Source organism: Chrysoperla carnea, chromosome 1 (assembly GCF_905475395.1).
Source record: "Chrysoperla carnea chromosome 1, inChrCarn1.1, whole genome shotgun sequence".
NCBI lineage: Eukaryota > Metazoa > Arthropoda > Insecta > Neuroptera > Chrysopidae > Chrysoperla > Chrysoperla carnea.
In genome coordinates, this window is record NC_058337.1 from 23,967,896 (window position 1) to 24,112,074 (window position 144,179).

The 144,179-nt window shown below is 27.7% G+C and overlaps 3 protein-coding genes across 4 annotated transcripts; 2 read left to right on the forward strand and 1 right to left on the reverse strand.

Moving 5' to 3' along the window:
* Positions 1–1,424: 1,424 nt before the first annotated feature.
* LOC123302895 (F-box only protein 28-like) lies at positions 1,425–9,613 on the forward strand. Of its 2 annotated transcripts, XM_044885992.1 has the most exons (6): positions 1,425–1,551; positions 1,829–2,126; positions 2,196–2,444; positions 3,285–3,483; positions 3,628–3,829; positions 5,954–9,613. In XM_044885992.1, exons 2-6 carry the CDS (start codon positions 1,842–1,844, stop codon positions 6,609–6,611), a joined length of 1,593 nt encoding a protein of 530 aa, XP_044741927.1. In that variant the 5' UTR covers positions 1,425–1,551; positions 1,829–1,841; the 3' UTR covers positions 6,612–9,613. The 2 variants fall into 2 exon arrangements, with proteins under 2 accessions (XP_044741927.1, XP_044741931.1); XM_044885996.1 differs by lacking the exon at positions 1,425–1,551 and having other exon boundaries at positions 1,805–2,126.
* Positions 9,614–17,826: 8,213 nt separating this feature from the next.
* On the forward strand, positions 17,827–19,680 carry LOC123296928 (max-like protein X). Its single transcript, XM_044878642.1, has 2 exons — positions 17,827–17,940; positions 18,005–19,680. Exons 1-2 carry the CDS (start codon positions 17,901–17,903, stop codon positions 18,718–18,720), a joined length of 756 nt encoding a protein of 251 aa, XP_044734577.1. The 5' UTR covers positions 17,827–17,900; the 3' UTR covers positions 18,721–19,680.
* Positions 19,681–23,879: 4,199 nt separating this feature from the next.
* Positions 23,880–119,148, reverse strand: LOC123302286 (sonic hedgehog protein A). The gene is made up of 3 exons (XM_044885158.1): positions 118,584–119,148; positions 45,407–45,668; positions 23,880–24,678 (listed from the first exon to the last, which is right to left on the reverse strand). Exons 1-3 carry the CDS (start codon positions 118,905–118,907, stop codon positions 23,939–23,941), a joined length of 1,326 nt encoding a protein of 441 aa, XP_044741093.1. The 5' UTR covers positions 118,908–119,148; the 3' UTR covers positions 23,880–23,938.
* Between the last annotated feature and the right edge of the window lie 25,031 nt (positions 119,149–144,179).

Genomic DNA, 144,179 nt, shown 5'->3' on the forward strand with positions numbered 1-144,179 from the left:
AAGCTGTGTTCAATGTATAACGTATACACAGGGTACCTACACAAATATTATTCTAAAATAAAATATTAGTTTGAGATATTTTGTAAACTCATCTTCTTTATGAATAGTCTATATTTTATAGACGATGATGTTTTACGAAAACATTATTGTTACCTGTGTCTAAGGCAACTCGGGTCTATGTTAACCACAAATGAACAGCCAGCCTAACCAAAATAACTTTTTTCAAGATATAAATATCTTTGGGTGTGTCTTAAATGTATTTTTTAATATTGACTATCCTTAATAGTTAAAAATCCTGTATTATAATTTAAGAAAGTCGGTTCTATTTTATAGATATTTCAGTTTACAATCCTTACATCGTACGTATACCTGTTTCTTCAAATGGTTTATTGTAATGACTTTTCTAAGTATTTAATAATCTTTTAGTACGTATAAAAAAAAGTAATGTACTCTTTGAAATGAAAAAAATAAAGGAAATGCCAATCTATTAAGTACTTGATGTAAACCAGATGCAAAAACAAGTGCAAAACACCTGAAGAAGACCAAGGCAAACTTATATGATGGAGGATAGAGTATCATATTATTAAAAAAAAATGCTGTATTTATGATCTCAATAATATTTGAATCGTTTTAGAAACGTTATCCGTTAAAGTGAGCGTCGTCTGCTCTTTATGTCATGCGTACACATACTGTTTATCTTTTTTTTTTTAAATTAACGATATTAACATGTTAACGGTTGAAATTAATACCATCATGGCTTGGCTTTCACAGTTAATCATGTACAGTAATTTAATCTGGAAGATTCTTTTAACGATTTTATGAAACAATATGCATAAATTTTAATCTGCTCGGAAATATATCAGATAAATTTGTTGAAAATTTCGGATTATCAAACAAATACTCTAAATAAATATTAATATAATGTTTGTATTCTTAATTATTAGCAATCTCATATTTAGATCAAATGTTAGATATTACACATAATATATCTATTTTTATATTACAGAAAAAAAAAAACTTTTGATAGATTTATTTGTAAAAACTATTATTCTTAGGTATTGTTTTTATTTAAATTGTGATCAAATTCATTTCTAATTCTTAACAAATTTAGTTTAGAATTGAAGTTTTTCTTCAAATGATTTTCCTGAATTTTCTTTTATTATTAATGATCAAAACCATTTAAACAATATTACCGATTAAGTATATAATTTAACATAATAATTGCATAATATAGTCAATTTAGTTAAGGACAAGATACATAGATGGCTGTATCTTACGAGGATTCAAGTATGAAGGGAACCGTTTAGAAACAATATGCGCAGGGCCGTGTTTGATCATAGTTTTTTGCTTTGGAAACATTCAGAAACTAGAAATAATCGTCATAGTAGCCATACTTTTTTAAATGATTTTATATAATTTGTAATAAAATAATTCAATTGAAATTAATGTTAAAATATTGTAAAAACATTAAATTTATTAATAAATAATATAATTTGTATAATGGATTGTCATTTTGTGTAACAGATGTCTTAAAATATTACTGTTTTTGGGGTAAGATTCAACCATTTTAGATTTGACTTCCGTGGCAAAGTCTTTATTTTAAATAATTATTTTGTACATAAATATTTAATATTTTTGTATTTATTTAATTTTTAATTAATTATCATGAATGTAAAAATAATTAAAAATAAATTTTAATTACAATTTTTATTGAATATTGTTTTAAATTAATTTGTAAAAATTGATGAATTTTTTCAATGAAATTTTTCTAATTATTTATGTTATATAAAATGAGTATGTAAATAAAATAAAAATATAATTGTTTTAGTTTTTGTTCAAAAATGGTTTCCACAAGACTTATGAGTAGTGTTGGGGTAGGTTTTAGTAGTGCAATACAAAGTACAAGCTCAAATACACAAATCAATGGACCTCCCCCAGCAAAAATACCAAAATTATGTGCTGGCCCGTCCGGCAGTCAATCGGTTGATATAATTGAAAGTATTCCGGGGACAAGTAAACAATCGCCACCGCCGAATCCAAAACCCAATCTTTTGGATATGCCCCATGAAGTAATTGAAAAAATATTTAGCTATCTAACATTCAAAAATATCGCACATTTACGACCTGTAAGTATTTTATTTTATAAATTTTATTTTGTAGTTTGTAAATTATTTTGTTACCAATTTTTCTGCAAGGTTTCTCACGCAATGGATCAAATATGTGGAACAGTTTTGAATTCAACATTTCAAAAATTGCAAAAGCAAATGTTGGTACGATTTCAAAATATCAAAGCAAAGATGCCACGACGTGAATCAGCTCGACGCAATCATCCATTAGCATGCGAATCTGATATCATTGAAACGTTGCATATGCGCCTTACGTTACTGCAAATGTCTTTTGGGAAGCATATTGAACGTCGTCATTGCTGCTTTTTTGCTGGAGAGGTTGGTTAAAGCTATTGATAATGTTAATAATAGTCTGTTTATATTCGAAAAAATGATTTTTGGGTTCGTTTATGTAAAAACCAACACTGTATTTAGATACTTTTAGAAAAATTTTAAGCTGCCTGAATGTTCAATATTTATTTGAAAATAGATATGGGGATAAAAATAAAAAATATTATTCAAATTTTTTTTACAATGAAGGATCTCTAAGCACAAAAGTCCAAATCAAACGCTTTATCATTTTTTCAATTTTGCTGATAGTAGTTTTTGAGACTTTATCGTCTGTACCGCTTAATATAAAATTATAAACCATTCCCAAAACACACAAAAATTCCGTTCATTTTCCGACTAAATGAATAATTCTCAAAGAATAAATAAAAAATAGTCGATCAATCATTAAATGAACCCGATTAAATGTATTTGTTAGACTGATAATTACTCTATATTACTCAGTTTTATCAAATTTAGAAATAAAAAGTTGGTCGCGTTTTTTTTCAAAGGGTAATTTCAATAGAAATACAAAAATCGGACACATTTTATGAAAGAAGACGTAGTTCCTGAGATATCGTTCAAAAACCCGCTCAAAAGTAATTTTACGGATCGATTTCAGGCAATTTTTTTAAATTATTTGTCAAATATGTTGGATTTTCGTTCCTTATGGATTCTAATTCCTCTTGAAAACCTAATATCATCAAAACTAATTTTGTATGCATGTAAAACAGAAAATCATTTTATAGTAGAAAAATATCGTGTAGCCCAATAAAGATTAATAATACGATTAATAATACGTTCTTGCTTAGATTAATAATATGTCTTTAAACCATTATTTTAACATTTCAGGTATTAGATGAAGTTTACAGAATATTACATTATGTGAAGAAAACAACGAAATTACAACGGCCTTACAAAGTGACAGACGAATTATTTGATTTGTCATCTATGGCAATGGAATATTTCAAGGAACATATCGAACCACGTTTACCAGAAATTGCGTACTTCAGTTCAGATTTCCTTGATTTCACTGGCGGCACATTCACATGTATTTGTATTTTTTATCTTTACATTTTAAAATATTAACTAACGATCTTAAAATTTAAGGATTTATTAATTTATATTTTAAATAATTTAAATTTTAATGTAATGGTTTTGTATTTCTGTTTTAAAATATTTTTTTATTTTTTAGCGACCAGCAACAGTAAAAATTATTTGTGCTTGGATTCATCCCCATTAGGAGCTGGTAGTGGAGGTGAACAAAAAGATGATGAAGCTCCTATTCATTCTGCCGCTGATACATCAGAACAATCGTACATGCCTTCAGAACCAGCACCCCAATCAAATATGGTGCTAAGAAAACGTATTCGAAAAATTAAACAGGGAATGAAAAGGTAAAACATTTTTTTCTAATTAATTTCTCAAATGTGCATTGAACAAAAAAGTTTTCTTCCGCAGGAAAAATATGAATGATCAAATTTTCTTTCTATTAATAATACAACGTTTTGCCAACTAACTAAAATATAGATATTATATTAAAAACAACTAAAATTTACAAAATTTTAAGAACCAAAGACTCCACAGATTTTTTTAAACATACCTAAGAGCATTATCAAATTGACTCTCAAAACAAAAAAAACCGCATTCAAATCGGTTCACCCGTTTAAGAGGTATGGTGCCATAGACAGACACACATAGCGGTCAAACATGTAACAACCCTCTTTTTGTGAATCAGGAGTTAAAAACTTATTTTTAACCCAAAACAGGCCACTGTGTGGCTGCCTGTCTTTTTGTGGCACCGCAGCTCTTAATGAGATGAAGCAATTTTGATTTTTATGTTTTGTGTAAAAGGTAATATAATGGAGAGTGTTTTTAGCTATGATTCAAGTACGAATCTAGGATTCCGTACCCGCAACAACTTAAAGAAAGGCGATAATCTTTAAAGTCAGTTCACTTTGGCGAAGGCTATAAGAAAAAAGATAATTAATGAAGTGTGTTCTTAGCTATGTTTCAAGTGCAAGTTTAGGATTCCGTACCCGAAACATTTGTCGAGGGTTTTGTAAATTTTTGTAAATCCGAGTTCATCAAATTTGTTCCGTTTTGTCGCTAGTGATTCTAGTATGATATGTTACGAGTTCGTATTCCGTATATGAATATTTTCATTTATCGCAGACATTAGCCATTCAATGTGATGACTTGAAATAATTGGGTTCATAGCATCTAGATTAATAGTTCCTTGGTGCCTTCTTTAACTAACCCGCTTTCTGGAATCACTGCTGCCATCTAGTGACAGATTCTCAAAATTTTGCGAACAAGATTCAATCCCAATATGGGTCCTAATATCAAGTACCTTATTCCGTGTATAGACTTCTACAGGTACATTAACGAATTGAAAACACCACATTTAAAAGGTGATACAAAATCGAAGAAAAATCAAATTATAATCTCCCTTCAAAAATGTCGGCTTTATCTCTCAATAAGGGTATGGAATTTAACTTACGATTACGATTTGTATACGATTACTTGTGTTTTTAACTGAAAAAATATAAACGAAAATTTATATTAAAATGCTATTTTAATATAAAATAATAACAACTTTTGTTCAAAACATTTTTTTCATAAACTTGATAAATTCGTTGAAAATCGAAAGCAAAATCAATGTTTTAGCATTCGATTTCTGCAGATTTTATTAATTTTCCGACAAAATGTTTCATTCAACAAGTGAAAACAAACAATTGACTGAGTTAATTCGTTGAAATGCCATGTATAGACAGTGTTGATTACACTGTCACATTACACTTACATACATATCACACATATACATCTAAGTGATATATCCATATAATACTATACAATTTGCGCTCTCACGTGTAAACAGTGATGTTTACGAAAAAAATTTTCAAACAAAAGTTGTTTTATAAGGAACATTTTTTACATTTTAACTTTTGTTCTATCTCTAACTTTTTACAAGATGGGTCCTACGGACCTAAGACCCAATTGCTCTATGTTGCTCATTTACGAACTTGACTTCACTTTTTACGTCCTCAGCACGCTATAAAAATTTCAGCTAGATATCTCTTCGTTTTTGAGTTATCGTGATAACAGACGAATAGACAGACAGACAGACAACTGGAAATGGACTAATTAGGTGATTTTATGAACACCTATAGCAAAATCTTGTCATAGCATCAGTATTTTTAAGCATCAGTAAAAATTGGGACTAAACTTAGTATACCTTTGTATATTTCATATACATGGTATAAAAAGGTTTGATTTGAATTTAATTTTCCTCTATCTTTTATCAGTTAAAATCATGAGTTATTTTTTAGCCCGCCTAGCAGTCAGGTAGGGAATTAAAGTTAGTGTCAGTAATCATCTTTTACAATTACTTAACGCTTGTGTCAATGGTATACCTTAGTTGAGAAGTGTTGCTAGCTGTAAGGCTTGAAAATAAAAAAAAATTTTACAACAATTGTAAAAAGAAATATATTAAAACCTGAAATTTTCTATTTTTACAGGTATAATAGCCAGTTATCATTGTTACGTCAAGATTTACGAACTTGTAAACGAAAAACCGCCGAACAACAAAAACAGATTGCCGAACAACAACGACAATTAGCTGAACAACAAAAACAAACATTAGAATATGCAACACGTCTTGATGAAAACGACAAGAAAAATGAGGAAACCTCAAGAAAATTCAGTACATTATTACAAGAATTAAACAAATGCAAAACTGAATTACAATATTGGCGATCAAAATCACCAGCAATACCACCAGTATGCAAAGGTTGTGGTGCTGTCTTTACACCAGGACCACCTGAAGAAATTCAAGCATTAGTGAATCAAGGCGTACGACCTGAAGGTCTAGGTTTAATAATCGATCACACAAGTACATCAGAAAATGAATCAATAGAATTAATACCACAAACATCCGATGCTCAACCGGATTCAAATGTTGAGCAACAACAACAAACCCTTCTTTTTACACCACCCCAAAGGCAAGGTGTAAAACGTAAAGCGACTCTTACAAATGACGATAGTGCACCATCAATACCAATACAAACATCTACACCAGTGGAAACTGTGGGCTCCGAGCCGTCCAGATTAGATATTAAAAAAGTTAAAGGTGTTACAAAAACTCGTACAAAACGTGTATTTAAAGTTGCCCATTGATTTGATTTTTGAGAAAGAGTTCTTCTTTTGTGGTGTCGGAATTTTTTTCAAATTTCAATTTTTTTTTTATTTCTATCGACAACTAAAAAAGATCAGACTAATCAGAGTATGTGGACGGAAAGCTTTGTTTCTTTTATTGAGTCACACAAAAAATCGACAAATGGTTGCATTATTAAATACAAAATGACCAAAAAAGGACCTACAAAAATTTTTGATCACTAAAATCGCTTCCAGAGCTAATTTTTGATTCAAAGATTTTTTCTGTATATTAGAAATTGTTCTGTCCCCGGCATGTCAAGGCTATTTAGGAATAAGGAGATCCCAGCTTATAAAAATTAATATAGATTTTCGGTAATCATTTCAAATATATTATCTATGATTAAATACATTAGGCAGTTTGAAAAAATTTTTAAATAAAAAATTGGCTAATCGAATTTAGTCAATTATATCAGGTTGAAATAAGACAAAAATCGAAAATGGGTTTTTTTACTAAACTTGAGCATCCAAGTCTCATTTGACGTTTTTATAACACCTTCAAGTTTCTCAATACATTTTATAAGAGAAAATTAAGTTATTATTCCGTAAAACCCATATTTAACCAAAAAACTGGAATTTCCAGTTTTAGCCCCGCCTTAACACGTCGTGCTCAGCATAAATTCAAATGTTTAGAAAGAACCTTTGTGCAAATAATCAGTTTTGAACTATATTTAAAAGCGTTCACAAGAGACGATTATTATCGATAATGCGACAGAACAGAAAAAGAACAAAGCAATTTTATATCAAAATTAATATTTCTATTTATTTGAAAAACATACAAGTATGCCGGTTATACTTTAAGGGGATACTAAAATCAGTCTTCGTAATGCCATCTATATTCAAGTAAATAGAACTAAAACCATAATGGAGAAAATAATCTTTACAACATATTTAATAGACTGAGAATAAAAATGACAAAAAACCGGCCTAATTCTCAGAATATACCAGAAAATTAGATGTGCAAATTATTAAGGAGACGAGAAGAGAGATAAATAATATGGTATGTGTATATATATGTTTTATTAGTAGTCGAATGTGTTGCCACCTGCACAATCGAAATCGTGCGCGTTTGTTGTCTTAAAAATTACTCGGTCAATCGATGTGCTTTTAGATTTAAAAAAACTAATGACTGTAGTGATACATATATTTAGGCTCGTTTGTTCCCTCCCAAAAACTAATCTCTGTCTCTGTCTGGACGACAACCTAGTTGCCATATTATATAAATGCTTCAAGTTGAGCACGCATTTTCCAACATATCCTCCAAAAAAGGATATTGTTCAAAATAAAAATTAAAAAAATAAGTACAATAAAAAAAAAAACAAACGTTACTCAGCTTTAAAATTTTCACAATATAATAGGTTTACATGTGTGTGTATTTTGTCTCAGGAATGTGTCCACATTTAAGAAAATATTTTTGAATTTATTTTTTCTAAAATTTAAAAATAAACAAAATAAAAAACAAACCAAATATCAAAATTTTTAATAACTTGCAATATTTTTGTCTCTCAGACCTTAGAATATAATATTTGTTCTTTTGGTTTATTAGAAAATAATACAAATTAAGGTGTCTTTTGGTAAGAATACCTGTATGTAGATATATTTGTCATGTTTGAATTATAACAAAACGGCCTTAGAATAGTTGATATTTTTATCGATAATTGTCGTAAACTTAATCGTTTTTATTTAATTGGATACACGAAGATTGTTATGTTTTGATCTCATTATTTGCATTATATAATAATAATTTTGAAAATTGAAAGCTCTCATTTTTACTTCGAAAATTCGAGTTGAGATATTAAATGAATACGAAAACAATACTGACCAGATACAGAAAATGAGGTATAATTAAAATAGAAATAAATTAAACCATGCAATCATTCCATTAAATGAAATTTTGACTATTTTCTATCAAATTTTTCAATTTTTTTAAATTGATATACATTATGTGTTTGCAGTAATATTCTAGATACAGTTTTTCTACATCGGCACGAAAAAAAATAGGAATTTCTGCCTATAGCAGTGTTAAATTTCCGAATTTTTATAGTAATACATAGAAAGTTAATTTTGCTATCTGAGACATTGAAAATAAGATGAGCGAAAAATCACATTTTCTAAAAAGTATTCACGATGAGAATAGAAGCGATAATTTCACTAATAAACAAGATATGAAAAGTATCGAAATCTGACCATCAAGTTAATGTCCTATTGCTTTACCGAAATTAGTATAACTATTATAGCGAGGTCTGAAAATCTTAAATAACTTTTATAGGGAAATAATATTTGAGGATATGCTAGTTATTAAATGCTTCCTAGTCATTAATTTTACGCTATTCACTCTCTATCTATACAATATCGATTTTTCTCGTTTGTTTTGAAAAAACTGGTTTGAAGTGCGAGCCACTTCATGCCTTAACTTTTGATTTTGCAACTTTCGCGAAAAAAAAATTGAACAGGTTCCATTGTATCCATTACCTTCAAAACACGAAGTTCTAATTTCATGTCGAGTTTATGTCATTAGTTTCTTTCTCTCACTCTTATCAGCCAGTCTCGCATTTGAGTTTTTGTTTTATATTTTTGTTAAAATGCTTATGTTTATTGAAAATAGAAAGGGAAGCGAAGAAATCAATAATAACTCGTAGACATTTTTTAACATCGAGATAAGTATTGCTAGTGAGTGTAGTCAGCTCGGTAATTAGTGTATAAGGAGCCGATTTTGCAAACCTAAATGTGAATAAAATAATGGCGAGGTAAAAATATTCTCATTAGAGAATAGTATTATATTGGGAATATTTTTTTGTCATCATTGCTGTAGCCATTTAAGCATAGTCATTAAGGCCTGCAAAATTGGCTCCATATGCTCTTTTAACCTAGGTGACAAATACACTAGATCCGGCATACTTATCTCGATTTTTAAATTTTTAGTATGGCTTAAAAACATTTCGCCTTTTCTCAACACTTGATGTACATGGCAAAAAAAATTATAAAAGAAAAACTCGGGTTGGGGCTGATAAATAAGTATGAAAAAGGAGGAACTTACAGAGAAAGGAGAAAGAACTCACAGATAAAAAGGTAACTGAAGCCATGATTTATTATTTCGAGTATTGTGGTATTTGTCATATTATTAACTAAAAATTCATCTAAAAATGTATGGTCGGGGTTTAATAAAATTCAGTAATAAAGAAATTGGAATTATTTAAATTGTTGCAAATTTAGGGATTACATATTCTTCGAGGAATTAATAATAAATTTTTATTGTATCATTTTCTGTGTCTCATGCGTTCGAATTATCATTAAAATAATCGAGTTTTATAAATAAAAATATCAACAAAGAAACAACTGTGTATCGTTTGTTAAAAATGTGACTAAATAATTTTAATGTAATTAGGTAGCATAATTCTAAAAAAAAAAGAAATTACAAATGTAATTTTATTTTGCAATATGGTTAGGAATTTTTTTCTTTTGTAAAAAAAAACCCAATGGTGTCGATTATAAAACATAAAAAAATGTAAGAAATTCAGTGTACATCATTGCAATCAATTTTAACCACGATGTGCCAAAAAATTAAATTTAATCCACCATTGCTCGGTTGTATTTTTTTATGTATATTAATTAAGCGACTCATTTAAATTAATTATTGTGTTCAATTTTTGTGGATAGTTGTTTTATTTTTGACAATTTGAAATAATTAAACACAAAGACCGTTTCATTTATAAAATGTGAACGGGAGGCAATTACAATATTATTATGTAAATGTATTTATTTTTAAGTAATAAACATATTTGTACCTGTTATTTTCTATTTAAAAAAAATACAAACAAAAACTATTATTTTACGTGAAAATAATATCGTTCGATTTATTTTACCCTTGCGGTACGAGAGTTTTTGAAGTTTTGATCGTTCTCAGGTGCCGATGTACTTCATCTCCATCTAGTTTCAATAAGAAATATCCAAATAAACTTTTTCGTGACGTTACCTACGCTTATTATACCACTTGGGAGTTTTTTCCATCGCATATCAATATTTTTTCAAAGTTGATTTTTTTATTTGTTTAATAAATCTCTACGATATTATTTTTGGTTAAAATATTTTTTAAAATAATAAGGGTTGAAATGTAATATGGAAATTTTCTTTTAGCTAACATACAATGTAAGGAGAAGAACCCAAGAAGTACGGACTTGTATATAAGTTGGAAATAATTTGTATAAGGTTGAATTTTTAGTGTAGACATATTGATATTAGAGAGACTTAACAATATTTGCAAGTTCTCCATTGATTCATTAACTAAATAAGATTATCTTCTACGGTAAGGTTTTATAAAATTTTCAGTGCACAAAAATAAATATTTCATCCGCAAAGGACGACGCAAAAACTTTATGGAAAATGGTTGATATATTGTTGTAAGCTTTCTGGATAAATGTTTCAATGGGCACAAAGAAAAATAATGAAAAGTTTTTTGGAATTATTACTCATTTTACGCACTGATTCATTCTCATTTCGATATAATTATTTAATGATATTTTGTTTTAATCATGGAAGTATCAAAGAGCATAGGGTAGAGGAGAAGCAGCCCATATAAGCTAATGTAAAATCGTAGTATACGAGTTTCAGCGCCTCTACCGAGTCAGGCTTTCAAACTTAATAGTTAATAGTCACCCCCGCAAAGTAGTTAAACTTAATAGTCATACCCGCAAAGGCCTACAAACTTAATAGTTGATCGCCTCAGACTCCAGATGTCACTTATAATTATACTTCTGCTTCTTGTCTATCCTATAGTCTTTGGGAAGTATTAGTATTGAATTAAAAATTATTATTATTTCACAATGTATATAAGAATTTTCATTATTATACATAAAAATACACAAATAAGTTATTAACCAATTTTAAGACGACGAAGATGATTTAAAAAATTCAAATATCATTAAGTATCTATATTGAAATAAAGAAAAATATTACTTTTCACTGAGACATTTATTCAGAATACATTAAAAATTAAGACAATTTTGATGGGAGCCAATTCCCCGTAAGATTTGTGCGTGGTTATTTTGTGGGTAGTATCGTATGAATAAAACTGAAGAATGAGCGGATATCATTTTTGGATATGTCTTTAAAAATAGAACAAATATTCTAGTGATTTTTTTTAATCAGACGAATATTACGTCAGGAATACGTTTCCAAAGACGTGTATTGTCTATTTTGGACTTTAATCGCCCATGTCTCAAAAATCCGAAATTTTAAAACTTTGTACCCGCGATAGCTTTTCATTCATCCATAAAAAAACTACCAAAGATTCATAGTGACCTAAAATATCATATAAAAAAGAGGATTTCGATCAAGCTCTCTGATCGAAAGCCTTTTTTCATAAGAATTTTAGTAGGTTGTTTTGTTTTGGAAATAGAACTGCTTGAAACAGACAAAATCTATTGTTTATCGAGAAAATTTTGTATTGTCTCATTTCATCGGGAATTTGTACTCATTGTCAAATTCGAAATTATTCCGAACATTTATATTTTATTTAGCTAAGAATATTTTTCATATTGTGGCTTTTTGCAATCGACAATAAACATTTTTGAACTCATAAAACGATAGAACATATTAATGGATTTAATTTCTTTAGGATGTATCCAGCTTCTTGGAGCATCTCATATTTCTCGTAAATTATTGCCACTATAAATCATCATTTTCAAAAAAAAATTAATGGATTATTTAAAAAAAGTTATCTAATGCATGAGGATGAGATAAAATGATAATATGTTTACAAAAAGACCGAATATATATTACAAATTATTTCCAAGTAAAAATTAAATTTTTCTGGGCTAAAAAAAGTATATTTTATAATAATGATAAATAATGTGCGCGTGTAATTTTTTATTAGTTAATTTATGAAATAATAGGTCTGAAAGGCAATTGATATGATGATGAGAATGCTAAAAAGAAAACTTGTGGTAATTTTTGTGTATTGGGTCCAAATCTTTTGTTTTTCGTTTCCAATCAAAGAAAAAGAAACTATACAAATCATGATAAAAAGTAATTCAAAGTTCAGAAAGAATGTTGCTTATTATTTCATTTTAGTTAAATTCCAATTTGTATAATTATTAACAAAAAAAAGTAGTTTAGTTTAATTATTTAGTAAATGGCGGTGATGTAACAAATTTTTGTTATTTAGTTCAAACACAAAATAACAAAATGTGAGTGTATTTAAAGAAATGAAAAGATTTCCTGATGATATGATGATTTTATACTCTGTGTCATAAAAAACGTGCATTTTAGTATATGTTTAAAGTAGTGCGTTTTTTTACACAGAGATACGTATCTCAGTCGATTAAGACTGAGATATATATCTATTCTCTGTTTTTATATCTATTTATGAAGAACTCTTAAATAAATATTTAGAAAAATCTTTTTTTAGCCAAAGGTAGTGGCGATCTTCTTGAAAAGATATTCTAGTTTATTCGGTGGCGGAATTTAAAATTTAACTTCTGTTGATGTGATAAACTCTTATAAGAAGGGCAAATATGTAGTCCGGTTCTAGATCGTCGCTAGGGAAATTCCGTTCAAATTTAAATATTCTAACTTTCAATATCGAAACATGTTCATAATGTGCCAAATGTCGCATATATTCGCAAAATATTTTCTGATAGAATTTTTAATGGTCTGTGAAATCGAAAACCGACTTTGTGCTTTGAAGGAATCTCCTGCTCTAACATAGTGAATACAATTTTGAAAGCATTTGTCAGAAATTTTTATCAATCGAAATATTCGTGTTAAATCTTAAGATATTCAAATTTGACATTTTATAAAAAATCTTATAAAAGATTTTTTTGATTCAACTGATTCTTATAAAGAACAGAAATTTGATTCAGATCAGATTCAGATGAACAGAAATAATATGGTTCATTAGAATTTTATTGGTCTCATTTTTAAAGTTCATATTTACCTTGGCATGTTTAAGAAGATGCTAAAAATAAGATTGGAATGATATCAAACAAAAGAATGCCTTTGTTTTAAGAACTTCTAACTCACTTAGCATTAGAGATTACATTCAAAAACATGGATTCATGAAGCAAATTATCTTTGAATACACTCATATAATTAGAAAATATTTACGAGTACGCAAATTTCAAATAGCTGAGATTCTTAATAGAGGCTACAATAAAAATGTTCTTGAAAAATTTTGTTTACAGAAATGAAAGCCAGATAGAGCAAAAATGATGTATGCAACTTTTTTGGTAGAAAGTTAAATAACATTCTTGCCAATAAGTTAGTTGATGTGGATGGATTTTGGATATGGATCAGCTAGCATTTTATTATAAATATTTGAAATAGTTGTAAAAATAAAGATTTTCAAATGCATAATTTATTTTTAAAACAATAAACAAACTTAATTCTTAACCCCCTCCCCCATGTTTTTAAGTAGTGTGTTCAGGAAGTAAAAAATAATCACAAAAATTTTTTTGGTTTATTATTTGAAACAATTAATACAATTTAAAAAATAAAATATTAAAATTATTAATAAATATATTTAAAAATAATTATTTTAGTATTATAAAAAAAAAAAAACTATAACACAAAAAATCGGAAAAATTTATTTTAGTTAAAAAGAATTTTTGAAGGCTATTTATGAATATTTTAAATCGACCGTTTTTATTATTGTATATCTTCTAAATAGTTTGTAATAATAAATTCTCCCATATTATATATTGGAAATATTATATTGAAACTTATGTATAATAATTTACCAGAATGTTTCTTTTAAAATATGACCAATTAGCACGTGATATTTCATAATTAATAAATTAATCAGAAAAAAAGTTTAATGTGTGATTTAAAAAAAACTTCTAATTGCAGAATTTATTTCAAAATTGTTTTAAATCAATTTAGTTTCTTTCCTTACGGATGCGACTTATTGGAGAAACGCATTTTTGTACCTTTAATTAACAAAAAACACGGATGATTAACCTATTTGTTAAAGCATCGTCTATAAATTACGAATTAAAGACTTGGGATTTGTAAAATAAAAATGTTATTTATATCCATGTGGTAGTTGTCAATTCTCTATGTAACCCAATAAATAAACATTTCTGACTGGGATAAAATGGCCAATCTTGAAGCATATTGGAATAGCCAGATCGTATTTCAACTGTTTCTTTTTAAATATCTTTAACTTTACTAATTCATGTTATCAGCGAAAATTAATATTTTGTAAGTTATGAACGGAATGAACACTTGGGATGCCGTAATCTGGGTAAGTTCTATTGTGTAAATTTGCCGAAAAACATGAGCTTCAGGCGCGACCTTGTGAGTACTCTTTTATTAGAAAATAAATGAAGTAATGCTAACTTTTCTTGAATATTCGGGAATACACAATATACACTCATTATAGTTCAGCTTTCAGCAGAGTTTCATAAAAAGTAGTTGATATATTCCAAAAGATAACAGGTAGTGCATAAAGATAACAGTTTAATCTGTTCAAGGTTATTGATTTCATGGATCCAGATTCCGAAATGTTAGAACTAATAATTCAAAATGCGTTTCTACAATTCCCGCACTGTGATTGTGAAATTCTAGCATTTTTTGTTGTTGAAGATTTTCATTCTTATGGCTAGTAGGTAGTATTTACTTCTTTTGAGAAACGAAACTGTTGAAACAATTTTTTATGCCCACTAAAAATTTAATGTGAGGTGGTTTAAATCGTTATTTCTTGAAATGAGCAAGATTGAAAATTATTGAACTAGGAATAGTTATTTGAAGAATTATTAATTAGGATTCCAATAATTTGGATGTGTATCGCCTCACCGACTTGATGATTGTTTTTAAATAAGATACAATATACTTCGGACTGTTTTGTAGTAAAGGCAGGTACATGAATAGAAATTTAGAATTAAATAATAGAAATGGAAGACGTAAGACAAATATTAGAAAATGATGAACAGTTCTCGCGCATCTTTTCATGAACAACGAATAGATTTGCGAAAGTAGAAATCCTTATAACGAACGCGCCAGTCATTCCTAGGAAGTATATATCTAAGTGTGGATTCGCAACTATAGAAAATACTAATGCAACCAAGACTTGAGGGTATCCCAACACTCTCTACACACACATGAGCATACGCAACCATGCAATATTGCCTCGGTAGTGTATACAAAAGCTTAAAAAATGTTCCAAGATAGTTCAAAATTTCCAAGCAAAATTTTTTCGCAAAGCGTTTTATATTTAAAACTAAACGCGTTTTTATACTACTCCAAAGATCGAGCTATGTTAGTATTTTATAAGAAACATTCTACAATAATTGAATTTTAATTTCTATTATTCTGATGCTGAAGTTATTACAAAAGAATTACAAAAGTGCCCTTTTATTTTGAATAATTATTAATGTAGTGAGAGGTTCTTTGGATATTATAAAAATAAATGGAACCATCTTTTTTGTAGAAACACTAACATTAACAAAAAATACAAAAAAAAAAAAAAAAAAAAAAAAAAAAAAAACAAGAAAATAAAATTAAAAAAAAAAAAAAAAGTATATATATTTAACAATTTTTTAACAAATCAAGTTATTTATAGTTTATAGATATCTATATTATTATTAATTGTACACTAAAATTGTACTTTTTAGTTTAATATATTGAATTTAATATATTAAATGTGTGTGAACAAATTTGTTGCGTTGCTTGAAAGTTTACCCCTTTTACTCCCCAACAAGAAAAATGATGCAGAAATTAGAAGAAGTAAAGAGATGTATCTCAGTGTCACAAAAAATAAGATTGTCGTAGTACAAAAAATGAGAGAAGAAAAATTTAAATCCTTAAAGTTTAAATCCTTAGGTACTTCAAAGGAAAAAGAAAACTGGTCTATGGGAATTAATAAAAAAATTATCAAATTCGAGCAAAGTTAAAATAATTAAAACAAAAATTTTTAATTTCTTTTAGACCAGTCTGCCTATTTTGAGCGCAATGTTAATTTTCCGTAGCTAATATACAGGAAACCAAGACATGTGAAAAATCGGAAAATTTCTTGTAGAAAACGGCTCAAAACTTGGTGATAACCGGTTTATTTAGTTTGAATAAAACAAAACTAAAGAAAATTTGAGACTAAATAAACCTTTTTTCACCAATAATGTTGGTTTATAAAAAATAGTGCGAAAATTTTCGATTTTTTAAATGTCTTGTATATTAGCTTTGGCCCGCAAAGTGTAGAAATGTGAAATTTCATCGAATACTGAAGCTTAATAATGTGGCAGTCATAAAACTTATACATCTGATTCCAGGTCAATTATTTAATTTTCAAATGCTTTAATGAAACCTTTGTCTCATATTTTTGACCAAACAGCTTTGCATAATGAACCGAGCCCCCCTCCCCAATACTAACAGCATATTTATCTATATTTTCTATACCATCCTGGAGTTCCGCTAAAGTGTTAAATATTTCACTGTCGAGTGAATTCGAACCCAAATCGGCTTGCGAAGTAACACAAATGTCGACAGGCACTATGTAGACCTCGATCATCAAAATCTAACAAATTGGAATGTATAAGACAAGCATATTATGCAGCAAACTTTTTTAACAGGCCTATAAACTTTATTGATAGACGTGTAGAATAATTTCCATTTTCATTTTTAAGTGTTTAAAAATGAAAAACAATCGAATTTCATTAAAAAATCGTATTTAATTTGTTTTAGAATAAAATAAAATAAAAATAATTTCCTTTCAAATTCAATTTATAATTTAGAAAAATTCACAATGCTTTTATAAAAGCTTTTTTATTCTAAATTTGTATTTAACAACAATCGTTGTCAAATCCGAATCCAAATATTTAGTTGTTACGCAGGAAATATTCGGAAAAATAATTTTAACGTCTTAAAGCATTAATTATCTAAACGTAACGCAATTTAAAAAGAAAATAAATATCCTAGAAATCATTTTGACAAAGTATTCCTATATATTTAACAAATATTTCAATCGAAATTATTGCTATTACAATATTTGAAAATTTCCCGCGCAAAACGTGTGTATTTTATAATTATTTTGAAATTAATGATAAAATATTTATTTATTATGATTTATTTAAATTGTAATAAATTTTCAATTCAATGAATTATTTTTTTAACAATTATATTCTTCATTTTCAAAAATTTTTCTTAATAATGCATTTTGTTATGAGTCAAAAAAACATTGTTTTGATTACAGAATTCAATGGCTGACGAAGGTGACAGCAGATCAAAAGATAATAGTTGATTCAAAGAAATATTCCGTTGGACATGGCAGAAGCTGTTTACATTACTGATTCTGACAAAAGTGGTAAGGAAAATATTATAATAATTTTTTTTAAGAAATTTTAAAAACACAAAATTTGTTGCCATAGGTTCCCAATCTCGGGATTATGAATCCGAATTGAAAGTGGAACCATCTAGTCCCTCAGAACGTGATCGTTTACGACATTTTTCACGTTGTAGTAGTACAAATTCCTTACATACGCCTTCTTCTTCAGCCCAAAATTCGGACGACGATGGTGGCGGAGATAGTGGCGAATCTAAACCTCAAGCTTTAAGCTACAAAGAACGTCGACGTGAAGCGCATACCCAAGCTGAACAGAAACGACGTGATGCTATTAAAAAAGGGTATGATTCATTACAAGATCTCGTTCCAATGTGCCAACAAAATGAGAATAATGGATATAAATTAAGTAAGGCAACTATATTACAAAAAAGTATCGATTATATACAATTCCTGTTACAAAAGAAACGTAAAGAGGAAGATGAACGTAATGCATTACGTAAAGAAGTGATTGCATTACGAATAATGCAAACAAATTATGAGCAAATTGTAAAAGCGCAACAAAGTCAACCAGGTCATACGGAAACACGTGTTTCTGATGATGTGAAATTTCAATTATTTCAAGCAATTATGGATCAATTGTTTGTTAGTTTTAATAATGTACCTGTGAATAATTTCGCTGAATTATCGGGCGGTGTTTTTAGTTGGTTGGAAGAACATTGTAAACCACAGACTTTACGTGATTTAGCGTTGCAAGTTATTCAACTTCATAATGCGCAATTAGCACAAGGTGTTATGCCATGAAGTTATATTTTTTAAAATTCATTTTATTTGTCCATATGGTACAGGAGTATGATGTAGTCAGATTTCATTTATCGAACACTTTCATTGTTTTAAATGAATTCTTCGAACAATGCGTGTCTAGGATTTAAAGAAAAATTATATTATTTTGATAATATAACAAATTTATTCTATTTTTAAGAAACTGTACTAAATAACTCAATTTTCAACATCGAAGTGTCTATTGCCATCCTCCGCAGATATCCTTGACTAAAAAAACACGGACGTAAATACATTCAAAACTGGATAATAAATTATGGCCCTTGCAATAATTATCGTTCATTGATATATTATTGATGAACAATAATTTCCTTTGAGAATTAATATTTGATATTCATGCCTATAATTTCAGACACGGATGATTTGTACTCTTGGATATCCGTGGATACAGTTAAAGCCACGGATTGAAAATTTTCTCTCGCGTGGCCTTACTTAGTGATCCAGGAGTAGGTCAAGTTTTTATTGGTGTCGAGTTAGCACGGGCCTGACTGTTTTTTTTTTGCCCTTGTGCTAACCACTTGGTGGCGGCCACCCTCTGATCCACGGGGTAATTAAAGGCACGGATATTCGTAGCGAAAATTAACAAAATGTTTTTTAAGATTTTTCAAAATCTAAAACAAAAATTAGAACAGATATTTAACAGATAATTTGTTTGAATTTTGTCTATAATTAGGAAAGAAATATCGAAAAGCCAGATACCGAAATTTTTTTTGATCGTATAGGAGTAAAACAAAAGCAAAGTCCACTTCGGTGTTCCTAACTCGTCAATTTAAGACAGCAACACTAAATATTTTTTTATATTTTAAGTATTTATATTTAAAGGCAGTTTTGAAACCTCTCAAGAGAAATATTAACAAGTATTGCCACCCACATTTTTATACCATGCATACATATATGTAATATGCAAGGTATACTAAGTTTAGTCTCAAGTTTGTAACGCTTTAAATATTAATGCTATGAACAAAATTTTGGTATAGGTGTAATCACCTAATTAGTCCATTTTCGGTTGTCTGTGCGTCTGTCCGTCTGTCTGCCAACACGATAACTCAAAAACGAAAAAAGATATTAAGTTGAAATTTTTACAGCGTACTCAGGACGTAAAAAGTGAGGTCAAGTTCGTAAGTGAGCAACATAAGTCAATTGGGTCTTGATATATGTGTGACATGTATGTATGTGTAATGTGATAGAGTAATCAACACTGTCTATGCATGGTATTTCAACAATTAACTCAGTCAATTGTTTGTTTTACAATTGTTTTTTTACTAAATTTGGAAATGATTTGATATTGGAATAATTTTCTGTTAAAAAAGATGCGCATACTCATTTAGTAAAAAAACTAGACGAAATAGAACTGACTGACTTAAAATCATAAATTTAGAGTATTTGTGATAGATTTCATAGATCGGTATTTAGCCCGAAAAAAGGTTCGGAACTCTAATCCGGAAGAAAGATAATTCTACCCTACTTCGATAATTTTTGTGTGGATTAGTAAGACACTTTACCTTTTTAAAATATTTAAAAATCCATACCGTATTCATAAATTTTGTTTCAGTTATGCAATTTTTCTTATCATTAATACAAAGTGCGGTCAAATACAATTTTCTATTTTAAAATCTCGTTAGTTTTTTAAGGAAATGCAGGTTGAAATTTACAAATTAGGTACAAATTGTTGCTTAAAAAAATTTCAACTCTTGAAATGGCGTCCAGATCAGAAACGAGAGCCATTTTTCGAACTAAATATTGGTTTATCATCTAAAATTTTACAGAGATTTGATAAAGGAAATCTGACTATTAATAATTATTGTATTTATGTAGTTCATAATGGACTTTATTTATTTTTAAAATCTGTACTTTTAATTATTGTTTTGTTCGTAAATTGTAAATATTATTAAAAAAAATATCTGGGTATTTTATATATAATTTGTGATTTGTATTTTAATAATTTGTCTATTGATATATTTGCTATTTGTCACAAAAATAGAAAAAGAAAAATATGAATTATATATTTTATTAATTTTAAGATTTAATTAATTTTACTTGTTATTTGTTGTAATTTCATTTCAAGAATGTGTATAAAAATATATTTGAATATATTTGTTTAAGAAAAACTGGTCTTGAGAATTCATCCTGATAATTCTATGATTTTATGTAATATCGTAGCCAGGGAAAAAATTTTAAAGCTTAAAACAACTAAAGGGCACGCTTAAATTACATTGAAAAAAGTTCATCACATTTTATCTAATTGAATTATAATTCGAGTGCTGTTCAGTTCTAATTCAGGCTCCTAGTCGTAGTAATTTTAAATCCTATTAATAGTTATCTAATCAAAAATTACTTAAACAAAAGTTGCAGAGTTTGGGGTGGGGACAAACGATCGTGTTCATGACTTTGCCTTGAAATTTTTTGTCATTTGACCTTCACGACCTTGATCTTCAAATGATCTTGAAAATTTACTTGTTCTTAAAAGTTATTACCCAGGCGAATGACTTTTACTGTCCTTGATAACTTTTGTCTAAAAATTTTTTCTAAAGCTAGCGTATTTTCTTTTGATTAAATGCAATAATGGTATATTTGTAAGTCGCATATCCTCCGAAATCTAACGATTTTCAAAAAATGTTTTAAATAAAAATTGTAATTTTTTTTTATGAGGATTAACTTTCTAATTTAAAGTGTTATTCCATCTCTTACCTTTAAGGATCTAAATTGGTTAATAACTCAACCCGGAAAACTAGGCCCAATCTGATGCTAGAACATAATGTCCCCCATCAAACTGTACAACTTTTGCTTAAGTTATTTTTTGATTGATTAACTTCAAAACGTTAAAAAAAAAAAACGTATTAGTCATTATAGATTAATATGGTCTTATACAGGGTATATAGTCTACCCTGTATAACCTTAAGTTTGTAACCATTAAACTAATTTTGAAAAAATCCACTTAACGTAGGCTCCTACCAAAATGTGCTTATTGCCCTTCGAGTTAATCCGAGTTCATTTAATGACTTGATGTACAGTTTCTGGAATATTGCTCAAAATCCCGTACGAATAGCGACAATTTTAGAGCAGACTCAAAACCTATTTTAGTCAATTCTTAGCAAATATTTGGCTAGTAGTCAAATGAACTAGATTTTCTTAACTTGTCTTTACCTTTTACCGTTCAAGTGATATATCCTCCTTAATAATAGCATATAGTTTCTTTTTCAAAATTCCTATACATCGCAGCCCCTCCCTCCTTCACATTTCCCCACCCCGCCGGATTTATCTCGAACGCAGTACTTTTCGACTGTGGATTAGTCGTTTTCAACTTCAATTTCAAAATTGAAGTCGTCCAAATTCATTTTCAAAATTTCCTGTCATTAAATTATCCAAGTAAAGAAGTAAGACTATATTGTAAGACTATATGTACTATATGTAAAATCCGTCAAGCAGCATTATTAATTTTTGTATGGAAAATTTTGCAGGGTCCCGTTTAAAACATGCTCCTGAACGTAAAAGTGTATGTTGTCGGAGGAAATCCGGTAGGATATTGTTTAAACTAATTTTTTTTAAACAAATAGTAATATTGACCTAATCGCTTCGGAAAAAATTTTATCGTATAATTGGGGTCAAAATTTTTAAGAAATATTCCTTGAAGTCTTATCTTAAAAGTCTAAGAAAATACCAGATTTTTAATAAGTATACAATTTTTATTTGTAGTGTAAAGCTTTCTCAACAACATCTTGATTGTTAGGAGAGTGCGCGAAAAACCACAAAAAAAATTACGATTTAATCAACCCTTATATAACAGTAAAGTTTCAGAACAATATTAAAATTTATAAGCATTATGTATGTGTATTTTTATTACTTTATAGAAGTAATCTTACCTTCATTAAATTTGAAAGTATTTTTGATTCAAAACTTTACCATCGTATATTTCGAAAAAGATAAAAGGGCGACCGTATGGTTAAACGAGATTTTTCCTTTATTCTTGTGTAAGGAATATTCCATTAATTTTTTGAAGTGAAACTGATACACCTATATATTTGTAAAGAATAGAAGGATTCAAAATAATCAAATGAAAACAAAATAATTGTATAATAGCATTGTTATCAAATTTTATTTATATAATATGTACAAATAATATATATAAAAAATTGTCTACATATAAAACAGTTTTTAAATAATTAATACTATAATATTCTAAATAATAATAAAGCTCGATTCACATCATTCAAAATAATAATAATATTAAAAAAAATTACAAACACAACATACTAAAAAATACCTCCATAATACACATTTTTTTTAAATTTCAAACAATCGACACAAGATGGCTTCTTCATAATTATAATAATATTGACAAGAAAAATTATAAAATAATTTGTATAGTACAGTTTTTTCTTATTAAAAAAAAAAGAAAAATTTATCCCATAATAAAATAATTTTGTATTTTTAACGCCTAAACTTTTTTTAAAAGTTTTTTTTAATTTTATGTATTTACATTGAATGGCGGCTAATAGATGGCAATGGCTACATTATATTGAAGAAGATTTTAACTTCTCCGTTATTACAAGAAAAGTTTATTTTTACAATTAGTATCCATAAATGCACATTAAAAAAGCATTATAAATTAACAAACAAGGCTGTTAATTAACACCATTTTTAGGCAATGATTTGGTATTTAACCGTTTAATATTTTTGTTTTAAATTACTTTTGTCATGGGAAAGACTTTTAATTTTTTTTTCTTTAAAATTTTGTTATTTAAAAAAGGAACTAAATGATATATACAATAGTTGAATTTAATTAAAATAATATTTAATTATTGTCACTTGTGAACAAAAATTAAAACTGTATATATAATAATAATTTTTATATACGATTTTTCACTGGCCTTGTTAAGATAAAAAAAATAAATAACTTAACTTACGAAATTGTTAATATATTGTTCTTTTTATATAATAAAATCACTCATATTGAGTTCTTAATATTGCGCACAGCATCAAAATTGGAATGAATCATTGTTCATCTTAACACAAATAAATTATAATTATATAAATATTTACAAGCATTTTTATATTAAAACTAAACAGACAAGCGTTTTTTTTATTTTTTTATTTTTTAAATTTAAATAATTTTTTTTGTTCATTGCGCATGCTCACAACATATTAAAGCGCTTTATATTGTACACATATAAAAAATATTTAACTAGATTGTATTCGTTTCGTAATCATCATCGATAAACATTTTTTTCGGTAAAATAAAATTTGCAACACTGTATAATATTTTTGGATACCAATGTATACCATGTTGTGCATTTTTTGATTGGATTACATGATTTTGTGAGTATAATCCAATGTATGACATAACATTCAACCATGTTGATTTTAAATGAGTATAAAATCGTACGGGTGCAAATGCAAATTGTGCTATTGATTGACTATTAATGATTGCATAACAAGATGCGACTACATCATCTACAACAATTGTACCTTCTTCAGTTAATGGTGCATAAACACCTTGTAAATATATTGTTTCAATATTTGTTACAATATCAAATTCGAGTACATTCGTGTAGTTTGTATGGCGAACTAATAAACGATCTCCAACTTGTACATTTTCGGCGAATGTTGTTTGGGTATCGTCGTAGTGTAATGTTTGGTTTGTACGTAATATTTTCGTTGCACTTACAACCAATAATAAGTGTGATGTTGTTGTGGTAATTTGTTTACCGTGTTTCGTATGTATTTTAACAAATACACGTTTTTCATCGACATTTCGATCGAGAAACAATAATACTGGACTATAGACTAATTCTCCTTTACTATTCATTGATAGTACTTTTTCACCAACAGTTAATTCGGATAAACGTCGTTTTTCACCTGTTGATGTTAGTACGGTACTATTTGCTGTGAAACATCCGCCATGATTTGCAGCATGCGATGATTCTGTAACAAAAAGAGTAGAGTAATTAAAATCAAATGAAAATTTATAATTCTGATTTAGAAAATAATATAGGTTAGGTAAGGTTAGGTTAGGTTATTATATTGGCTGTCCACGAAGGACACACTTAGGCTATAGTCTATAGAGCCCATTGTGATACCATATATGTTATATATGTCAAATAATCAAACTATAGAAGAAATTGCCAATACAAAATATTCCATTTGATTTAATTTTATTCAGATCTGTACGAAAAGTATGAAACATTCATTCGAAACCATGGGAAAGCTCTGACGACAAATTTTACTCTTTATCAATATCAGATTTTTACACTTGTTTATCACTAATTATGTGCGTTGATTGATGTATTCCCATAAAATTTACATCTGATACTATTACAGGAATGTCATATTCATTGCCTAGACAATAAAATTAATTAAGGTATGTATAAAATTTTAAAATATCTTATAATAATTTTTTAAATGTTAATAAAAATAGTATTTGAGCTATTTTTTAACTAAAAATTCCTAAACGATAGATATTTATTAGGTATTTATTTTATAAAGTGTAAAAGTATTTATGATAAAAATCAGATAAGAAAAATACAAAAAGAAAAAATTTGGTGTTAAACATTCATGTAACCTCTATAATAAACGTGACGGGTTAAAGTAAACGTGGCGGATGAAAATATATAAGCGAAAATATATTTTCCGCTTTATATGTTGATAAAAACTTGCCAGGTAGTATTAAAATGAAAACAAGTATATGTGTACATTTTAACAATATATTATTTTTTTTAAGCGCTTTGTTATTATATTTAGAGTAATAACAAGCCCTTTAGATAAAAATTCCTATATATTATAAATGTGAAAGTAAGGATGTTTGTTTGTTTGTTACGCTTTCACGAAAAAACTAGCGAATGGTTTATAATGAAACTGTACAGCAATATAGCTCATACATCAGAATAGCACATGAGCTATAAATTAAAAAGATTCAAAAAAAAAGTTAAAAAAATTAAATTTAATCTGACATTTAATATTTTAAATTTTTACAGAAATCTTTAATTTATGGTTCAATATGATGAACACAGATGAGGTAGTTCTATGATCATCATTTTGAACCATACATTAAAGATTTCTGTAAAAATTTAAAATAGCAAATGTCAAACAATTTCCATGGCCACCTTTTCTGATATACTCAATGAATTATAACTATTTTACAATTTGAAAAATTTAAAACTGTGCATATCGTTTTAGCTGAGTAAAACAATCCCTTCAAGTATTATGGAAGGGGAATAATTGAGATCAAGAGAGGCCATGAAACAGTGGTTTTTACTTTTAATCACACATATCAATGGTTTACAAAACTGCATCTTTGAATATCAAGGCATCATTTATCCTATATTTTTTCCAACAATATATTTTACATGAGACCCATTTTTTATAGAAGTATTATTTGTTAGCCTTTCTGCCAGTAGAGGCACTATCGTCGAAGTGGATATGTCCAATATGTGTACCCGATAATCCAGTTAAAAACAATATGAATTCTTTTAAACGTATTCCCATGTGGTCTGTATATGGAAGTAAAAATATTGAAAGAATTTAATTATATTTATTACAAAATTATTTAGCTAAATTGCTTATACATAGGCCTACATATAGTTTCTTTCCTTTACACAAAAAAACTACTAATTTTTAATACACGCAGGTAATTCCCGATATTACACCTACTCACAAAAAAAAAGTCTGCATTAATAATCTATCGTGTACTTTGTCTTACTTATAATAATAAATTAAATATCACATTAGAAAAAAGATATATGTGTATTTTTTAAAAAGAAAAATTCATGGCAACAAATATTTTATATAAACTATAAACACTAGTGAGTGTATAGTAAATATCACTGTTGGAGATTAGTATCATTGACTATCAATCACTACAAAGTGACTTCTAACAAGACATTAGTTGCATCTCCTAGTGAGAGATCCTCTTTACTAAAAACATATCAAATACATAAAAGTTACACGATGAACCGAACACACAGCGCAGCGTACACACAGTCCAACCGGCACAATATTTTTAATATTACTTTTATGAAACGAGGATGTTGTATCAACGCGAAATGAAATTCAATGCCCATTAAATAAATCGCAACAATATTTGCCGAATGAAAAAGGCATTAAATTATTTGTAGAAGTTTCAATAAACAAAATAAAATTATATCATCATCTTACATTATTACAATAAGAATCCATATAAATGGACCCTTTAGCAAAAATTATGCAGTTAATCCAGGTAAATTTGGTTATCATATTATAATATGTGTCTCGAAATTAAGTGAAAAGATGACTGATCTTTGACAATTATCATCAAGAAATATTGAACTCTTCGAGAATTATCCGTTCAACGAATATTTGAATTTGCGACGCCTACAAATTGTAATGATAATGGAGTGTGTTATTTATATTCGTGTTATTATAATCAACTTTTAGATTGAATGGCATGATCTTGAAACACATTGGGGTGTAATATAATTGATAAATAAGAACACCAAATGTGTTAACTGGTAGTACGTAATTACTGCAGTATGATGGAATGTACACATTTTAAAATTAAATGTGCAAACATTTTTTTCAGTTTCATTATCTTTAGAGCATATACAAGGCGATGACTGAGTTAATTTTTGAAATACCCTGTACAGAAAGCGTTGAATATCAATGCTAGCAAAACTTTTTTTTTTATAAATTAGGTGAGTATGGCAGTCGAAGAAAGTTTTCGAAAGTATTTGTAAAATTTTCGTTTTTCAAGAATATTTCAAAAAACTACTTGTGGTAGCTACCTGCAAATTTTCAACTCAATATCTTTTATGGTTTTGGAGAAAATTAATTTTTTTATAAGGAACATTTTTTACATTTAAACTTCTGTTCTATCTCTAACGATTTACAAGATGGGTCCAACCCAAAACCCAATAGACCTGTGTTGCTCATTTACGAACTTATGTTAATTTTTTACGTTCTAGGCACGCTATAAAAATTTCAACTTGATATCTGTTTTCGTTTTTGAGTTATTGTAATGAAAGACAAACAGACAGCCGGAAATGAACTAATTAGGTCATTTTATGAACACCAATACAAAAATTTTGTTCGTAGTATCAATATTTTTAAGCGCTTAAAACTTGGGACTAAACTTAGTATGTCTTGAAATATATTACATATATACAGGGTATAAAAATACGCCCCCTCCCCGTAAGTAGCTGAAGGGTAGAACAAGTGTACCCCAGTAATTATCAAACAAGATATTGACACCAAATTCAAAAATTTACAATGAATTTTTATGAGAATATAAATTTTTTGATTGTTACCATTGAACAATGATAATTGCGGTACATTATTTATGAAATGAATATGTGAAATTTTCAAAATTTTCAAAATCCTCGACACAAAAACGAAAAGTTTTTGAATATTAACATTTTTGTATATGGTGGAAGCGCAATGAAATAATATAATTTAACATCATTTATATAGAAATTAATATAAATGATTGAAATTTTAAAAATGCTGATTCTATGATCAATTTAAAAGTTGCATAAAATATTTCCACAAAATGAAACGTCGAAAAATTCCTTTAAATTCAATAAGTATGTTCAATGTAAAATCTGCAAGTCGGCACCTGTGTTGTAGCATATAATAATTAGATCATATCATTGAAATTGTTCTTTATGGCTACGAATTTGAAATTCTTCATGTTCAGAACTAGAGAAATATTTGCATTTGCACACTATACCATCCTCGAGTTAGTAAATGTAACCCTCTTTATTTTAATCAGATAGAATTGTAATAAAATAAAACTTTTTCTATTACACAATTTTTCTATTAAACTTTGAACTAACTGTTTTTAAAGAATGTTTTTTTTTTCTTCAATTTATTGAAGGTCGCCCCGTTTGTTGAATGTAATAATGATGGATTTTGTTTTTCAAAGACAAGAATATATCTGAGTACCTATATGAATTGTAAGGTAGGTATATTCATAAATATCTATTTTATATAATAGTGTGTTGTAGTGTTTTAAAATATATTTGTTGGCATTTTTCTTGTGATGGTTATTCGTTGTGAGTGTAGAAGTCTGTAACATTTTGTGTTTTGATAATTAATGGTAGTTTTGTCTTGAAGACCCAAACAAAACAACACTACTACAACTACTAACCAACAAGTATACCATATTCAATACCAATACTACCAACATAAAACATAAATAGATACAACACAAATGCCTCCTTGGTTATTCATGTTCGTTTTTTTTTCATTTTGGTTTTTTTTTTGTTTGTTTGTATTCACTAAAAAAGAACCTCCAACGCTGTGCTAGAGCTGTGATGGTCATACGTTCTTCATTTCATATATTTATTCTTTTATGGTGTAATAAGTTTATGCCGTGTTTGTTTTGTTTGAGATTCTTTCAATAATTTTCTAATGTTGCTTATGGCAGATTTCGACTGTCAAGAAGCAATCATCAGAATTATAGATTACGGTAACATGGAAGGAGATTTTAAATCTGGACAAGTCTCAGTAATTCATTTCTTTCCTTGTGAATAAACTTTATTAAAGATAGTCAAAAGAACTATCTTTAGTTTTGCAAGATAGCTAAGGTTCCATCGGAACACTTGCTTGTATATGAGATCTATTTAAGTGCCTTCGGTAGCAGACCCAGAAATCCTTTAAAAAATCAGGGAATAAATTTCAGAATAATGCGAATTAAATGATTTATTTCTTCTCTACCAAGTTTTCTTAGCATATAGTTTTTAAGATTGTGGCCATTATAATGTGATTGATTTTGTGTTTTATTCTTTTGAGATGCGGTATCCTAAAATTTACCCAAATACTTAGAAACACCCATATCAGATGCAAATCAGTTCAGAACAACGATGGCGGCATATTGACACAAAAGGAAGGTATGCGGAAGTCGCAGTGGGTCTAAAAACAAAGATATTATTTAGCCAAATCATAAAGATTTCATTGGTTAGGACACATTATATGAATGACAGTATAAAAAAACAATCCTAGGATAATAGCCATAGGAAAGAAAGTTGCCGAGAGGATGAATGTCATACCGACCTGAATAGCATTGCATATTAAAGAAATCTTAAGGGACAAGCTTACACCGAGTAATATTGCAAACCGAAGGCAAAAAAACCAATCATAAAAATAATCATCTTTGCAGATAAGCGAAATTTCAAGTTAGTTTAAGTAATCTTCGGTTAGTCATTGAGTATTCAAAAGTGAAGTGTATTAAGAAATTGCCCGGACATCAAACATAGATCAATGTTATTTTGAATAAATGTTTGACAAATTCACTAAGTCAATCGCCTAGACAAGACTGGATTCCATTCTCTTGAGAAGGGAAAATAGTTGATGTCGAATATTTCCAGTTAGAAGGGTTAACCAGTATGTATTTGCTAAATCACGCTTCTAACATTATTCTTATACTAATTAATTTCATAATTCGAATGTTGAATAGTTCGTGCGTAGGCACAAGCTACTTAACGATTGAATTCTTAATTTAAAAAGAGGGATTTTGTAGCTTATATAAACTACAAAAAAATTTAGTGTGTACGCAACACAACCTCTGTGTATGAATACCGTATAAACTCTCACTTGCCAAATATACTTGGTGGAAAACTTACGTTTTCTTTAAATTTGATTATGGAGATCTCAACTGCCGAACTGTTTGGATTCATAAGACGTAGCTGAACGCCTGTTTGATACTCAAAAATAAATTTATCTAGAAAAATTTATTTAGATAGTCTATAATTATCTAGAAAAATGCTGCAAACAAAAATGGCCCACACGAAAATGGGTTTCATAGGCCCATATTTTACCCGAACATTATATTTGACCCGGACTTTCAAGCTAAATGAAAACTAACTCTGCTTCAAAGTTGTTCTTGATTGAATATTACAACATTCCCAAAACCGTATAGTATAGGCAAAAACTGATTTTTTCGTAAGTATATAATGGAATATTTAGGCATCTTTGAAAAAAATTTTCTAATAAAATTCTTTTTCTTTATAAAGACCATTTTTGTTTTCAAGAGTGGGATTGTGCTAATTAAAAAATTTTGAAGATTTCTTCAGCTATCATAATGGAATTACACAAAGTAAAGCTCTATCTAATAAGACATTTTTTGTTATTTATTTTTGAATCTGAAAGCTTAGATCGAATTAAATGCCCGCGAAAGATGTACGATTGAAACGAACGCTACAATTTCTTTCGGAAACATTTTTCTCGATAAAATTTATTTTTCGATTTTCACGTATATGCCAAGTTAAAAAAAAAACATCCTATATAGTGGTAAAAAAATAAACAGTCTTATAATGTGTAGCCGATATCGTGTGTTTATACACTCATATTTGAACATACATGCATATACATATGAACACACGAGCGCTTTCCTTTGTAAACCACTATTATACTAATGGTCACTTGCTGTTGTGTTCAAGTCACATAAATTATGATACAGAATAGTAGATCTCACCATTTGATTCTCTTTTTTCGTTCTGTTATGTGGTTGTTTTGTTAACCAAAAACTATTTATTGAATTCTTATATCACCCATAAAATAGATTAGAGGACATTTTTTTTGGGTGGCAGAGTTTCATAGTCTTTATACACTGCGTGGATTTGTTGATAATATATTAGTGTATTCAATATTTACAACAAATTAGTTGAAATTAATGTTCAAATCAAAATATTTCTTTTTATACTTTTACTACCTGAAACCCGTTGAAAGATTAAGGTATAATCATGATAAAATGTCTTATATTCAAGAAAGGGCAAACGAAATGATCATACTGATAGAAGTGAATTATGCTCTTGAACCTTTAATGTCAATTGTTGAAATTCCTCCAATACCAATTGAGTTTGATCCGATAATTTTCCTACAAGTTTAATTTGAGAAAATACACCAAAATTTGTCCAGATTTGGATGAGTTTTAAAATTATTTTATTAGTACAAATATTTCGAATGGTCATGGCACATTCAACAAATGTATACTTCTATGAATGATTGTGAGAAGATCGAGAGAGAAACTTAAATGGTTTAACGTTGTTGATTTAAAACTTTAATAAATCACACATATGTTTTTGATATGGGCATTGTTTTAATTTTCATTAAAAATTGATGAAATCATGTAACATGAACCAGTTGTTTGAAGAGTAAAAAAACTTGAAGCTTGTATCTTTGAAAAACCCTCATTTTGCCAAGAAAAAGAAACTTAGAAATTAGCAAAATAAATGGAATTTTATGCAGGCTTCAGAAAACTGAGTCGGCTTAAACAGACTGGATAAGCAACCGCATACATAAGCTTTCGTACTTAAATAAGCTTTCGTACTTGATTCGTCATGATTCCAATCACCTGGCACCTGGTGCCAATCACCTAGCACTGAACAACACAGTCAGGCTGATCTCGGTGACTCGGTAATTCTGACGTTAAAGGAAATGAAGCAGCAGACTCGTTTGCACGAACAGATGCTTCGTAATTTACCGAATCAAAGAATGGCTACGACAAGATCATCTTGACAAACTGTGTATAACTACAGCTAGGTCATTCGACTGTTCTCGTTTGAAACTTACTATAGCACAGTTGAGAAGGATAGTGGGACTTTTGACAGGACACTGTCGATTAAACTATTACCTTCATAACATGGGGATCTCTAACAATCCCACTTGTAGAGCATGCACGGAGGATACCGAAACCTCCATACATTTGCCCTTGCAGAAATCTTCAGGGCGTCAGGTTTAGAACGTTCGGGTTCGAAATCTTAGATCCATCAATCCTGGGAGAGATCTCGACGGAGAAGCTTTGAGATCTCTGCGAGGCGTCTGGCCTAGACAGAATTCCATAGCTTCTTTTGATTTTAATAGCGCCTCTAACTTGAAGATTTCTTGTCTTTGGGTAACAGGGCGTTATCAAGGAGGGCTTAGAGGACTCTTGCACTCTTGGTCTAGATGCTAAGGATCTTCTTGTGGTACTCCTCTTTTTGTTAGTATTATTATTACAGGATAACAGTTTACGATTCCTTATATAATAAATATATCCTACTTTTCTCAATTTATTTAAGAGCATTCAAAAATATAACTTTCAAATATAAAAACCTATAGAATAAAAGGTTTTTGACTTTGGGTTTGACATACACAGGAAAAAAACCGAACAATTAAAGATTTACAAAAATATATCAACAACTTTTGAAATCAATACATTTCAAAAAAAAAAACCTAAAATTGCCCTCAAAATCAGACAATAAAAAAATACTAAAAACAATTTCACAGTGACTGAATAATAAAAATAAAAGAATTATTTAAAACCAAATAATATTATTTTCAGTAAAAATTTTTGCCAAAAAAAAAAAAAAAAAACTAGCAACATACCCTCAAAAAATATATCAAATTACAAAATAATTGTATGTTAAATTAGTTTTAATTGAAATTAAATAAATAAATCTTGTACTTTAAAAATCAATCCGATTTGTATACGATTAATTCATGTGGAAAATTACCAAACAGGATAATCTGACCTACAAAATAAAGTTACATATTTGTAACGAGATTTTAAATTTTGAGAAATTGTTAAAGTAGGTATACCTATGTTCTCTATGTTAATCTTATAATTGTTGTCTAGTAGTCTGGAAAAAGACTCTTAAATAGTTTAAAAAAGAATTGGTTTTGATTTGCCTATTTATATTTCCAAAGAACAAATTTCATGTCGATAAATTATTCAAATGTGTAGTGTTAAGATCCCAATCCCAAAGTTTTCTGTATATATAAACTTTAAAATAAAATTATGATACGAAGAAGTTACATATAATTTGAGTCACTTACAAAGAATAGAAGTGACGGAGTCGGTTACGTATATGTATAAGACCGGGGTTCGAGTCTCGGCTTCTGTTAATTTTTTCTTTCTATTTCTTCAAATGAAAATACGTAATGTGCGTTAATTGAAATGTTGAAATGTATACAGTTTCACCCTCATATGTTCAGTGGTATAATGTGTTGAGATAGAAAAAGCTATTGAAAGTATCATGAATGAGGGACTTCGATTTATATAAAGTACACAAAATATGGAAACAATGTACAAATTTTACATTAATTGTAAGATACGGTATAATAAGATCGATCTTCACCCATCTGATAACCAGATGGACCTTTTTTAAGAACTTTGATTGATTTATGAACACCCCTATCATAGTTTTTCTATCGTAAAGTGTTTCAATCAATTGAAATTGGTATCAGATGAAAGATAATTTAATTGCGAAAATAATGGTATATGCTTGCCTTTAAAAAACCGTTCATGGAAAAAATTGATTAAAAATAATTTAATTAAAAATAGCCATGAACACTTTTTGAAAGAAAAAAAACTCACCAGGTTATGAAATGGGTGAAATTCGACCTTATACCGTCTCCCGTACTTTTTGATTTTATAATTAAAATATGTAAGATCCCAATTTCAATCATTTATTTAAATAGTTATTTCAATCAATCTAAAAAGCCTACCGTTATTAATAATAAAATTTCATATTATAGCCCGAAAGGTGATAGCAAGCCACCACAGTGCTCCATCTTATCGTTTATGCTTGAAAAGAGATTTGCTATTTGCTATAAATTTTTCTATTTTATCGGCATTCATTCTTTTCTAATCAATATAAACTTTGAAATACTTTTCAGCCTTATTCGAGGTAGAAGCAAGAAAATGAGGTTTCCAAATGTGACACTATCGTACGGCCTTTTATTAGATTAGTGTGTGGCAGACATGCTTTTTTTAATTTCAGATCCCTATTAATATACAAGAAAAGGAGAGTTCATCATAATATATCTTTTTATAAACTAGACGACGTGTTATTCTGTGGTTTGGTGAGAAAAATATGACCTATAGTTGCATAGATAGATTATACATACTATATGTATATATGTTTGTGTCGATTCTCGATCGATTGTCGTGAATGTGAATATCAATATATATTATGTGACCACAAAAACAATCATAATATAATCTATATACCATACTTATTACAAATAAGTCAAACACTCCTCTCTCAGTAGTTTGTACCTATATAGTATCATTTATTTTAATAATACGATCGTCTGTGAACTATATTGAAGGTAATATTATTCAGTTACTTGATTACCGGATAATTTGTTAGATCAACGACAAGCTTTCAAAAATGCTAACTGATGACGATAATAAGTTTGTTAAATAATCAGTTTTCGGAAAAATACAAAAAATTAGTTTGTATTTTGTAGGAGTCGTTATTAAACTATGAGATTTTTTTCTGCTATTCTTCTCAAGTATTTTTTTTCGATCCATATTTCAATATCCGTTGATATTGATCTTATGCCACAGAGGTTGTCGTGGAGTTAACAAATCGCTCAGTAAAGTTTAGAATTATCTTATAACAAAATATTTATATTGGTGAGATTATTGTTTGATTGGAATCGATTCAATAAAATGGCAAAAATTAACGATAACTTCTTAAAGTTTCAGCTATATTAAAATAGTTGTAAATTTTTGATTTAAATTCGTTCTAGGTCAGATACAATTTTTGACACACATTATTTAAGAGAAAAATTAAACACTTTGTGGCACTTATTCCGGAAAGCAACATGTTCTTAAAACAAATTAAAACAGTATTTTTAAGGAGGTCGTTTCGCTGGCTGGAAGTAAATTGTGAATTTTTTTAAAATTAACATTAGCGGCGAAAGCACCTCCTTAATTCAATAAAAGTATTGAATTAATATAATAGTAATATGACTTCTTAAAAATTAAAGTATATCAAGAAAATATTGATTGAAAGTACCCCCAATAAAAAAAAAGTTTATTTAATTATTTATTTTATCTTTACTATATTTCCCGACTCTTCCACCAACACCATCATACTCATACCCACTTCATAGTAATTTAACATTTATTATAGACATGGCTTTTCCACGATAGGACAATGGCAAGAGTAAAGCACTCGTACCTAAACTATTATTCTTTAAACAACGCCGGAATTTTTTTTTTAAGATGTCAACGGAACACATAATACTACCCTTTAGGTATTAAATATATTTTGCAAATTACGTTGCAATAATTATTTAAAAGCACCATTTTGTTTTAATAATAAAACTATAATACCTTTTTTGTTTTCTCTGTTTTGTATCATCAAAAAATTCTTTTTAAATTTCATTATGAAAAAGTAAAGGTATTACCGATATAAAAAGATATAGGTATAACCAGCCTATAATAATGTTTTATTTCAAAACATAAATCAAATAGTGTTTGTATCATATAATTAAGATCATTATTTATTTAGCACATGCGCAATATTTAATATGAAAAAAAAGCTATAATATTGTTAATATACGAGTATTTATGTGATTCTATATAAAAAATTATGCTTACGATGGCGTATAGAATTTTAAAATAAAGCATCTTCTTTTAGATAAGATTACTTAAGGTAGTACTATCGGTAATAGACTTTGCATTCAGAATTTAATGAAACTTGGCATAGTTGTCCATTATTTTATCATAATTAACCAGCTAAATTTTTAGGGGCCTTCGGAGAACAGAAAAAAAGATATTTTAACATTGATCCTTATGGGAAATCACAGATTATATTTTATTTCACAAAACTGGACGTTCATATTTTCAGTTCTCTGAAGGCCCCTAAAAATTTAACTGGTTAATTATGATATAATAATGGATAATTATGCCAAGTTTCATTAAATTCTGAAGTCTATTACCGATGGTAGTACTACCTTAAATGTTCAAGTTTAATAAAAAGTTTGGATGAAAATTTTGTTTAAGAAAACAATTTTCCAACAACTTTCGTTTGAATTTTTTTTTTTATAAAATCAATTAGTTTCAAGATATTGTTAATTAGCATATTAATATATATATTCCCAATTCTCGGGAAAATGGCTAGTACTACCTTAAATGTAGTACTACCTGAAAATTTTTTTTTTAAATCAATTAGTTTCAAGATATTGTTAATTAGCATTCGGGAAAATGGCTAAAAATATAAAAATTTTTGATTCAACATTTTTAAAGGGAAAAAAATTTACGACATTTTTTGTTTGAAACTATTTTTCATAAAGTTGATGGTTTCCGAGATACTGGCCAAAAATCGTTTAGTTTATGTATACAAAGCGTTAATTAACGCAATCCTAGCACTTCTGAGATTGCACGTTAGAAGGGTCTTAAACTAGATGCCAAAACCTTCCGTTTTTTTAGTTTTTTTTTTTTGCCTTTGAATAAATCCATAAAATCGCTTATTTTCAGTTACTTTGAATAGAATCAATAAATAAAATGCTGTTTTTATTTTTAGTTTTTAGATAAATTTGATAAATATATTAAAATAATTACTTAAAATTTTAAACCCCTCGCTTATAACACTAATTAAATGACTGTAAATGACTTTAGGATCGGTTATACATAGAGGTATTTATTTATAAATATATTTATTTATTGGTTGAAAAGGTTAAAAAATTTTAACTATATACAATATATACATAAATATAACTATTTTAATTGCTTTCTTATTCATTTTAATTAGTATTATATTTAATTATAATTTCAATTATATGTATAATGTAACAATTATCATTATTACACTAAATAAATAATTGAAGTAAATTATATTAAATTTTTTTAATAAAATTTAAATGAATGATATTTTTATTTAGGAATTTATGATGTAAATTTCTTGTGATTTGAAAAATAAAATACGTTAAAATAGTTTTCTGCTATTCAAAATATTTTTACAATTCGTTGTGTGCGTAGTCATGGTAGAGATAATAAAACCGATGCCAGCGCTTCCAGTGAAAAACTTTTAGCGTTAAAGGAGGCTGTTATGACTAATTTGCAGTTCTTTACATGTTAATCTTATAGAAAATGTCAAATTTAAATGATTGAAAAACACTAATTAATTAAACTTAATGCTTTAAAAATTGTGAAAATAAGAAATCAAATTGCACAAATATTATTTTTCAAATGTAAATTATCATAATTATTTATTTAAATTTGTGAGACAATAATATTAAATTTTTAATGTAAGTCATAAATGCAATCCATAAAATTATATATGCATACATACAATTCTATAATTAAAGTAGTGTATCGTTATCATGGAAACTCCTCCTATAAAACTCACGAATAGAAGTATTTTTAAAGTGAAAATGAGTTCGTTTTAACGGAAAGTTTTTAAACATGATAACGCTTGTTTAATATAAATTTTTGAATAATTTTTTTCATTATTTCAATGAACGAGCCGTCAACATATGCCACCATTGAAAAATATATCTTCAGAAATTTTTCTTTCTAGGCACACAAGAAAATAAAATTTTAAATTTAGTTTCGAAGTAAATATAAATTATTTTATTCGATATCCCACCATTCGATATGCCATACAAGCCTCCAATTTGTTTATTCAGTTATTTTCGAATAAGAAAAAAAAAAGTTTTAAGCATACCATTAAATTGGAAATTTTCAGTTTATTATGAAAGAGAAGCTATACATTTTCGAAGAAAATTTGATTCCCACTTTTTTTCCACTTCTAAATATTGGTTTGAAACTGGGCAGTTCTCATGACAATACAATGCAATCATCATCTGATAACTTAATCATTTTTAAAAAGATTTGATAAATAAAAACTTAACCGTGGCGAAGGTGATGGGAAGAATATTTATTAGGTGGCAGCGTTAGTTAATTATATTAATTCTTTAATCTTAAATAAATACAGCTATTAAAAAGCGTGAGGTGTTCTCTAACGTTTTCGTAATTATATCGTAAAGATAAGGAATCCATGTTCTTTTTCATTAAATTTTACATAATTTAACATGAAATTTGACTTCAAAGAATCTGAGTCTACAAGTGTCTATGGATCGCAATAGAGCAAGCCAATAGGGAGACATTGTTAAGTGTGAGAATTTTAATTAAAGTTTTTCATCCAGGCTGCTCAAATCGAAAGAGGATAGACAACTGTAAATAATAGTTTTTAATCTTTAAGGATTCAAACTAAATAAAATATACAAAGAAGTATAGTTATTTTTTGTACGGCTCAAAATAAATAATAAAAAGAAATATTCATTGTATGGTTAGTTATTTCTTGTTTATAAGATTGTTTCATCATATCAAACGCATTATTGCCAATATATAATATGGCTTCGCTTTTATACATACTTACCAACCAATATTACAAGGAGCTACAAAATTATATTGAAAACCCATTTATTTTTATAAATTCTCTGGATGTTTAAAGATGTTTTAAGTTAAATCAACTTTAATCTGATTTCACTGAGATTTTCACGGAAAAGTTCAGTATGTTTTTGTTGGGCGTACTAATGCCATATGATCTTCATTCATGCTAAAAGTGAGATATTATTTCCTTCGGTAAAGTTTAAGCCACTTTTTCAATTCTTCTCTTTGTAATCTTAAAGGTAAAGAAAAATTTGGGTATGAAGTCCTCGAGAACAGACGGTTCCATTAGATGCGATGACCCGAGTGGCAATACCTCACATTTGGCAATGTAGTGGCAGTTTCTTTTATAACACGATGTATACATATAAGAAGTAATACCAATATACTACAGAACAAAACTGGCAACGTTCTCGAAGGTTTAATTTAAGAGAGCGGAATTTAAAAAAAATTTCTTGATTGAACTGAGATGGGGATGAAGTATGAGAGAGATAGTAAAGCACACTTGAATGAAAGCACAAATTAAAATTAAATTTTTTAAACATAAACCTAAATTATATTAAAATTAGAGCCCCACTAAACTGATTAGAAAACTTACTATAACTATCTGAATTTAAGTTAATAATTTACAAATAAAAATTTTTAATTTATTTAAAAAAAAATTTAGACTATTCTGTAAAATTGTAAAATTGCACTATGCGATCAGGTTAGGTTAAGTTAGGTTATATTGGATGTCCACGAGAGAGATTCACAGTTAGACAATAGGTCCCTTTGTGATACCATATATGTGCTTTACCACCTTTTCCGCTGATAATTTCATTTATCAGTTCTTCAATTAATTTGAGAGGCTGAGTACACCTCCTTCATGCAAATACCATGCACTATGGAATTGGTTACGCTTTAAACAACTGAGCTACAAGGGTTGACTACTGTGCGATCAACCTTAAAATGATTTTAAAATAAGCCAATTTCGTAGATTTTCAGAATCGTACACTTATAAATTACAGCCATGCATTATTCCTACGTAATTTCAATAAAAAAAGAAATGTTCAAAATCCAGTCGTCTAGAAATCAAATTTTTCGTGATGTTGGTTGGTAGCTCTTATACCAATAGTAGTTTTAGATAAACAGAATGTTCGATTTACATCTAGGCATACAAATATCATGAGAATGACAGAGTACATGCATTAAGCAATGCATCTAAGTAAGAGATATTATAGGTGTTATATGAAATTGCAAAAGTGACTTGTATCGTCGTGGCTTATCTGTTGTAGAGTTCGTACAAAACGAAGTGGCACCGAGCAAGAGAGAGTGTAGATACGAGTGCACATACATATACATCATACACTCTCTCTTGCTCGGTGCCATTTCGTTTTGTACGAACTCTAGTTCATCTATTCAACTAAGAAATTCTCCCTCTCCAAGCGTCTTACAGCTATCTTAACGCATATTGAAGCTTCAACACATGTATATAATAACTCTCACTTAGATGCATTGCTTAACGCATGTATTCTGTTATACTCGTGATATTTTTATGCCTAGATGTAAATCGAACATTCTGTATATAACAAAGATCACTTATCACACAGTACATAAAACACAACATATATAAGTTAAAAAAAATTATAAGTGGTCATAAAATTATGAACATGCTATAAGCAATAATCATAACAACATTTATGTAAGTTTAAGTTACTACTAACAATTATACCCACCAAATACAATATTAATATTTTTTAACAATCAGCTTTGTTTTTTTTTTTATATAATGCATTGCCATGGTTCTGTTCTGGTCAGCCATAATGCCCCTGTCACTCACACTGCCGTATTTATAATCGCCACTCATTTTTTGAACGTAAAGTATACCGTATTGATATAGGGAATGTAAATTTATTTAAAGAAAGTTAATGTGAACCTAGAAGGCAGCTACCAGTTTGAATTTTAACAAGTTATTTAATAATATTATATTAAAATCTCAACAATTTTTCTCAAAAACCCAAAGTCCCAAATTCAAAAAAAGACGCGCTCTTTGGCGTTTGCACACACACATTTCATATAGAAAAACTTTTAGTTACGACTATTTATTCATAACACATAATTTTACAACTTTGTTTATAATATATTTAATGGTGGAGGTAACGGGAAGTGTAATTACCATGAACCCATTTTAGAAGTAAACAATCAGTAAATATTTAGGTTTTAATCATGACTGACCAAAATATTACTGAAATGAAAATAAGAGTTTTTCGCGTTTGTATTTTGGACAATAATCATGGGCAACAAAGTACGAACAAAAATGGGTGGAGGTTTGCAGAAGTGGGAAGGATTGAAAAATGTACTTTTTTTAGTATCATTTTTAACGTATTCTGTTACGTTTGTTTAAGTATAATAACTTACAAATCATCAAAAAACTCAAAAAAGAACAGCCCGTTTCTCAATGCGCCAATATTCGCGCCGATTAATTTATCAATATTCCACCAGGATTTGAGAACAGGTCCAGATTCAGAATGATGAAATCATGAATTGCATAATTTATTTGAAAATAATGGAATCTTAATTTGAATTTTAAATAAAATATAACAGTGTACAAAGCTGCCTATAATACTCACTCTTTATGTTTAATATAAACTTAATTTTAATTATTTTAGCAGTAAATAATAAGTATTATTATGCGCGAAGTTTATGAGAATGTTTACGAAAGTATAAATAAACATAGCACACCAATTTATAAAACATATATACACGTAAAAAATACTTATAGTCAAGGAGTTGAAGGTATAATAAGCGAGCTTCAGTTAAACACCAACTTTTTATAAGTGCTTCAGTACCTAAATTGAAGCATTTAAAATGATCTCCTAATCAAAGTTTTCAGATGATATCAAATAAGGATTTCATAAGCAGCTCTATAAAACAATATGGGTTATTCGAAATCAGAATTTATAAATCGTTCGGTAGCGAGTTCATTTGACCCAAAAGGCAAATTTTCAATGAATGACGAAAGTCAATACATCATATATCGATATTTATATACAGTATTAAATTTTTTTATTTTTTTTATTCCAAATTTCGGTTTGAGGGCTAATTTAGTAGATATGGATATGTCAAAATTGAAAATTTTGTTCATTGCCACACCAATGATAGTCAGTTAACCGTAGTAGGTGTCACTTAATAATATGGAACTATGGAAGGGACTTTATAAAGACTATAAAATAATTTAATTGGTTTAATTTGTTTCTTTTATATAATTATCAAATTATCCCATTTTTTTTCGATTATTATTTCGAGAACACACATAAATGATAGACTTTATTGAAAGAAGATCCAGTAGTTGAGGTTCTTGCACGTAAAATATTCGGTATTTGATTCCTTGACTTGATGGGTCAATAAATTATGGAAGATTGTTTCCGTTTTATGTAACAAGGCATTGAGTATCGCCCATTACTTTTTTCCTACATTCCTCAGGTTGTTTTTATATCTATAACTCTAAGCCTATATGTGTCTTTACGTATATCTACTTAAGTAAAGTAACATATAATTATAATTTTACAAATCATTAATAAAATTACTTAGAAAAGACATTAAAAAACGACGTTTTATTATTATGACTTCTTATAACTTTAAAAGTTACTCCCTATATAAAGTAGCTTAGCTTACAATCTTAATAATGATACTTTTAATCATTAAATTAACAAGTATCATTTTTAAAGGAAATTGATTATTTTAGCAATTATTGTTACAAAACATATAGACGAGATGTCATTTTTTTAGGTACAAATATATACAAATATCTTGTTAACACGCTAAAATTGCAATTGTATTATTCTGCAGCAGCTTTAAATTTATTTAATTCACTTGCAAAAATCTTGGACAATGTGTGAACAGGTGTACAAAAGATGCTTGCCTAAAGACAAAGTACTTACTCAAGATTGCAGATTAATATTATTGTAAAGATTATATTTCTAGATAATGACCATCTTAATAAGTCGTATAGTTTATAAATATTGGATAATTAAAGATTTTGCTATCAGTTTCATACTTCAGTGGAGCCGAATTATCAAAGAACCCTCAAAGTCACGTCCCTTGTTTAGACATATTAGAACTTATTCTTAATACCGTGCGGCAATGCAAAATAGTAGTTACTCGCAATATTACTCAGAAATTAAATATCCTCGTTCGCTGCAGACATGAACTTAATAGTCACTTCAGACCAAAAAGGACCTCTTAGACCTCAACTATCTCCCAGTTGCTAACTTAATTTAGCTTGTCACTTGATCAAAATATGCCAACCTTTTATAAGACTGTTTAAAAGGAGCTCTGACCTGTCTCTTATCTTCTACAGGGTGTCTTTTTTAACATGGCATACGCGGGAAACACACACACCTTATACTGATGTTGAATTCAATGTCAGTTTTCCTGTTCAATTAAAACTTCCCTTTAATTCATAACTGGCAAATATTAGACGAACACTTTAAATTGTACAAACATTTGGTTTTAGATCTTCTTTATAAAAGCACAAAATTTATAAAATTTGTTTGAAACATTTTTTGTGAACCGAATAGTTAAGACAGTATTTGACAGCAAAATACCCTATAAGACCCTATAAGAAACTTCATATGATAGCCTTTTGCTCATTTCTTCATTCAATTTGAACAAAAATGGTCTTTATAGAAAAACAAACTACTTTTATTGGAAAACTTTTTTGAAAGTGTGCCTAGATTCTGCTGAAGCCATACGAAAAAACAATTTCGGGGGACAACTTTTCAGTCCGTTTTTTGGTAGTCTGTAGGGTTTGCGGGAAAATATTTCGAACAAAAAATGTTACTTCTTTAATCAAAAACAAATTTTTAATTTAAAGTGTTCTTCTTTCTGTTGCCAGTTATGCAGTAGACTGCGCTTTTCACTGAGTCTGAAAACCTAGGTCAAGTTTAATGTTTGCGTAAGACGTGCGTCTATAGACCCAAAAATAACTTAAAAAAGACCTGTATATTAAAGAAGAGAAGATTGACGATGGTCACAATGTTAGAGTAAATTAACTAGGTTTGCTAGAAAGGTAGACTTGCCAGGCTTCGGTCACCGTTTTACTAATACTACTAATCCTTATTACTCTATATAATAAAGAAGCAAACAAAAGTTGAAGTAATAAACTTCCGTTATTAAATATATTTGTTTATAAATACCAAAAAAAACTTTCACTACAAATATTAATAAATTTAAATAACAAACCAAAAAAACAATTGTATTTCTTCATATATGCATAGAGTCAAAGATTTTACAAACATAATATATAGAGTCCAGCAGCTATACACAAAATGAGTACAAACAAAAATATCCATAAAAAAACAAGAAGTACCAACATTACAAAAACAAAACAACAAAAACACTGTGTACTGTACATAATTTCATATAAAACTTGAGAGTAAGTATGCGTTTGTATGGTTTTTTGTTGTTTTTGGTTTGTTGTCTTTTATGAATGATATAAACATTCTTTTTCTGTTGCTTCTTACATAAATAATAAATAGTCTTTTTTTTATTTAATATACCTATATAAAAAAAAAAACCGAATAGGTAATTCATAAATTAAAAATATCGTTGTTTATGCATACTTGAAAAACACGTATGCTAATTTATTGCGTATATAGTTATTAAAGATGACAACAAGAGAAAAAAAAAGTATCATCAGAGGTCGTTGTGTTATCAACATTTAAACAAAAAATAACTGTTGATACAAAAAAATTGATTTCCTGATTAAAAGCAATTGAACTTGATTTAAATGGGTAGCTTTGGTGATTACTTTTTATGGTCAGAAATGGAAGTAAATATTAAAAAAGCTTTTGTACTGCGAACAGTTTGGTTGATTGCATCTTCTTTTCTTCAAAACTGTTTCTTTTATAAACAGCATGTGTTGGTCAGAGATCAGTAAATTAAAGTTTAGGGAGTATTTCTGAATACTTGGATGCAAACAGGAATCAATATTGTTGAGATTGCTTGCAAAATAACTGCTGATCTATCCTTTTAAGTTTTTCGGTATCAAAATTATTAGAAGAAGTCGTAATAAATGTTGGTTTTCTTTAGTCAATAAGTGCTTTTAAAAATGTCCCCATTAATATAAGAAACTTTTATCAATATTCCTCAAATTTTAAGCTTTATAATTATACTAAAATTAAAAACTGTGCAAAAAAAATAAAAAACTTTTTTTGGTAAAAACAAAAGGTTTGGTTTTTTAATTTCTCATAAGCCGTACAGAGATATCGGAAAAACTTGAGTAAAACTTTACGAAAATTTTACACAAATTAATACATTCCTTATTTTCTTAAGAAGGATGTTGCCTATATCGTACTGCTTGTTAAATCGTAGCACTTTCTAAATTGCCCAGTTAATATTCTGTTTTGCTATACTAATACAATTAACATTGATTCAATGACATCTTCAAATGCACTAAATTTTTAAATAAATAGAAGTGGTACGATATCCAACTGTCCCCTATATAATAATATTGTAATTTATAATTACCTGATTTGACTGAACAATGTATATGACCACGACTTTCATAATATACCCAATCAAAACCAGCTTCAACAGCTAATCGTGCCAACATTCCATATTTGGAACGATCACGATCTGATGTTGTAATATCAACGGCACGTCCCTCATAATGTAACGATCCAGCCGAATGATGACCATCTTCATCCCAACCTTCGGTTACACGTAATTTGACACCAGGCCATTGATTCATCACAGATATTGCCAATGTATTTAATTTTTCATTACATCTCTAGAAATAAAATAAATAAATTAAATTAATTTATAGTGAAATTCTAGTATTCTATTTGAATTGTATGAATTTATTTTGATATGTAGACTACAATATTAAATAGGTATCATTTATATTGCAAAACAATTAATAAGACTTTCCTTCCAAGGAAATAAGAAAAAAAGGTAACATATGGTTAATGAAAATTTACCTTTAAAATAGAAACTTAGATGATGATTAATTATATTCCACATTAAATTAAAGTTTTAGCTATTTACTTACTATTTTAATATTCTTTTTCGTAACTTTATGATCGAATATATTGAAAATGAAAAGTGTTTAAAAATATGTATACAGGGTGTCCCATGACTCGATGATAATAGCTTATTAGTGTATTCTCTGAACAATTTTAAGTCGAAAGTGCCTTTTGGACATTTGTCCAAAACCCAATAGTTCAGGATTTATGCGCACTATTGAATTTAACTAATAAAGTTTGTTGATTAAAGTGGTACAATAATTTTTAATTAATAACTACTTTACTCAATAATGTCTTTACTTTATTGGTTAAATTTAAAAGTACCATAGGTCTCGAAATATTGGATCTTGGACAAAAGTCCAAAAGGCACTTAACTTAAAATAAAGAGAATACACTCTTAAGCTATGACCATCGAGTCACAGAACATCCTGTATATGGACCTTGATTTTCTTATTGCCGTAAAAAAGTTGATTTTTTTTTTTGGAAATATTAATGATACACCCTGATATGGTCATATATAAAATTATTAAAAAAATTTTGATTTACAATTTCTTGAGTCATAATTTTGAGTCATTATTTAAAAAAAAAATTCTTAGAAAAGTTGTATGAAAGACAGGCGTATATTTTATGTCGTTAAACTTGAAATTGAATTAGAATAAAATATCAATGGTGAAATTTTTGACATTCTGTTGCAAAACTATTTTGAATTTTTTAGCAAAGGGTATCCTGTGTATGTACTGTCATTGATTTTTTTTTTAATCTTAAAAATTATTTAAATATGTCATAACAAATAATAATAGACGTTAAAAATATGAATAATTTACTAAGACATTAGTTTTGGGGATCATTTTATTCACTTGGACTGTTAGCGTGTGATGGTCTTTTTTGATATAAGGCATTAGAAGAGTCAACATTTCTATAAATAATTGATAATTTAAATACTTTATAACTTTGGAATCTACCTAATCTCATGATTAAATTATGTAATCTTTTACTAAGAGCGCAGCGTAATAACACTCTTCATGAAATACACAATTATGTTATGCAGATAGTGTAAAAAGATGGCATAATATTTCAAGTGGGTGCATTTTTAGTAAAGCGTATAATCCTTTCATGAAATGCACAACTTCATGAAATGCACTAAATAAACACGACGTATATGCTGAAGAAGTGTATGCGATTTTGAAAAAGCTGTAAAACAAAAATTCATCAATTTTTCAAACTAGTTTTTTATCGTTTTAAAGTATGAAAAAAAGCAGAAAATTACTAAAAATTGTAATTTCAAGTGAAATATAAATTGTATAATTAATTAAATTAAGTAATTTGAATTTTAAACAATTTATATTAAAAAGAATTCAAGAAAATTAACCAAATCTGAAAATGAGTTAAAAAACAACTCCAGGAAGATGACGTCCATTCAGATGACCAAGTTATTCATGATACTTTGAAGAATTTGAACAATTAGAAAACGTTGTATGATGTAACTGATTTATAACTTAAATTAACTTAACAATTCAAATTATTTAATTTTCTTAAATACTTATTTATGCATTTTAGGTTATTGAAAAAATTGATGGCTGTCTGTTTTTACAGCGTTTTTAAAATCGTACATTCCTCTACCACCCCATCCTGTTTTTCGATTGACTTATTCAACATACTGTATAATATACATATGATATAAAACAAGCAACCGTATTAGGTTTTGTTTCGAAAATCTCGTTAATATATAATAATGCCATCGCATCATTGCTTATAGAGTTTATTTCATTCTTTTATATCGTTCTTTATTATTTTTTTTTTAAACAAATGAATTATTTATAAAGCATTGTTTTATCAGAATATAATTTTATTTATTTATTTATTTTTATTAAAATATATACAAAAATCTAAATACAACATTTAAAACAATTATTGTTAATATTTAAACAATTCGATTGTAAAAATTTATTTATTATAGGTAACAGAGCAGAGCAAGCAACATACGTAGGGTAAAACCTATGTTCCTTACTTTTATTCAATCGTTTATATATAATTGTCTTGAATGATCGTTGTCTAGTGTCCTCTTATATCTCAAACCACTAAGTTAATTGTATAAGAAGTTTTAGAAGCGTTCCTTAAATTTTTTCATAATTTGGGCATGAAAAGAATAACACTTAGTAAGTATTTAAAATTGATGTTAAATTGTTTGTTAAAAAATATTCAAGCAATATACAACAGACTCATAACGAATCATCGAACTATCAAGCCCCCTAGAAAATAATTGATATTTCGATATTTGGAAGTAAATTGCTTGAATAATGATTAACGATCTTAACAAACAATTAAACGCCAGTTTTCAATATTTAATAATATATATTTTTTTCGTTTTATGCTCAAATTTTTATGAAACTTCATATTTAAGTGTTTGAGATATGAAGAACCAGATTATATCATCAGCTTTTTAAATATAACAATGGCTAATTTAATTTCTTGATTTTTAATCATAGGAGGCCATGAAATGATAGCTTCAGGTCAGCTTTTAGACCATCTTATATATCTACTCGAATAGTACATATTGCAACAAAAATTATTTAAATTCGTCTCTATAACCCAAAATACGAGGGCGGTTACACTCAAAATGAGTTAAATTTTGATTTTCCCCTATAATTTCCTAGATCTTTTACGTCACCAAATTAAGAGCGATTAACATGCACTATAAAAATAATTACGATTAGCTAATTCATACTGATGATGACTACATGGTTGTGGAAATACATATGTATTTATATAATACAAAAATTGATCTAGGAAATTGGAAAAAATCGAAATTTAATACGAAATGCTCTATATTTCTCATTTTTTATCTTTGATAATATTTACACTAAAAGTGAGACTCACTGTATAAAAGGTGAAAACCTATTTTCAATTTTAGAGAAGTTACAAACGATGAAACTAAATAAATTTGTATAAAATATTGTAGTTATTTACTTGCTATTTATCGTATTGAATTATTATCGTAATTATAGAATTATTATCGTAAGCAATTATTATAATGGAATTCGAAAATGATCACGAAATTTGAAGATTTAAAGTTTGGCGGAAACGATGAGAAAAAAGATATTAAGGGCTATTATTTTCTATTATAAATTAAAGTAATTTTATCTCTTTTAAATCGTATCTAATTTTTTTTTGTGACTTTTTAAAATTAATTTTCGAAATATGAACTTATCTATAAAACATGTTTTCTAAGTAAAAAAATATGAATTGCTCAGTTTCGAATTTCATCTCGAGAGCTTAATGGATTGCTTTTAATATTCAGGAGTGTGTAAAAAATTACTTCCAAAGTTCGATTATTAGCCTGTTTTTTTCTTTTTCATAGATATAATTATCTTATAATAATAATAAAAATTCATCAAAATTTTGATTTTAATAATTCTAAAACGTATTAAACCTAATCATCAAGAAGTCAATATTATAAAATTAATCTTTGAACTTAAAAATTAAATATTTTAAAGAAAAATTTAATGAAAAAAATTGTAAATAAACATCCTCAAACAATTGACAATATGTTAAACCTTGACTGTGTTTTATTTTAAAGTAGGTAAGATTGAAAAAATGTTAAAACAATTTTTTTTGAAATCAATATTTATTTAAAATTAAATCTATGAATTTAAAAATTTATATTTATACACTCTAGGTAAAAAAATTCGCCACTTTCTAAATTTTCCTAACTTTTTGATTAAATTTTAGTTGTTTAAAGCATTTCCAAAAACATTTTTTAAGATATATACGAACTATTTCTTTTCTTATACTTTATCGGTCCGTTGTATGTTAATTATATGAACTGAATTAAAAAAAAATATTATAAATGTGAAAGTAAGGATGTGTGTTTGTTTGTATGTTTATTACGCTTTTATGTAAGAACTACCGAATGTATTTGAATGAAACTCTAAAACAAAATAGCTCATACATCAGAATAACAGATAAGCTATATAATTTATAAAGATATATTTTGAAAAATATTAAATTTAATGTGACGCCATCTATGATCGTCATTTTGAACCATAAATTAAAGATAGTAAAAAAATAGTAAATGCAAACCAATTCATGGCCATCCTTTCTGGTAAATTTTGGAAATTTTTTTAACATTCTCTTAACCTCTTATTTGAACGTACTTGATCACATAAAAAAATATCAAAGTGAAAATTTGTGATATATCGAAAAAATTTTCTTAAATTTAATGAAAATATGTACTTTATTTAATAATTATTAAACAAACACATTCCAAAAATTTAAGAATTCTTGGTCCACGTTTGTTTCATATTAGTTCAATTTTTAGTAATTTGTGTGTAATTCACTAACGGAGTTTAAAATACAATAAGAATAAAAAAAAGTATATGATATTAATAAATAGTATATGACTAATATTAATAAATAAATAAAATATTAGTTTAATTAATTAAATAATAATGGTTATATAATTACGAAATTTTTTTTATTTATTTATTTATAATCAATATTTATTTTTCAATCATTTCAATATTTGTAAATGAATTTTCTAAGAATTAATTGATTTATTCAATACTAAAAACTTCTGAAATGATTTTTTAAGGATTTTTTCCTCAGTGACATCACATTTGAAGGACACATTTATTCAATACGGGAGTGAAAGCATTTTTCTCGAATAGACAATTTGAAATTGGTATAGTTTTTTTATTGTCAAATATTTGAATTCAAAAGAAAAATTGCACCAATAAGCAAATATAAAGCGAAATGTACAAATAATTCTGTCGAAAAAAATGCGAAATACCCTTCCATTTTCGTCTTTTGAAATGAGATTGTCTAGAAAAATGTGTGCATTCTAATGTAAAATAGAGGAAAGCGGTCTCATTTTATATATTTACTCAAGAAAATTAACTTGAAACTCATATTGATAAAATAGGTTTTTATACTTAAATAATTTATTGTCCAATACCTTCTGAGCACTTTATTAGTTAGATATTAATTTGTCAATTCGATTTATTTCTTTATTTATCCATTTAAAAATATATTTTTCAAATTTTACCACGAAAATGATCTACGATAATAAACTATATATTTTGTTTGTCGATAAAATCAACATTTTCAGAGAGACTTTTTTTGAACTTTTGATCAAAATTTTGTTTTTTCTGACATGAGATCAAATGAGGAATATGAAAGAGAGTTCTTAAATATTTTTTCATAAATTCTCAATTTTAGTTATACTTTTAACTTGACAACGTTGTCTTTAGGTAACGATATCTCAAAAACAAATTATTAGTAAAATTAGTGTTTTTTATACAAGGTTCACAATATAATATTAGTACAAGATTGAAGAATTCCATGGACAAGAAATTGTTCATTGTAAAATGGCTATTAGGTAATAGAATCCGATAGAATAAATATAAAAAAACAAAAAAAAGTTCAATCGAATGTATTAATAAAAGATAATTATTTAAAAAAAGGTAAAAAAAAAACAGTAATAAAATACTTATTTATTAGAATATTAAATTATGATAAAAATGTTTTCAGGTCATACATGGCATTTAATTTAAAATAATATTATTTAAAAATTTTATTACATATCGATTAAAATCATAAAATGGTTTAAAATGCCGACAAATATATTGTTGTAACGATATGTGTGTATGTTTTTATACAGAATGTAACAGTATAAAGTCGATATCGATGTTTAATTGTAATATTAGAGATTATCAATATTATAATTGCTAGAAATTTAATCATTCTCTAATTTGATTCACCATTTTCTTCATTATTCCTCTGTTATAATAAAACCAAATAAATATTTGTTTCATTTTTTTTTGTACTTTTTATATAATAGCTTAATAATGTCTTAATATAGCTATTTCCATATTAAGACATTATACCACATAAAATTTGAGGGCGAGATTGTACAGCTCAATGGATTAACGTATATTATGTATATTTATTTACACAAATAGAAAAAAAACAAAAAATTAAACAGTGGCTGAGAATTGATCCAAAATTAGGTCGGGTCTAATCTTAAACCATCCGATCTAGGACGTTGTCATTTTTTGACCACTGGCATACGTTATTTGGGTAACATCTTCGTGTTCTTTTCATCGGTATGGTTGTGTATATATTATACACAATCATTTCACACGGCTCATATGAGTAATACAAACATTTTGAAACCAATGGTACATTTGATTCAGTTTTGTTACTTTTATATGTGTCTTGTTATATGTTCATTATTCTTGATTCACGTTAATCATATAAATGAGTTTTAATCACAATAACGAAAAAACAGGCAGAGATCAGTTACATTTTATTATTTAAAAAATATCTATAAAAATGCAATAAAAAAATATGGTGGAAACGCAATTAAATTTAATAGTAAATCAATTGCTACTATGTGCAATGCATTTATTTGCGCTCCCACCATAATTAAATTGATCCTTATGGGCGAATCGATCCAGTTGATAAATATTTTAGTAAAAATCATAATTTTCTTTATACTTTGTATACATTAGTCTGTTACATTCTGTAAATACAATATTAACACAAGGTATGGTTTTTTGTATTCAATATATTGAAATATATATAATACAACACACTTGTTAACGATTAAATATATAAGCATATAGGAAACGAGTATTTCAAAAATGGTTTTTTTCATTGGACTGTTTTTCACATTTAAGATAATCTTGGTCGTAGTACGAAAATAATAAAATCAAGGCATATTTTTAGCTCAGTTTTGTCAAATAAATAATTTTATGGATACGTATGAAATTTAAACATCAAATTTTTGAAACTGTTGATTCTAATGGTTCAGTTCAAAATCTCTACCGTCTCCACCGACATAAAGTCACAAAGCATTCCTGTTTTTGAGATATACATTTTGATATTTTTGAGATATATTTATACCATGTATATATGTAATATATATCAAGGTATACTAAATTTAGTCCCAAGTTTGTAACGCCTAAAAATTTTGATGCTACCAACAAAATTTTGATAAAGGGGTTCATAAAATCACCTAATTAGCCCATTTCCGGTTGTCCGTCCTTCCGTCCGTCTGTGGAAGTAAAAAGTGAGGTCTAGTTCGTAAATGAGCAACATAGATGAATTAGGTCTTGGGTCCGTATGGCCCATCTTATAAACTGTTAGAAATAGTACAAAAGTTTAAATATAAAAAATGTTCCTTATAAAAACATTAACAACTTTTGTTTAAAACATTTTTTCGTAAACATCACTGTTTATCCGTGAGAGCGCATATTAGGCGCAAATTCTACAGTATGTATATTATATGGGAATATCATTTATATATGTGTGACATGTATGTATGTGTAATGTGACAGAGTAATCAAAACTGTTTATACATAGTATTTCAACAATGAACTCAGTCAATTGTTTGTTTTCACTTGCTTTATTATAAAAATTGACGGACAAAATTTTATTTTTGTGGGGACTCATTGAAGAAGCTTTTTAAAAATAAAATAAAATTCTCTAAAGTGACTTCTTCTCATCAGTCGATATAAGTTTCCGAAGAATTGATACAACCTTCCGTAAGCATTTCTTCTTATATTTAAACTTTAACTTCTCCAACATCTCAAAAATCTAAATTTTTAGAACTTATATCAGTTTTTTAAGCTGTCTTCAAGGATTACTTTAGTATAATAGACTTCTTTCATTCTAGGTAAGAGATTTTATAAAATTTTAGTAAATAAGGGAATATGTAATGAATAGGTGTCATAACTTTTAAGATACATTGTATTTCATCTTAGCATACACCTCTAATAAGATTCTACATATATGTTTGCTGTACAATATAAACCTATATGAGTTTTTTTTTTAAAGAATGCAAAAACTCATTTGTGTTTAATTTCATGCCTCAAGTGAGATGCACGCATTTATATATTTATATTATTATTATATATATTTTACAATATTGTGCCCTTTATATTATTTGTTGCGCATGCGTCACACATATAATAATAATAAATTATATACATCTTTTAATAAATTTTTATTAAGGTATGCCATATACGCGCGAGTCTTGTTATTATATTGCCTTGATATTTGCCATAACAATTTACACATTTGCACAAATCAGGTATAGGATGTCACAACTCTTAATAATATTTTCTCAAAATTCATTGTATTGATTTTAATAATCCTTATATTTTATACCAGGAATGTTTTTCCCAACCATAATTGTATTATTTAATTGAATTCTTGTAGGGTAGAGATAAAGAGAACTATCTGTGTATATAAACAAGTGAAAACAAACAATTGACTAAGTTAATTTTTGAAATACTACGTATAAACAGTTTTGATTACTCTGTCACATTACACATACATACATGTGACACATATATAACCGATATTCCCATATAATACATATTATACAATTTGCCCATAGTTTACGCTCTCACGGGTAAACAGTGATGTTTACGAAAAAATGTTTCAAAAAAAGTTGTTTATTTTTTTTAAGGAACAAAAATAGTTTTAAAGACGTTGGCGGCTGTAGTCAATATAAACACCCCCTCAACATTAATTTTTATTCTCAATTTTTGTACCCCTATCAGGCTAAGTTTTTAGTTTGAAAAAAATGTCCTAAACACAATTACATAGTTGATTTTTGTTTTTAAAGAAACTAAATTATATTACAAGTATGTTATCACTATTTTACCATTGATAAATATTTAATATAATTATTATACTTTACATGCGAAAAAGTTGTAGTTTTTGTAAAGATGTTTTATTTAGAATTTTATGTTTCTCTCTGTATTATGAAATAATTCAATTTGTCGAATTATTTTATGAATGCAAAGCGAATAAAAAAAACACTCTATTTTTCGGATAGGTAATTGAAATTGGAAACAGTTTATTTACAAATACGATCGATTTAATATATTGTTTTTGTTAATTAAAAGAAATAAAGCATATATTAAAGCGCAAAATGAAAAATTTCTGTAAAGATCTTTTTTGTGATATTATTTTTTAATTGTATACAAAAATTTAATGAAACAGAAACTGATAAAATTTGTTAAGCAAGGCATCTAAGTAAGAGGTATTATACGTGTTATATGAAATTGCAAAAGTGACTTGTATCGTGGCTTATCTTTTGTAGTTCATCTATTCAACTAAGAAACTCCCAATCTCCAAGCGTCTTACAACTATCTCAACGCATATCGAGGCTTCAACATATGTATATAATAATACCTCTCACTTAGATGCATTGATTAACGCATGTATTCTGTTATATTTGTGATATTTATAAACCTAGATGTAAATCGAACATTCTGTATACTCCTTACTCATTCAGATCTATGAAGTATAATAGCATCAGTAAGTATTCTTTATATTTCTTGTTTCCCAAAATTTCTGTAAGTAGTTTATTATTGATTGTGAGAATTCATACTGCAATAGTATAAGTAAGCAAAATATGGACAGTATAGACGAAATCATTGAGAATTTTTTATTAAACGTCCTTAATAAAACTATTAAAAATTATGGGTTTTTTACATAACGAGTACTTACTGCTTCTTCGTAAACGATGTAATCAACCAATGACCATGATTGTGGGTGAAAAAATTCATTAATATCTGTCAATGTATCATGTATGAAACAACATTTGTTATCAGTCATATCTTTAATAATTAATATAAACATAACATATTCGATAATTAAATTAAAAATTAAAGAGAAAAGAATCCATCAATAATTTTAATTACAAATAAAAACAACAAACAGTTGTACAATTAAATTGTTAATTGGCAAAATGAAAAGATTAACTAACAAGATATATTGTTATTATACTAACAATAAAAATAGCTATAAACTTGCATTGTTAAATTGTTAAAATTATTATAGTATAAACCTCATTGCATGAGATTCTAAAAAGCAGTTGCACATGTATTTTAAAATAAAATAAAAAAAAACCATTTTGTGTTTTGCTCCGTTTTAGGATTTTCAATTTGGCTTAAGCAAGTAAGCTGTAAGCTAAAGTATTTGTTGAGGAGCAATTTTATAATGGATTAAGAGTAACTTTAAGTAGCCGCCCTATTTTTAGGTAGCTCAATTGGTTAAGGCGTAACCAATTCCGTCCGCATAATGCCTAGGGTAACGGGGTCGATTCCCGTCATAACAAAATTAACTTAATTAATAGTTGTGATGGGCTGGTGTAGTGTATGGTATATGCATGAAGGAGGTGCATGGAATTATCAGCGGAAAGGTAGTCAAACACTTATATGGTATCACAATGGGCTCTAGGAACCTAACCTAAATTTTAGTTATGATCTGAAAAAAAGTCAAAGCTGATTTTGTCGTTTGATCTACCTAATGTAAAAAAACAAGAAGGTTTATCTATAATAAAACGCAGGCCAAAAAAAATGCATCGGATGTAGTTGAAAGTATCAAAAATATATATAAATACCAAAGTCTTTTTTGAGAAAAGATGAATTTTTTCCCCAATTCAGAAGATATTTTATTGAGGGTTAAACACACACTAATGTAGGTATTCAAAATACTCTAAATATTTGTCCAGAAAAAACACCACAGGGCAATATCTTCAGTAGTTTTCGAGCGAAGATTCAGTAAAAATTATCATTACATTTCCTCCCAAAAATGATAACTTAGTAACGTTTCTAAAGTTTTTGAAATTGACACCCCCTCCCCCAAATCAGACTATGTTCGAGTGGTATTGAAAACTTTTTATAAGATTTTTATCGTTAAGAATTCAATGGTCCTTGTTAATGTGAGCATGAACCATTTATATATACAGTGCAACCTTAATATAACGAACCTCAATATAACGAATTCCTCGATTTAACGAATTTTTCGCAATCCCCTTGAATTGTCCATAAGAGTCAATATAAAATATACCTCTACATTACGAATATTTTTTGCGAACAGCCTCTTTATAACGAATTTTCAACTACATAAAAAATTTAAATACCTCTATATAACGAAATTCGTCAATTCAAAACCTTTATATAACGTATAAAGTCCCACCAATATATGACAGTTAGTATACTCCATAGTATGTAATTCATGTCGCGAGAGGTTCCGACACTTTTTTCCTCTTTATAACGAATTTTAGACCAACTTAACCTCAATATAACAAACCTCAAATTAACGAATTACTTGATATAACGAATATTTACTGGTTCCCTTCAGATTCGTTATATCGAGGTTGCACTGTATTATGTAACAAAATGTAAACAAACAAAAAATTATATTTTATGACTTTCATGAGTCAAACCCATCATTAGCACTTACTTAATTGCAAATTATAGAGTTTTCATTGTAATAAAATTCTATTTTCAAAATCGATAAGGAAAATTGAAATATTATATTAAAAGTGATAAAAATTTTGTGGTTAAAATTTCATTTTCTTCATTAGTCATTTTTCACACGTTGATTCGTTTTGTTTGTTTTTGTTTTTTTTTTCACTTAATTTAATAGATTTGACAAGCAATTGCAAAATAATTTTAAAATTACCATCATAATAAACTTTTTTCAGAATCGTTAAGGAAAATTGAATAGTATTGGCATTTAAAAAATTATAGTTTAATATTTATTTTTCATAATTAGTTATTTTTCATCATTGAATGAAAATATGATTGTTTTATTTTCATATTTGATTTGATTGATTTGTCATGAAATTTTAAGAATTGATTTTAAGTTTTCCTCAGAAAATTTCTATTAAACTAAGTTCAAAAAGGGCAAGAATTTTTCGTAATATTTTATTTCAAGGAAATTTAAGCGATTCTGAAGCGAGCACTTATCTCTAAAATCAAGTATTTAATATAAATTTCCTTGAAATAATATATTACGAAAAATTCTTGACTTTTTTAACCTAGATTCATAGAAATTTTCTGAGGAAAACTTAAAGTCAAAACTTAAAGTTAATTTCCTTACAAATCAATCAAATCAAATAAAACAATCATATTTTCATTCTAGGGTGAAAAATAATTTAACTAATGTTTTTATATCATTTTTGTTCATAACGAGACAAATATCAATAAGTTAATTTATAATGTTTGTAAAGGATTGTGTTATATTCACGCGTTGATGTTTCTTGGGTTGCAGTTGTTATACACGCATTGATATCTTTTGGGTTTGTGTCTTATACTAGTGTTAGGATCTCTAATATTTGAAACATATTAAACACCATTTAATTCGATTCAAAATGACATATTTTGCATATTTTTGTTAACGAACAAAAACTACCAACAAAAGAGTAAAAAATAAAAATAAGTTAGCAAGAATCGTTAAAAGTTTTTTTAGCCAAATGATATACTAATAGAATGTATGTTTCGTTATTAAGATTATTTTTAAAAAAAAGTCCATTCTAAATAAGAGACATGCATCATGCTCTCGCCCAGCGGCATCATTTGCCAGTTTAGTTTTACGATTAGTTTTTAACCGACTTCAAACAAAAAGGAGGTTCTCAATTCGACTGTATTTTTTTTTATGTTTGCTACCTCAGAACTTTTGACTGGATGAACCGATTTTAAGGACTCTTGAAAGCTGGTGCTTCACGTGTGGTCTCATTTTATTTTGGTCCAGTACTGGTAACGGCATCCATGAGAAAATCACTTGACTTTATTTTACAGTACAACTAACTCTTCGTAATTTTCGACGAAAAAACTTAAAAATTTAAATATTTATTCATATATTTAAAAAAACCATTTTATGTAAATTTATTGACCGGAAATATTTATGAACAATAAATATTAAACCAATTCTGTTCACAACCAGAATTTCCAAAAATCAATTTAAATATACATTCAGAAAAAAAAGGGCACAAATAGCTATACATAAAGTATATACACCGTATCGAAAATATTTTCAATATTTAGTGTCATTTTCATAAAAAATATTTTACCTATATGATTGACATACGTGAAATCAATTTAACACCCACTACAAAAAATAAATAAACAATGACAGAAAATATACATTTTTAATAATTAAAATGCAACAAATATATTTATATATGCAGAAAAAAAAGAGATAAAAAATGTAATATTTGTTTGAAATTTTAAATAGAAAAAGTATTTTAGTTACGGATTTGATTTTATATGTAGTTCTGAATTTGTTTTTTTGTTAAGACCTTGTTAAAATGTTAACACAATTCGTTACGAACCTATGTTGGTAATATTTATCGCGTACTTAAATATTGTTGTAAATGGTACAAGTGTCGTCTAATACTTTTTACCACCCCTGTGGCGCTTTACATTTTACCGTTTAAATTCTGTATACAAAATATTTTGGCATTCATTCGATATATCCTTGTTTTGTGTTCAATATAGGGTTGTTTATTTTGAAGAAAAAAAATTTGTGTATTATGTGAGAAAACAACGGGTTTTTGATAAATTTTTGGCAAATATCATTTGTCAATTTTTCTATTATAGTTGCAGTCTTTTTTTTTTTCAAGACGATATCGAAAACATTTGATTAATAGTGTACTTTCATTCATAAAAGTTTTACGAACAATCCATTTGAAAACTTGTATAATGACTAATTGCTTGCCACAAAATTTGTTTTATACAAAAATTCATATTTGTCAGGAATCAACTTAAAAATTCTTGATGTGTATCATTAATATTCCAAATTAATGTTTTCTTGATCCGAAATCATAAAAAAAGTTTATATACTCGAAAGACTTTCATTTTTGATTTAACAATGCAAAAACTGTAATCAATTATAAGTTACACGCTACCATTTTTTATCTCGAAAACAAAACGTCTTTGGTCAGAGGTGTATAAGAAAATTATGTAAAATATTAATTTTTAATAATCATAATTGGTATAATATGAATTCGATATTGAAAGCTAATTGTTAACAGTAATATTCAAGTTGAGAATAAATATCCTTTTATAAACGCGGGTAGAGGTACCTTTTAACAAACGAGTCAAATTCCCTACCTTGTATTAAAATAATATGCAACATTAAAAATCAAAAGTGCCTATACCTATAAAATTCGTTACATGAGAGCTGCGTAAACTAAGCGAATCCAAAATACAATTATCGCTTGTTGGCGTTACAAAATAGTTATTATGACTATTGTAAAATGAAATTGTGAAAAAAGGCAAAACAAATCTGTTTTAGACTCAAATCGACTTTCGACTTAGACTTGAATCCCTATATTTAAGAGTTCATTATCATATCCATTTACATAGCCCGATGTACGGTGTGTCATCGAACCAGACAACAACCTTACTAAATGAAATTCTTACTAAGATTTAAGTAGAAAAATCCAATTATGTTTTTCGAAGATTAAGATCCACTCAATTATCCGTTTTCATTAGATTGTTTATTTTTGAACTCGAAAATTCTCTGTAAATATTAAAATTATCAAAAATATGATCTCATGATGAATGAGATTATATTTAATTTTATTTCCTATAACTTTACTTCTTTTAAATTTACGTTTCGCTTAAACTATTCGAGAAACTCTTAAAATTAAAAAAGATAAAAAACGAAGCCTTAATCTTTAACGGTGTGTCTGCGAATGAAAAACGCCAAAGGGAGTCTGAATGACTACAAAAAAAAAATTGTAGTCAGTGCATATTATATATTAATTTTATAATAAGTTAAATACTTTGTTGATTTCAAAAACAATTTTACTAATTGGTGGAGAATTAAAAAAATTGTCCTTTAACCCTTCTCTTAACGCCCTTATGTTCGTTCCAATTTTGACCTTCGGCGAATAGATCGGCGGTCATTTGAAAATATTTTTACAAAACTACTTCATAACGATACAAAACCAATAGCTTCATTTTCAAATGAAAATTCGTTAATACATCAAATTAAGTATATTGTAAATAAAAATAATAGGCTGCAATAATACAACACAACAATCATAAAAAGTACCTTGAAAATATATTGATTTATTTTCACAGTCACCGTGACCGTCACAATAAAAATAAATAAATAAATAGGTACTTCAAATAAGGTAAATATAAAATAAATCATTATTAATAAACTAGAAGTTAATTAGTTATTATATGTGATTATCAAAGCCAAGGTTTTTCTTTATACCTTTATACTCACTTACGTTTAACATTATATTTATACTTTTTATTTTATTATAATAATCATAATTTTACTATAATAAGCGAGAGTGGCCTATTAGGTCTATGGTGCTGGTGCTTAATTCATACCGAGCGGTTTTCTCATTAATGATGCTTTTTATGTGAAATCTGGTTAATTTATAAACTAAATGATCGATCAATCGGTAATCTTGATGAGTTTAGTTGACATAGAAACAGCACAATACTTTATTAATATAATTGTATGGATGGGCATATACATTTATGGATTGTGTATATAATGATCATTTAAAATTTAATAGTATTCTCTATCCAAATTAAATGTAATTATTAATTAATTGTTACAAGTTTAATTAATTGTTACTTTTCAAAATTTTAATTTGACATTTACTTTACCATTTACATGTAAAAAATTGAAAATTAGTCCACTGAGAGCGCTGGTGTAGTTTTGATTGTGTCTTTATTGTCAAATTTCATTAAATAACATTGAGTAGTTTTTGCGTGAAAGCGTAACAAACAAATAAAGTAACTTATAATATATAGAGATAGAGATTTATTTTGTAGGATACCTTGATTTTTTTTCAAAATGTTTGATTTTGGACATCAATGAGTTCGAGATTGATTTGGAAAAATTTGTTTTTCAGCAAAGAACAGATTTGTTACAAAAAAATACTTCATAGTTCCATTTAAAAAAAGCAAAAGTGGACCCTATTTGATTATGAAGGGAATGCAAAATGTAAATGAAAATAAAATATAAATGTTGATGAATCATGTTGATGACTTGAAAATAGTAAAGAAAAATTAATATTAATATATTTAATTGATATATATTTTCTCTATTAGAATGATTAATGTCTGCTATTGTTTCTATTTATAGATAAACTTTGAAATACAAATAATGTATGGAAAAGCAATATTTTTATTTCTAACTATACACATGTTTTTTAAGTTTATTTCAATAAAGGTTTGGAGACAGGAACAAAATTTTGACCTTTTCTTTTCGGGAGCTCAAGAAACCCGTTCTATGTTTCCAATTTAATAAAATAAAAATAAAAAAATTCAGAAGTGACATTAATTCGCTCACAATAAGAAAACCCAAATGGCTACAGGAATAATCCAAAAATTACTTAAAATTTGCCTGGAAACTGAATTTTGTAGAAAATAAATTTCAATCGTAATTGAGTTTACTGAACAAACATTTTAGATACCATAAAAGTTTCGACATGTTAATAATTTTCTCATTGTGGACAAAACAATTAAAAGTTTTAGTTGGTTTAGAAAGTTTTTTTGGTGGATATCCATTTCTGTTTAAAATACTTTCTATTTCAAATAATAAATTTAATGTATTATAATATATAATTTTGTTGAATATCCGACGTTGCATCTGATAATTCTAGAAACATTTTAACAACTGCAAAGTTAATAAAATTGAAATTTATTAACGAATTTCCAAATATAAATGAACAGTTGTATTTTCTATGTAATTTCAGTAAATTATTAAAAAATGTTCGATGTCCTTTAAGAAAAGTGAACCGAAAATTTTATTAAAAATGTGTGTCTTATACAAACTACACAGCTCTCAAAAAATTGTTGTATCTATTCATTCACTATTGATTGAATATTATTTACTTGTACCTACCATTGATTTTCTTTATTTTCAACAGGTTTCAACAAATATACATCGATGCATTTTTGATAAAATTTATAGGGTGAATGTACTTTTGAATTTAATCATGTGTATGATTATGGTAAGACAATGCCCTAATTATTTAAACAACGACAAACACACCAAAATATAATATTTTTATCCGGCGGACATTAATGCAACCTTATAAGTGTAAGGTATTGGAATTAAATTCAATCTTCTTTGGTCATTTGAGAAGAATATTTGCAATATTCATTAAATATGTAATACCTTTAACATACAAAGTGTTTAAAAAATATTAGACCAAAATTATAAATTTAAATAAAAAAAACTTTTAAAAAACAAAAAGAAAACTGATTTCAAAAGTAAAACTTTTCCAAAACAAATTAAAAAAACTGACTTCAAAAGTAAAACTTTTCCAAAACAAATTAATATGCACTAAAAAGTAAAAAAATAACGATAATATAATGTAGTTAAAATTATTGTTGTTTTTGGAGTCGGTTTCAGCCAAGGAAACAACTCTGACAGAACAGTTTGCTACAATAACTTGGCTGACACCGACTCCAAAAATAACAATAATTTTAACTACATTATATTATCGTTATTTTTTACTTTTTAGTGCATATTAATTTGTTTTAGAAAAGTTTTTATTTTGAAGTAGGTTTTTTTTTGTTAAAAGTTTTTTTTTATTTTGTGATTTTTAGTGAATCTGAAGTACACTAACTAATTTGTCACTAACAAAAAGAATCATTGAAATTGGTTGGCGTGCTATTGAGTTATTCGTCCTCTTGTCGTGCATACTTAATGCAAATTTAAGACTTTTATGGTTTTCTCATGGATGCCGTTGTCAGAACTGGGCCAAAATGAAATGGGACTACATGGGAAGCACCAGCTTTCAAATAGATAAAAAATCATCAAAAGGTTCACCAAGTGGAATTGAGAACCTCCTTCTTTTTTGTTTGAAGTCGGAAGAAGGAAGAAAAGTGTGAAAGTATAAACTGTGCAGTATAAGCGGTAAAAAAATTACTGAAGCAACACAATTTTACTAAAATATGGACTAAAAAAAACAAAATAAAATTTTAAATATGTCAAATTGAATGTGTATGAGTATAGTATTGCTCTATTATTTGGTACCTTAAATTTTCCACTCATCATCAGATAGTCGGTATCATAATAAAATATTGTCATTCCCGAATTGGCAAATACTTTCGAAGCGAGGATGAAAGGGTTTTGACATAAATTTCAAAAAAATCTGTAAAATAATAAATTGATTAAAATTTATGAATTCTTTCAAAGTTAAATACATAATTTTATTAATATACCTATTTTATTTTAAATTCAACAGTTGAGATAAAAAATTAGTTCATATTTTTATAATAGCCTTAAATTTGTTTTCAGATTATCAACAATAGGATTAAAATGCCACTACGTATTTTGGGTATTCAAAGCTTATTATTTATATTAATACGATTGAATCTTAAATCTTACTAAATATGCTACTACTGAAACTGAATCGTCTCTTTATATTATTCAAATCTTATTGATATTATTATTTCAAAATTGTATACCCTGTGTATATTGAATTTGACAGAATACCATATTGTGTACTATGTAACTTTAAATTTGTATAATTTCTCTGCAGCTTCTATAACAAGATTATAGTAATTTTTAGCTCCACAAAATAAAAAGTTGTCTTGTTTTTTGCCAGAAATTTGTTCCTGTGATTTACAACTGCATTCATTTAATATTGCAGAATAGAACATAATTTTTGTTTTTAATCTTTAGTATTTTTATACCATGTATATATGTAATATACAAGGTATACTAAGTTAAGTCCCAAGTTTGTAAAATGCTTAAAAATATTGATGCTACCAACAAAATTTTGGTATAGGTATTCCGTACGTCCGTCTGTTAACACGATAGATTAAAAACGAAAAAAGACATCAACCTGAAATTTTTACAGCGTAATCAGGACGTAAAAAGTGAGGTCGAGTTCGTAAATGAGCAGCATAGGTCAATTAGGTCTTGGGTACGTAGGACTTTTGTTCTGTTCCTTATAAAAAAATTAACAATTTTTATTTGAAACATTTTTTCGTAAACATCACTGTTTATCCCTGAGGGTGCAAATTAGGCGCCAATTGTATAGTATGTATTGTATGGGAAGATCAGTTATGTATGTATGACATGAATGTATTTGTAATGTGATAAGAGTCATCAACATTGTCTATACATGGTATTTCAACAATTAACTCAATCAATTGTTTGTTTCCACTTCCTTTGTTTTTAAGACTTTTTGGTTTCTCTTATAATTTAGTGTGATTTACTTCTTGAAACTAAAAAAAAAAAAAACCATCACAAATTAATTGGGACAATTTACTCTAGTTATTGTATACCTCCACTTAGTATATTCTTAAGTAGGTTTTCATTAATAGTTATTTTTCTGAAATTTATAAGTAAGAGTAGTAAAATTTTCCCGTTAAGAAAAAAGTTCCCTTTGTGGCCAATCATGTAGATATGGTTCTTTGCCTCGACTCAAGTTAAATTATCTTTGATCAATCTAAATATTGATAAATCTGTGAATAGGTAATAACAATCAATCAATTTTAAGAATTGTGAGAACTAATTTTTCCTAGATAAAATTCTACCAAAAAAAAATTCAAAATGATAAAACTTTAAAATAAAAATTGATTCCAAAATTGATAATTTTTATAATTTGAATGGAATGTGATTTTAATGGTACGTATATTTAAAAGAAAGAAAAGTTAAATAAAAATAAATAACCCCCAAATAAAAAATCTTTAAAAACAGTTGGATACACTATTAAGATTAAGTTTAAATTGACCTATTAAACCAGTTAATATCCAAACAAGATACAGAATGTTCCATAGTTAATGGGCAATCTTTTAGAATCGATAATGAAACTACCTATGGTATAGATTTATAGTTATAGTTTTTAGTTTTTGTATATATTCCGAATTCGAGAAATTTGAGAGAACTTAAAGCCTTGAAAAAGTGAAAGACAGTTTTTTTTTTGGAACATTTTTGAAAAAATTATTAAACGTAAAAAGTTACCAAAAGATTTTATTAAAGAAGATTTTAACAAAAATAAAAGTTTTAACACCATCAGCAATAAAAGGAAATTTCTTTAATTATTTTTGCCTAGAAGATCGATAAAAGTTGGTTTAGTAATAAAGAGAATCAAGTATACCGTGACTTAAATATTGTAGAAATCAAATTTTTCAATTCTTATGTTTTTCAAAGATTTTTTGCTAATATATTAAAATAAAATTTTTGAGGACACAATACTGAAAAAATGGGAAGAAATTGGATGGAAGAGATGGGATAGAATTGTAAAAAACTAAACTATTTTTCGACAGTCGTAATTAACTGCCATCTTGTTACTGGAATTGTACAAATAAAAGTGTATTGTTAATCGATACAAATTTAAAATAAATTTACCATAAATTCGTAGTAGCAAGCCATGGTTAAAACTTTTTTCGTTAAAACCAAACACCAAACACCAAAAAACACATTTAAGTACACAGAAAAAAATACTCAAAATTTTGGGACATCTAATACACATATATTACACTGCATACCAAAACTGAAGACGATTCCAATAATCTATGTTTCATCGCGATAATAATCAGACAAGAAAATATCGAAATTAATATAAAAAAAAATACTACTCAATATAGGCGTGGTGGATAATACTTATATGTCTGGGTAATTTGTCATCTAAATATGTGTTGTGTTATTATTGTTATTACCTTAACAATCGAAATAAAACAACAAAAACATTTTTATTTCTTATAAAAGAAAAAAATTCAAGTGATTGAAGAATCTTTTTGGTGTACAGTTTGGTGAATGTAAGAAGCGATTATGTAACACAACCAAAAGAAGCTAGTAAGAATAGGTATTATAAATTCATTTGCAGAGCCATTTCTTCGTGAAATATTTTCAAACTTGATGAACTGAGTACAAGATACAATTTAAAAAGCCATTTGTTGAAATATCATATCATATTCTTTCCAATGTATGTAAACTGGCTGTAATATACTAGAACCAACATTAATCAAAGCTATCTATGCTTATTGGTATTTCTACCAATTACACTAGACAACAAAATTGTTCTACCAGATCAGATTTGGAAGAAATTCTTTTCCCCTTTATTATAAGTCATTTTACATCGAGAAGCTATTTTTTCACGAAACAATTTGCGCAATCACAAAGTTCCATTTATTCTCTTTACAAAGCTATTTTGAAATATTCCAATATTTTCTCAAAAAAAAAACTTGATTTATACGGAAACGTCGGTTATTTTATGTGAAAAAGTCATGATCTTAATAAAAATAAAACAAGCAGGAATAAATTTAAAAAAATATATATTTTAAGGGCTGAGCTTTTGTTGTACTAAAAAGTAAAAAATAATTTTTTCTACGAGTTACTCATACCCGGCCATTTGTAAAACCTGGAGGCGCTCAATTTAAAATATCAAGAATGAATTGAGATGCCTCATGCTTTTACAAATGGTCGTGTATGAATGACTCACAGAAAAAATTATTTTCTACTTTTTAGTAGAATAAAAGCTTGTTCTTTTTTTTACTAAAATTTTTAATTTAAAACTAAAGCAAATATCATATGAATTTCAAATATGATGTAAGTATTGTAAGTGATGGGCAAATCATTTAATGCTTACCATTAAATGGATTGTCATTCAATTTATATATGTTTGCAAAATTTCAGCTCAATCGATTGAAGATATCGGCTTGAAAATTGAGTTTGAAGATTGCACCCGAAAAATTATACATTGCAAGTTAAATAAAAGCTTGTAACATTCATAAATAAGTTTCTAAGGACTGAAATTTATGCCATCAAAATGATTGCCTAACAAAATGATTGCGAGCAAAAAAAAATGAAACTTCTAAGCAACTATTATGTAACAATCATGTAAATGGTACATACAATATTTGCAGCATAATATACTTTCAATATGTCAATCAATCATATTTTATTAAATTCAGTGTGTGTGTGTGTCATTCATTTTTTATTTATATTGTGACAAAATTCTTAAGAAGCCCACAAATTAAATTTTTTTTTAAATAAATCTTTAATATGCACTACACAAATTATTTATGACATATCAATGATCCAATTTTAAGTTTTATGTCAACAAAATTATACTGACAAAATATGTTTTATATCTACGTGTATATTAGGTTAAATATGTTTATCAAAGTCATATTCATTTATCTTGAAAATGAAAGTTTTGATGTCTATGTTCAAGAAAAAAACCTCTTCAAATTATTCAATATAGGTACTTTGACAAATTTTTGAAGTGAAAATTACTTTAGATGAGTTGGTCACTATTGGGATGAAGAAAAACAACGCAAAAAATTCAATCTTTAGTTTAACCTGTCTGATGGATTAGAGGCATATTAAAATTTATTAAAAAATTTAAAAAAAAAAAAAAAAACATAGTTATTTCAAACTGGGTCTGCCTATCTGCCTATCTGTAGTATCGTAGCTCCCAAGCAGACTAGCCGATTTAGATTTTTTTGTTTTGTATGAAAGTAATTAAATGGAGAGTATTCTTAGGTAGGCTTCAAGTGTGTATAAAGGATTCTGTAACCGAAGCAACTAAAAATTAATCGATGATCTTCAAAATCCGTTCAGGCTTGAGAAGGCTATAATGAAAACGGTGAAGTGCTTAGGGTTCCATACCCGAAACATTTGTGACAGTTCTCATGACATGATCTTTTTTTCTTAGTTACGGAAATTTAAGCGAGTATGTTTTGCATATCATAGTCACTTTGAACTAAGGGTACTTAAAAATTTAGTTTCATAAGAATAGATTTGATTGATGCACGGAATCAATCAACTTTCTTTTGGGCTCTAACAGGACTCTATTAAAGGTAAAGAAGTGAACTTGAAAATGCTCCGCTTCAATTTACTTTAATGCTCGAAGTGTTGTCAATGGGAAATTCAAGATCATTTATAAAAGTAAACAAAATTCAATATATGTCCTGCCACAAAGTACAAGTCACGCTCCTTTTGCGAAAAGAATTGAAAACTGTTATATTCTTTGGAAAGTTCGTATCATCGCTGTATGATTGTTCATTATGAGCGATTTTGACCCTTGCAAAATGTGATATATTTTGAATCGAATTTTGAATATATAAGTTTTCTATATATACGATTTAACTAAAATAGGGTGATTGCGGTTTACAAATATGGACATATCTTGAGAAAGGAAAAATAGAAGTTAAAGGACTATCGCCGAAGTAGGAATCAGGAATCCGAAGTAGGAATCAAGGAAAGTTGTAGCCGGGGTCAAAGCAGTGATTAGTTGTGGGCAAAAGTCTTTGCAAAGGTACATTTGGATTGTAGCTATACTTTTTTTTTACTATTTTAGAGTTAGTGTAATAAATCCCGAAGATAATAATTAAATTACATATATTTAATTCTACAAATATAATTAAATTAGATAGAAAATTTTATCAAAATTAAATTGTCAAAAGGATAAAACATCAAGCGATTTACAAGAGTTAAAATGTAATTTATTTATCAAAAACAGTTTCACTGTAATAAACATCCAAGATTGTATTTTTCAAATTTATTAAAGCATAAATAATTTAATTTGATTAGTTGTGATGAGACATCTTTATAAAAATATTATTGAAAAAAGGCTTTTATTAACAAAACACAACACTGCTAAAAACATTTTTAAAACAAGTTCTTTTTTAAGTCAACCAAAAATTTTATTTAATTCGAAGCATTTACTAAACTTAAAAAAATATGTTTATTAAGAAAAATCATATTAAAAGATCGTATAACATTCATAATAAACAGTTTGACAACACCTGGTTCATTTAAGTTGATTTTGTTATATTTAAAAAGACTATATTTATCTTAAGCCCTCCTAAATTTTTGTTAATCAGTCAAATGAACAAGTCATTTTATGTGTCTAAAGTGTTTATATCTAAATTTTTGATCTAATTTGAGGGGAATCTAAGTTTTAGTAGTCCGTACCAAAAATAAGCCAATAAATTAATCTTTTATGAAAATTTAATGTTTAATCTTTGGGTTTCAGTTGATTGGAAAGATGCGACTTTGCTTTGTAGACAAATATTACCTAAGCAGAGCCTGTTGTTTGTACTCCATTATTGCGCAATAAATTTTCAAATATAGATTCTTTGGTTTTTAGTTCGTATTTTAGATTTCAGTATTTTCGAATGTAAGGACAAGCTTTGAAAGACAAGATTTATAACAAAGTTTATAAAACTTTATTAAAAGAGGTTATTTGTTGGAAAGTTCTCGATTTTACCTTCATTAAATATTTAAAAATAAAAGATTAAATAGCTATATCCAACTTTGTATTACTAACTGACTTAAGTTATGCTTCCCTGATTTGTTAGACAATTTCAAAATGAATTCAGGTATAGTCAAAATGGATTCGTTTAGGGAATATGAAAATCGAGGTGTTTAGATATACTCCTACGTAAAACAAGTACAAAAAGGGGGATTTCACAATTAGATGTTACAATAGACCTAAATCTTAAATAACAATTTTCCAAAACTAACACACAGAATTAATTGTGTTTTCACGATTACAACATTTCGTTTACTTAGAATAAAGAAATAAAATGGGAATTTTGAGCTAATCGGAATGATATCAATATTTGATTTATAAAATAATATTATTATTCTACGAATTATTTATATATGTACATAAAATATTAAACTACTCTTTTATTAATTAATAATATCGGATTAAATTACACCAGTTAACACTAAAATTAGATATCTTTTAATTATCAATTTTATTTATTTTACCTTCAGGAAAAAAAAAAGAAATATTTCGAAATATTATGAATCACATTTTTAATATAATTTTATTGTATACCATTTATGTTTTATCAGAACTTTACACACTTTATTTTATTTAAGCAGTAAGATTTATACATCATGTTACTCCCATAATTGTTTAACCCTTTAACTTTATTGTAGGAGTTAAAATGTCCCTTTTTGGATGAAAATTTAAATGGTTTTTATTTTTCTATAGCAAATTTGAAGGGCCTTTATTTTCAACTTTGAAACAACTTCATTTTATTCAACATTAAAACTTTATAAAGATACAAAATCCTAAATTTTTCGGGTCTTCAAAAATGAATCTTATGAATTTTTGTTCCTTTTGTCACCTCTTTTTCAAGAATAAATCCTTCATTTACCATTAAAAGCCCTTTACATAAAATTTAATACACTATTCATAAAAAACTAGACAAAACTTCCCGACTCTTCCACCAATTTTTCTTTAAAAAATGATAAATCCTTATAGTGTACGCCAGAAGTTCTTTGGGTTAGTTTTTAAGAAAATAAGTTTTTTTACTTACTGATCATTTTTAATTCTTGAATTTTTTCAAAAAGGGTTTCTTATAAGTATGGATATGCCATTTAAATTCATTATGTCATGGTATCGAGGTCAAATCTAGGATCAACTTGCCATTGATAAGTTGCTGTGGTCATTAATAAGTTTTTCGCTTAGTTGATATCTTAATATTTTTTCGATTTATTTTTTCTAATTCAGCCGTAACAATTAAATTTTCTATATGCATTTTCTTTCGGAAGTCAGTAAGGGCATCATCAGTTAAAGATGAGCTAGGTTTTTACCAAATTTATTAACAAAATAGGTCTTTTTTCAGTTTCGGTTCCTCTATACTCTTGATTAGATGATATTTTTGATAATTTATCCTAAATAGTGAAAGACATTATTTTTTAACAATAAAAAAACTAAGCTTAATGAAAAACCGTAGTTTTTTTTCGGAACATATTTGTTGTGGCTATACTGAAATCAGTATTTTTGATATTCAGTAGTTTACACATCTATAAAACCCATAAATGTAGCTTTTAAGAACGTAAAAAATTGAATGAATTGTTAGATGTTAGACTTGTAAAAAAATTAATGAATTTCCATAACCTTGGATTAAGAAAAAATAATAAAAATTATATAATTTTATAACATAATTATAACAAGCCCGTTAAAAACCATTTTTAATTAGAATTATTAATTGTTAATAACAACTACGTTATTATAAATACCTTAACTTCAAAGTTATTTTCGATCAAAAAAATTGACATTTTTAAACAATCTTATCTTTAAATGTTCTGAATTCCAAACTGAATGCTATACTATCGGAGCGGAAATCGTATTAAGGTGATAAGCTAACAGAAAATAGTTTATTTAATTTAATAACTGTGACGTGTGTCAATCAGTTTACAAATATTGTTTTTAAAATATTATTCTAAATACTTGGGGATTAAAAAATTGCAAATTTAACGATAATTAATAAAATACATTGCGAAATACATTGAAATTTTAACTTAAGATTTATAACTATCTAATAACAGATAATATATTATAAAACTCAAAGTAAAATTTTATTTCGAGTAGCTTGACATATGCTTGAAAATCGAAGAATAACTTTTATCGATAAAAATGCTTCAAGCAAAAAATGTTGGATGTGTAGGCGCACATCTTACAAAGACATTAAACGTGACTTAGGTTTTCAAGCTCATTTCTATTCCATAATTGGTAATCGAGAGATGAACACTTTCAATTAGAAAATTGTTATTGATTAACAAAGCAAAATTTTTTGTTCGAAAAATTTTTCCACAAACCGTACAGTTTAGCAAAAACGGACTGCAATTTTTTACCAAAATGGTTTCTTTTGTATCAAAATTGCTATTTCATATAATTGTACTAGGCACTTTTCGAAAAAAGTTTTCCAATAAATCCTAAAAAAGCGATTTATTTTTCTATAAAGACCATTTTTGTTCAAATTGAATGAATAAACGCACAAAAAGCTTGATTTTTACTGTCTAAACTATCGGTTTACAAAAAAATGTTTCAAACAAAATAAGTTTGCGTATTATAAAGAATAATTTTCTAAAAGCGTTCTCATCTAATGTTTGGCAGTTACGTAAATCAGAGTGAGGTTTTAATTGAACCTAAAAACTTCCATGCCGGTATATTATTTGTACCTTTAAACCTATAACAGTTTTCGATTGAAGCATTTTTACTTGATTAAATTTCTTTTTCGAGAAATTAAATCCTGTATATTATTTTTGCATTTATTTTTAAATTTCGAACAAATATTTTGTCTTTCTATATGGCCTGAAATTTTTTTAAGTTTTCCTGAAAATATCAGAGAGGCTCTAAGTATTCTGTTATTTTTTCAAAAAATGTTGACGCAATAGTTTTGAAGAAAAGAGAGCGGAATTCGTACCATTTCGTATATTTTCATTAATGTCTTTAAAATTACAAAACAAATTATTTGTCCTTTGATTTGTTTATTCATGCTATACATGCTTTATTGAATCGGAAAGTGATCATATAAAAAAATTGATAAAATAGAATTTAATGTTATAAAGAATGATGAGAATACTATGTAGAACTGAAAAATATCATTAGGTGATAAAATAACCAAGAATTTATTTAAAAAACAAAAACTCAAAAATATTATTTATGAATGAATCGCAACCATTTTCTTTCCAATTCCAAAAATAATAAAAATAAAAAAACAAGTACCATAAATATATTATAATTAAATATCACCCGCGCGCATATAGTTCGTCCCATTTGAACAGTATATCTGTAAAGATGAAGTAGACATGATATAGCATGCATGTATAGGAAAACCCTATGACGAAAAAGAAGATCTTCTTCATGATGGTAACAAGCATATGATCTTTATAATCATCAACCAGCGGTATATTATAGTTATTCGAGGTTGGATGATGCTCTGCACAACATTAAAAAATATAAATTATTATATTTGTACCTAGACCTGTGAAGAGAGATCCGATCCGCGGCCGTATCAGTCTCAATGAGTGCAAGTGAGTTTATATTATAGTGTAGTAGTTTCTTCTTCTTTGCTCGATGATCGTTCAATGTGGAATGTTATAATATTCAAGATACATATATAATATAAAATATATCCAAGTTTTGTGTTAAACCAATCATATTACATATTTTCTATACGGTTCTCTCACTTTTACCTTTAACTTTATTAATAACAATTTGTATTTTATATTTAGGTATCTTTGTTCATTTATATTATTTCTTGTTTGTTCCCACGCTGCCAAACTCACTTGCTTGGTTATACCTGTACAGTGTACAGTGTACATGTATGTTGTATATATACGTATAGTTTTTATTCACTAGCAGCGTTCAATTTAATCGGCTTTTACCACAATTCTTTTTAAGTCATTTACATGGTTTGGTATTACTTCTTATTCCTATACTTACATACACATATATGTGTGTAGTCCAGTTATTTCAACTCCAACTTGTTCAGAAAACAAAACCATATAGTGGGGTAAATCTATCAGATTTTGATAACCAATTCGGAAAATTTTGGGAGAAGGCTAATTTTTTAAAAAGATTTCTTTAGTTGTAAAAAACAGAAAAAAAAGAGTTTTCCAGTTTCGAAACGGCCGCACGACCTTCTATACGCGGTTTTGGGACAATTTATCTCTACATGGTTTTCTTTGGTAACGTTTTCTTGAATATCTCTACTTTTATTGATCGGATTGAGGCAAATAAAAAAAAGAATTGTTTGTTATGCATCCATCTTGCCTGCTATTAAAGCCTGAAAATAGCAGTAACCTCATATTTTAGACTTTCTCTGATAACTTTTCCAAAAATGAAGTAAATTAGTTGAAATTCTGGAAGAAGTTGTAATCTAATTTATTATCATAAAAAAGTGTGGTAAGTAGCCCGACACACAACTTTTCTGAATAATTTCAACAGCTCGTAAAGCTCAGGCAAATCATCGAATTATAACTCCACTTTTAACCAAAAAACCGTTAGTATTTTTGGACACATAAAAAATAGTTTGAAACCTTGAGAAAATATACTTTAGATCAATCTGATTTAAAATGTGCCCGGAATATAACCTTTAAAACGGGCCTTTTTCAACGTTTTTAATTCTATAGCAAAGGTTATCGATATTTCACCAAAAAAGTCTCGTAGGTATTCCTTGATTCAATAAAATTGAACACATGTTAAAACCTTGATAACTTTATTAATATACTTTTATGGATGAGCATATAAGTTTATGGTTTGTAACATTGAAAATTTATTACTATTTTCTAACAAATTTTAATAAGTTATTATGTTGGCTTACATTTAAAAAATATTATTTATGCAATTTCTTTTCATATTTTTCAATTTATTATGCAACAAGTTTAATTAATTATTATTTTTCAATAATTTAATTTGAAAAATTATCATTTTCTTTTTGTTTAACTTAACGTTTTCAAAATAGCATACTTCTCTACCGAATTTTGTACTTAAATTTTAAATTGACTTAAAAAAAAAATCAAAAAATTGTAAAATATAATTCATTAAAAAATATTATTTTTAAAGTAATTCAAATTTTCCAGTCAATGGAAAATTATTAACGCATTATGTGATATATTCGTTGGGTGCGTAGTAGGTGGAAGGTACAACTGAATCAATCGCAGCGCTGCCATCTTATAATATTGGCATATTATTAATTTGAATTACTTTAAAAATAATAATTTTTTACTAAATTACATAATTATTTTACAATTTTTTGATTTTTTTTAAGTAAATTTAAAATTTAAGTACAAAATTCGGTACAGAAGTATTCGATTTTGAAAACGTTAAGTTAAACAAAAAGAAAATTCCGTAAAAGTCTAAATTGAACTGGAAAATTTTATAAGCAAACTTAAAGTTACTGGACTACTTATATCATACATACTTACATTATTTTTATGTATTATGTGTAGCTTAGTTTAGCTTGATTTGTATATAAGCAGTTTCTTATATTATGTATGTAATACACTATTGTAGTTACACATACTCTTGTTAAACAATTCGTAGCAACAACATATTCTTTGATTGCTTCACAAATATATGTTTACTTACTACAAAATTTATACTTTAATTGAAAAATTGCGTTCGTAAAATCAAAGAATGAAATCTAAGAATTTTTTCCTTAACATTGACTCGATACAAGTTGGTTCAGCAAATAGTTTTGTTAAACAAAAATTCGTCATATGAAAACCCGTTGGTTGGTAAGACATAATGATAAGACAGGTTTAAACATAACTTTTTGTTTTACGACGTTCTTACCAAACAGATAAACCGATTTTGATTATTTTGGTTTCGTTTGAAAGGTAATTTAATGGAGAGCATTCTTAGCTATGTTTCACATGCAAATTTAGGGTTCCATACCCAAAAAATTAAAAAATTGGTGAATATCTTCACAATTCTTAAATAAGTTTCAAGTTCGAGTTTAGGGTTCTGTACTCGAAAAATTTGGCCGGAGTTTTTTAAATTTTGTAAATTTCACTCATACAAAAGGAAGGTCTCTTGAAGTTGTTAAGGCTTCCTCGAAACGACTACTAAATTCTCACGATCTTCGAAAAGCTGCATCGATTCTTTGATTCGATATGGGTTAAAAAACAAGCAGTGTTTATTAATAGCTGACAGATTTTTAAACGTCTGCCAAACAAGTAACAATATTTAAATATTGTTTCAAAGCTGCTTGATTTCGCAATTTACTAACATCTTACTTGGCTGATTAATTACTACAAGGTCGAAATGTTTTTCTGGTTAAAAAGGCAATAAAATCAGTATATAAAATATATTACCATTTAATTTTTTTACCAAAGTTTAAACCTCTCATAATCTTTGCATGATCTAGACTCATGACACGCTTTGTATCTTCCACATTGAAATTATGATTGATAAAGCACAATTAGTTTAAAACCAATATAGTTTTAATACTATGACATAATGGACTGTTGAGTTTCGATAAAGTATATTCAAGATATAACATCATATGTGTATAATATATGTACCTATATAATATGAATATTTTTTCGTGTGAACGATATTCACTTTAAATCTGTCGATTAGGATGCAAACGCTGTTAAGGTATGTAATATTATTAATATAGGTACGTTATATGCCTATCTATATATACCTAACTAACTATATCACTATAAGGCAGTAGTAGTTGTCAATATTTAAACATTTTTTGAGTGTTGAAATCTTATAAATGAATTCAAAGGAAGTTTAACTACATGAATTTTAGTAGATAAATACATGTTTTTTTAATTTTTGACTCTTCTTTTTTTCTTGTATTTTATTTTTTTTTAAATAGTGTTTCTTTTTGTTTTAATTTTACTTCCATTAACAAAACAAATTTATGGCATTCTTGAAATAGCTCGAACCCAAATATTGATTTCTGTTTTTCAGTTTTGGAAAGAATAAGGAAGTTTCCTTTTTTTTAAATATACGATTAATTATAGTCCTAAGAGTTCTGAAATGAAGATGCGAAACAAAATTTAGTTATCTCTAAAAATGATTAATTGATTAATAATTAATTGAATTTGAATTTGATACTTTCCCGGCGTAAATCCAGTTACAATCTTATGACAACGTATTTCTTTTTGAGATGATATCTGTCACAAATATAAATAACTAGAGTGATACCCACCCGCTTCGCTGGGTTTAAAACTAAAAATTGATAAAGATTGCTCTCGCTTATCCCCTTTCTATAATACTTGAAATAATGGTAACGATTGTTTTACACAGATAAAATATATGTATGGTTTTCTATTTTTTTAAATGTATAATAGTCATAATTATTCATTGAGTATATCAGAGAAGATGGCCGTGAAATATTTTATATTGAATATTTTTACAGAAATCTATAATTTATGGTAATGTGAAATGACTACTTTTACAGAAATCTGTAATTTTTTATTTTTTTTTTATTAATATATCTTTATAAATTATATCTCACGTGTTATTCTGAAGTATGGGCTATGTTGCTGTACAGTTTCATTAAAAACCATTTGCTAGTTTTCCTATCCCTATTATAATATATAAATTTGAAAGTAAGGATGTTTCTTTGTTTGTTTGTCACGCTTCCACGCAAAAACTAGCGTATAGATTTGAATGAAACTGTACAATATTATAGATCATACATCAGAATAAAATATGAGCGATAATTTATAAAGATATATTTAAAAAAGAAATAAAATAAAATCTCTATATATGTATAAATTTCTATAAAAATTTAAAATAGTAAATATAAAATAATTCATGGCCATCTGAATTACTCAATGAGTTATGACTATCTTACACTTAAAAAATTGGAAAACTGTGCATATATTTTAGCTGTGTAAAACAATCCCTTCGGCTGTTATGGAAGGGGCGTAAGTGTGATCAAGAGATGTGGAAGCTATAAGGCGGTGTTTTTTTTACTTATAAGCCCAGTGAAGCGGGTGGGTATCAAGCTTGTCGAATATAATCTAATGGTAATTACTTCTGTACAAAATAAAACAAAGCAACCTAATATAATTCGTGTTATGGTGTTCTTGCTTCTCCCAAAAGGCCAAAAAGTATGTTTTCTTTAAGAATAAGCAGCACCTGCATGGCGAATATTTTCCGTTAAAATATCGAAGTAAACAATACAAGAAAATAACACAGTACATATTTATAATTGAATTTAAACATTTTATGAATATAATTATGTTTAAAATGATTATGATTGCTACTAAATCATATAAACTAAACATGTAACCGTGTAGTGTAACGCGTACAATTCATTCATCTCGGTTTATTATTATTATTATAAATATGATTTATATTATAATAGGTATAATATTATAAACATTAGGACATGTCAAAATAAATAAATAACTATTGAAATATCGCGTTGTTTATTATAAATATTTCACTAAATATATATACAGGTTCTTTTATTAATATGACCTATTCTAATGCAGTCCTTTTAGAATTAAGCTTCTTAAAAAAATGCCAGTGAAAGGTTTGTTTGTTTATATTTACTGTTCGATGATATAAGCCGATATAAAAACTATGTGGTTAGTAACTAAAACTGAACACTCATTTTGATAACAAGTACAGTAATTTGTATCCAGACTTTGTTTTATGAATGCTGCATGGTGATTTTCCCAATATTAATGAATTGACTGGTTTTAATGAAATTTGACTGATTTTATATATCACAAAAATTGCCCTAAAAATATGTAAGTATATTAAATTCAAAAAAAACTTATGATTTCAAAACAAATTGCTTAGTTTGTCTTTAAAGTGCTATCACTCATAATGTAAAACCCATTACAAAAGCAAAAGTGGCATTAAAATACAGTAAAAAAGTAGCTACCAGAAAATATGTTCTTTACATGGGAATAAGTAAATATTTTCTTCTTTGAAGTAGATACATTCTTGCTTTAAGTTTCAAGCAATTACTTATATATTTTTTTCAAATAAGTATTGAAATTACTCAAGAAATAATTACTTTTTATAAGAACCAAGTAAACGTTTACTTCAATCCACTAATTTTTATACCTTGTATGTATATCAAGGTATACTAAGCTTAGTTCCAAGTTTGCAACGCTTAAAATTATTAATGTACGAACAAAATTTTGGTATAGTTATTCATAAAATCACATAAAAAGTCCCTTTCCGATTGTCTGTCTGTCCGTCTGTGAACACGTTAACTCAAAAAACGAAAAGAGTTATCCAGCTTAAATTTTTTTAGCCTGCTCAGAACGTATTACGTGAGCCATAAACCCATCTTGTAAACCGATAGAGATAGAAGAACAAATTTAAATGTGAAAAGTGTTCCTTATAAAAAAACAAACAACTTTGGTTTGAAACATTTTTTAGTAAGCATCACTCGTGGGGGTGCAAGTTAGGTTTATCTGTGAGGGTGCAAGTTAGAACAAAACGTTGAATATGATTGCGAATGTAATAGACATACGAATTGTTGTACACACATTAACAGTTTTGTTCGAAATTGAGTCGACACGGCGAGTATGATATGTTATTCTATGCAAAGGGAGGCCAATGGGTTTCAAATTTTCGAAAATCAAAACAAAAGGCAAAAATTGCCGCCTTTCTATAAAGGGTATTTCAGCAATTAACTCAGTCAATTGTTTGTTTCATTTGTTTTTACTACATGTTGCAAAATTTTAAAAAACAAATTTCAATTAAATTTATTAATTCTGTGCTTAAAATATTTAATGCGCCTAATCAATTTACTGATTTACAATTTATTGGACGAAAGTTAATTCCTGTAATTCTTATAGGAAAGACAGGAAAACTGTAGCTTATTACCTAGAATGTTTTAGAATGTGAGGTTTTGGAAGTAAGTAATACAATTTCCTAAAATAACAAGTACCTACACTTTAGAACGGAAACGTGTAATCCATATAATCCTACTAAAATTTAATCACATATTTAATTTTCTGAAATATTCACACCCATTTCACATGAAATAAATAAATATTATAATTAATAACAAATATTAATTATAATATTTATGCTAAAATAATAATTAATTAAATGTAATATTAATAATATTATTAAATATTAAGTAATAAAAAAATAAATAAAATAAAACTTGTGCTGCCACGCGCCGACAACTATTTGATTTCATAAAATGTATTCACAATTTGCAAAACAACAAACTGATAAACAAATTTATATATAATTAATCCATTATTATTACCTATTGTGTAAGTAAATAATGATTGTTATTTTACTGATTAATAAAATAATTATTATATTTTTTTATATCAATAATACGGAATATGCGGTAAGTCTTAAAACAATATAGTTATTTTGTAATATAAAAAAAAAAACAATTAATTACCTTATCAATGTGTATATGGCGTGCATTGCATACCTTTTATATAATTTAGGTGTGATATCTTACTTCCGTTAATTAAAAACTAATTTTATGAAAATTCTGAAAATTATTACATGCAAGGATTTACAATTTCTGTGTATCAGTTAATTTCCGATAGTTTGTCAGTAATTTTCAGACAATATTTTCTGTAACTAGAAATTATTTGTACCATTGATATGCATAATATTGGGCTGTTTTCCGCCTGTTATGTTCCTCTTTCATTTTAAAATTATAACGTTTATTATGATATCCATCAAAAATAGAAAATTGAGAATTTTCTAAACTGATCCAGCCAAACATGCTTTAAAAAATTCATGAAACTTGGGAAAAGGCTTTTGAATTTCACAGAGTTGAACAATTGTATTGACCATGATTACTTTTTCCACTTTCCTTGTTAAATATCTATGATAATAACAACTTTTTCAAGAATTTGATTTCAAGAGTTAGTATTTCTGCTTCTACACATGCTTCTAACTTAATTTAGGTACTTCAACCTACTAAAACTTTCAAAGATATTATCCACCCCATGCTATCATCGTTTGACTAGCCAACAGACATTTTTGTTAAGATACATCAACAACTTTTATGAAATTTATGCTGGAATGAGAGAGCGCTTGAAATAGTAAAATAATTTATGTATAATTCTAAATACAACATTTTTCGGCGCTTCCATTGTAAAAATAAAATCAGACTTCCTGTAAAAGTAATGATGCTTTACACGATAAGAAATGCATGGCGTTTATTACAAAGCTGGTATGGTATACCGACAGATGTTAGTATAAGTAATATTACAGTATTGAATAGGGCTATCCACCATGGGCCTGATACTGCATTGACTCGTCCACCGTAACTATTGCTAATGTTACTATTCCCTCAATGGTCAAATCAATATGGTGTTCATACCCATATTGACAGAGTGGTATCCACAAAAAATGTTTACCGTGTACGAACAAATTTTAATTCAAAGACAGAAGAAACAAAAATTTTACAATGAAAGAAATTCTATAATATGCACAAAAATTCATGAAATTCAAGCCATTTTCACAATTTAATATGAAAATTTCATGTGTAACAATTGATTTAATCTATTTCAAACAACTTCAAAAATTAGAAACTTTGCTCCGTTTAATACCATTTGCGAAAATGAATATTAGTTCCTCTATAAGCATGAACTATTTTCATGATTTAGTGATTCCTATGTGTGATTTAAACTTATGATCACAATTTTTGGAATATTCAGCATTACAAACTCTTAAATAATACCTCAAAAATATGTAGATAATGATTTTTATTTTTTAAAAGATGAATGACCAACTATTTAATATCTTGACAAAAGTTAATAATTATTATGGTAGTTAAAAATTTATTAATCTTTTGATTAAACATTTAAGTAAAATAATTAAGTTGTTATTTTATAAATTTGTTATCAAGAATCGCGTGGCGTAAATAATTTAGGTGTGTGTAAGTCGTATGGCTCGTTGCTAAAAATAAAAATAAAAATTAGTTTAATTAGTTTTTATCAATTTATAAGTGACAAAACAACAATATTCATTTTAGTATGATTATATTAAATATGCGGATAACATATCAAATGTTATACTTAAAATAATTACTGATTACAGTTTTACGTAAATATAAAAAAAATTTTGTAAACATGAAAAATGTTTTTTATTATTTCATAGACCCATAAGGTCATGTTAAAGAGAACATGTAAAAAAAAATAGAGTAACTTATGTTTTTGCTGACATTTTTACAGTCAAATCCAAAACATTATTTTTAGCTTTTCATTTTTTAGCAGTTTATGATATACATATCCAGGGTGCTTTCGAAAGTCGAAAAATCAGTTTAATCGAGGAAAATGCTTCAAACGAAAAATATTAATTTCAAAGGCACTCATCTTATACGGGTATTGAATTCAATTTAAATTTTCCGGTTCAAATGAAAAATCTCTCTAATTCATAACTTTAAAAAATTAGACCAACACTTTCAATGAGAAAGTTTTTCTTTATACATACGCAAACATTTTGTTTTTAACTAAATAGTTTAGACAATAATTGATAGAAAAAATACCGCATAAGATCCTATAAGATCCTTTTTACACGTTTCTTCAATTTGAACAACAAGCGTCTTTATAGAAAAATAAACCACTTTTATTGGAAAATTTTTTTGGAGGTGTCTAGATTTCGCTGATTAATTACGAAAAAAAAATTTTTAGGCGGTTTTTTCTTAAACTGTATGGTTTGCGGAAAAGTGGTTCGAACAATAAATGTTACTTTTTTAATCAATGACAACTTTCTAAAGAGTTCATCTATCTGTTACCAGATATGGAACCAGAGTTCGCTTTTCATTGAGCCTGAATATCTGGGTTAAGTTTTAGACCCAACATTTTTTGGTTGAAGAATTTTTATCGATAAAACATGTATGTTTATAGAGCAGTTCGCTCGAGTCAATATAAAGAAAAAGACATCAATGTATTTTATGTATAGTTAATCATAGATTATTTAGTGGTTTTATGACAAAGATGTTTGTATTGTAGTGCATTTCTTTTGATTTGCGCTGTTAAATTTTTTTTAGAAATACGCTTGTAACGACCATAACTCTTGATGAAGTGTTCTTTTAATTTCAATAACTCTTGGTTAGGTTACTAACTTACTTATATTAGCTTTAGGTCGGTCTTTATTCAAGCCATTACTACTTTTTGGTTTTATATTATCTGCGTTCCCGCCAATTTTTTATTGTGTTGTTCGTTTAGTGTAATGAAACTTTTTCTGACCTTTTTATTTGTCTGGATTTTGAAAAATTTTTCCCCAGCCAAAATTAAAATTAATGAAATAATACTTCTCATATCTATTGGTTTGGAAGATTGGTTCGCTTGCGTAGAATCACGTTATTATATAATTAAAATAACACATTTTGTATGTCTATAGATATAATAATACATTCAATAAGTGTTCCAATTAATCAAATTTCTACAACGTAGTAAATTTTAAATAAATCATGTATTAAGTTCACTTTAGATAATCTAATAATTTAAATTATTAAATTGAATTATTATTCACTGTCAAATACTTCTAAATAAAAAAAATTTAATAAATACCGATTGTATGAATCAATATTTAGGTATTTGATTTCATTGAAGCAGTTTAGGCTGCCGCATTAGGTAATTAATTATTTTAAAATCATTCAGTCAGGATTGTTATCAAAATTCGTGACCACTTTGAAAAAACATGTGATAAAAATGATTGGTAAAGCTGATTACATAACTTGAAAATATGTCAAGATTTATTTTATCGTCACTGTGAAATTGTTTATAAAAATGTAAAAAAAATTTAGTATTTTAAAAAACATCGTAATCTGCTTGTAATTTTATCGAAAGTGTTCATTGACTTTTCACATTTGATACTTGAGAAGCGATATTTATAACTCCTGAGTATTATATTGTGCAATGTTTCGCTCATTAATAGGGCTAAAATTTATCATTTTAGTTTTTAGAGACTTGTAAAATACAGTCGAAAATGGGTGTACGTAGTTTCCTCAAAAATTCTTAGAATGAGATTCTTTGTCAGAACTTAATACTAAAATGTAAAAGAAGTTATCATATGAGAGAATCGTTTCCCACGTCTAAGTGAGGTCTTCATAGCTTACAATGTCTCTTGTTCTACGCTTATATAACTCTTGTTATTTTATTTTACTAATATTTTACTCAACTAATATTTTAAGCTGCTCTTGCCCTTGCAAAAATAATAGACACCATACGTAGCACAGTTAACCCTAGCCTTTAACCCTAGTAGCTTAGGGTGGCGGGTTCGATTCAACAAAATTTTATTTAATTAATAGTTGTGATACGCTGGTGTAGTGCATGGTATACGCATGAAACTGATGCACTCAGCCTCTGAAAATAATTGAGAAGCTGATAAATGAAATTATCAGCGGAAATGGAGGTAAAACACATATATGGTATCACAATGGGCTCTATATAGCATAGTGTGTCCTTCGTGGACAACCAATATAACCTAACCTAACTTAACTTAACTTTCGCTAACTTTGGTTCGATTGTATTTTAAATACTCGCGTAGAAACAATATGGGAGAAAATTCAACTGAATTGATCAACACTAACGCATTTACTTATGCTCAATCGATGTTGAGAAACGAAAAGGTTACAAATCCTAGCAAATCTTCACTTTTTCTTCCAAATGCAATATTATGGGAAGAAAAAGTGATGCTAAATATGATATAAATCTCAAGAGGATATGAAATAAAATGGTCAAAATTGAGGCAAGAATATCAAATTTGTATCGCGAAAGTTGAGGCGAGATAAGAAAAACTAAAATTATATAAAGAAGACTTTTAAGACCTCTAGTAAGAATGGAAAAAGCAGATTTCGGGGGGAAACGAAAGGTCATGACAATTGGCGAAATAAGTTCAATCAAAGCTGTGGGAAACAAATAATTAGATTATGCCAATCCTAAGGAGCAAAAAGACTGAAACCGCTCCATTGAAATTTCATTTCCTAAAATAGAAATTTCATAAAATAAATAATAATTTCAAAACTATGTTGAGGGTTTATTGTATCTTTTAAATAAAAAAATAGAAAGACAACATATCAACATAGAAAGGCAAGGGTATTGAAAGTATACACACAAATGAAAAACATTAGCCTCTTTGAACATTTCCGTTTTTACCCATCACAAAACGAAAAAAAAGAATCCTAAATATATGATAAACGATCAAAATCACTTATCGCTATTTGTAATATATAGAACAAATAGATACCTTATTTAGTATATTACCCCCTAAAAAATACAAAAAACAAATTGACAAGATAAATATTTGCGGCATTATTGTTCATCCCTAGTGTGTGGTCTTGTTAATATATAATATCCTATATGTAGGGTTGTCCATACAAACATACATCACATTAAAAATCTATTTTGTGTGTATATCTATCTCCTCTACCTGGTCAAAAAGAATTATACATTATATATTTAAAAAAAAAAGTATAATATACATTTATTAATGTGATTTATATTGTATTTAAAAATGTTTTGACTTTAGTCCTTATTCATTTTGATATTTATGAGCAACTAGCCGCCCTTAACTGTCTATTTACACAATAGTTTGAGGTTATGTTATGTATAAATATACTATATATGGTCTTTTGCGGCATTTCTGTTGTATCTATAGTTTAGATTGTGAACAAAAGATGGAAAAAAAATATAACAAAAACTTTCGTGTGTGCGCTGCTAAATAACCAAATTGTTTACTTTACTGTCTTTTTTTTTGTATGTGTAATTCTTCTTTCAATTAAATAAATATCATAAATTGTGAGTTTTTTCCGGAAATTTCTAGGTTGTACAACAACGAGGGGAAGCTTGTAATACAAAATGGGGATCTAACATGAATCAAATCTCAAACTATTCTATGGAAATGTAAAGAAATGTAAATATATTACCATGGAATTTTTGATGCATTTCATAATTATGTTAAAAAATATTATAGGATATCAGTTTTTGTAAGAATCTGCCACGTGTTATTGCTAGGGTAGGATAATATAGTAATGATTGATGCAGTGTGTTAAACTGCTTGTTTCTACAGTTATACAGGGTGGTACAGCTTAAACAAAAATTGTAGTGTTTGATGGGGGACATCATGTTCTGACATCAGATTGGACCTAGTTTTTCGTTTTGCTTTAATAACCAATTTAGATTCTAAACGGTAAGAGATAGAATAGCACTTTCAATTAGAAAGTTGATCTTCATAAAAAAACTAACAATTTTTTTGGAAAACATTTCTACGACAAACGTTAGCTTTCGGAAGGAAATGCGACTTAAAAATATGTCATTATTGCATTATTGCAAAAATATGTCATAATTGTAGGTCAAAGTCATGGACACAGGCGAATGTCCTCTATTTCCTTTCACAACTTTTGGCTATAGCATTTTCCGTAGTTAGCGTGTTTTCTTTCGCATAAATGCAATAATGACATATTTTTAAATGGCATTTCTTCCGAAAGATGACGAATTTCAAAAAAATGGTTGAGATGAAAAATGTTTTTTTATGAGGATCAACTTTATAATTTAAAGTGTTATTCTATCTTTTACCGTTCAGGATCTAAATTGGCTTTTAAAGAAACCCGAACTACGTTCAATCTGATGTCAGAACATGATGTTCCCCATCAAGTTCTACAATTTTTGTTTAAGTTATATTTTGATCGGTTAACTACTAAACGATCTATTAGCCGTTATAGATTAAAATGACTCACCCTGTATATGTAATCATAGTTCCGTTACGTACCAGAAATATTCAACTGTATCTGGGCTGCTACCTATATTTATCTGGATTGCTTAGTTATCTGGGGTATTGTTGGAGGTGATGAGGAGTGTTCTGGTCACCAGATACCTGATTATCTGCCTGAATTTAACTAATTTGATGCTGACAATTTTCACGCATAAAGATGCCTTTATTATTTGCTATATAGGTATGGTAGACCAGAAACATTGTGACCATATCCTGACGCTAAGCATGTGATACAGGAAATTTGTAGATTATATTCAAGTAATTGTAAGACGCTTTATGTAAAATTGACATCGACCAGCTTATGAAACATCCGAATACATTAGAAATAAGTAATTTTTATCAAAATCTATGCATATTTTAAAATTCAGAACAGATTTTAAAATACGGTAAAAACCCACGGTAAAAATCCACACGGTAAAAAATGCATGGCGTTTAATACAATGCAGGTATGGTATAGAGCCAAAAACATATAGTATATATGTAAGCAGAAGTAATTTTGCAGTATTGGTGGGTATCGCTAACCAGTATGGGTCTAACGCCCATACTGCATTGACTCATCCGCCATAACTATTGCTAATTTTACTATTCCCTCAATACAGCTTACAGTATGGCGTTCACACCAATAGCGACATAGTGAAATCCACACAAAATTTCTTACCGTGTAGATATTAAGCATATCAAACAGTCTATTCTTTTAAATTTTCAAGCTGGAAATTTAAACGATCGTTATTATTACGTATTTTTATTTTATAAAAAACTGCATAAATCTTTATAAATTGCCCTGGTGTATATTACTTTTCTGTGGTAAAAACAAACGGAATTGGCATAAATTACAGACAAAAAAAGATGGGGTTAAGTAAATTTTGCTTATAGATATCCAGACAGGCTTTGCCTACAAGAAAGTTTGACCGTATATTGTCAAATTTGAAAAGTAGATAGAATCATTCCGCAAAATCTTTTAATCACTACTTTTATATAAATTTTATAAAAATCAATTTTAAAAAGTAATTTGTCTATCCAGATGCTAGCAAGAATAATTAAATTAGGATTGAGTTGAGTTTAAATCAAATAAAATTCAAATGCATAGGCAAAATCATTGTACAAGTTTATATAATAAGATAATGTTCGACGCAACAGATGCATATGTAAAATGCTGATGCGTTTAAGTTGGAAAATATCATCTGTCCGTATATGTACATTACTTTATAAATACCTATACATTATTTGCAATAAATTATTTTTTCAATAAATAATTTTTATTTCGATATATATTTAAATAACAACAAATTGAGACTGGCTATTGTATAAATGGCGGCTGCATGCTCCAATTTTTTTTTTCGAATTGTATACAAGCATTTAATACATATTTACTCCCACTCCACATCTCTCTCAAAGAGCAGCTGCACTGTACCTTGAAGAGAGCAAAGCGTTGATAAAAGGTGCGAGTGATGTTCTTTTTACCTGTTTGTCGGTGTGAAGATTCATTTTTTTTTTTTCAAACCATTTTTTCTGGTATTATAAATATGTTGTTGATATGTGTTTTGACTTTCAATTCAATAGTTAGTCAAATATTATTTATAAAATAGGCCAATTATTATTTTTTTTTTGTAGGTACATATATTGAATTTGATCATCATTAATGGTTCCATTCAAGAAAGAAAATATTAAATGTTTTGTTGAAATGTGTCTATTGACATATTTTTGTATCTAAAAATTCAAATAAATACTAATTTTTGGTTAGCTCACTTTTAAATCCAATAAAATTTCAACAAATTGAAAGGCTGCTTGTTTCCGAACCTGAAGTTTTTGAGTCTTTTTTTCTTATGTATCATAGTGGTCTCTAGATTGTTCCCCATTTTGGAAAAAATTCAAAGTCTTCCATATTTATCTTTCGGGCTGAAAATCATGAGGTCTTATTTGACTCAGCATCTCGAAGTCATATAAGTAAAATATTGAATATAAGATCCTTGTTGCTTGCTTGTAAGTTGAAATGAATTTTCGCAAAAATGTGGATGCCAATTTTAGATATATGTTGTATATATAATATGTATGTCATTAGATATATAATGAAATTGGATGTATAATTCAAACCGTAATTTCATATTTTATTACAATGCAGAGATAAATTGGCTGTACATAGTCGGTGTGGAACTGAAGTTGTGTGAGTGCGAACCCTGTAGTCCACACGACAAACTTCCCAGAGGGGGGAAAAAACATTAAAAAAAAGGACTTGTTAGCCTTTATAGATTATTTTTCGACCATGTACTGCAGCTGGAACGATCATTATCTCCATAGATAAATAATGTGTTTTATCCACTTTTCAGATTCTGTTTATTCAGTTTTTTTACTACCATTAAAAAACGACTCAACTAATTCTACTGAAAAGTTTTAGTTCTTAAATACGCGATTACGCGTCGAATAAGCCCAGTTACGTGTAAATGTCGCAACTGGTTCGCGATATAATCGAGGCAAAAGAATCCGAACGATATGTTTGTTTCAAGAATTCGGTCGTTGAGATTGACAGTTTTGCGGGTTTTCAAAATTTTATCACATTATTGGAAACAATTGCCATGATAATCGAAATATTTCCTGGAATGAATTAATAGTTTATAGAGCATAGAACCCATTAAACGATGAAAAATTATTAGGCTCTTAATATAAACGAATTGCAGGAATTTTTGAATCACCTGTAATATAAATATATATGTACATATTTAAATTGAATTATTAATTAATGACCATTATTAAATAAATATATATAAATTTGAATTAGTGTTTATTCGTTAACTTTTTATAACATCACCACCCAATGTCATAAAAATTATGGTCTGTGAGAGAATGAATATTGGAAGAAGAATCAAAGACGGTGATGTGTGATGTTTAAAATTAGGTACTAAATAATCTTTAATATACAATGTATTTAAAAAACAACCAGCATTAGTATATAAACCAAATATGGTGAACTTTCATGTATCAAATATGCCATTTTTTCTAAAGAAATGTTAAAATAAGCCATAGAAATCAAATAATTTTGATTTCATAATTGGGAAAATTATAATATGTACTACCAAGTTTGAAATTTTCTGATACACTTACAATCTTGTACTTTTCGTGTTTTTATTGAACTAGCCATATTAAATTGCAATTCAAAATCGTAAATATTACACAAAAAAACTTTAAAATACAGTTGTGTCAACGAAATTGACAATATTATGCTATGGGTTATTAGCAATTGTAGCCCACAATGTAACTACAATAACAAACGAGCGCACGTTTGTTGAATCACTCGCGTTCATTCTATATAATACTTCACAATAAAGTTTGTTATCGGTGGCGTGTCCATGATAGTGTGTCACGTGCCATGAATGTCACGCATGTAATTGATTCCCTGATAGATTATCTATATCCCTGATAGACCATCGATCCATATTATCTATAGATATGACTTCTCTGAATATAATAGGGTACACGTAGTAAGATGATGCGATGGATTTCGACAGTTAAAGTATCTTTATATTCGTCTTAAAAACCCTAGTGTTCATAGATAGGTGTAAAAAAAGATAAAATACAATAAAGTTATACATTAATAAAGAAAATTAACCAATTCTATCGAAAAGGTTATCAAAATAAAGGTAATTAATTAGGGATTACAAAAATATATATGTTTAAATTTAATAAGGAATAATCAATCGGTTTAAACGGATTTGATATATAATACAATAAGAGGGTATTTTTAGTGGCGAGATCATAAAAGTCTAAAAAAAAAAATAAATAATTAAAAAACAAAAATCCGACTGTATTAAATAAAATCTGAAAAGACAGAAACAAGTCCAGTAGTTTACATAGCGACTTCAACAATTGAAAAAAGTCCATTATTGAAAAAATTTGAGCCGGTCTAGATTTCAATGGGCCCCGACTGTTGAAATCACTGTGAACTAATTTACTTGTTTCTTTCTTTTCAAATTTTATTTAACACAGTCAAGTTTTCGAATTTTTTTTTTAAATTATTAATTTTTTACTATGAATTTTAATTAACTTATTATTGGAATATATATGTGATTTCACTTTTACTATACCGTGTAAATGGTATGATACGGAGTTTTTATGATACGAACACGGACGATATGTATGTGTGCGTGTTATATGGTTTATTTATTAATCAGACTTAAATTGAAAAGTCTGAAGTTTCTCACTTGTTGTGGCTGTGGCTCATCATGGTTATTAGGGGGGTTGTAAAACTTTGTTGTGGTCCTCTTTATTATTATTCTTATACTTAATTGTGTTAAGTAGAGACCCATTAACTTATGTCTTCTTTTTTTTTTTATTATATGGCACACTTTTTTATTATTTTATTATAAATATACACATATAGTTTTTTCTCAAAGGAGGTTATTTAAATATATAAATAAGTAATTAAATAATTAAATAATAGATATATGACTTAAGTGAACTTGACTTCAACAACACGCTGTTATATGCAGTTATCGTGGGTAGTTGAAAACTTTTCTTTCTTTTTTTCTAAATGTATTGCTTGAAAAAAAAAATTTTCATAAATGATTTAAACACTTTTCTATAAATTTAATTCTTACAGTTGTAGTTATATGATTTTTTGTCTAAAATTTTTCAAAGAAATTTACGATTTAAAGAGTTTAATTTAACATATGTGTGAAATTGGAAAAATCAGTTTAATCGAGGAAAATTCTTCAAACGAATATCAATTTCAAAGGCAAACATGTTATACGGGTAATGAATTCACTCTAATACATAACTGATAAACATTAGACGAACACTTTAAATTAGAAAGTTCTTCTTTATAATAGCGCAAACATTTTTTGTTTGAAACAATTTTTTGTAAACCGAATAATTTAGACAGTAATTGTTCACACAAATATCCTATAAGACCCTATAAGAAACTACATATCATAGCTTTTTGAGCGTTTCTCCATTTAATTTATTTCAATTTGAACAAAAATTTTCTTTATAGAAAAACAAACCACTTTTACTAGAAATTTATTTCGAAGAGTGTCTAGGTTCAGACATACGAAAAAACAATTTTTGGATAAAACTTTTCAGTTCGTTATTGTTTCGATCAAAAAATGTTAGTTTTTAATCAGAAACAACTTTCTAATTTAAAGGGTCCATCGATCTATTACCAGTTGTGGAGAAGAGTAGGTTTTTCATTGATTCCAAAAACCTAGGTCAAGTTTAATGTCTGCGTAAGATGTACGCCTATGCACCCAGTATTTTTTGTTGTGAAACCTTTTTTTCGATAAAACTTGTAGTCGAGTTTCAAGCATATGTCAACTTAAAAAAGACACACTGAATAGATTAATAACCAATTGATTTGTTTAACTGTTTGATCAGTGTGCGTTGTGTGATGATAACGATTAAAACTTTTGAAGGATGAAGGATATTTAAGAGTGAAAATATTAGATCAGCGAAAAAATCTAAATAAAATTAATTTCGTTTCTAATTTCTCCATATTAGTTAAAACGAGATTCTATCAAAAGTATTATCAATTTACTGAGTACGACTAACGAAAGTACAGATCTGAACTAATTGTTAATCTAACAGGCCGGAAAATTTCCGAAGTAAGCATTTTATTGCTTACTTTACTCTCGGGATGAGAGAAATTCTCACAATTTCTGAAGGGTTTGAAAAAAAAAATTAAAAAAAAAAAAAACATTAGATAGGTTGGAAAAATTTATAAATCGACAAGTGAAATTTACAAAATTTAAAAAATCCCCCACAAATTTTTCAGCTAAGGAACCCTAAACTCATATTTGAAACATATCTAAGAACATTCTCCTTTTAATTGCCTTTTTCCTTAAAACCTTTTCCAAATTTGGAGCCAATTTGGAAGATCATCGCAATTGTTTTTCCGGGTACGGAACCCTAAGTTTGCACTTGGCTTGAAACATAGCTAAGAACACTCTCCATTAAATTACCTATCAAACAACACCAAGAAAATCAAAATGGGTTCATCTGTTTAGGCGCTACGATGCCACAGGCAAACAGACACATAGACAGACATACACACATAGCGGTCAAACTTATAACACCTCTTTTTTTCGTTTGGGGATTACAAATAGATAAAATTATATGAAGATAAAAAATTTTTAACCACATATACCATTTGAAAAATAAATTTATTTAACTTTAAAATTGAGCCTGAGCAAACTGCTCATAACACGAGTGCTGGATGGGATAAACATGTCTTACCCAGTCAATGTTCAGTACCATTCAATTGCTCTTTTTTGGTATTAAAACTTGTTGTAAAAAATTGTTTTTCGTTGCAACAAAGCCTTATATTTAATTAATAAGTAAAATAAAGTTCATTTTCATTGTTTCTGCAAAAATTATTAATAAGTAAAGTTTAACAATGATTCAACAACTTGATGGTGGCTTTAAAAAATAAAAGCTTAAATCAGTTTATTATAATTTAACTAGTTTTTAGACCAAATCAATAACAAATATCTTGTATATGACATTAAAAGCATATCTTTGGATAATTTAAATGGATATTATAAGTATCACAGATATTTTTTTTTTTTTGTTCAACTTCACACCATAAAATAAAGAAGTGTTGGTTAGTGAAATCAAAGTCGGTGTATTTATAATACATATATGTAAAAGTATATTCAGTGTTGTTAGCTTTTAAAATTTCTGGTTAAAAAAAAAATTAAATATACAATACATATACAATAGACTTATATACATGTATGCGTGTATTATAATACGTATACACTGCGCATACATGCATTGTTTATCTTACAGGTAAATTATCTTAAAATAAAAGTAAATAATTATTATGTACATTTCGTAAATGGATCCTCATACTTTTTTTTTTGTTCTTTTTCGATTTTTTTTTTGTTTCTAACTAACATAACATTAACAAAAAAAGATGTGCCTACATTTGGTGAATTTATGGAAAAAATTTCAAGTCAAAAATAGAATAAACATTTTTGACATCAATGTTGATATGATGCAAAGTACACTTGTGTGGGGATCGAACCTACAGCTTCTGGTTTGCTGAGCCATCGCTCGACCACATGGAGTAGTGCGATATACTCTAAAACTTACAGCTCATGTTAATCAAACATACGTATTCCGAGGATTTCTACCATTCGAATTTATTTGACGTACAAAATTCTTCAATTTTGTGATATCTGGATGGTAAGGAATGCCTGGCATTTACTACAATGCTGGTATGGTATAGGGTCAGATACTTACGATATTATCTTTGTTTGCATATGCAATATTATAGTATTGAATAGGGCTATCCACCAGAAGTATTGTGGGTATCGCCTGACGCCCATACTGCATTGACTCGTCCGCCATAACAATGTCTAATAGTACACACTATGGCGTTCACACCGATACTGACATAGTTATGTCTTGTTTTTATCATTGAATGTTTTCTATCGGCTCGTCTCGTTTTTATAGTTTACAATCTTTTGCCTAGTTTTTTGCTGACGCATTCTCAGTGATATGAAAAACCGTATATTCTTGTATTGTCATCACTTTTGATTTTAGATTAATAAGACCCGGAAGTGAGTATAAACGGAAATGAGAAATTTCATTATATTTATACATACACTATTCCAAAACGTTTAATTTTTATCTTCAATACTTTCCACCATAATGAAAATTTAGAAACAGAAATAATAATGTTACAGTTACTTAAAAACCTTAGATCATCTAGGAATATATATGCCCAACGCGTATCAAGTATGTACATTTTTGCTTCACAGAGAAAATTAACAAAGAAAACGATACAACAGCTGACATAGAAACACAATTTCAGAGAATGGTATTAAATGCGCATGATCGTCTTGACGGAAGTTAGCTGCTTCAAAAGTTACTGTTTGTTAAGTTCTGTGTTAAAGTTCTAAAAAATGGTTAGATATTGTTTCATTTGCAAGGAATATTTTAAAGTAGACATGTATCACAGGCTAGTAAAGTTTAATTATTAAATAATATTTATTAAATTAAATTATTATGTTGTAAATACGCGCCAGGATATTATATTGTATATTAAGACATGCGCATTAATAATCATGCTCTCGCATTCACTATCCTTCCCAATCTTGTTTGGGAAGTAGTTCTCATTCTATTGCCAATTCCAGTTAGAATATTTTCAAAGCTTAAAAACTAATTTTTTCGTTTTACTAATCTGCATGAGATGGCTTTGGAAAAAATAAAAAAACTTCAAAATAAAAAAAATAACAATTTTGATGGTTTTGATTATGTAAACATTTAAAATAATAAACAACATTTAAGAAGTAAGCTTAGCTTGTTGCTTGCTTGATATATTTTAGATATGGTGTTTTACCTGTGTGGTGAATTTAATTTTAGTTAATATAATAATGTTCAAATATTTTATTATTATGTATATAATTCATGTCTGACAAGAGTCATATTTGGGGATTAAATATTATCATAAATCGACTCTATAAGAAAATAAACATTTTTAAATATACATACATAATTCTTTTTATTTACATAAAACCAATGATAACTTTTTTTTTTTTAAATATATATTTTGGTCTGTTGTTCACAAAATAAGTATTATAGTACCATGTGTAGTCAAAAAGTTACAAGGCACCTTACATATGTTCAATGATTAGGTATTAAATTTATTTAAAAATAAAATTGTTTAAAATTTGGAAATTTAAATATCGTTTACTAATAAGATTTTTTTTTTTTAAATATATTTATTATACTGTATTTTCAACAGATAATGTTATTTATACAGTAAACTTAATAAAATAGAGTAATTGCATAATAAGATTATAAAGTTATTTATATGTGGACAGTACAAATAAGTGGAATTTGCAAAAAATTTAAAAACTCTACGCTAAATAATAACTTGGTCAAAAAGCTTCACAATCTTAAAGCGTCTGTTATAGATACCCAGGTCACTACAGATATCTATCAAATCATCATAGAAATATATCACCACAGATTGATGCACAGGTAGAGAGAGAATCGTCAATTTTATTGGCCATTTATGGTGGGAGCGCAAATAAATGCAGGTCTATATTATTCGACATAATTCAACTGTCCAAAAAGAAGTTATATTTTTAAACTGCAAACATTATTGTAGCAGAAAAAAGCAAGAAATTGTGTTTCCAATTTATTTAAGAATGTTATATTATGTTCTTATATATAAAGTTCAGGATTACCTACAGAACTTGGCACCCATTTAGATCTGAATTTTTTTTCGACGAAGTCAACAACCTCGCCAATTTTTAAAATTTAACTTGGCTCATTTTTCCATATTTATGTTTTTAATGGGTATCAATATGAGTGAAATTATTAAAAATACATAGAAATCTTGGAAACGGGGAAAATTCAACAATTTTCACTTAAATAATTTTGTGAGTAGCTGAGAATTTTTACGAGTAATATATATATTTGCACTTTCCATGCTATAGCGAGTGTAACGCAAATGAAAATAAATAGCGATATAATTTTAATTTTCATGAAGCTTGGATTTTATAGAATGCCAAAATTTTTATTGTCGATTTCTTATTTTTGTCCTAAAATGGAACCATTGTGCAACGTCTAGTTTTGTTGATAGAACACGAAAGAAAAGGTACTTTGATAAAGGGTAAGGAATTAAAAATATGATTGCTTTTTCGATAATTTTTTATCTCTTAAAATCGATTATAGAAAAAGCAGTGACCAAATAAACCGCTATATCCATAATTACATATACGTTGTACTCCTACGTTGTAGCCTTATTCACACAATTAAATATTATCTTGCTATTTTAATTTTTTGTGTAAATTCACTTATCCAAACCTATCTATTTATGGTTAAAGTTTATAGTTAAAACTGGATTGTAATTTTGATATTTTTTAAAACAATATTTAAAATTTTAAGTAATAAATTATAAATTTAGCTTTAAAAATTATTCAATCATTGAAAATAGTAAGCATTTTAAAATGAAAATAATTCTATGTAAATAACAACACATGAATACCGTATGTAAGAATGGTATGTATTACTTACATATGACATTTATAAAAACATATTTCTTACATGATTATAATAAAAGAAATTTTTGATTAATTGTGACAAATAATATTAATAAATTATTTAGATGAATGAACCTTTTTGAACATATTAGATAGATTTTGTGTAGGTGTACTACAAAAAAAACAAACGTATATTCATACATACATGATATTCTTATTATATGTACGTAGAAATATAATCATATATATTTTTACAATGAGTTCCAAATTATAATTTACGAACATTGAATTGTATTGCGATATTACCGCTAAATATCTATATTATATTGAGTTCACCCTATAACTATACAGATATAGAGGCAGAAGATAAAAAATGGTACCTAGAGAATTTTATGTTTCACCCCTTTGCCCCTAGTCACCCCAACTTTGAAGTTTCAAGTCGCACTTCCTGTTTTGTGATACCTCTTTTTAAAGGTGCATAAAATTATCTCTTCAACCACGATTAAAAAATGAAATCGATCGATTGGTTCTTAAAATAGACTACCTAAAAAATTGAATTAATACCCTCCATTTTCAGTGTTGTCTATTTTAAGAACCAATCGATCGATTTCTTTTTTTTATCATGATTACAGAGAGAATTTTATGCCCTTTCAAATGAAGTATCACAAAGTAGGAAGTGCCATTGAAATTTCAAAATTTTAGTGAGTGGAGTGAAGGAATGAAACCTAAAATTTTCTAGGTACATTTTTGATCTTTCCAGTCGATATCAAAATCGACGTCTTTTTGATCAAAGCAATCATATCGGGTCAACGGTTATTAAGGGTGGATACATTTCTACTCCTGTGTAATCTATATCGAGAACCAATCGATCGATTTCATTTTTTTTTATCATGGTGAACAGAGAATTTTATGCCCTTTCAAATGATGCGTAACAAGGTAGGGGGTGCCATTTGAAATTTCAAAGTTGGGGTGGTTAGTGGCGAAGGGGTGATACTTAAAATTCTTTAGGTACCATTTCTTAACTTTCCCCTCGGTATATCAAATTGTCAGGTCTCGAACAAAATGGTTTTAACATTCTAGATGACTAGAAAATAAGCAGATATTAATCAATTTTAAGTAGATCTCTCAATAATGCCATTACGCAGTTCTTTTGAGCTACTCAAGAACTACCGCCATACAAATTTTTGAGGCATTCAATGTTATGACATGTGTATAATGTTATATGAAGACTTCGATTTTCCAACCATACCGAAAATTCTTCAAGCGTACATAGGGGCATTAATTACGACAGGATGATTTTGACTCTCCCCTAACCCCATGTAAGGGTACATAAGATTTCTCGAACCCCCTCCCCTCTACTTAGGTAAGATTCTATCTCGTTTTTTAGAATAATAAATTGTTGTTAGAAAAAGATTTGTTACAATAAAACATAAATAATTTAGGTTTAAGATATGATTCGAAGTGTACATCATACAATGAAGAAAACTATTCGATCTATAAAATAATACCTAAGAATGGGTTTTTCCCCCTGCCTCTAGATAATGGCGTGTAGAGATTTTTTAACCATTCTCCCCTCGGATCCTTACGTAATTAAGAAAATTTTATTTGGTACACACAATTTATCAAAAAATGTTTGTATGTACATGATAAAAATATACAAAAGAGTATTCTGTATATACGATGCTATTTATAATATGTAACGCGAGGGCGTTAATGATCATACTAAACGAAAAAAATAAAAATTACCACATTATAAAAGTCACTATATTATATTTATATATGTGTGTATGTGATTACATGGTTCATTCATTCAAAAATTATTGACTTCCAATTTGTTTCATGATAACATATTTTATTTTATATGCATGCATAGGTACTGACTTTATTGTATATATGAGATTATGTCTTACAGGCAAAGCAACTCATACAATGTAGCACATAAATGAATACATGGATATGTTTAATGTGCACAGGTTACTTTTTTTTATATTTAATAACTTGCTTTTTAGTAATTTAATTTCTATGGAAGAGAAGAACGAATTATTTTGATGAACATTGGTTACAAGGGAAAAAAATTACAGTAAAGATTACGGTAGAAGCATTATTACTAATGAAAATTGTTTTAGCACAAAAAAGTGGATTCTGTTGGATTTCGGTGCAAAAAACGAAGAAATTCAAATGCACGTCCATTGAATTATGAATACTGTTAGCTAACCACTACGCTGCGATTTATTTTTAATGTTAATCGTTTTTATACCCCGTATATATCAAGTTATACAAAGTTTAGACCCAAGGTGATAACGCTTAAAAATATTATGGCTACGAACACAATTTTGGTATAGCTGTTCATAAAATCACCTAATTAGACCATTTCCTGTTGCCCGTCCGTCGACATGATTACTCAAAACGAAAAGAGATATCAAACTAAAAATTTTCTAGCGTAAGGACGTAAAAAGTGAGGTTCTTGTAAACCGTGAGAGATAGAACAAAATGTAAAAAATATTCCTTAATAAGCAACTTTTGTTTGATACATTTTTTTGTAAACATCACTGTTTACCAGTGAGGGCGAAAATTAGGACAATACTTTTGGGTCAATTTTCTCCAAAACTATAAAAGATAGCGAGTTGAAAATTTGGTAGTAGCTTCAACTAGTGATTTGAATTTTCGAAAATCAAATGAATAATTGTGTTGGTTTATTAAAATCTTCTAATTTTCTAAAAAATAATGCAAGCACTAACATTCAATACTTTCTAAACATGGTATTTCAACAATTAACTCAGTCAATTTTTTTTTTACTTGTTAATAATTATTTTATACAAGCACAATTTACTACAATAGAAAATTCTATAGACATAGAATATATAGTTTCTATTGTTTAATGTACAATTATTAAATATAACCAAGAGAAAAACTTTAATTATTAGTATGATACTCAATATAGTGAATTGTACACAATTTGACGAAAATGAGATCATGATCAACAAACGAGCCATGTTGGTAACAAAACAAAAAATTAATGTACTTTGGGCCTCGCGATATATACTTTCAGGCTTTGGAGTATCAGAATCTTTGAAAATACGAAAAATTACCACTTGCAACACTGATGTCTTGTCTTATTCAATGATAGATTCAATCATAAAATTAGTTTAGTGAACATGGTAAAACCTACAAAATCGTAGCTGTATCGAAAGTAAAGATTTTTCCTCACTGAAAAATACTTTGAGCTCCTTTCAAAGTCTTTCTCCATCTTATCGTCTAAATTATTTTTAAGATAAATGTGAATTTAACATTAATGCGACAACCGGTAAAAATCTGAATTTATAATATGCAAGTGAATCCATAAAATTTAAGTAGATAGGTGCTACTTTGTGATGAAGACAATCTATTTCTCAAAAATCAATAATACAAATGTTAATCAACAATTAAGTGTGAAATACACGATTATTTCTTTAACTATATTTGTCTTGCAAATAACGACCATTATTTTAAGAAATTATTTCATTTAGAATAGCTTAAGAGTTAATATATCCGAATAGAATATGTTTTATATGCAGAAAATTAGAAATTTTTCTTAAACATTTAAAAATAAAACTATCTTTAAATTCTTGCATCAACTTCATCAGCATAACTAAAATTAGTAGATATATTATATCTACAAACCTCGTAAATAGAACATATACATAAAAATCGATAGAAATTCAACGAGTATACCAACTTATGCACATTTTTTTTTCTTGTACCTGTGTCTTTTTATTTAGAATCAATATTAATAAATTACCAAATTAATCACAATACTGATTAATAAATTATTGTTATTATTATACCATGTATATACGAAATATACATAGTATATTAAGTTTAGTCCCAAGTTTGTAACGCTTAAAAATAATGATGCTAGAAAAAAAATTTTGTCATAGGTGTTCATAAAATCACCTAATTAGTCCATTTCCGGTTGTCCGTCCGTCCGTCCGTCCATCCGTCCGTCCGCCCGTCCGTCCGTCTGTGGACACGATAACTTAAAAACGAAAAAAGATATCGAGCTGAAATTTTTACAGCGTACTCAGGGCGTAAAAAGTGAGATCAAGTTCGTAAATGAGCATCATAGGTCAATTGGTTCTTGGGTCCGTAAGACCCATCTTGTAAACCGTTAGAGATAGAACAAAAGTTTAAATGTAAAAAATGTTCCTTATCAAAAATTAAACAACTTTTGTTCGAAACATTTTTTCGTAAATATCACTGTTTACCCGTGAGGGCGCCAAGTAGGCGGAAATTTTATAATATGTACTATATACTTGATTATCAGTTATGTATGTGTCACATGTTTGTATGTGTTATGTGATAAAAAAAATCAACACTGACTATGCATGGTATTTCAACAATTAACTCAGTCAATTGTTTGTTTTCACTTGTTTATATATTAAATTTAATCTGTTAATTAAGTTTTGCCTAATTGACATAATATTTTTACAATAATTAAAACTAACACGGCGTCATACAACAAAGACTCTATCGGACAATTAGGTGTCATGGCGTCAAATATACATATATATCATACAAGAAACAAAGGCATATTATTATTATTGTTATTATTATTTTTATAAGTTATATAAACATACAATTACAATACCATAATGGAAACTTTTCAAATAGTTTAGAAATAGATTTATCTGTATATAAAATTCTTCGTAAAAGTTTATCTTTGAATGGATTTGTTACTAATAAAATGCTACTAAGAAAAGTTGCTCAAAATTAACAATTATGACTCAAGATTCAAATTCATGACTGAATTACAAAATCTTTGCAATTTTGGCAATTCCATTCTTAGTGAATGTTTATTCGAAAAAATAAATTTTCTTTTTAATTTTCTAAACTAGTCCACAAAAAAAATACACTCTCGGATAGTACGTGTTAATTGATTTATTATTCTTTGTTACGTTTTTTTGTAATTACAACTTTTGTTCAAATAAAAAACGATGCTATAATTAAAGTACACGGATCTTCTTGATATTATGTATAGAGTCATAATTGTTACTTGTGAGCAACTTTTCTGAATAACATTTTATCAACTTTTAAAAAGGAAGGGTAGTTGACCTAATAGAAAAATAGTGATTTCAATTTTTGGCTACCCTGAAATATTTTGGAAGTTTGCCTACATATTTTTCAGAATAAGCAAATTTTTTATAAAGAATGAATTTTTTTCTTAAAATGAAAAATAAGAAAATTTACAAGTATAGTGTTACCTCTATACGAAGACTTGTAGTTAAAGATTTGCAATTCTGACATATTATTTTGTATGCGGATTATATAAAACGAATGATACTTTAGCGTAATTATACTACATATTTTATTATTATAAAAACTAATAGTTTAGCACGGCTGCAGAAAAAATATTATTACTTACCTAACAAGTACAAAGAGTGTTGTTATCTACATTTATCAACGAACAAAAAGTATTTTTCACAACTATTAGACCTTTTATTCGAAGAAAATCCTGGCCAGTTTTAGACATTGAATACAATGACTATATCGCACATTTTGGATTATCTATCTCGCAATAAAACATAAAAATTTTCCAACATGGTATATTTTAGGTTTAAGATATACACAAATGGAGTCATCAACCATATGAAGTAAATAATTCATGTCTCAGCAATAATCATAACATATGATCAGCGTCTTATTTTTGTAAAATAAATAAACAAATAAATAAATAAAGAATAAATTTTGTACTAAAGTATTCAAGTGATAAAAATTTTTTGATTTAATAGTGTTGTGTAATATATTTTATATGTACCATATTGACTACATTCGACATAAGTCCATAATAAAATAACAATGCATTTGTGAAGGAAATTGAAAACGTGACTTTTCTGGGTCATTTTCTTAAGAAGATTATCCGTTTCCTTACTGGAATATATATTTTTTTTATTTTAGATGGAGACGGTTCAATTTGAGTTCAGAGAAGAGTATGGGAATTCCATTATTTGGATTATATGGCGACGTAATTTTTTTTTCTTCAATCTTCGTGTTTCATAATATAGGTTTATATACTTTCTGTTATTGTACGATTTTAATGGCATAAAGTATACGTAAAAATTCGTCAACCAGAAGGAGCGTTACCTTAACAAATATAATTTTAATACACTCACATTATAGCAATTATATACTAAAACCAATCAAATTAGTTATTAATTACACCACACTGTAGTAGAAAACTATTAGAAACTGAACATTAAAAACAAACGTCGAAAATCTCTGTAAACAGCAAATAATCAGTGCAGAAAAATATCAAAAAATTTAGGTTTTAGACTGTAAAAGCAGACTACATATATAGTATTCATCTTGTAAATATACTATGAAAGAATTAATCAAGAAATGCAAGTTTATTCTTGCTTTAAGGGTGTTGTCTCCGTACAATATTTTAAAAATGATTTGGACTATACTTATAATAAGTATGTATACACTATATTACACATACATTGTCAACTAATGCGTTACTTTTAACTCTAATGTAAAATGCGGAGATATTCTCGTAAAAAAAAGTGTATTCTCGTAATAAAGTCTTTCTTCTCTCTTCAACTATCTATACTCTAAGTATAGTCGTTTCTGTTTAACAATAAAATTCATGAACTTTGAGTAATTATATCTCAGTAAATAAACGGATTATTTTTGTTTTGTTTTTTTTATTTTTTCAGAACTCAGAAAAAATACAGGTTTGTGAGTTTTTAATTTGTTTAACAAAAATTCAATTTCAAAAATAATTTTTTAATCCGGATGTTGGGTAAAATAAAAAAATATTTTTTTTATACAAATGTTGGAATTAATATTTAAAAAGTCGGAAATCCCAAAGCGGAAATTAAAAATTATCTTTTAATCCTATTGTTGGGATTAAAATTTTTTCCGCATTGGGATTAAAATGTAATTTTTTAATTTTTAATCCCCAGCCTTGGGATTAAAAACTAGTTTTTTATTTTTAATAGTTTTTAATGTTTTAATCCCAACCTTGGGATTAAAAAGTATTTTTTTATATTATAATCCCTACATTGGGATTAAAAATTGAAAACTCAAAATGAAATGAAAATTAAATTTTTAATTCAACAAATTATAAAATTCACAGCCCTGATTATAAATCAATAAATTCGATAATAATATGCAAGATGGGTACAATCCCAACATTGCGGATTAAAATTAGCAAATAAAAAAAAATTTTAATTCGAGTGCTAATTCAATTAGTTTTTTAATAGAATATAACCCTGTTTACAATTAAAAATATCCTAAATTGATATATTTTATTTTCTTATGGATGTGTTGCTATCAAGTAAGTGTAAAAAAAATCCAACTTTGTAGATAGAGTGTTCCTTCGTATGAGAGTCCAGTTACCTCAAGTGTGTAATTTATTATCAATAATAATAAAATGTGTCACCATGTATCAACTTTCTACTTAACTTATCGACGATAATATAGTAGTAATAAAAGTGATCAAATAAACAATAACAACTACCACAATAATATACCTAACCACGAAAAATCCCTTTATAAATCAATTATACGTCATCGTCACATGTTTAAGTAACGATATTATGATGTTTATTTTTAAAAATCATATGTTGTTATCAAATTAGTAATAATTTTTTTTGTTCTTACAAACTGTTATACATAAATGATGTTATTGTTAATATACCTATTATATATATAAGAAATATATTTTTGTTATTAAATATTGATAAAATTTAATATATATTATTACTACTTTACGGTCTTACATATCAAATACATATATAGTTTAGTATGAAACAGAACTGGTTTATCGAAAAATTAGCGAGAAGAAAATAATAAGACTTAAGGTACTACCAGCATGAAATTACTTATCGACAGATGTGGCCTATTTTTTTTTCACAGGCTTAGAATAATGTTAGGTATGAAATCCCGAAGTTGCAGAATTTTTGTTCGTTTAAATCGCGAGATAATCAACTGTAAGTTTCGCGAATTCGGGGGTCAAAGAAATAAATTTAAAAAAAAAGTAAGAGAGTTGTTTTCGAGATATTAATTTTAACGTAAATTGTCAAAATTGCGAACTTAGGCATTAATTATCTTGTGACTTAAACAGTCCAAATATCTGATATTTTGGGATTTAATAATAAGCCCTATTCTTAGTCTGTGAAAAATTCGTTAAATTTTGTCGAAAAGTGGGTTTCACCATAGTTTTAGCATAGCAAGTGCAAATGCTACGCTGGTAATACCTTAAGGACGTTTTCAATAAGTGGAAAATGCAGCTTATTCATTAATGGATGAAAATTTGAAATAGAAACAGAAAACATTATGATTGCTGTGTCCACTAAGTTTGGTTACTATACCAAAACCTCATCATTCCATTCATTTAAATTCATTGTGTCTAGTTTTAAAATCCGTAAACAACGCAAGTTACAAAAGAATAAGAACGGTCATTATTACATCTGACCTAACTTACTTACAAAATGAATACAGAAAACACTTCGAGGTTTCTGGTTAAACCAAGATTAGACTTCCGCAATGCTGACATATACATTTGTTTTTAATTGCAAATTAGTTGAAATATAGGCTTAAATATGGTTATAGTTAAATGCCTTAGCAAAAAAGAGGATTCTGTCAAATTTTACTGAAATAAACCCATCATGTATGGTCTGTTAATCTTTAAGACACGACGTAAAGTCTTTAATTTTAAAAATAGCCTTTCGAGTTAAGGAGATCACTTCCAAAGCCCAAAATTCGGAAAATTCACCAAAAAGCTCATTATTAGGACGTCTTTTTACTATAAAGATTTAAATGAGCCAATTATATTTAAATTTAGTGCGTGATGCTTGATTTTTAGTCAATATTTTATAGAGAAAATATACTCCAATAAAAAGGCTCAGTGGTAAACGGGACTTATAGTTATGTATAATCGCGTTATATTTATGGACATTTGTTTGTTTTTTATTTCATCATCAGACGTAATGTAATACATTATTTATAGAATTTATTAGAAATTATAGTGACTTAATTAATATCATGATATTAAGCTTATTCGATAACTATGCATGTCTAAATATAATAATATTCATATCAAATATTCGCCAATGTTTAAATTACTTTCATGATAATTAAGGTAATATTATAAAAATCAAAATTTGGTGTCATAAATTCAATTCAAAACTTTGTCATATGACAATCATTATCAGAAACTTATTTATAAAATAATATACTTATTTAAATAAATCTTATTATTTTTGTCAAAATATGAGATAATTTTTATGAATAAAATATTATATGTTAGACACATTTTTCTTATAACATTTTCTGCACATCCCCTCAGGAAATGTTACAATTTGCTCACATTAAAACTACTCATACAATAAATATAATTTATTATATTTTTATAATTTTGAATGATTTGCATAGTACAAGATGTTGCAAAATTAATCAATCCATAAAAAGTCTCATTTTGAAAATGGCTTACATTCCTTTTAATATAGCAGTACTTCGATAAGTGGAAAAACTCTCCTGGTAAAAAAATTCAGAGGTACATTTTGAACCACAATATTAAGCTCTTTGGAGATCGATTGACCAACATTACTTAAGAGATTAATGTTTCAATATTACTGAGTGAAGTTTTCGATTTTCTCCTTCAAAATTAAACAACGTATGTTTATAGCGTTAAATGTGATTATACTTTTATGGTGGAAGCGCATAGAAATAATAAATTTTAAATGCCAAATAACAATCAGATTTTTGCACAAATAAGATGATTAAAGTTTAAATTCACTTGGGAATTTAGATGTCACCGATAGATAAAAGACAGACGATCCATTTTATAGCCCATATCTTTTTAATCGGAGGTTTCAAATGTAATCGTCTAAAATAAACTAGTAAACCTAATTGTGTTTTTCATCCATATGTTTCAAAATAGGGTGATTACTTGTGCACCACCTTGTAAAAAACTAACATGATTTGTAAATATAGTATACACAAATTAACAGAGAATTTCCGCCCGTCAGACAGTCGCTATTAAAACTAATTTTTGACATGACTTCTATACTTTATGTATACACTTATTTGTATGCTATCAATAACAATACACACATAGATATAGAAGTCATTCATTATAAAGAACGCCCTACAAAATAAATTTTTTCAGTTGATATATTTAAATAATGATAACATAGAAGACTATTTGGTTAGTATATGTTATTATTTATTTTAAAATATTTATCAAAAAACTAAAATAAATTTGTTTATATGTTTTTAATATACGAAAAAAACCAATTTTAATATTAATTTTACTTGAGATTTTTAATATGCGGACTTATATTTTAAAATTTTAGAAAACATATTTTAAAATTTTAGAAAACATATCTCTTGTGTTTTTGATGCGAAATTATTTACTCCTTTTCATTAAAAAAAAAAATCAAATCAATAGTATTAGCGTCTTGTATTAAGTTTATATTAGTGACACTTTCAACTATTATGTGACATCCAAAAACATTCCAAAAATTATGTTGTAGGACAAAAATCCTGTAATATTATTATTTTTGGCATATTGTTATCCTGTCAGGAATAGTTCTTATCCCTCCATTAAGAATTTGTTATTTGGCGTTTCAAAGAGCATAGAGTTCGAAAAGGCTAAAAATATTTTCTGAAGGGAAAAGACGTTTCATTTTACGTATAAAATTGTTTCTTTTTATTTTGCTTTTAATGTAGATAAAAAACTTCTTAATTTTTAGGATTTGGCAAAAGCCATGAAATCTCACTTTCTGCCGTGTGGTAAATAAGCTTTTGATACTATGTGGAGCATTTTTTCTCATAGGGCACATATATGGCAGAGCAGCCATTTTCGAAATAGAGGGGAAAAGGGAAATATAATGAGTAAAAATTGAAAAAAATTTCTGCTCCTAACAAAATAAGCTCCCTAATGATAGCACAAACGTTACGTACGGCTAGCAGATATTTCCCCCTCTTCCTCTTCCCACACGCCGTAAAAAGAATAACGTGATTTGATTGATATTAGTCGAGGAGGGAAGGAGAGATATGTCTGCTAGCATTACGTAACATTTGTGCAATCCTTAGGGAATTTAGTTCGCAAGGCGCAGAAACTTTGTTCAGTTTTTATTGATTTTATTTCCCCCTTCCGCTGCACCTCTAAATTGGCTGCTTTGCCATATATAAGAGTTTGTTTGCCACGCGGCAGAGTATTAGGGTTCATGGATTTTTTTACGTACCATATCCTAGAATACTCAGAAACGTCACATTTTCTACTTTTCATTAATGTCATTTAAGATGCCTGTTTCGATAGAAGTTTTCCATTAAAATTTGTAATTGTTAAAATAAATATTGCACAGCTTCAATGAACAATAAAATTTATTTTTAGTCACATTGAAATTTAAAATATCAAAATTAATCATCAAAATTAGACGAAAATATTTACATTTTAAATAAAATTTAACAAATATATGCTAATTTTCAAATTAGTGTATAAATATGTGTAATATTAATTTCAAAATATGTTACTAATAAAAATTGTAAGTTATCGTATCGTCATCAATAACAAAAAAAACTTTTAACAAAAAGAAAACCGACTTCAAAAGAAGAACTTTTCCAAAACAAATTAAAATGCACTAAAAAGTAAAAAAAATAGCGATAATATAATGAAGTTATGCAATTATTGTTATTTTTGGAGTCGGTGTCAGCCAAGGAAACAACTCTGGCAAAACAGTTTGCTACATTAGCTTGGCTGACACCGACTCCAAAATTAACAATAATTATATAACTACAGTATATTATCGTTTTTTTTAGTGCATATTAATTTGTTTTGGGAAAGTTTTTTCTTTTGAAGTCGGTTTTCTTTTTATTGTTTTTATTTTTTATTTTTTTTTTTATTTTGTGATTTTTAGTGAATCTGAAGTACACTAACTAATTTTTCACTAAACAAAGAATCATCGAAATATTGAGTAATTCGTCCCCTTGTCGTGCACAATTAATGCAAATTTAAGTCTTGTATGGTTTTCTCATGGATACCGTTGTCAGAACTGGACCAAAATGAAATGGGACCACACGGGAAGCACCAGCTTTCAAGTAGGTAAAGAATCTTAAAAACAGAGATAAATTTACAGAGTCGAAAGTTCTGAGGTAACAAACATTAAAAAAAAAATACAGTCGAATTTATAACCTTCTCCTTTTTTGTTTGAAGTCGGTTAAAAACATATTTGTGTGCCTGTCCTTAGTACAAAAAAACAGTATCATTAGTCATATGGTTAATATCCAAAATCGATTTTTGATTTTGATCTTTATTAGTGTGTGTGTGTGTTATTATAAATGAATGCAACATTTGAATTTAAATTATTTTTGTAAAAATGTATATTTTTGAATAATACTATTATTTTCTAGCAGTTATCCGCCTGCTTCGCTGGTAATTTCAACTTTTAAAAGAAGGACTAGTATGTTATGGCCTTCACTATAACCTTGCCCTGACGATTTTTTTAAATATTTATCAATATTTCGTAAACTATGGAATAGATCAAAAAATTACACTCTTAATTTTCGTCTAATTTTCTCAAGTTCTAAGGGAACACACTCTCAAAATTTTGCATACACTAATTTTTTGGGAACGTCCTCAAGTATTCCGAATGAGGATTCAAGAAATATTTACTTGTTATAAGAATATCCACAGAAAAGTAAAATCGTGTACTTCAAGCCATTTACTTTCTTTACTCTGTAAAATGATTTCCTGGGCGGAATAAAGATTTTTTTTGTATCTTATGTTTTCAATTATATTATTTATTAAAAAAAAAAAAAAAAAATCGATGATTCAATTATTTATTGATAAAAATATATTGAACACCTAGACTAAACATAATTAAAAATATAGAAAAAATAATATGTTTAATAATAACTTTTTATATGACAGATATCAAAAAAGAAAAAAAATTATTAATTATTGTTTTTAATTTGTTGGTGTAAAGTCACATAAATAATAAACACCTCTTAAAATTAATATAAGGTCACATTATTACACACACAAAATTTTGATTGATATATTATTACAAATAATTAGTCATGTACTAACCGGGTTAAAATCTTTTTATAAACGTATGATCGATCCTAAAAATTGTATTTTTGAGAAAATAATCAAAATTTGTTCAATAATAAAACTGCAAAACACATGTAAACATTTGTCATTTTTTCAACAATAGTCCGAGAGAATAAGGATTTGGGTTCGGTAAATTCGGGGGAAAAAATTGACTTTTCAGTTCAAAAACTTTTCATGTTCAAGATATATATTTTTGAAAAAGTCTTTGTTTGACAATATATTTATTATTAAGTTTTTTTCCTTAGGGGCTTTAATACTATTATGGAAAAACGCGCCAAAAAGCTCTAGAGCAGGGCTTCTTAAACTTTTGTAATTCACGACCCCATTTATGATTGCGAGTTTCTTGACGACCCCATACAAATATAAAAGAAAAATAAACTAATATTTTTTGATGATTTATTTATTAGGTAACAATATACATATACATATGAAAATATATAAGTTTAGAATTCGTTTTGAAACATACAAAAATCTAAAATTAAAAATTGCACAAAAAATTATAAAATTGTATTTATTATAGTTTCAAAAATAAAAGTGGATTCTGACCGTCTTAATTCTCTCGAATATATTCAAGTAGTTGCGTGGTAAATATTAAATTAAAGTATAAGTTAAAAATTTAATGAGATAGATGTGCCTGTTTTTTATTGCATAACAAATCAAATTTTGGTGGAATGTTTAAAACTGCTGGACGTAAAGACCCCTTCAACATTTTTTATCGCTGAACGATATTGGGATTTAATATGTGTTAAAGCTGTTTCTTCAGCATAAGAAATTTTGTTGATAATTATTTCTCGGGATTATTTCGGCTTTTAGAGATTGACAAAAATAAATTTATATTTTTTATTAATTCCAATAACATTTCATAATTCATAGTAAATGTTATTCAAGTTATTATAATACTCTTAATAGAGAAATGCAGGTACAAACAATCTTTCCGAACTAGAAGATTTTATGATATATTTATCTACGATAATAACAATAATTTATAACAATAATTTTACAAGTTAAAAAACATTTTCTGTTAAATTGTATTTTTACCTCTCGCGACCCCAGAATTTTGGTACGCGACCCCAAATGGGGTCGCGACCCATAGTTTAAGAAGCCCTACTCTAGAGGTTTTTATGTATATGAAATATACCAAGGTATATTAAGTTTAGTCCCAAGTTTGTAACGCTTAAAAATATTGATACTATGAACAAAATTTTGGTATAGGTGTTCATAAAATCACCTAATTAATCCATGTCGTCTGTCCACCTATCATCACGATTACTCAAAGACGAAAAGAGATATCAAGCTGAAATTATAGCGTGCTTAGGACGTTAAAAGTGTGGTTGAGTTCGTAAAAGAGAAACATAGGTCAATTGGGTCTTGACCAATAAATGAATGGGTCCTACGGACCCATCTTGTAAACCATTAGAGATAGGACAAAAGTTAAAGTATAAAAAATCATCCTTTTCAAAAAATAAACAACTTTTGTTTCAAATATTTTTTCGTAAACAATGTTTACCCGTGAGCGCGCAAATTTTATAGTGTGTATTATATTGGAATATCAGTTATATATGTGTGACATGTATGTATGCGTAATCAACACTGTCTATACATGTTATTTCAACAATTAACTCAGTCAATTGTTTGTTTTCACTTGTTTATTATATTATAATGCAACACCTGTATATTCTTTACTCAATATAGGCCTAAAAATACCATCGAACGTGACGGATTATAGCAAAGATAATACACGTTGCTTGTAAACATTGTTTATGGTTTGATTTTTCAAATTCAAAAGATACTCTGCGCTTCCACCATAAGTAAACATCAGATATTTCTACCAAATAAATCATAGTGGAAATTAAATTGGCAAAAAAATCACAACGTGAATCACAGCAGCTATTGCTGTTCTATGGCTGTATTGAAATCTATAAGAGACTATGTATCAAAAGCGACAGATATGCTTAGCAAAAGGACTTGTTTCGAGACATTGTCTAGTGATTATCTGAACGTCAAGGTGTTATTATCAGACAATCGTCATAATTTTGTGCATAAATTTAGAAAAAACCACAAAGTATATTTAACATGAAAAAAAAAATTGTTGCAAAATATTTTTCACTCTCAAGGTCAACTTCTAATATTTTTATGGGTGCGAAAAACAATTGTTATGTTATCAAAGCATACCTAATATAAGTATATATGATGTTTTCATTACTTGATAACATGCACTTCTTATTATTTACATTTAATGACTGACATGACTGACGTTTGCAAATAAATAATTTATATAAATAAATTTAAATAAATGATTTGTATATGTGATAATTAGATAGTTTCGTAACAGTTTTTACTACATATTTATAATCATCATCAACCTACCTCAAGGTCAAATATTTTATATCTTTTTACATAAATTATTAAATATTTATTATTATTAATATTTTTCATACAAATCAATCATTGGTAAAAATGACTTTAATTGTTGTTTTTTTTTTTAATGGTCATATGTTTCATACAATTTTCATTAAAGGGAATTCCCATATTCACTCAATTGTTCATATGACAAATGATAATTAATGAAGAAATTGTCTAATCGAGTGGAAACTATTTTCAACAAATAGTGAAGTTCTAAAGACAGTTCAGATTTTATAGTTGCATATGATTCATATTATCATAATTATAGAATTTTATATGTATACAGGGTATTCTACGAATTTTGAAGGCAGTACTTTTGTTAAAAGCTCAATATTAAAGCGCTTTATTTAATTAAAATTGCCTACACGATTATAATTTTGGTATGGTATAGCTACAGATACTCAAAAAGTATCTGATATTACTCTATATAATATTGCTGTACGAACCATTTCTAGGGCGTTAATTATAGTAGGTACTGTATGGTATTCGCACCGTGCATCAGTTTTATTGGAGGCGTTTCCATGGTAACGATACACTACTTTAATTATAGAATTGTATGGATGTATATATAATTGTATGGATTGCATTTATGACTTACATTGAAAATTTAATATTATTGTCTCACAAATTTAAATAAATAATTATGATAATTTACATTTAAAAATAAAATTTGTGCAATTTGATTTCTTATTTTCACAATTTTTAATGCATTATGTTTCATTAATTAGTGTTTTTCAATAATTTTAATTTGACATTTTCTATAACATTAACATGTAAAGAATTGCAAATTAGTCATAACAGCCTCCTTTTACGACAAAATTTGTCACTGGTAGCGCTGGCATCGATTTTATTGTCCCTACCATGACTACGCACACAACGAATAAAAATTTTGGCACCACTTACTTCAGTTAATAGTAAGTTCAATTCGACAGTATGATCTTGAGTCCCATACTATATTGCAGATGTGACAATGCTACTTGCTTTTTCCGCTATGATTATTGGGGCATTTATCAATATGCATTATTGAACTACTATCCAATTCCGTATAGATGTAAGCACTATGTTTGTTGTCACACGGCTCGTCACTCTATTATTCTTAACATATTTTGCAATTTTAATAAATAGTCAGTGACAGTACAGTGTTAAATAGTATGAGCCTGAAATCCATACTGGCATCGGCTCATAAGTTGCCTAACTGTTGTTCATAATCCGATACATTTAATAGTAAAATCAACGATGCTTAAAAAAAATTTCTTACCCTGTACGTCTAAAATTATTATTAGAAGATAAAAAATGCGCTTTGGCAGCTACTTTGTATAAATAGAAGGTATGCTAAAATATTTCTTTGGAATTTCTCAATTGTTATAAAAATGGTAATTATAAAAAAAAATTAATAAACATGAAAAGCAGTATAAACCATTTATAGTAAAAAGCAGCATTTTAATATTACTGATTATTATTTCTTGTTGATCAGTTTCTGTAAATGTAATATCTATTTATAAAGATACAGGTAGGTATATTCGTTGTGTGCGTAGTCATGGTAGGGACAATTAAATCGATGCCAGCGCTTTAAGTGAAAAATTTTGGAGTTAAAGGGGGCTGTTATGACTAATTTGCAATTCTTTACATGTTAATGTAATAGAAATGTCAAATTAAAATTATTGAAAAACACGAATTAATTAAACTTAATGCATTAAAAATTGTGAAAATAAGAAATTAAATTGAACAAATATTATTTTTCAAATGTAAATTATCATAATTATTTATTTAAATTTGTGAGACAAGAATATTAAATTTTAAATGTAAGTCTTAAATGCAATCCATACAATTATATATGCATCCATAGAATTCTATAATTAAAGTAGTGTATCGTTACCATGGAAACGAAACTCACGCACGGAGCGAATATATGGTTCTAATACAAAGTTCTAAATCTCAGGTTTAGAATATCTCGGTTGGTTTTATTGAAATCTTTTTATCTTATTTATCTTTGTATAGATACCTTAATCAGGAAGTTATTAATTTAGTTTCTAAGGTTTAGACCCATAACCGATTGTTTTACATAATAACTTTTAACTTAGGACCCAAGCTAGAAGCGTGAAATTTTGCACAAACGTTCCTTTAATGACGTAAATGTGCACTAAGAAGGGTATTCCCGAAATTTACTTCCTAAGGGAATAAAATGAGGGTTGGAAGTTTGTATGAAATTTGGTCAATTTTCTAGTTAGAAATGTACAAAATGTTATATGAGCTCATGGTTCAAAACAAAAGTTTAATATATTCTAACCTATTTTCAAAATATTACTTATACCATTACATATATATACTATTTTCAAAATATTCATTATTCAAGGAGATAAAATAGGGAGTGCAAATAAATTGATATATGAGCTCATGGTTTGCGAATGAGTTTTCTGTATTACTTTTATGTAAATTCTTTTTTATGGGGGACAAATAGGGAATACAAGTTTGTATGAAGTTTGTTTGTCATTTTGGTTGTGAAAAGGGGAATAGTTTGTATGAAAATTCGTCAACTAACATTTTTGAATTAACTACTTAACCTATTTTAAAAATTTCTGTTATAGAAAGTTACATTTTCAGTGAATATCATGGGCTTACTTGTATTTTTTTTTTTAAATTAAGGTTCCGCATTACAAAATTAAAGTTAATGAAATAGTGAACAAAAGGTAAGATAATTGAAAGCTACAACGCATAAGCCTTTGTCCAGCGAAGCGGGCGGGTATCTGCTTGTATAATATAGATCTAAATGTCCTAATAATCCGTTGGTTTTTTGTAAAACAATCTAACCAAACAATCAATATGTATTAGTAAAACTGAAAACGCAAACATCTCGCTTTTTATAATACTGACACATTTTTTTTGTCATGTTTTAAACATTTTTTACTGACTTCTTGAGCGATTTATTTTTTTAAATCTAGAGAGCTATTGGTTTGTTTGGAGTAGTATAAGAAGAAAGAATTACAGGCTAAAAATGGTGAATTTTACGCGATATAGTCTCTTTGAATTAAATTTATTATTTATAATTCAGTTACTTGTAACAATATAAAAAAGCAAATTATTTTAGAAAGTAAAAAAAATCGAGCAATTTTGCATAAACACTCTATGTGAATAAAAAAACTGGACAAGATTACCAGACAGAAATCCTATTTCAAAAAATTTAAAAAGGTGAATAATCTTCAACTAGACTTGACTATAGGTATTATATTGATTGGTCAATGAGTCATTATGACCGGTAATTAGCCATGCTTGTGCTTGCAAATTTATGACCTTGTATCTTTTAATCTAAACAAATTTTTGCAAAAATACAATAAACATATTTATAATATGGACTAAATCTATGCCAAAAATGTTACAATGATTCATCTACTGATTCCCTTTTATTGACTTGTTTATTTTTACACTCTTTTTCTATATCCAAAGTTATTAAAATTGGTCCAACGTATAGAATTTATGAAAATTACTCTTATCGGGGGACAAACCGATGAAAACAAAATTATTTATCGGAAAAAATATTTTAAAAATATAATTTAATTTAGATTTAAAAATCTGTACTGTCCTAAAATTTTAATATATTCAATAAAAAAAAAAATTATCAATATATTCAAATTAGAATAAAATTTCTATAGATTATTTTTCCAAATTTCTTACAAAAATAAAAAATTATGAATAAAACTGTTTCAACTAGGCTTCACAAAAGTTATAGCAGTTTTTGGAGATAACCGCGGTCTTGTGAAATAATATCATATTTTTGGAGGAACTTTGAGAAACTAATGGAAATATTGTATAATATATTTATTAATCAATAATTTTCATTTTTTTCTAATCTGAAATAATTTGAAATTTTTTTTATTTTAGTTTCATTAATTTTACAGCCTATAAATCCTTAAGATCGTCTTTATGCATCAAACTTCCATATTTTATGGTTTACACAAAAATAATTGTAATTTTACTAGCATGATATCCGCCCTATTCGTTGTATCTAAAAGTAAAGACCAGCGCGTTATCGCCCTCACCTCCCTTTCTCTCACTTATCTTCCTTCCATAACATTCGAAATAAGAATAGGGCCTGTTTTACACATCTAAAAGTAATCAAATAATCACTTTTCAATATTAAAAATGTAAAAGACTTATAATGCAACAAGTATATCACTTTGGTTGTAAATCGTTCACTCTTTTAAAGAAATCTTAAATTTATGCTTAACAAAGATGTTCATAGATGAAATGTCAAAATAAAAAATATATCTTTATAAATTATGGCTCATATGTTATTTTGACGTTATTGTAGAGTTTCATTCAAATCCATCCAGTTGTTTTTGCGTGAAAGCGTAATAAACAAACTCACTTTCATGTTAATTAAACGAACTTTACGGATGATAATAATTCATAAACCATACATATTTTTCTGAAATCTTTCTAATGAGTAATCCTTATTAATCTGATTAAAATAAATGAACAGGTGAAATAGGCATATAAATTCTAAGATGTTTAACACTATTTGTTAATAATAATAAATACAAGATACTTAAGTGTATCTACATAGGTACCTTTAAGTAATATTAAAACACCTTACACTTAAGTATATTAAACCGATAAATAAAACGGAATAATTATTATTATTAAGTATATGTATTTTTAATTAATTTTATCACAAGATTAGAAGGTGAAGTATGGACAAACAACAATGGCCGGGAGAGGTTTTTCAGATTAATTTTTTCATATATTGTTCATGTGTAAATTAAATTTCTGTTTTTTATGAATTTTAAACGAATTTCCGAAGGAAAGTAAAAAATTTTGAATTTTTTCTAAATAAAAAATATTTTTGTATTTTTGATCAGTTTTTAACAAACTGACTTTACTTTTTTACTATTATAATTTCTTCTCTAGACGCTTAGTATTCGAAATAAAAATTTTTGAAAAATTAAAAATTCAATATTCGTTTTTAACTTCGTTATTCACTTAGCTAACGCAGCTCCTGCGCTACGAATTCTTTTATTCAGCTTCTTTATACTGTTATAAATAATTTTTTAATTTTAATATTGATATTATTTAATTAACTGTAATATCGATAAATCGAAAAAAATAAAATTTTTATTATACATATGGAACCAATTTTTTATTTATTTAAAATAAAGAAGTAAATCGATTATTTTTGCCACAATTAATAATAGATTATTTCATGTTTAGCGATACTGTTTAGGAGACGTTTTAAGCATTTGAAATACCAAAGTAAAGAAGTAAATTGACAATATTTTATCATATAAGCAAAGTTGTAGAAAGCAAATTTGCTATGATTTATTAACGAAAATATTTTTAATTTTGATCATTCTACAAATGTAATTTGGAATTTCTTGGTTTATATAAAAATTTACCAACAATAAATTTTAAAACGTAAATTTTATATGTATTTGTCATTTGATTTTTTTGCTAGCCGAATTAAAAAAAAAAAAGTTATGTGGTAGTACAGCCTAGGTACATTTTTCACTATTGCATAACACAAAAAACTCTAATCAAACGATTAATTCCAAAGTACATTGAAAAATATAATTAAATGATTCATATAATAATTATATTATATTAGGTTTTATTTAATTATAATTTCAAGTAAAAATTAATATTTTTTGTACACGAGATGAAAAAATGTAGAAAAATTAAATTTACATTATAAGTATATTTTTGATTTTTAAGATAAAAAATTGTATTACTCATTTTCAAATATGTATTCCACATCATTCAGTATTTTATTTATACGATAAATTGAGGTTTTCCGGTGGAAAATTCATTTATTTCATTGATTATATTTATAAATATTATAATTTAAAAAATATATAGGTCAGAGAGGTTCATTACCGTATTTTATAATTAAAGTCCAAAAATAAATTTTTTTTCAAAATTTATCCGTTTTTAATAAATTAATTATTTATAACAATTTATTTAATAAATTAAATATTTTATATATGTCACACGTTACAATTGTAATAAATTTTCGATAAGAAATAATTATTATTATAAACAAAAACACATCGTTTCTAATTAATTAATAGTTGGTATATTATATAAGAAATGTAATAAAATTAATATAATCATTTTTGAAATAAAAATAAATAAATATAAATATTACATTATAGTAATAATAATATTCAAGGCCATGTTTGATATCTATTTAATGTACAAAATTTTTACAATGGAAATTAAAATATTAAAAAAATTAGGATAAAAATAGAAAAAATATTTTTTAAATGATAACATGGAAGTTTAAAAATGTAAATCATATTTTTTATTAAAATAAATTATTTATAAATATAAATATTAATTTTTTTTACATTTCTAATCACGGATAAAAATTGAAAACAAATAATTATTAGTTCAAAGACTTTTTTTTCAATAAAATTCTTTGTTTAGTAAAAAATAAAGTACGCACCTGTGTCATAAGTCTATCTTCACCAGAGCCCTCCTCATCTTGGAATATAATATCATTATTATAATTGGGCACCAGGTCTCTGAACCTAGGATCTGTTCGCGAGATACGACCCTCCTGTGCAGAGCTGGCTTGTGCACTATTCTCAGATACATTTGGTACATGTTGTTTAAAGACGAGCGGCACATCTTTTCGATGAAGCCGCCGTCGATGTGGTCCTCGCCCAGGACCACAAGCCTCAGTCTCAAAAAATAATAAGTTTAATATCACAATTAGGACAATCACCAATAGGGGAACTCTCTTCATGTCCACCTGGTGCCAAGGCATGTGCTCAAACGCACCATGCCCTCCTCTATATTGAGACTCGAACAATAATTTTTGTTTATTGTTTCAAAAAAATTAAGGTTTTTTTTTTTTGAAATTGTTGTTTTCACTTTATTAGCACCACACTTTTCACCAAAAAAATTCACACTTTGTAAAAATCACTCAATCAAGCACATAAACTGTTTTCCCCCGAAAAATTTTCTATTTTCTGTTTATTTCTAAGACACAGAAATGTTTCATTTTTGCCATTACGAATAAATTAAAATTGAAATAAAATTTTAATTTGGAAAAATAATTAATTTATCCAAACTTTTGAATAATTTTTTTCCTTTAGCAAAAGATCTTTGAAGAAAATTTGATGACCACCATTGATGAAGAAGAAGCAAGAGTATAGATATTAAAACAGCGTTTGTTTTAAAAGCAAAGCACATACATATACACATACATTCGTGTTGTAGACGATCAGGTCTTCTTGAGTGAGACTTAAGTTATTGTCGTCCGAATAGGTCTCCCACCACCATAATAGACCCGAAGACCTAGGGAGCATTGCACAAAACACGGATGGGGCCATGTTACTTGACTCACACTACCATTCTTATTGGCTCAGAGGCGGAGTTATTATATACAGGTAATAACTTGCATATTATCTGTCCACTTGATATTATATAGGGATTTTAAACAGGACCGTAATTTTAAATTAGATACTTTTTTTTTTTCTTTTTTTGGTGTATGCGTGTGTGTGATTTTATCTTTTATATTGATTTTTGAACTTTGATTTTGGTTTTAATCAACTGATTATTAAATAAATTTTTTTACACCAACATACATTGTTTTAAATTCTCATTAAAATCTTTAATTAGTTATTATAATAGCTTCTTAATTAGGACGTTAATTAATGTTTTTAAACATTATTTTAATGTCGATTACAATGTGAAATCATGAACTTGTTCAAAATTTATAATGAAGGAAATTTTTGCATTTTTTCTTATTAATTGCCTTATATAAGCAATTAATTTTTTTCGAATTTTTATCCCACATATTTTCACGTTTTAATTCGTATGACATGTCCGTATTTACACACGTTTTTGTTTTGTAATTCTTTTGCAGGAAAATTTATGAACTGAATCTATTTGAAAGTTGTTTAAAAAGCTATTGGTCTTAAGTTGGCACTCATATAACTACAAGGTGCACAAAAAAGACCTTAAAATTTTATAAGGTTGAATTTTTGTTGACATCAAGTTGAGACATCGATATTGAAATAAATACCACGATACTCGAAATATGTAAAATATTAATGTTTTACTACTATATTTTTAACTTGTAAAAATGTTTGTAATGCGTTATATGAATAAATTTAGCTACTAACGATAGTTGCGTTGCAATCGAAATATCGATATTAAGCGAAATGTAAGTCTGTTGTATGTTTTATAATTATATTTTTTAAATAGAATTTCTTAATATTCAATTTTATTTCGAGTATCGTGGTATTTATTTCAATAAATAAAAATTTTAAATAATTTACCATTACCAATAGGACAGTTTGGTAGTATCAGAACAGAATGATCTAGAAGGTTACGAAACCTACTACGGAAACGCCCAACACACTTGGACTATAAAAGTCATTTTCTTTATATGGTAGATGGATATTAACAATTTCGCTAATTTAGCTAAATTCACATGCTTGTGTAATTCTTTAAAATTTTTTACATTATTTAAGCAAATTATAATAAAACCTATTAGAAGGTTATATAACCTATAATTTTTTTTTTCTGGTTAGTTCTCTTAAACATTTCGAGGGACCGGAAAACCAAAAACTTTCCTGGACATAGATGATCCGAGGATTCGATAACCAAAGTGTTAAGAACTGATTTTCCCCTCTGAAAACTGAAACGTGATGCATTACTTTATGCAAAAAATATTTTAATAATTAGTAGACTATAAATTCTTTGGCTTCCTGTCGCTTCCACCATTTCGAAAAAAAAAGATCTACCCCACTGATGAACAAAAAATACTACCAATGGATAAGGACAAGGACTGTCGTCCACCAACTCATCCAAGGTAAAACTTTGCGTATTAATATGTGTTACATATTCAGGTATTTTAGACAGTATTTAGTAGATTTAAGATAACGCTTTGAACTTGTGACCCCCGGGTAAGATGAACTGACATTTTATAAGGTTTAATAATGCCTCAATATTAAGTGCACTATCTAAATCTAATATATTTAAATACAATCCTGACAATGAATTGATAAAATAGTTTAATAATGTCATGTTTTTATCTAAATTTTATTTATCACTTGATGGTGACGACAGAATTTTTTTTCAACATTATTCAAATTCTATTATTATAGATTTTTTCAACATTCATTAATAAATCTTTAACCTTCCATCATAATATACACACATACACACACTTTAAATTGTTTAATTAATAATAATTATTGTTGCTTTAATATTAAAAATTGTTAATTAAAGCTTTGAAAAAATTGTTTTAATGAACCAGTCTAGAAAAATTGATTTTTTAATTTTTAAATGTTATAAATTAATAACAAAGATTTTCGTGCAATTATTTTCTCTAAAGTGATAAAAAATACAAAAGAAAAATTCCTTAATTATAGTAAAACTTAAATAAAATATCCAACATACATCTAGAAACATGTGGCAAAATTTTCCCCCGCTAGTATTTAGATATCTCACACGTATTAGTACCTACGAATTACTTATTAGTTTACTAATTAAGTATTAATTCTTAGATATAAAGTCTTAGTATTAATTCTTAGATAAAATAAAATTTTGAAGAGTACGTACTCGAAATGTTATGGTCAACACGAGCACTAAATACACATAGGCGTTTCAATTTTTTTCTTTTAATATCGATTTATATTTGTCTAAAAAATGAGAAGAAAATTAAGGTTCACTGATATCATAAATTTGTAAGTTTATATCGTTTAATTTTTTGATATTGTGATGCATTTTTATAAAAACAAGTGAAAACAAACAATTGCTTGAGTTAATTGTTGAAATACCATGTATAGACAGTGTTGATTACTCTATCACATTACACATACATACATGTCAAACATACATAACTAATAAGCCCATATTAGTACATACTATAAAATTTGCATCTAATGTGTGAGTAAACAGTGATGTTTACAACAAAAAAGTTTCAAACAAAAGTTGTTTATTTTTTGATAAAGATCATTTTTACATTTAAACTTTTGTTCTATCTCTAACGGTTTACAAGATGAGGTCTTACGGATGCAAGATTCAAATGACCTATGTGGTTCATTTACAAACTCGACCTCCCTTTTTACGTCTTGAGTACGCGGTAAAAATTTCAACTTGATATTTTTTTTAGTTTTTGAGTTATCGTGGTGGCAGATGGATGGACAAACAACTGAAAATGGACTAAACAGATGATTCTATCAACACCTATACCAAAATTTGTTTCGTAGGATCAATATTTTTAAGCGTTACAAACTTGGGACTAAATTTAATATACTAAGTATATTTCATATATACATGGTATAAAAATTAAGATGCACAACACATTATATATTATTAAAGATCAATTTATTTGCATAATCCACTTATAATTTAAAGTTCAACAACAGACAATAATATGTTTTTTTAAATTTACAGCTGATTTCATTCCTGCCTCAAAGAATTTTTCAAAACATAAATAATTGTTGTTATTGGAAAAACATATTTAATTCAAATCATTCGTATTTTTATAGACTGAGAGATGATAATTGATGTGATCCGTCATAAATTGTGAGTAACTCGATCAGATACAGATAACAGATAACTATCTACTCTGATTAAAATTCTTAATTTTGGAGTTAAGGTATTTTTTTTGTTTATGATGTTGGCCTAAAGAATAATCCAAGTTTGTACCCTCGAACGCCGAACGCAACTTTGTCAAAAATCGAAAAAACCGTGAAAATTTCGGCTTTTTCAGATTTTGGCGATTATAATCCTAAAAAGGTTATTTGATTATTCTTTTTCAAGACGCTCTTCAAGTAGACTAAATTTGCTTTCTTATAGGTAATAGAATAATTGTCTCTGTAGAACAAATATTATGTCTTTGAAAAGCTATATCTAGGAAACTATTGGGTCTAAAGAGACAATTCTAGTCTCTAGTCTTGAATAGGCACCTATTATTAGTAACCATTCTTCTAGGGTTATAATCACCAAAATCGGGAAAATTTTCACCGTTTTAGTCGATTTTTAACAAATTTACGTTCGGGGTTTGGACTGGATGAGAGAGGACGCGATATCTTTAAAGGAGGAAAATACAATTTTCGAAACAATAATATACAGTTTCCTAATTAGTTTAGCACAGTAAATTCGTCAACGCTACAGAGAATACTATCATATAATGCTCATTTGTGTACACAGTATAGTAAGCAGGAAAATCAAACAACGTTGCTGCTTGTAAACTTCATTTATGAATCAGACCTAATGCCAGTGAAGACAAACCTTTGTTTATTGTTTTTTCGTAAACTAAACGGTCAATCACATCCTATTTAAGCTCAAAGCATTCCTAATTTGTTTATTTACATATATCTAGTATAACACATCCTTTACCTGTTAAATATCAACAACTTTGAAAATTTATAGCAGGTAACAGTGACGGTCAATGGCCCTACATTTTTTAACTACTTGAAGCTTGAGGCGCTCAATTTAAAATATCAAAAATGGAAAATCGGAACGCCTCATCTACTGCACATGCCTAGTTATTTTTCGATTCATTCTTGACATTAAGCGCCTCAAGCTTTTACATAATGTTGTCATTTGATTGCGTAGACTGGCTTAAAATTCATCTAATAATCATACCATAACCAATGAAAATTTGAGTCTATATCTCCCAGTCTATAAGACTAATGTTTGCGTCAATTAATGGAATAATATTTATAAAAATATAAGATTCTAAAGAATTACTTTAAAACTTAGACACACTGTATGAATAAAATAAATAAATAACATTTCTAAAGAAATCAATTTCGAAGCAGTAAATGTATAAAAACAAATCAATTAAGTTTCTTAAAAATTTAAAGAAACTTCCGACATAAGATCAGGTCCGATCGATTCGTTTGTGGAATCGTAGCTCCTAAACGGATGAACCGATTTTTATTTTTGTTTGAAAGGTATTTGATCGAGAGTGTTCTCAGCTATGTTTCAAAAAAATCTACTCAGTCGTTTGAAGATCAACAACTTTTTTCCTAATTGTTATCGGGTAAGGAACCCTTAATTCCCATTTGAAACATAGCTCAGAAAACTGACAATAAAATTACTTTTCAAAAAAAAATCGGTTCATCCGTTTAGAATCCCCTTACGGGCAGACACACAGATACACAAATACTCAGACACGTAAAACTTACAACACCCCTTTTTTTAATCGGGGTTTAACAAAACGATAAATACAAGAACAAAGGATAAACGACCCTGCAGAGATCATATCGGATTGGCATTTCGGTAATTTTTTTCAAACGTTCGAAATAAATAGTTAAGGTTATTAAAAGTGTCTACGAGCTAGAAGCTTGAAAATAGTCTTTTTTTGAAATACAGGACTTTGAGATACTGAGATATTGGAACCAGAAAATTTAATACTACAATATTAAAATTGATTGTTCAAAGTAGCCCCCGTTTTCTTGAACAAAGCATTCAGCAGGACGAATCCATGTTTCTTTGGTATATTATGAGGACAATTCTTGAGTTTGGGTGAGTTCGGATGTCTAAAATTTTTCACAGAATCTTCGAAGAGCTGCACCATTCTGTTCTGTAAAAATGGAAAAATTTCTGTGTCACGATAATTAATTTTCTTCGGAAATACATAGTTTATAAATAGTTTTATATGAACTATTTTGCTTATTTTTAGCTGAATATGAATTAATATAAAATATGTATCCGAGTATATTTTTAAGATCGCATCGCCGCGATAATAAAAAAATAAACTTTTTATAAGGTCACCCAGATGATCATTTTCATTGGCTAAAAAGATTATAGATCAATTATAGAATGCGTTGATATATTTATTTTTTAGAAATTTGTGTATTATTGTGTTTAAAACGTGCTTTTGACAGTTGATTCTTTTCGTTATTTAAAAATATTACTCCTCTTATGTTATTGATATTAATATTTATTGTGTTGTGTGTTTTTAAAATATATTTTGTACTTTTGTAAAGTCATATGAAAAGCACAACTTCAACAAATAATTACTATGTGGTTCACTAAATTGAATAAAATATAAACTAATTCCACTCCTGTTCATTGTACAGTGTACAAGAACACAATACATAAGAATGATTCTCGATAATGACGTCACTCTAAAATTAAATGTTCCGAATTTACTATTCGATTATATTATTATATATAGCGGCTTTTTATTCTGACGTATTTCAATTCCCTTAAGCAATTTTTTTTATATATTCGTAGCATAGTTTTTGTTTTTTAATTGTTTTTAAAATATTATATTATTGGTACATCAATTCACCTAATAGTCCAAGTTACTTTAGCAGTAGCAACGATACCATAAAAACATTCTCAAATGACACTAAAACATCTTAAAAATTTTATAAATCTTCAATGTATTATACAATTTTTATAAATCTTCTAGGTATACACTAGGTTTTTTTGGCCATATATTTCGAGAAGCTAACTTTATTTGGAAAATTGGAAGGCTGGATTTCAAGAGCAAGAAAACGAGCCACCTGGCTCTCTACAATCAAAAGATTCACAAATATCAACAGCATTTATGAATTAAAAGAGACAGCCATGGATTGAAAAATGTGGTCTCCAACATCCTGTAAAGGATAAGGAACTTTTATTATTATTATAGGTATACACTGACACAAACATTTGTAAATTTAGCAACTATTTGAATAAAAATATTGCAATAATACAAAACAAGTATATCATTTTATAAATACAATTTATTATTCAGAATTTTAAAGCAGGTTGTTGCAGGTATTCTATATTTCCATAATAACTAAACTTTTTGTAAAATATTTTAATTCATTTGAAAAAAAAAACATAAAATATATATTGATTTCACAAATAAAAATGTTTATTCCATAAACTACAATTGTATTTTTACTAAACCGATTTTTGCAACACGTGTAGTAAATATCATAGAATATTATACATAGAGAACGCCATGGGCTAAAATTTGCGATATTATGAATGGGAGAGAAGACTGTCAGTTAGTTCCCATGTGTACTTGTCTAATCTATATGCCATTGTCTAGATATTGTTTACATTATTGATATTAAGTAAATAGGTAGTTCAAGAACGATTTATGGAATATTAATTAATACATTAAATGTTATTCAAACAGTAGAAACGTAAAGAAATTTTTGTGAATGACTGTGGGCTTATTACACGAAGTTTGTGAGATATTGTTTATAAAAAAAATTGTCAAATGTGTCGACAGGTGTATTTTATTACTTTGTTACAAAGCAAATATAATAGTAGGAGACAAAAAATCTCTATGCATCATATAATTATGACATATGACTATGACAAGGACGCATAGGAACTAACTGGCAATCGTCTCTATCATTCATCATATCACATCCACTTACAGTCTAGCATCCCCCTCTATTTTAACTTCATGGATTCATGGCTGTCTAAGGTTTTTAAAGTTTGCAGTCCTTTAAAGTCACTAAATTAAAGTTTATGTATATATGACGGTGTTGCTCCGAAAAAAATACATCCTTTGAAATACAATTAAAAACAACTTTTTTTAAGACATAGGAGAAAACAGCACAGACAAAAACAGTTACATGTGTAAAAACGAAAAAAAGAAAAAAATCCGAAATTTATATTTACTATATTAAGAAATGTAAATTTTAATGAAATTTTTATTATGTCACTTATTATGAAGCTTATTATGGCGTATATATTACTACCATGATATCTTGCGCTACATAAAATCTAAATATAAATACATATATGAATGTATGTGAGTCTGTGTTACGGCATTCTTTTTTTAAGATAAAAAAATCGCCGGTTTTTAAATGCATGGTAAATGAAATTAACATAAATTTATTCTTATTTAAAATTTTGATACACTATATACTAGTATTCAGGGTTATGGCTAGAATTGTTTTTAACAATGGGTTTAAAGGAAAATATTGCAAGTTATTCGAGAACTCATTGGAATAAATGGAAAAACATCTATAGAAAAAAAACTTGACGGAAAAACACCCGCTTTATGCAAGTTATGTTATATAATAAAAATGGTTTAATGTCTCTACTGTCTCAAAATCGTAAAATCTCATAAAAAAAAGACGGCTTTTGGGAAGATAAAGCATGAAAATATGAGATATTTTCCCGGATGGAACATTGTCGCCTTTTAAGCCATAAATGATAGAAGAATTGGACTTTTTTGTAACTTCAATAAATTATAACCCAAAAATTAAAAAAAATTCAACTTTGAACATGAAAAACCACGTAGTGTATGAATGAATTGTTTCATAACTATTTTAGGAAAAGTCTAATTAAATTTCCAAGTTAACTTTAGATACACAATTATGTTTATATTTAGACTACACAGAAATAATTTGCTATTTTAAGAAAGAAATGTCATAAAAACAGAACAGAAGACTATTTTTTAACAAGTGAAAACAAACAATTGACTGAGCTAATTGTTGAAATACCATGTATAGGCAGTGTTGATAACTTTGTCACATTTCACATACATACATATCTGACATATTTAACTGATATTCTCATATAATGCGCAAGTGTTGAAGCGCAATCGTTTGTTTTTTTGACGTCACGTAAATAACAAAAGATATTCACTTTGATATTCCTATATTAATACATACCATAAAATTTGCACCTAATTAACGCCCTCGTGGGTACACAGTGATGTTTACAAAAAAATGTTTCAAACAAAAGTTTTTTATTTTTTTATAAGGAACATTTTTTACATTTAAACTTTTGTTCTATCTCTAACGGTTTACAAGATGGGTCCTACGGACCCAAGACCCAATTGACCTATGATGCTCATTTACGAACTTGACCTCACTTTTTACGTCCTGAGTACGCTGTAAAAATTTCAGATCGATATCTTTTTTCGTTTTTGAGTTATCGTGCCCACAGACGGACGGACGGACGGACGGACAACCGGAAATGGATTAATTAGGTGATTCTATGAACACCTATACCAAAATTTTGTTCGTAGCATCAATATTTTTAAGCGTTACAAACTTGGGACGAAACTTATGTATATTTCATATATACATGGTATAAAAAGTATTATGGTTTTTCCTTGCATAATTAATGATAATACTACTTGAAATTGTTTTATGTAAGATTAATAATATCACCTAAAACCAATGTTTGATTATTCTTTACCACATTAACCTCATTCTTGCTTTATTTTAAAATCATATAATTTTAGTATAGGACAGAATGGTGAATTGGCTTGTAAAACTACTCTTGTGGAATTTTTTTCCCCTTTACCCTGCTTCGCTTTGCTGTCCTAAGCCTAGAAATAAATAAATGTATACTAACAGAAGATAACATATATAAATATATGTAATTTTTTAAGCTAAATTTCTAGGCTTTTCTAATGAACGATTGACTTTATGAAAAAGTTGTTCGAAGAAATTTTTTAGAAAATAATTCTATGTAAGTAAATATCCTGTCAGGTTAACAATATGTAAGGTCTTGATCGTTAAAAAAAAAGTTAAATAGCAATATATGTGTTTGTCAGGAAATGGTGGAAGTGCAGAGAAATCTTAGAAGTATCTGTATATATACTTAAATTTCTATTTTATAAAAAAACTCATTAACTATAAAGAATGGTGCAACAGTGGCTGGTTAAATAAACGAAATTGCACAAATAGTTTTTAGCGTTTTTGAAAATTGCACAATAACTTAAAAGAGGCGACAAAAACAGAAATTAAAATTAAAATTGTCTAAGAAATAAGGATGACATTAATATTTTTAACTACTACTTAGATTCATATTATAAGACGGAGAGAGATCGGACATAGCATTTGACGTCATATACTACGGTTGATGTTGAAATGTTTAATGAGACGTGCCGTCAAATACTTTTGACTTCGTGATTATTGAGATTCCCAATTAATTCTTCTTTAATGATGCTTCCTACGCAATACCGAACAAAAACTGCTAAACATGCTGATTTAGAGACATCATTACTTTCGTCTGACAAAGCGATATAAAAAGAGCGCAGCAAATGGCAATAGTTGGTAAAAAATATTGTTATGTTAAAGTTTGTACACGAGAAAATCGTCTGGAAATCAATTTTAAATGTATTAAACAGTTTTGCCTTTTATTTAAATTAACGACAGACTGTTTTTCTCTGTATTTTACAAACAAAAGTTAATTTTTAACTACACGTTAATTAGTTATGCATGTTATTTTACACATTTTTCTGTTGCTTGAGGCTAATTGGCAGGCTGTAAAACTTGATTATGATTATGTAATCAATAAAAATTTCAAAGGTATACAATTTTCAAAGTGTACGCGCTTGTATTACCTACACTATTTGATAACAAACATTTTATGAATGAAAATTATTTCTCTAAAAGAAATTCTTTAATTAAAGTTGTATTGTACAATGTGACATTCTTGTGAGTATCCAGGGAATTTCCAAATCAAAAATTTATTATATAAAATAATGATTTGCAAAAATAAAATTAAAAAAAAAAAAACTTTTGAAATAGATCACCCAAAGATAACCATCAATGCGCACCGAAAAGAGCAAAACCGATTAGAAAACATGTAAAGAAAAATCAATTTAATGTTTTTAAAAAAAAGAAAAAAAATGCAATAAAGCACCCCCTATGTTGCATATTGTGACAAGCCGGTTTCATCATAACAAGTATTGAACCAACAAACACACACACAAAAAAGAATAAATAAAAATAAATTGTTGAATGATTGATGTCAAATTGACCGACTTTGTGAAGACCACTATGTGAGATAGTCGTTTTTCTTCACATAAATATACGGGAGAGTGTTGTACCTTGGACCGCAATTTACTTTTTTATTTAACTATGCATGGGTGAAAATAAGAGAGGAATCAAAATAGGAATGTTTGGTTGAAGTGGGGAGATTGGGAAATCATAAATTTTTGACACAAAAAAACAAAATTAATTCAACAGCGTAATCAATGGTAAATCCAGGCCCAGGATAATGAATCACGCATCACCCTCACCGTTTGTAAATAAAAGTGCTCTTTTCAACATGAAAGGCCACTCAAGGGCACAGCATCATAGAACCTATGTGATTGAATCATTGAAAACACTAAAAATTTCACGATTAAGCGTATTTCAACTTTTACTGTACCAATCTTTGCATGCTAACATATAAAAGTGGTAAAAATAATGGGAACAGGTTAGGTGAGACCTCAAGGGACTCGCGTCTCACTTATAGAGGTAACCCAGTGTCTCAGATATCCAGGTATAAATAAATATCTGTTTCATTTACAGAGAGTTCCACTAATAGAGGTCAAAATAGAGCTTATTTCAGTTATAGAGGTGCGATTATAAATATCGAGTATCGAATATCGAGTCTTCGCTCGTAATCTTGTGCCTTTTCTTTAATATCGATCCACTTACCGGAACGTTTTTGTACCGGAACGAAGTTACTTGACCCATGTTAGCAAGCACTGTTCAAGTGCAGGATATTCTGATAAACGTTCACGTTTTAATTTTCCTTGTCCTTCTGAACATTGTGATTGAATTTTATCTTTATTCTAAATTTTTTCCTTACTTTCCCACGTAGGTATTGATAACGATTTGAGCCTTCGTTTCGGCATTTTTCAAATAAACATCCGTATGATAGTAAAAAAGCAAAACTAAAACTGAAGGTCATTGAGGCTCCAAAATTAGTTAAGTGCGGAATTGGCGGGTAGAATAAGAATAAGTTAGTAAACAAACAAACGATGTTATCTCAGTTTTAATCGAGATAATTCAGTGCCAAAGTGTTGGGACCTCAGCATGAGTTGAGTTCCAGTTATGGAGGTTTCTCACTTATCCAGGTACCATTTAACCAAGTTCCACTGTATAGCCATTGATCTATATATAACCATTGATTGATTGACCAGTGGCACAGAACATTGTTTTGGTCCAAGGTAAGGACAGTTTTTTTAGCTGTAATATTACTCCTCAATATTTTAAGGTTTTTTTTTTAAACTTGAAATATGTAACTTATAAATAACTAAATAATAAAACTAAAAAACTTTTTGCAATAAGAATTTTATTTCTATTTTACTTGAAAACAAAGCATATGTGGGCACTCATTCCCTCGGTTACTTGCCTTCAAGTAAGTAAACAAAGTTTTTATTAAGTTTTCATCTAATAGGTACCAATATCTTCTAATAAACTGAGAGGTGATGAAAGATGTATTGTCCTCAAGGTACAACACTTACCCTATATGTATACAAGCAACTCCCGCTCGCCATTGAATAAGAATAGTCTCTAAGGTAGAGCAACTCTTATATGTAGAATGAAAAAAAAAATATGTAGTTCTTTTTAACATAAAAATTTATTACAAAAAAAGGTACTTTAAATATTTTGAATGAAATCTCTGCGTTCTGTGTTCTCATCTAAAACTTGTTTTACCTTTGAACTGTTTAACTATTTTTTTATATTTTATTTTAGAAGTTATTTCTTTAATGGTGTATAAGTAAATATCTTGAACCGTTTTATTGTTTTTCATGCAGCATAATGTTTATAATACGTAAAATTGAAAGAATAAGGCGAAATGATTTTAAGACAAATGTCACAAAAAATTGTCTTCATAAAACTGATTTCAAAAACATTATCATTATTACATGACTATAGGTACAAATTGAATCAAAGAGGTCGTACTAAATACTAGAATTATATCGACACCAATTGTTGGACAATTTCAATTTCACATCTTTTTCTTCTTTTCTCCCTTTTTCTTCTGACTTTGACCCTCTTTAGATTCTAAATATAACACATAATATCATTTTCAACGCCCTTGGCACATTGTTTCCCCCCAAGAATTTCTCTTTGGCACACTGTTTCTCCTCTTCTTTCTAATTGCGTAAATTACTGCTCACTGATAAATCTTTTACTGCAATTTCAATGGGATCGGAAGGACATATAATGATGCCACACCCTGTTCAAAGTTTTAATTTAGAAACAATTTGATAGCATATTGAATGCTTGTCTCTGCTAAACAAATCAATTTATTGATAGAAATGAACTTCGAACTATTTAAAAAGTAGTTGGTATATTATCAAAGTTAAGAAAAAAATGTAAATTATCTTGAATTTTCTGCTGTTCATCATTTTTCTATTAACTCTGAATTATAACCTAGTATATTATACTTATAATGCAGCTATTTGGAGCAAAGTTCCTTTATGCCGCTTGCTAAGGTGAGCAAACTGGTAGAAATCGTCACGTAAGCGTGTGAGGTATGTTGTGTACGTGTGTGCAATCCAACAGACTACAAGCATGTGTTTTATGTGTATATTAGCTGTGTGTGTACACTCTGTCTTTTTTTCCTATTTCTTTCTATTTTTCTGCTTCTCAGTCTCTATTTTACTAACCGAAAACGGTAAAATGTAATTGTTATTTGTGTTTTTGTTTTTAATTATCTTTCTCTATTTGCTGACTCTTTTTATTATAAAACTTAAATTTAAATTTAACGATAATTTTTTACTTTATTATATTATAAATATAATAAAGTATTGTGATCGAATAAAAAATCGATATCGGGGTTTCAACGGAAATGCACGTTTTGAGGGTCCCTGATTCAAAAAAAGTGGTTTTTAAAAAATGTTGCGTATTAATAATAGCAACACTTTTTAAGTGCAATTACAAATCGTTCAACGTTGAAATATAAGTGACAACACTTTTTAATATATAACATCAACAGATGTATAAGTTTATTTAATTAATTCAAATAAAAACAAATTCATTTAATACGACACTTCATCCTAACTTCCATTATCAATCCAAAACTCGCATAATTTGAAATTTAATCGATGCTACACTTTTTAATACTGTGGCATAGCCTCTAATTCCAGATATATTTTTTTCACTTGGTAAATAAATGTCTAAATAGTAATAGAAGCTAGCCTTCATTTCTAATCAAAAATACTAAAAGCCAAAAAACATAGGTAAAAAAATAGCATATTGAAAGAAGTTCGACTATTTGTCTTTAAACTTTTGTTCTGTTTTTACTTCTACTATTTGCAACTGACCATTTCGGCCATGACGTCTGGTGGTAAGAATTCTAACTATAATAAAGTTTCATGGGATAATGTAAATACATAAGATTCATTTTATAATTATAAATAAAAACAATTAATTATTATCAAATTAAAATGGAAATAGTCCGTCAAACTGCTCGAACACATTCTAGAGCTAATATATCTGTGCTAAAAGGTCCTGTGGTAGTAGGTCTCCTAAACATAAGGATCTGAAATTTGGGACTAAACTTAGTATACCTTGATATATTTCATACACACATACCATGGAAAAAACATGGAAAGCATGGAAACTAGGTTTGAAATTAAAAGATATGTTTCTCAGAATGAGAGTTCGAGTTTTAGATCGACGTAATTGTAGACATAGAAAATAAAGGGTAATTTTAAATTGAAAGTACTTAGTATTCTGTTTACAAGGCATAAATAAATAATAGCGGAAGTCATTTAAGTGATGTAATTAAAATCAATATTTGCATATGTTATATATACTGTAATCCAAAATACAAGCTAATTCATTTATCTACGCCCGTGAGGAAAGAAGTATTTTTCTCATTCAAAATAGTTCATTGTATAGTAACTTTTCTAATTTTTTATTTTTCTCAACAAGCCATGACAAATTTTAAATAATAATTATTGTTTATTTTCACATTTTAGAGGCGTAAATAAAGTTTTGTACGATATATGTGTGATAACACATTATTAACGTACTTCTACGATTGTCCAACTCGTGCTAAGCACACATTGTGCAAATTTCGCAGGCGTACATTAATTATGCTGTTATCCTCCCGCTAGTATCTTAAATAACTATTAACTACCATATTAAATAAATTTGTTTGTCTCTGTTTAGTAACAGTACTTATGTTAGTTTTATTGATCAGTTAAAAAACGTTCCACGTCATAAATTTAAATATAGCTCCTATGACTATTGGTTGGATTTTTTACTGTGCAAAAGCTGGACATCGACAAAACATCGACCAGTAGATGAATAGTATCGAATAGTCATCGACCAGTAGATATTCGAATGTATCTTATCTTTCAATTGGAATTTGGTACAGTAAATCTGGCATTTTGACTGGAAAAAATTATAAATGGTGGATCTGAGGTCATAGATCGTTCGGGGTGGATCTGAGGTTATAGATCGTTGTAAATAACTTAAAAAAAAATTAAGAGAATTTTTCGTTCCGCTGTTTTTGAGAAAATCCAAAAAAATGGGAAAAAAAAATTTGGAATGCGTTTTTCTCGGAATCTATTGATTTAAGGGAAAAGTTTTTCAAATAAAAAATGTAGAAGACACTGTCAGCTACATTTTATGTCATTGGAGCAACGTCATACGAGTTAAATTACAAAAAGTAGGTGGAGTTAAAGTATCAAAAAAAGGGTTTTCCACGGTTTTCATTAAGAAAAAATGATTTTTTTGTAAAAGTGTAAACGAGAAAGTTGTTTGACTCAAAATTAGCTTCAACTTTTATTTAACCAATTTTTTTGTAAAACTTACCGTTTTTTAAATACAGCTTGCTAAAAAATCTGAAAGTTAAGTTTTGTAAAATTTTGAAAAGGAGTACTTGATTTCCTTTTTATTTTCTTGGTTTATTTTAAACATACATTGTTTTACTATAGCTCGGAAACGGTAAGTTTTTCATAAAAATTGTTGAAATAAAAGTTGAAGCTAATTTTGAGTCAAACAACTTTCTCATTTACACTTTTACAAAAACATCATTCTTTCTTAATGAAAATCGTAAAAAACCCTTTTTTTGATACTTTAACGTCACCTACTTTTTGTAATTTAACTCGTATGACGTTGCTCCAATGACATAAAATGTAGCTGACAATGTCTTCTACATTTTTTATTTGAAAAACTTTTTCCTTAAACCAATAGATTCCGAGAAAAACGCATTCCAAATTTTTTTTCCCATTTTTTTGGATTTTCTCAAAAACAGCGGAACGAAAAATTCTCTTAATTTTTTTTAATGTTATTTACATGCCCCCCTAACGATCTATAACCTCAGAGTCACCATTGTAATTTTTTCCAGGTCCGGCTTTTTTTTCGTCTATATTGAATGAATCAATTTGTGTTATAGAGAATCTGGAAAAATTCTTGTAAAAATTATTGCTGACTTAAAAAATGCTAAAAAAAGGAATAATTTAAAAATAATTACTTCTATCAATAATGAGCGCCTTGGAAATTAACTTCTAAATGCCACGCTAAACGCAATGAAAGAATTGTTGAAAACTATTTCTTAAAATTATTTATGACTGTTTTTCCTTGTTATTAATTTTCGCAAATTTTTTGTAGCTAAATATAATTTATTTTACTTTTATCTCTAATATTATTTTTAATTTTATTTTAGTTATTTAATAGTCGCATAAACAGGATGATAATGAGCAATTTCTGGATTACAAACAATATCTTAATAGGTATTATTAAATTTTTTGTAATAATAAAAATGATTTTTGTATAAGTTGAAAATTTATATACTTTATTGGCGACTTGTCACGACCAAACTGACTTGAGTGAATCACATGATACCATTTGATGTATAGTTTAACATATATTTTTCATTACAAGATAACTAGAAGACATTTTACAAATAATAAAAGTTATCAAATCAAATTAATAGCTGTTAATTACTATGGTTATATAATACTTGTTAAGTTAATACTAACAAGGTGTCATCATTAAAAAAACATCAAGTAACTGTCCAAATATCAATAAAATTAGCAATAATTTGTTTTATCTGCAAGTCATAAAATAATAAACAACTTCAAGATAAACAACTACTTATAGAGAGACATTGGAATAAGATTAAATAGTTATCAAGTGATGCCCTTCCGGTTCATTTGTAATTAATTTTTGGAACAAGCCAAGTAGTTCAGTTAATAAGCCGGGATGCATTTCAAAAGTTGGAAAACAGCACCGATTCCCATGAAATTTTTTGTAACGTATTTATAGGCTATCAAGAAAAATGTATCGTATGTATAGCCAAAATTTTTTTGAATTGTTTAATGCTTATGTTGGCTTAAAACCCTCACCCAGTAGATATTTTTGGTCACTGAATACGAATCCGATATCAAATTACACGTATTCTGGCAAGTATTCCTAAAATAGTGCCATTTTTGACTTTTTGGCATAAAAGCGGAAAACTAAGTATTTACTGTCCAAGCTGTGCTCTAAGGGGTATTTCGGTCGCTGATGACGAACCCGAGAATTAGATTACACGGATTCTGTCACATCTTCCGAAAATCGTGCCTTTTTTGACAGTAACCAAAAATTTTTTCTGAACATGGTCTCTAGAAACTACTAATACCTTCATAAAATTGTATAAATGTAAATTTAGTATATTTAACGTCTATATTAAATATTTCTTTGTGCCAAAAAAATATTATGTGTGTGTTCTTTTCTTGGCAAAATTTTTACCAATTCTTAGCCAAAGATGACACTATTTTAGGATTGTGTTACAGAGTCTGGGTTATTTGACATCGTCTTCGTCATCAGCGATCATAACTACCTCCTAGATCGCAGTTTGGACGATAAGTACTTTTTTGTTCCCAAAAGTTGAATTTCCAGTTAAAAAAATTGGCACGATTTTCGGAACACGTAACCGAATGCGTGTAATCTGACATCGAATTCGTATTTATTCGTAAATTTTGGCCTACATATGCTCCCCGCTGGGGTCCTTTACACTCGTTCCACAAAATATATTTAAAATCGGTGCTGTTTCCCAACGTTTCTACAATCGACACTTTTCTACAGCTATTTCACTGTGTTAAAGTTTCCGATAGGTACTTTGAAGGAGTCAAAGAGATACTTGTTTTCTTGAATTAAGTATTGAGATCGTTGACTCAATAAATTTTGACTTGTTATAAGAACATCAACGGCCTAGTAAACACGTCTACTTCAAGGCATTACTTTATTTACAATGAGCGCATATTCATACTAGACTATAAAAGATGATATATTTTAAAAATGGACTGTAATCAACAGTTAATGATACCACTGATAATTATGAAATTATAAATCATCTTTACAATCCGGGAGGTGCACGAGAAAGATCTCAGGCAGATGGCTACGTCAAGATTTTAATACCATTCAAAGATATCGTCTTACCTGTCGTTATTCACTAAGATTCGATCTCATAACGACAACCAGAGGGATATATGCGAAATTGAAATAAACATCATCGCAAAACAGAGGCAGATAGCGATTAATCTATCTACCACTTCCTTGTTTTAATCGGCGGGAAGATAGTCATCCATTAATTTTTTTTAAATAATGTGTTTTATGAAGGCAGGACGAAATTTGGTGAAAAGCGGAAAATGGATTGATATCTCTGACTAATATCAAAAGTTCGATGCAGCCATCTTACACGAATTTTTGCCTCTCTCCCGCACTATTATGACTTTGATAATTTTACGACCTTAACAGTTTAGATAAAAATTATGAACCTGACATAAAATTTCATTTTCAATAATATTACTAACTATCATTATCATTAACCAGCTTTTACCCGCGGCTTCGCCGCGGTAAAAATTCATTTCAATTGATTCACTAAAGGATTCATTTAGTGAATAACTGATTCAATTCATTTAGAGAACATATCTTGTCTTCACTTATCCTTTTTATATGCCACTCGCAATAGAGAAAATGCTTGAAAGGCAAACTCACCACAAGCTACCCTCTAACCCAATTGCCCCCACTTAGCCCGACCCTTAACACCAACTTTACTTCTACTCCTTGGACAATAGCCTCAAGTCAGGGGAAAAAACAGGCTATAATGTAAAAAAAGAATAGAAAAAACAAAATTAATCGATTTGTGGGAATATCTCCGTTTTCAGTAATAGTGTCCATTTTTTAACGCAAGCGCTAAAACTTCCTAACCCAACCAACTCCTCTATAGTTGACATGCTCAACCCAACCAATTCGTAATAACATCAATACAGAGATATCAAAAATAAATATCAGATGTGTTTGATATATATTTCCGAATCTATTTTTTCCGGTCTATTTTTCCGGGTCTATTTTGTCCGGTCTATTTTTTTCCTTCGCAATTTTTCAGGACTATTTTCGTCGATTAACATCCTTCCTGTCTCAAGGTCTCATCTGTCTCTAAACCAGAAATTATCAAAATTGATATAGCGGCTTAGGAGTGAAAACGTAGCAGCCAGACAGATAGACAGGGTTACTTTTAAATTTGTTCTATTAGTTTAGTTTTTGTTTAGGATACCTAAACAAAAAAAAATTGTACTTGTGTCTACCAAAGACAAAAAATTTTCAAATAAGCTGCATAATTAATTGCGTCAATTAAATTATACAATTTTTTTTTAGAGTTTTAAAGGTCACGTTTCTATTAGATATGATTTTGCTATGTTTGCTAGTGACCCTAACCGGTCTATAATATCAATCAGTACAGATTTTTTACTTGTAAATTACTCACTGAGAAAGTATGTATGAAATTACTCACTGAACAGACAAACAAACAGTCGATGAATTTATTTTCGGTACATTTATAACCAGCTGCCTCTGAGGGAAATTGAAAACTCAAGATTATAACATTAGCAACAAGTGTGAAAATTTGAAAGTTTTTGTTTAATTCGGAAAATTTTCGTGAGTAGTTGCAGACTCCGATTCGTATAATAAATTAATGAAACATGTAAGGTCGGAAAGATATCTTCATTATTCGAATTGCGAATATATATTTTTTTCTACACTGAAAAAACACCAACCGATGTGAGGTTGTCTCAACCTCATCACGAGATTAAATATGGCGATTGGTGCCACGAATGTGATACAAATGCCATATTGGGTTGAGTGGTGAAGTTGACACAAACGCATGAATTATTTGTATGAAAGTAATATTCTGCTTAACAAATTTCAAATATTATTGTTTTGAAATGCAACATAGTTTTAAACAATCTTTTTTTGATTGATTCTACCACTTATACTTATGTGATTATCACAATAACATGAGCACGTTTTATTAGGTTAACTATTGATTTTAGTGTCATAAGTCTACCGCTTAACCCAACTGCGCCACCGATGCTTGATATATATATATCCCAAAAATATACCACATATTATAAAAATGATCAATAAGTTTATTTCAAACTTTCTGTAGTTGACACAATCACATATGGACTAAACACGATAGATATGTGTTCATAATAACCAAATCCTCTATTAAAAACAAACCCAAATTTTCTTTTAATTCATTGATTCGTTTATTAACTCGATTATATATTCCAATTAAGTACAATTTTATTTTCCATCAATAAAATGCATGACTTTAAACTCAAATCAATCCTTTCATAGAAGTAATGATTTTGTTTATATAACTTCAGTTATTTTGTATCAACGAATTCGTATTTTTAATTCACTCTCATTCTATTATAAATACAAATATTTAGCTTTACTTGCTCCAATCATTAAGAAATCGTTTGAAAGTATTTTTACTTTATTTCAATATGAAACGGCCAACTTCGGGATGAGGTTGTCATTATTTTAATATTTTTTTCAGTATAACTTTTTCTTAGTTTAAGTGGAAAGAAATTCATTTAATTTTGTTTTTTTTTAAAAGGTACCGGTTTTTGTCTACTAAAATAACAATAGAAGTAATTAAAGAAATTGTGTATAGATTTTATTTCATTAATAAAAAACTCCCAAGCAGTTTCTAATCCCTCTTTTCCCAACTATTTTTAGACCAATAAAAAATTTTTCTTGAACAAAACCTGCGGAGAGGCCTTTATTTGATAGAAATTTTAGAATTATAAGTCATTGAAAAATTTTACTGTAAAATTTTGATGATTTTTTTTTACAAACACTAAATTAAAAACTTAAAAAAAAAAATTCATGCAAAAGTACGAACGAAAACTTTCGAAAACGAACTTTTGTATATAAAAAATACGGATAATAGTATAGGAATAAAGTTTTTATTTGTAGAAACACTTAAACTCTATAGCTCATCATGGATTCCAAACACGAAATAGTCACCACGGTGACGTTAAAGGTGGAAGGATAACATAAAACTATAGGTAGACAATGCACTAATGGTCTACAATATCCAATGTCAACTACTTATAAAACGAACATTTAATCTTTTAAACGTACACTTTTATAATAACTACAAGATGTAATAGGTGTACAGAAGTAGCATTTCGTTCGTAACGTTTTGTTAAAAACAAAATTGAATTCAATTTTAAAATTTAATCAGAGTGAAAATAGAAGTGAGCGCCAGTTCACATTGGTGATTTAAATGGATTGGAGTGAATAACGCTTCCACAATAATTATATTTGGCTTTCGTAATCTGGTTATTTATAAATTGTGCTAAATCTTTTCAATTTTTATTGACCCACTTGATCGCTCTTATTAAACAATCCCTATCTATATTATAAATGCGAAAATAAGTGTTTTACGCTTTCACGCTAAAACTACTGAATGAATTTGAATAAAACTTTATAATAATATAGCTCATACATCAGAATAACACATGAGCTATAATTTATAAAGATATATTTTTTTAAATACTAAATTTGTTTTGATATTTCACTGCGCTATCTATGAACATCATTTTAAAGCTAACTTAAAGATTTCTGTAAATATGGAAAAGAGGCAATTTATAGCCATCTGCTTTGTATTATACTAAATGACTTATGGCTATTTTACATTTAAAAAAGAAATTGAAAACTGTACATATATTTTACCTGTGTATAAAACAATTCGTATCCCTACTTCCGGTGTTATGGAAGGGGGATAAGAAAATTTTAAAAATTTATACAAAAAGTACCAAAAAATATTTTGACACTTTTTAAAAGCATAAATTAAAAAAGATGATCATTCAATTGAATCAAACAAATTATAATTTTAAGTCGTGCGCTGGCCTTCATGTATTAGCAAATATCGATAAATCAGGCGGTATATACTTATCTTACAAGGAATTTCAGGCAAATGTAATTTTGCGAATTACCATATTGATCGAGGTATCGAGAACATTGTATTTTAATCTAACATAAAAATGGAAGTGACATGATGTTATAAGCACACTGTAAGTGTTTTATTTCTCACTAATAATATTCTATTCAAAACATAAAGATTATATATTAAACTAAGTGAGTATGTATATTTGTTTTTTTTTTCATCATAAATCGTGTTATGTAATGAAAATATCTAAAAACATTATTTGTCTCTCAAATGTTATGAATATTATATATGTAAATTGTTTACAGTAAAAAATAGCGAAACCTCTTTAAGATTGTCAGTTACATCGAGTTAAACGTTAATATTATCAATAGCGAATTCAGAGGGATAGATTTGGACTATTTTTAGTAATTAGCAAATAGCAAACAACTTGTAACTCTTACCATAACACATAATGAAAAGTAGAAGCTTTAATGGAATATCTAAAACAAATTTGTTTTAATTTTCTTGATTTTTTCAAATGATACATCAAAAAAACTTCTTAAATGAAATCTAAAAAGTCCTGATCGATCCGAGATGTGAAAAAAAATTTACGCGGGGTCAAAGTTAACAAAAACGATCGTGATTTTCAGCGAAACGGTAAGTTTGATCATAAAATTAGTTTAGACGAAATTGAAGATCAGATAATTAAATATAAAAAATGCCTCAATACTTTTTTTCCTAAGAGCCACCGTTTCTGAGATATAACGATTCAAAAAGTTATAAGAGGTGTAATCGTCATATGATTTTATGGATGGACATATAATTCTATGGCTTACATTGAAATTTTAATAATATTTTCTAACAAATTTAAATCAGCAATTAAGTGAATTTACATATAAAAAATATTATTTATACAATTTCGTATCTTATTTTCACAATTTCTAATGCAAGTTTAATTTCTATATTTCAATAATTTTAACTGGACATTTACTATACCATTTACATGTAAAGAATTGAAAATTAGTCATAACAGCCACCTTTATGCCGAAATTATTCACTGCAAACGCTAGCGTCAATTTGATTAACCCTACCATGGCACCCAACGGATATATGTAAGAAAAAATTTTATATATGTAAGTTACACTGACCAAGAGAAATAATGTTACTTGTATTACAGCTTCAGTCATGTATTTACGTAACTTATACGTATTTAACGATTACAGCTCTTCCAACTTTTTGAATCGTTATATCTCAGTATAATAATAATAATAATAGTGGCTCTTAGGAAAACAAAAGTATTGAGACATTATTATATACATATAATCTGAGCTATAATTATTGTCTGATCTAGTTTTATAATAAAACTTACCGTTTGTTGAAAATTAAGAAAAACCGTGTATGTTACCTTTGACCCCGCGTTAACTTTTTTCCACGTCTCGGATCGATGTGAACTTTTAGTGCATATTACTTTTTAAATTTAGCTGGGACTTTTTAGATTTCATTTATGATGGTGTTTTTAACAATCTTACCAAATTTCAGCCGGGTGCGAATTATTGTACCTTTAATTTTTTATTTTGACTGGTTCATAATCCGCTTTTCTTATAATTTGGCTAAAAATTATTTTCTAAAGTATTTTAAAACAAAAATTAAAAAATAACTTCTAAAATGCCAAGCCTTTTTAAAAAATTTTCCCAGAAGCAATCTTTATGCAAAATCAACTTTTTATTGACACTTCTTTTCGTTATGCTATATATCAAAATTACACTATATATCAATTTTCGTGACATTCCAAAACAATTTTTTGCAAGAAAATTTCAGAAAATCAGTAAAAATCATTATTTAATGTAATTATGACCCAAAAAATATACACCAGTATTTTCTGAAATATTGACCAAAATCCTCAATATGGGGAATATCCCGGACGAATTTTCAGTTAATATATCAGAAACTGGTCGATCATACGCAAAATAAAATTTACTTTCGTGTCTATATATTTATTATTGATAATTTGGATCGAAGAACATAAAAACATTAGACGATCACCTTTCTTCAAAATATTTCCAGAATCGCTCCAAAATAAAAACTTTTTGTTTAGTATTTTAAATGAGCTAAATGAATCGCCTAATTTTTGTATTTTTTTTAGCTCAAAATTTTACAATATACCAAGTTTCGTGGAAATTTTTGGTCCAAATTTTTTTTCGAAGAAATTTTTAATCTTTATGGAAAAAGAAGAAAAATATTTATGGAAAAAGTTATATTACGCTCCGAAAAAAGATGAATTGACAAATCAATGATTATTAAAATCAGCCGAACCGAGGTATAAATAGTGTAACTAACCCGACTATATTTTATATTTCATATTTATATTAAACATTAAAGAAAATTTACCTGAAGCATAGAACCGAAATTTAGACTGAGCAACTCATAGATCATACATTTTTTGAAATTTTAATCAATAGACTGAGAGCATTTCGCAAGTACTAAGTAACTTAAAGACATTTAAGGTTCAGTAACATTTTTTGAAATTTTAATCGAATCGACTATGTATATATTTGTGTTTATTGACGACATATTTATTGTTCTGACAGGTTTAACTATACAATACTATATTATTATATTATTATCCATTAAGATAAACCACATATTGTGAGTAATAACTTTTAATAAGTAAACTGATCATTTCATACAATAAATATCCTTGTCGTCCTCTGGTCTCATGTATGTAAACACTGTATTATAGATATTATACATATATTATTTATATAAATACTTATATATGTTGTACACATATATTATATAAATGGAATGGATACCTATTCGCTCCGTGCGTGAGTTTCGTTTCCATGGTAACGATACACTACTTTAATTATAGAATTGTATGGATGCATATATAATTGTATGGATTGCATTTAAGACTTACATTTAAAATTTAATATTCTTGTTTCACAAATTTGAATAAATAATTATGATAATTTACATTTGAAAAATAATATTTGTGCAATTTGATTTCTTATTTTCACAATTTTTAATGCATTAAGTTTAATTAATTCGTGTTTTACAATAATTTTAATTTGACATTTCTATAATATTATAATCTTGTAGGAACAACGAAAAATTAACTATGGCTGTCTTTTTTCATATTATTCAT

Coding starts and splice junctions, on each gene's coding strand:
- LOC123302895 (XM_044885992.1), top strand. CDS start 1,842: ATGGTTTCCACAAGACTTATGAGTAGTGTTGGGGTAGGTTTTAGTAGT. Junction 2,127..2,195: donor ATATCGCACATTTACGACCT/GTAAGTATTTTA, acceptor TTTTTCTGCAAG/GTTTCTCACGCAATGGATCA. Junction 2,445..3,284: donor GCTGCTTTTTTGCTGGAGAG/GTTGGTTAAAGC, acceptor TTAACATTTCAG/GTATTAGATGAAGTTTACAG.
- LOC123296928 (XM_044878642.1), top strand. CDS start 17,901: ATGGCAGAAGCTGTTTACATTACTGATTCTGACAAAAGTG. Junction 17,941..18,004: donor TACTGATTCTGACAAAAGTG/GTAAGGAAAATA, acceptor TTGTTGCCATAG/GTTCCCAATCTCGGGATTAT.
- LOC123302286 (XM_044885158.1), bottom strand. CDS start 118,907: ATGCCTTGGCACCAGGTGGACATGAAGAGAGTTCCCCTATTGGTGATT. Junction 45,669..118,583: donor AAGATAGACTTATGACACAG/GTGCGTACTTTA, acceptor TTTTATTTCTAG/AGATGTAATGAAAAATTAAA. Junction 24,679..45,406: donor ACATTGTTCAGTCAAATCAG/GTAATTATAAAT, acceptor TTTTTGTTACAG/AATCATCGCATGCTGCAAAT.